General features: G+C 38.0%; 3 protein-coding genes, 1 long non-coding RNA gene, 2 other non-coding genes and 4 pseudogenes across 12 annotated transcripts; 8 read left to right on the top strand and 2 right to left on the bottom strand.

Moving 5' to 3' along the window:
- Nucleotides 1-14,501: 14,501 nt before the first annotated feature.
- Nucleotides 14,502-16,633, bottom strand: LOC148211399 (uncharacterized; annotated as a pseudogene).
- A 9,102-nt stretch (nucleotides 16,634-25,735) lies between these two features.
- LOC111023905 (DUF1666 family protein (DUF1666)) lies at nucleotides 25,736-34,832 on the top strand. 4 transcript variants are annotated; one of them, XM_022301406.2, is made up of 8 exons: nucleotides 25,736-26,135; nucleotides 30,144-30,614; nucleotides 31,300-31,383; nucleotides 32,565-32,705; nucleotides 32,789-33,179; nucleotides 33,265-33,678; nucleotides 33,783-33,979; nucleotides 34,272-34,832. In XM_022301406.2, the coding sequence occupies exons 2-8, from the start codon at nucleotides 30,318-30,320 to the stop codon at nucleotides 34,512-34,514; spliced, it is 1,767 nt and encodes a 588-aa protein (XP_022157098.1). In that variant the 5' UTR covers nucleotides 25,736-26,135; nucleotides 30,144-30,317; the 3' UTR covers nucleotides 34,515-34,832. The 4 variants fall into 4 exon arrangements, with proteins under 4 accessions (XP_022157098.1, XP_022157097.1, XP_087980093.1 ...); XM_022301405.2 differs by having other exon boundaries at nucleotides 25,737-26,135; nucleotides 34,269-34,832; XM_088123967.1 differs by lacking the exon at nucleotides 30,144-30,614 and adding an exon at nucleotides 31,649-31,779 and having other exon boundaries at nucleotides 25,738-26,135; nucleotides 31,300-31,458; nucleotides 34,269-34,832.
- Nucleotides 34,833-60,687: 25,855 nt separating this feature from the next.
- Nucleotides 60,688-62,819, top strand: LOC148211398 (uncharacterized; annotated as a pseudogene).
- A 3,637-nt stretch (nucleotides 62,820-66,456) lies between these two features.
- LOC148211397 (small nucleolar RNA R71) lies at nucleotides 66,457-66,563 on the bottom strand. The gene has a single exon (XR_015791092.1). It is a non-coding gene; the product is annotated as a small nucleolar RNA R71 (small nucleolar RNA).
- A 15,754-nt stretch (nucleotides 66,564-82,317) lies between these two features.
- On the top strand, nucleotides 82,318-82,992 carry LOC148211396 (uncharacterized). The gene has a single exon (XM_088124403.1). The coding sequence runs from the start codon at nucleotides 82,318-82,320 to the stop codon at nucleotides 82,990-82,992; it is 675 nt and encodes a 224-aa protein (XP_087980529.1).
- A 3,122-nt stretch (nucleotides 82,993-86,114) lies between these two features.
- LOC111023579 (uncharacterized) lies at nucleotides 86,115-91,262 on the top strand. 3 transcript variants are annotated; one of them, XM_088123592.1, is made up of 8 exons: nucleotides 86,115-88,344; nucleotides 88,430-89,184; nucleotides 89,272-89,478; nucleotides 89,567-89,656; nucleotides 89,737-89,844; nucleotides 90,189-90,437; nucleotides 90,526-90,940; nucleotides 91,054-91,262. In XM_088123592.1, exons 3-7 carry the CDS (start codon nucleotides 89,323-89,325, stop codon nucleotides 90,622-90,624), a joined length of 702 nt encoding a protein of 233 aa, XP_087979718.1. In that variant the 5' UTR covers nucleotides 86,115-88,344; nucleotides 88,430-89,184; nucleotides 89,272-89,322; the 3' UTR covers nucleotides 90,625-90,940; nucleotides 91,054-91,262. The 3 variants fall into 3 exon arrangements, with proteins under 3 accessions (XP_087979718.1, XP_087979717.1, XP_022156741.1); XM_088123591.1 differs by having other exon boundaries at nucleotides 88,430-89,478; XM_022301049.2 differs by lacking the exons at nucleotides 89,567-89,656; nucleotides 89,737-89,844; nucleotides 90,189-90,437; nucleotides 90,526-90,940; nucleotides 91,054-91,262 and having other exon boundaries at nucleotides 86,115-86,757; nucleotides 87,188-87,293; nucleotides 88,273-88,344; nucleotides 88,430-89,327.
- Nucleotides 91,263-103,828: 12,566 nt separating this feature from the next.
- Nucleotides 103,829-106,823, top strand: LOC148211395 (uncharacterized; annotated as a pseudogene).
- Nucleotides 106,824-118,459: 11,636 nt separating this feature from the next.
- On the top strand, nucleotides 118,460-123,928 carry LOC111023593 (serine carboxypeptidase-like 45; annotated as a pseudogene). The gene is made up of 9 exons (XR_015790893.1): nucleotides 118,460-118,715; nucleotides 119,136-119,239; nucleotides 119,347-119,442; nucleotides 119,541-119,704; nucleotides 119,801-120,042; nucleotides 120,172-120,369; nucleotides 120,477-120,569; nucleotides 122,522-122,639; nucleotides 123,676-123,928. The product of XR_015790893.1 is annotated as a serine carboxypeptidase-like 45 (transcript).
- Nucleotides 123,929-128,714: 4,786 nt separating this feature from the next.
- Nucleotides 128,715-142,900, top strand: LOC111023595 (uncharacterized). The gene is made up of 3 exons (XR_002603159.2): nucleotides 128,715-128,937; nucleotides 141,900-142,309; nucleotides 142,440-142,900. It is a non-coding gene; the product is annotated as an uncharacterized LOC111023595 (long non-coding RNA).
- On the top strand, nucleotides 140,093-140,199 carry LOC148211394 (small nucleolar RNA R71). The gene has a single exon (XR_015791089.1). It is a non-coding gene; the product is annotated as a small nucleolar RNA R71 (small nucleolar RNA).
- Nucleotides 142,901-144,179: the final 1,279 nt, after the last annotated feature.

The following is a 144,179-nucleotide window of genomic DNA, read 5'->3' as shown; positions in this document are numbered from 1 at the left end:
GCACCATGGTGCTGCTATCACGGACCTACTGCTCTGCTCTTTGTTCCAGCACCAAAAATGCTCCAAAAACCTCAAAAACCCAACCTTTCTTCGCAGCAACTCTTTTCCACGAACGACCCGGACTGTACAGACTCGATTTACAACAAAATACCCAAAACAACGGGCCCTTACATTGATCATATCAACATAAATTGTAAATCTAAGTGCCAAAAACCGAAGTCGCCTACTAGCAAACCAACATACATCAAATGCATCAAATTAACCCACCAGAAACCAGTATCGTTTCGTCCAAAATGAAATTGAATCACGATTTCGCTCTGATTACAATTGAAGGGATCAAATCCCAAGCGGAAGTGGTTGATCGCTTCTGATTCAATTTGGTTTTAGAAATGGAACGATATCGGATTTTATAAAAAGCAGTACATTTCTATCTAAATGTAGATTAAGCCTTTTGGGGAAGAAGAAACAACTTACATTTGAAGACCATTGCACCCTTTCTTCCTCAATTACGGAATTTGTCTCAGCACGAACAAGTAAGAAGGCGAACACTACCACTTGGCAACCTTGCTAATACTCTAGGATCAAGGACTAGTTGGTGGGATCCTTTCTTAGAGAAGAAAACAAAGTAGAATTCAAGCTTTAGGTTGTGAGCGAGAGATGTTTTATAGGAATTGAATACAAAAAATCAACCCCAAAAACACAAACCTTATGTGTTTTTGAGCAAGAGGCACAAGGGACCATTTCCCAGCAAAAATGCGGGAAGTGTTGAGTTTTGTTAATTATGGTAAACCATAATTAACAAAATAAAATTATATATTTATTTAATTTTAATTTAATTTAATAAATAAATTAAATAATTAATTAAATATAACTTAATTAAATTATATTTAATTAAACCAATAAATATTTGAATCATATTCAGATATGCATTTCCCTCATAACCTATAGTTTTAATATGAATCTAATTCATATTATACTTTAACCTATAGTATTTAATATGAATCATATTCACATTAAACTTTGACCTATAGTATTTAGTATAAATCTAATTCGTATTATTCTTTCACATAATCTAAAGTTTTATAATGTATCATCATACATTATAATAAATTGTGTCATACACAATTAACTCAAATTCCCTTTAATTAAATTTGAAAAATTCAAATTCTTTCCAAGATTTAATGTTCTTAATTTCCCTTTACGAGCTAGCAAGGAGACCTAATTGACCTATAGATCAGAAGCTCCAACTTTACAAGATTAATTGGTTAAACTCATTAACCACCTTAATCAACATACGTTAACTACAGGTTATTACACTAAAAACCCGCAGCTGAACTCTTCTCACTATAGATTATTTCTATGTTCACGGATATCGACCATTAATGGTAAGTCAATCCTTCACGAGTGCTCGTAACTCAAGCTGGGTCAAATTACCGTTTCACCCCTAAGTTACATCTTACACCTTAAATATCACTGCTCCTCTAATGAACAACTCAGATATGGTTCGACCAATAACAGGAAGTCCTTCTCGGGCCTGTGAGAGGGTGGGGCCCCTTGTTCAAGTCCCGAAGTCAGCATTTAAGAGAACACTCATCTACTCCCCTAAAGTCGGGGAGGAGTGAATTCCATCTTGTGAAGTTATGTTTCCAGCTTCCCACTCGGTCTCGTCCCCAAAATGGTAGGATTGTTGAGTCGGCGACTGGCCACTCGTACCCATACATATCAAAGGACGAGCCCTCACGGGCAGGAGTCCATAACTCACTCAGGATTGAGAATGGGTTGCTTGGTCATCCTATGAAATAGCAATCTATTAGTCAACGGCGTTACATCTAGAGATTGACTATTTCGCGGTCAAGTCTAATACAAGCTCATTGTATAGGATACCCCCACTTGCATGTCTCCACATGAACGTCCTAAATCGAGTCGTCTGTAACATTTACAAAGTGGGCCGTATCCATAGTGTTACCAAGATAAGGTATCCAACCTTATCCATATACTATTGACCCTTTATGTTATTCCCGAGACATTATCCACTTGTATATCAGGGGTATAGCAAATATATTCCCAGTATATCAAATATATATCCAATGTATATAATGTCCCGGTTACATGATAATAACCTTGGATGTTTAGTGTATTGGATTTTGGACAATGCAATGCTATGAATTCAACAAAATGATTGAATAAAACTTTATTGAATATAAATTTGTTTTTACAATAAATACAAGCTACGAGTTTAAGACAACACACCCAACACCCCCCACCAACTTTTATTCCTTTACATGGTGAGTTCAGGATGCATTGCTAATTATCATTCAAGCTTGGTTGGTCACTAAACTTGCGGAGTGTTTCAACTTCAAGTATAGTGAGTAATTTGTCTACTCATGGTATTGACTGTAAAGGTAATCCGTGTAACTCTTCCTTTTCGAGTTGAACAAACCATATGATTGGATTCAAGTGGTTAGAGGCTTGTTTAGTCCATACACTTTAGTTGTTGTGTATCAATATTTGGTTCCTACGAGTTTTAATGAGTCCAAAACCAAAACACTTTGATATGATCATTATTGGCAAATAGCAACAAAAGTCGACCTACATCAATAATGAGGAGGATCAAGAGGAGTAACCCCCTAAAAGGAGGAAGCTACATTGGACCCATGAACATATTTTGACTATATCTAAAAGCCAAAAGGATCCAACACGAGTTCAAATGAGGAAGGAGCATGAAAGATGAGAAATAAAACGACCATGGCCTAAAGGATTCGGCAACCGCAAGCACCTTGTCTCCCAATCGCACACCAAATTTGGCCAATAAGCTCACAACACACCCTCCGCACGCAGACCAGCGTTTAGCCCTGCGCGTGCCTCCTGCATCAGCACTCATCCGAATGCCCATGATCATCGCCCACCCATCACTCACACCCCCTGCCATGCGTCCTGCCTCTACCACACAGCCTGCCCCTACCACGCACCCCTGCCATGCCACCAACTCCACCCACACATTCCACGCTGCCAGCCTCGCCCGCCTACATGCACCACTACTAACTTGTTGTTTATGCTTGCACGCACCCACCTGTCGCCCATGCCCCATTAGCTCCACACTTAGCCCCCGTCAGCACCATCTATGCCTCGTTAGCCCTTATCCGCATGCGTCGAGCCTACTACTGACCCTTTAACAAATTAATAAAATTTGCTTCCTTATTTAAGATTGAAAACAATATTTTGCTTCGGTTTTAATCCTTTTTTTTAGAGAACTGTTTTCTTTAGCTTCTAGGGCAAGCAACATCTTTTCAAGTTTTAGGGAGAATCTATGCATGAACTTAGGTTTATTTTAATTTGAAAAGTTCTTGTAAAGGTGACAACTCTCCATAAGAGAATGTTTCACTTTCCATTAGAGACTGTTTTGTGGCATGAATTGGGCAATTTTGGTGTGTAAACATAAGGGTCCTTGGCTAACTGGTACAAAAAAAAATTAGCTAAGTAGGCGCTTGAGCTATTTAGAATTCTCAATATCCTTCATTTAGATAAAGTTTAGCTTATTTTATGATTATTTGGACAGAAATTGTAGAATTTGGGATGGCTAAGCTAAGTGTTACAAAGACTACTAATGACGATATTGGAGCCTGTTCGAAAGAGTGTCTATGCGGGAGCCTATGGAATCCCGGATGCCCTAGCACATATGATTGCGCAGTAACTGATTTGCACCAGTTTTTACCACATCCGTACAGCTTCCTGGTGCTGGCCTAATTTTAAGGACTAGATATAAATAGGAGAATAGTGCCCAGCTGCCACAGAGAGCCATATAACAGAAAATCATTTTGGGCATCAATTTTAGAGAACATTCCTTGTCCATTTTTCGAGGAGGAAGCTGACGGATGAGGGAGCTGACCCATGCTTCACCACTGAGCTGCGGAAACCTTTACTGCTACAGAAGCTTCCTTACCACAATGGGCTCCTATAACAACCGAAAAAATATATAAATATATATATTTAATTTTTTTTAGTTGTTTTCTTTTATTTTCTCAAACATAAACTTTTTTGTTTTAGAAATTATTTTTAAAAGATAATTTGTTCTTAGATTTAAAAAAAAATAAAAAGTAAGAGTTTTATTAAATCTTCATCTTTTTATGTTAATCCTTTTTTTTTAAAAGGATTCATTAGAGTTTGTTATAAAAGCCCTTAAACCCTAGGTTTTATTTTTCTTAAACTGCTAGACCTAGTTTCATCTTCAAGAGAAAAATAAAAGAAAAGAAGAAGAGTTTTGGTATTTTCTCTCAAAGATCAGTAAGTTTTTCTTCCTCATTGTTTTAGTTTTATTTTTCTTGATTTTTAGTTCTTTAATTCAGTTTATTGGGAAAAGTTTCGAGGTCTTTGTTTTTTGGAATAAAAGATTTTAAGGACTTTTTGCCCTAAAAATTTTTCAAAATTTTTTGTTTTAATATTTTTGTTTATGAGGCTGTTTTTTGGGCTATTTTTAGACTCTTTTTGCATAAAAAGTTTACCTATTTGTATCCCATAAACTATAGTTTATTGTTCTGATTTTTACATGAAAAATTATATGTTTTTACCAAGTTTTAAAGATTTTCTATACAGTTTTCAGATCTGATTTTTCTATAAAAATCAGTAGATTGTTAATTGTTTTATGGAAAATTCTTAGAAGTTTTATTTTATAAAACAGAAAATTTTCCATATTTAAAATCCCTAAATTTTCAATTGATTATAAGGCTTTTAAACTTGTTTTGTTGAGAAACCTTTTGTAAATTTAGTCTGTATTGATTTATATCGATTCTTGTAATTTTAAAGTTTGTTATTGTTAAATTTATAAAAAATTGTTTTGAATGGGAAAATTGGGTAGATAAGATTTGTTTAGTAATTGGTTGAATTTGAAATCCTTGGATAGGATTTAAGGATTGATTTTGGATCTTGGTTGTTTTTAGGTCTCTAAGTCGACAACTACCAAGGAAGAAGTTATTTAGATTCATAGGTTTTCTAGAGGAGGTAAGTAATTTGTTATATCCCTTCGAAAAAGTATTGTAAGTTCTTTACCATATCCCTTCGAAAAGTATTGTAAGTGATTTACCGTATCCCTTCAAAAAGTGTTGTAAGTAATTTGTCATATCCCTTCGAAAAAATGTTGTAAGTAATTTACCATATCCCTTCGAAAAGTGTTGTAAATAATTTGTCATATCCCTTCGAAAAAGTATTGTAAGTGATTTACCATATTCTTTCGCAAACTAAAATGTATTTTGGATTTGATATGAAGATTTGAAATTGATATCTTCCCTATGAAATTGATGTTTTATTATGGATTTGAAAACTAATTTGGCAATTGATATTATGTTTATTTGCAAGGTATTTGAAGCATTCTTATGTGATTTGATAAAGTTTTGTTTAAATTTATTTAAAGGTTTGAAATGATATTTTGTTTATTTGTGAAATATTTGAAATTATGTTTTGGAGGATTGATAAAGTTTGTTTTAAATTAGTTCAATGTTTTGAATTAATTTAATATTGAAAGTAAGTATTTGTTTTACATTTTATTTGAAAGATATTTTGATTGATTTGATACGGCTATCCAGATATGCCATGATTTTGTTTTGAGGAACGTTTTGCTTATTTAGGGTAGTAGCCTAATTTGGAATTGATGGATTTCTGTTCTGGCTTATTTGTGGGAAGGCACTTTTGTGGTTTGGCATTCCTTGGGAATGAAGATTTATGTGTGTGTTATTCACTCACATGGCCTCACACTTAAAGGAACCATTCTGTTTGTTCTGGTCGATATTATTTCGACAACTCTGTTTTGGTCGATATTATTTCGACAACTTTGTTCTGGTCGATATTAATTCGACAACTCTGATAGAAGCTTCTGATTTATTGGTGTTACCGACGGGTAACCACATATGTTCTGTAGGCTACCCAAATAATGCAACCTTCCACTTTGATTTTGAAAGTATGAATGAATGTAAGATTGTTTTGAATGTTTGAATGATTTAGTTATTCGAAAGTTTGAAAGTTGTACCAAATGTTTTAGAAGGAATTTTGAAAGTTTTAATTGAAAAAAAAAAATTTGTTTTGAAGGATTTGAAGTTTGATCGAATGAAAGTTTGTTTCGAATAAACGAAAGTTTGTTTTGAAAGAATGAAATTTTGTTTTGATTGACTGGAAATTTTATCTTATTTGAAGACTTTGTTTCTGTAGTTTGTTTTGAAAGTTTTGAAAATTGTATTAAATATCTTAAAGGACTTTAAAAGTTTTGATTTGTTCGTATTTTTGTTTACTAATGTTTTGAAAGGAAAATGAATTTCAAAATTCGATATGGAAAATGCTTATTGAATATTTTTGTACTCATTTTTTTCTGTTTTCTAAATGTTTTTTCAGATGAAGGATTGAATGATCGTTTTGGTAGAAGGGCAAGTTTATCGTACTGACATTGAGTTTGAAAATCATCTTCCTATTTAGTTAAGTTAGTTTAGAAAAATTCTGTAAAGAAATTGCTTCCGCTGAATAATTTTAGTTCTTAAAGTTTCTTGAAAGTTACGTTTCTGCATTTTGTCAAAATGACCGTATTATAAAATACGGGTTGTTACAGCTCCATTTCTTATCTACCCATTGTTTTATTTTCTTTTAGCATGAACTAAACCTCACCTTCGGGGAAGGAGGGGGAATGAGCTTGTTGTATCCTGTTGCTGACTATGTTTGAGTAGCCCTTAATGGTGATTTAATATAATATTTTTTATTCTTTCATCTTACTGATTTTGTTTGGCCAACATTATTAGTTTGTTGGCTTGCTTGAGGTTTTGGAGAGTCGTTGTGTGCTTGGTTGCTTCTATTTGCGTTAGATCCTCTCTTTGAAGTAGGAGGGTGAGTACTCACTCTATCGTGTCTATAAACTGTTTTGTTACTTGCTTTAATTACAACGAGAGTTGGATTTAAGCATGTTTGGGTATCTCGGATGAAAGCCATGCCTGTTTGGGCAATAAGTATTTTATGTCTACGAAAACATATTTAGTAGTGAATGAAAATCATTAGAGTGAATCCCCCTCGATTTACTTCGCAATCTATTTGTTGTCTGAGTTGGATGCTCCATCATCGTATTAAAATATTTCTACAGCTGTCATTTACTGTTTTATAAATTTATTTTCATTGTTCCCACGATATTTCAATCAAACTATTTTTGTTTTTGCTTTTTGGTATTCTGATTTGTTAGTTCAAAGTATAGCTAAAATCCTTGTGGAAACGATCTTGTTTATAAACTACAATTGATTATTTAGTATATACTTGTATTAATTTTCTCGTAGTTGTGAGGAAGCGAACAAAAGGTCCTTCGTCTTGGCCTATAAATAGTTGCCCCTTTTACTCCATTATGACAAGCTTTGAGCATTGAGATTTAAAATTGAGAAGTTTCTCTTAACCTTGCCTCGGTAGTGTAGTCCTTTCTATGGTTGAACTTAGGATACATTATCTCGGAGCATGCTTGTTGGCTTGTCTCCAAACTTGTGGAGTGTTTCCGGCCTCAGGTATAGTGAGTATTTTGTCTACTCGTTATATTTGATTGCACAAGTAATTCGTCTAACTCTCACCTTTCGGGTTGAACCAACTATACGATTGGATTCAAATGGCTAGAGGCTTGTTTAGTCCATACGCTTGGGTTGTCAGGTATCGCACTTTGTACATGAGATTTGGAGCATTATTTAACCAAGAAGTTGACGATCTTTGGCTCGTATGAGTTTCAATGAGTTGAAAACTGAAAGATTTTGTGCATGCAGTTTAAAGCATGATTAAATCAAATAAAAGTGATAATCTTTTGTTCGTACGAGTTTTAATGAGTCCAAATGCCATAAACTTCGTGCATGAGGTAGGTTTGATGCATGACTGAACCAAAAAGTGAATGATATTTGATCTGTACGACTTTTGATGAGTCTAAAACAAAAAGAATTCATGCACAAAGTTTGGAGCATGATTTAACAAAAAAAAAAAAAAAAAAACTTGCACAATCTTTTGTTCAAACAAGTTTTAATAAGTTCAAAACTAAAAGACTTCGTGCATCAGGTGTGGAGAATGATTGAACCAAAAAGTGAACGTTCTTCGGCTCACACGAGTTTCAATGAGTCAAGAACCAAAAGACATCGTGCATGAAGTTTGGAGCATGATTGAACAAAAAAGTGAACGACCTTCGATTTGTACGAGTTTAATGAGTCCAAAACCCATTGACTTTTTGCATGAGGTTTGAGCATGATTGAACAAAAAAGAGAACAATCTTTCGTTAGTACGAGCTCGAATGAGTCAAAAAATGTTAGACTTCGTGCATAAAGTTTGGAGAATGATTTAACAAAAAAGCGAGCGATCTTTCGTTTGAATGAGTTTTAATGAGTCCAAAACCAAAAGACTTCGTTTATAAAGTGTGAAGTATGATTAAACCAAAAAAAGTGAACCTCGAGATTAGGAGCTCTCGGAAGTTAATCTATCTGTACTTCAATTCTTTGCTGCCTTCTCTATTCTTGCCTTCTGCATGGAATGTTCGTGCATTCACCTTCATGTTTCACCAAACAATAGTTCAAGGACATCTTTCTAGCTCGGATTTTCTCAAGTAAAAATATAGAGTGCCAAGTTAAATGAATCCCTGACACGGTGCCAAACACTTGTTAATGATTTAAAACCCTTGTGCAAGTGTACACGAATCGCGTAGCAAGTAATAAAATATCGAACCCACAAGGACATTTCCTAAAACCTTACTAATTATTCAAGAAGTAGAAAAGTAAATAAACAATAATTTAAGATGTACTACCAGTTTCTATATAAGTGAATATGCATAAAACTTTGAAATAAAACGCTAGAAGTACGGTGGTTTCAACTCAATAACACAAATCATAGAAGGGAGACTCAGGTTAAAGAGTGAAGTAATGGGAATGGGGGGATGTTGTATGTTTTACTTTGATGCAAGCGAACGATGCTCCAGAAATAACAATGTTAGCAACACTGGCCAAACAAACGCGACATCTTCCCAAATTGCCTATATTAAATGTTATTCAAGTTATATTCAGAACAATAACTTTTTAGTTCAGTACTTTTTAGCCATGCTAGGTGAGTCTTATTCCTAAGTACTCACACTCTATGCTCAAAGGTAGATCTAGAACAAGTTGAAGCTAAGCACTCTCTATTACAATTTTCCAAAAGTTAAAAAAGAGTTCATTCAATATGGTGATCAAGCACATTGAAAGTAACAAAATATGAACAAACTTCAACTAAGCAGTAACATCATCATAAACTGAAAAACAAAGTTCACAACTCAAAGCAAGTTCACAACATCTCCCTTCTATTACTTTAGCTACTTAATGCCATGAAAGAGAAACTACCTAGCTCATTTACTAAAGAGTACAAGCAAAGGAAGAAGAAAAGAAAACAGTAAACTTTTGCCATATTTTTTCCTCTTCGAGTGCTTCAATTCTTCAAGGTTCTTCTCTTTTCCTTGTCTTTTCGTGCTCTTGGACTTATGTGAAGAGAGAAAATGAGTGAATGACGGAAAAATGGAATGGGATGGAATGTTGGAGGTATTCTTAAATATTAGCTTTTATACCCATCCTTGTTTTTAGAGCAACAAAATGGATAAAGTGGGGCCCAGCTCAAGTATCAGGTGCTTGCTTCGTTTTCACTGCAGTGATTCTTCGGTAAAAATCTGTCGCTTTCAACTCTCTCTCTTTTTCTACTTTTAGTCCTTGTGCTCCAGCATCAATAGCGCTACAACAAAGCATTCAAAGTTAGGAACATTTCATATAAATCACAACATCAATTGACAATGCAATAATGCTTTGAATATTACTAAACTAAGCATGGAACCATGATGAATTGAGCTTCTTTGTGAATATTCTTATCTACACAAGGTGACTTTCTTGCAAAATAACTCTTTTATGGAGAGTTATCACACCCCCAATTTTGAGCTATTTCTTGTCCCCAACCAATGCTAGCCCTAATTAATCACTTCATAAAAAGAAAATTCACACTGAAAACTCTATACGTTAGCCCATGATTCATTACTGCAACAACTTCCCTTCACACTAGTCAAGCATTTAAACAGAAAAGAATCAATCAGCTCTTGCACTAAGACTAAGGTGTTTTATTCACACATGACCAACTTCATTCCACTATCTCCCTTCAACAGCTTAGAAACTCTTATCAACTCTTTTCTTAAACTGCCTTTTCTGTATCCTCTAATGTTAACACACTATTGACATAACTAACAGCCATGGGCTACTAGTCATTCCTGACCCTCTTGCTTCTGGAAATAACTCACTCTCTCTCTCTAGCTGAATTGTAGGGCCAAAATTTTTTCTTAGGTTTACATTAGGATACACAAAAATATGGTTGCTGTTACAAAGAGTATCTCACACCCCTAAACTTAAAATCAAGCATTGTCTTCAATATGAAAGGTTACTAACCTATGCTTTTGAGTAACTAAGAACGAGGCTTCCCCCAAACTGATGGCTAAGATAATATATGTAAAGACCCAAATTTCTGATACGTTTAACGAGGTAACAGTCCTATAACGCTTCCTAAACCCCCCCATTTAAGGTAATGAAAAAAAATGTAATGTCCTCATAAAGCAACCTACAAAATGGAAGTACACAATAATAAAATGTCCAGAAGAAAAAGATGCCCGCCTCAGGGCTTAGAAATCCAATAATTAAAAAAAAAAAAATATATATATATATATATAATCGTTTTGTCTAGTAATCCAAAATACACCAGTAATTCGAATAGTAAAATTATCCGCAAAACAATAATCCACCTAAGCTGCGGGAATAGAAAAAGAAAGTGTCCCGTGAGTTAACCCAATGTCTAGTTCCCTTTTTATTCATAACAATCAGATTTTAACGCTGTCTGCAATGCACGACATTATCCACTATCCTAACCAACACAGCTAGTGATCTCTCCTCAGTCAAACCTCCTCCACGTCATCACCACGGTCGGCCCTGTTCACACCTGAAACAAATAAGGTAGGGGGGTGAGTACATAACATACTCCGTAAGTATCCCTCCCTAACTAAACACAACAGCATGCTCATAATCACAACCACATCAGAACAATAGCAGAAACAACAGATAGGCAGCAAGGAATGATAACAGTAAATTAACCCTACCATACAAGCGGCATAACGCCAGGATTTCCGGGACTCCAACCACACGACTCACTAGCCCCTATCCCACTTGAGCTGGCAGTCGCTCTACCCTCCCTATGTTGGTACTCCAGGTCTAACTCTTCGAGGCGTATCGGCGCTTGGCATTTATCCCCAAGACACCGACCTTCTTCTACCCCGCTTGATGCTCGACGTTGCCATTTATCCCCAAGGCCTTGAATTATTACCCCTAAGCATCACTTCATGTTAGTCCCCCAAGTCTAACTCTTCGAGTTGTATTGGCCCTTGACATTTATCCCCAAGATACCAATACTCCTCTACAGAAGCTTGACGTTCGGCCTTGCCATTTATCCTCAAGGCCTTGAACTGTGCACCAGTCCTTGACATTTATCCCTACCCGGCATATTGGTCCTTGACATTTATCCCCCAAGACCCCAATACTCCTATACAGAAAGCTGAGGTTCGGCCTTGCCATTTATCCCCAAGGCACTCACTCAAGGCTTTGCGTAACCAAGCGACTAGTGTGCAATTTCTCTTCACACGACCCCAGGTTAACGAACCACTAACCCATCACATCACACCTGACAATTGCTACTAATCCTTCTAAGACAACCCATAAGCACATCTTCCACCCTTCAATTCACAGCACAATTTACCAGCATGCTTTTCATTATACCAGACAAAATCACTAACACAACAGCCTCCAACAAAAATAACCAAACAATGAAAACTATGTAACAGGCTTTCAGCACGTGTATTTCATTCACAACACAATTTTACCAGCATGCTTTTCATCATACCAAACAGATCACTAACACAACAGCTTCCAACAAAATAACAAAACAATAAAACTATATAACAGGCTTTCAGTACGTGTATTTCATCTTCGACCTGTTTGCAAACGTCATAGGCCAATTACTTCCAACCACTACAATCAGAATAGACCAGTCCCCTCCAACGATAATAAGTCATGCAATTTTTTTATAATGTCTAGCAATGAAAATAGTATCACGAAACTCGACACAATCGCTAGAAGCCCTCAAAACCAAGACTAACAACTCCTACATGCACGAAATAAACTATTTTAATTAAAAATCAGCACAAAACTACTCCGTTAACACTAAATAACGCACGCACACGCCCCCTGGTGCTACTTACTCACTACTATGCTCATATATCTTGCGTTAATTCACCACCTAATCAACAATAGACAAACGAAATAATTAATACAAAATTTCCAGCCATCTAAATTCATTCTAAGAGATCTTGCAATGTCCATTACCACAAAAATCGACCTCGTCTAGGTGCGGGTAACTCAGGCCTAACTCGAATAAATGTGGGTTGCGAATATCGAGCCTCTAATGGTTATGGGTAGGTGCCGAGATCGGAAACTACTGCTGTCCGAACTATTTTAGCAGTAAAAGAACTCACCAAATCGATACCCACGACGCTGTGTGCAGCAAGGACCCGCGCCACGACTTTCGACCACCAAGGGAGACCGGACCCGCTCGCGAGGGAAGACTGCGCTGCCGGAAAAACACCCCAAAAACAGCACCCACGTGCACCGCTGCTGCCCGACGCTCGCGCGCCGCTGCTGCCCGACGTCTGCGAACGCCTACTGCTGCCGAAAACCGTGCACCCGTTGCTGCCCGACGCAGCGCACCGCTGCTGCCCGGAGTCGCACGCCGCTGGTGCCTGCCGCGCCGTCTGCTGCTATCAAACGGAGAAGGTAAGCTGCTACGTCGAAGGTCGTCGTCCGTTGAGCGCTTCGGGAGGGTTGAGGCGCCGGTAGAAGAAAATACGAAAACTAAAACGAGGGGGGAGGTGTTTCACGAATGGGATGGGTTTGGGGGCTAGGGTTTTCTCCTTACTCTTCTTTTGTTTTTACAAAGAAGGGATCTACTTGGGCTAGGGTTTTTCTTTTCCCTTACTTCCCTCTTGTTCTAAAACAAGGAAGGCCCACTTACCTAGATACTTAATTTGGGCCCAACGACCCAGGACAATTGCCAGAGAAAACAATTTTCCTCGTTAAACAATAATTAGATACGTACGTACACGTCAACACTCATAATAATTACCGCCGCAGCTCGAAATAAAATGGGTGTACATGTGACAGTGATTTTTAAGGTCATTATTTTTCAGGCAATGGAAGGGATTGACAGCCCTTAAATTTTCCAAGGCTGAATTTCTAAAGCTATTAGGGGATACTAACAGAATAAAGCTAACCTGTGCTACTTAAAAACACCTTAGAAATGGAGCAAGAGCTTTCATCCTCCTAAACTGTGACGCCCCCAAATTTAACTACTTAACGAGATGATGTCACTATATTACCTATTCACTTTCCTTACAAGATAAACCCCACATTCGCAACATCGTCATTCGCTAAAACTTTACCACATAACCCTCAAATCATCCACTACAAGGCCTTGTGTATCCCAACGACTAGCATGCGTTTTCACTTCCGACAACCCACATGATAACAACAGTTAACCCGTCCCAAGACAACTTGAAAGTAACCCACATTCCAAGTCACAACACAATTGTTCAGCATACTTTTAAAAGTACGAAACAAAACACTACCCAACAGCTTCCAACTAAACAACATAAAACTAAATAACATACAATCAGCATATGTATTTCGAAAGTCACCCACATTCCAAGTCACAACACAATTGTTCAACATACTTTTTGACGTACGAAACAAAACACTACCCAACAGCTTCCAACTAAACAACATAAAACTAAATAACATACAATCAGCATATGTATTTCGAAAGTCACCCACATTCCAAGTCACAACAAAATTGTTCAGCATACTTTTAGACGTACGAAACAAAACACTACCCAACAGCTTCCAACTAAACAACATAAAACTAAATAACATACAATCAGCATATGTATTTCATCCCCAACATGTTTCCAAACATCATAGATCAATTTCTCCCAACCATAATAATCAGAACTGACCAGTCACATTCAATGACAAGTAACCATGCATGCTTATAATGTCTAACAATAGAATTAACGACATGTAACTCAACAACAATCACTAGGCGTTCACAAAATCAAAACTAACAATTTCTATACGCACGAAGTAAACTATTCTAACAAAAAAAATCAGCACAAAATCGTTCCATTAACATGCAATAACGCACGCACTCGCCCCCTGGTGCTACTTACACACTGCTATGCTCCTAGATCTTGCGTCAATTCAACACCTAATCAACAATAGACAAATGGAAATAATTAACACAAAATTTCTAGCCAACGAAATTCAATATAAGGGATCTTGCAACGTCTGTTACCGCAAAAATCGTCTTCATCTAGGTGCGGGTAACTTCGGCCTAACTCGAATAAATGTGGGTTGCGTAAATCAAGCTTCCAATGGTTATGGGTAGGCACCGAAAGCAAAAATTGCTGCTGTCCAAGCTATTTTATCAACAAAAACTCACCAAATCGATACCCACTACGTTGTGTGCAGCAAGGACCCGCACCACGGTTTCCGACCACCAAGGGAGACCGAACCCGCTCGCGATGGGGGGATGCGTCCTCGGAAAACGCCCCGGAACCGCACCCACACCACACCTCTGCCGCTGCTGCTGCTGCCCAACACTGCGCACACGCCCGCTGCTGCTCAAAGCTGCGCGTCCGACGCCGTTCGATGCCACGCGTCGCTGTTTCCCGGAGCCACAATACTATCACAAACATTCTTTTCAATATGCATGACATCCAAGTTGTGACGAATTGGTAATTCCTACAGAAGAAAAACTTCAAATAGTTAAAGGCCTAATTTGGAGTGAAATAAAATGTACTCGAAAACTGCATAATGCGACACAATCATCTACCTTCTAATACGATAAATTGAAGAAAATCGATCGCTTCTTCCACCTTTGTTTTGGCCCTTCGATATTCCTCTTCCTCTTTCTATTTTCACATTTCCCCCAACAATTTTCAAAATGTTCAAGCTCGGAATAAATTGCACGACCTGTTGCAATTTTGGGAGTTGACTCTTTTTCTATTTTTCCATCAAACCAAGCTTTTTTTCTCCTATACGGGTGTGATGTTGGTAAGAATCTTCTATGACCCATGTATGCAAATTTCTTGCTATGTTTCATCCAACAAGAACGTGTATTATCCCCACAAATAGGACATACATATTTACCTTTTGTACTGCATCCAGCAAGATTTCTATATGCTGGAAAATCATTTACAGTCCACATAAGAATTGCTCTTAGATTGAAATGAGTTTTACTTACGATATCGTACACTTGTATTCCATTCCATATAAGTTGTAAGTCTTCCACCAGAGGTTGTAGATAAATATCAATATCATTTCCAGGTTGTTTTGGGCCAGAAATCAACAATGTCAACATTATATTTTCTTTTTTCAAACACAACCAAGGAGGAAAGTTATATGCAACAAGCATAACTGACCAACAACTATATTGATTGCTCAATATGGAGAAAGGATTAAAACCATCTGTAGCAAGGCCTAGTCTGAGGTTACGCGAGTCTATAGAAAACTCAGGCCATTTTTTATTAATTGACTCCCATGCAACCGAATCAACCGGATGTTGCATTTTTCCATCACTACTTTTATGATTAGAATGCCATCGTAAACTTTCAGCCACTTCATATATTTTGAACATTCGTTTAAGTCGTGGAATAATGGTAAAGTATCTTAATAACTTGGCAGGTACACCTTGTTTGATTTTGTTGGTTCGTTCATCAATCTTCCATCTTGAAGTTCCACAATGAGGACAACTTTCTAACTTTTCATTCTCATTTCTAGATAGGCAACAATCCTTAACTCATGCGTGAATTCTTTTGTAGCCTAAATCAAATGATTTGAAATTTTTTCTAACTTCGTAAATAGATCTTGGTATAACATTATCCTTTGGGAACATGTCATGCAATAGCTCTAAAAGGCTATTGAAACTTGCATCTGACCAACTGTTACAAACTTTAAGTTTATATAATGCTACAGTTGTCGAAATCTTTGTATATTTTGTGCATCCTTCATACAATGGAGCATTTCCCCCTTGGATGTTCTAAAAAAAAATTTTGTCCTTCCTTGATATAGAATGATTAATATTGTCCTCATCTCCCATATGTATGCTCTCATAGAAGTTGGTGGCTTCAGACATAAAAGTATCATCAACTTCATTCTCCATTACTTCATCCCCCTCATCTACTTCACCACGATGATACCAAACATTGTATTTCGGGTCTATTTCCTTAATGACTAAGTGCTCATATACAATTTCGAAGTCAAAATGTCGCATATTCCTACAATCTTTGCAAGGACATAAAACTTTGTTGGCATCTGGTTTCCTTTTCTTCACTTGTAGAAAATTCCATGCTCCTTCTACGTACTCATTAGTAGCTCTAAAAGTCCAAAAAATTAATTTTGTTCAGTTAGTATCAAATAATTAGTTTGAAGACTAATAAGTAGTTACTACTATTTCCATACCGATTTAAATGCACCCAGTCTTTATTGAACATTGTCAAAGTGCTAGTAACATAAGTGGTAGGATGGGTTGCTAAGTCGAAGACTTTGATGACAATCACTATAGGAGAAAACAAATGGTCAATTTCTAGAAATAACCCATGACTCATAATACAAAAAGATACAATATCCAAGTAATTTAGAAGCTTTGGAGCATGTTTTAAGACTTGTTGTTCATTGAATACTTTGGAAGACTAGAGCCACATCCGTATCACAGAAATATCTTGTCTTCTAAAAGCTTCTAAGTTTTAGGAAATGCTTTCAAGTTCTTTGACAAGTGAAAACTACTTTTCACTTAATATCAACAAGTTTGGAAGTAGGCAATGCTTCGAAGTTCTTTTGGCAAGTGAAAACTACTTTTCACTCAATATGAGTTTGGAAGTAAATGAGTCTGTCATGTTTTTCAAAGTGATTATCGATGTTTAAGTGTTACTTTAACAATTTGTTGTGTTTGGTTAACATTTAAAAGAGTGCTTTTAACTAATTTTTTTTTATAAGAGTGTGCTTTTAACTCATTAAAAACACTTTTTTTAAATTAAGAAGTGTTTTAGTCATGAATGGTTAGTCTGAGCACATCCTAAACAAAGATGCTTTTGAAAAAAAAGAAAAAGTCAGAAGCACTAACCATACTTTCTGGGAAAGCACTTTCATAATGCTTTAGGCCCAAGTGCTTGATCCAATCACACTTTTAGAAGTAATTGTTCAAATATCAAAATTATTTGATATTAAGCAGTTTTACTAAAGCACTTTCTAAAAGCACTTTCTAAAAGCACTCTCATTTTACTAAAGCACTTTCTAAAAGCACTCTCATTTGATACTAACACAAAAGTATCAAATCTAAATTAAAGCACTTCTCTTAAAAGCACTATCGTGAAATCTTGCAATTAGTTTTATATAAAACAAAAATATAGATGTATAGATAGTAATGGAACAAACTGAATAAATAAAGTTGATAGTTGGGGACATATCGATACAAGACTATATATTTCATTCATAAAATTGAGCCGAATAGATATTGAACCTCAAATGCGCAAACTTAGTGTAGTATACAATAAGAAATCTCCATGTCTCACTTGACTTTGGTGTAGTAATGCTAAAGATGAATTTTGATAAATCAAACATATATTGTGAGTTAAAATTAGGCTTAAGATGAGAAAAATGAGTTAAAGCTGGAGACCAAAATGAAGTGAATCAATATCACTAGGTCAAACAAAACATACCAATAACTAAATTACTAGCCATCAAGATATTATCTCTCATTAGTCTCCCTAGTAAAACAAGCTAAAAAATAGACATGTAGATAAAAAATTGATTTTAAACATAAATAATACCAATAGATTTAATTACTTCTTACCGAATCTTTCTCAAGATGAAGAAAAGGTCTTCTCTATTAATAGAAGCCTGAAGTTCAAAACTCAAAGTGAATTGAAAGTTAAGCTGCACATGAAGCAATAGAATTGTGAGGTCATTGTTTGTTGAAACTCATTCACTTTTAAACTGTAGTTTGAAAGGGAAAATAATAGAGAAATGATAAGAACCTTAACATATCATGAATTGCCCAAAGATTTTTAATTTTAGAATCTATCATCGTCTTTAAAACAATACTAAAGAAAAGAATTAAATTTTCTCTAGGCCACAAAGTTCCAACAACAATTTTTTTTTTTATTGATCCACCAACTGATGTCATTTCATTATTAAATTGTTTAATAAAAACAAAAAAACTAATTGTTTACCTCATTTATACCCCACAAAAATATATGGAAAAAATAAAACTCAGAAAAAAACCAATTCAAAAGAAACAAAAAACAACATGAGCAAACCCATAGTTGAACCATGCTCAGCCCACGACAAATTCAAATGAACAAAAAAGAAAATGAAATACACCTAAACGAGGCACTTCTCACGTTGAAAAAAGTTTCATGAATATATTAGAAAGTTGAAAAATTTGTGTGATAGATTGGCAGCATTGAAAAAGCCATAGATTGGCAGCATTGAAAAAGCCATTGGATGTCATTGGATGACTTAACTAAAGTATTCCACTTGGCAAAAGGACTAGGAGTAAGATATAAAGATTTTCGAACTGCCATGCCATGTTATCTAAAGCTCCTTATCCTTCATACAATCAATTTGTTCTTGCTTTGAAAGTACATGACCAACTTATCACTGTTGAAGAAGAAGAGGAAATGTCTAGCCAAGTAAGTCTAAATCAAGCATTCTTCTCAAAATCGAGGAAGAAGCAGAGGAAGGGGAAGACAATTTTCATCCAGGGAAAGAGACTTTTACCATAGTAATCAGCCTAAAAACCAAACAATGTAAATCAATGTTGCATTATTAGTTAAATTAATAATTTAAAAACAAACAGATTAATTAAATTAAATGAATGCATTAAAGACCATTCTGATACCCCTTACTCAAAAGTCTAAACACTTTTGAATGTCATCTACTCCACAAACACATCATTTAAAAAAAGCCTCAGTAACGCCATCCAATAAGGAAAAAAAACCAACAATACTCAAGCAAACAAACAAACAACATAAGCTTGCATCTCGAACGAGATCAAAAGTTTAAAAAAAAATTAACTCAGAAACAGACCTCATCAATGGCTGACTGAACGGTATCACATTAAAAAATACGAGGAAGAAAGAAGAAAGAGAGATGGAGTTTAGAAGGAACATAAGAACCAAGACTTCAGCTATAAATCTAAAAGAAATTACTGTACATAGTATAAATTTTTAGCCGATTATGGACTTTGTAAATTACAAGCTATACAAGTAGAAAAAAATTTCAATTTCATGCTTACAAGCTTGGGAAACAGTTTTTTTTTTTCTTTTCTTTTTTGGCCTTAAGTTTCCCGTGAGACTTTTGTATCTAAAGGCTTGATCCAAAAAGCCCAAAATCTATAGAAGAGTATTATTGCACTGCCATCATGATTTACCATAGTAAATTTTTAGCCGATATATTTGGATTTATCCTGTGAAAAAGAAATGAGAGTTCCTATCTTGTTTTATCAAATTCAAACTTATCGTGGAAAATCAATTTGAACAAAGGATAAAAGTTTTTCAAAGGGATGGTGGGGTGAATTTCAATCCACTACCTTTAAAAATTTCTTGGAACAACATCATCAATTTCATGTCCTTACACTCCTCAACAAAATGGAGTAACTGAAAAGAAACATCGTCATATAGTTGAAATTGACCTCTCGCTTTTGTTTGAATCTCATATGTGTAACGCCCCGCGTTCTCTGACTCGTTTATTTTATGATTTAAAATTTTGCCTTTGGATTTTTTCTTTTTTCCTCGTTAAGTGAAATTATTGGAACTTCTTATTTTTGAGTTTTAATTTTGGATAATTTCGAATCAAGTTATTTTCGTTTGATTTAGATAATTAAGCCCTAAAATTTTGAAAAGAGATTTTAATTAAAACTTAATTAAACTTTTGGAAATTTAATTTTTCCTCTTGGATTTCATTTTGGGTTGTTGTGAGTTTAATTTAATTATTGGAGTGTTTTCTTTAGGATTTTCGCTTCGGGCCTTAGATTTATTTGTTTTACTTTGAAGATCGTTGAGTTTATATTGTTTGAAAGTAGAATTTTGGTTTCTTCAAACCCATGGGCCTTCTATTAATTTGGGAATCGGGCTTTTAGTTTAAAAAAAAAACAAAGGAAATCAAAAGGAAAACAAAGTCAAACCCCAGTCATCTCTTTCTTCCCCTTTCTCCCCTTTCTTGTTGCAGCAGCCCCCCCCCCCCCCCGAACTTTCTTCTCCGGCGAAGTAGCACCGGCACGGCTCCCTCCGGCAACGCCTTAGACATTGGCGGTCGACAGCAGCAGTGACGACCAGATAGCAGCGGCGTGTCTCCATGGTTTTCGATCGGTGCGCAGCCCCTTCCGTGGTCTTCAACAACAACGGCGTCACGCTTGTCCCGACGCACGACGACAGCTCGAGCCGAGATCTGTGACGACGATGTTCGGCGACACAAAGCAAGTCGCGCGAGCCCTCCTTCGACGTATCTGTGTGCGACAGCGTGGTGATTCTACGCGAACGGGAAGCCCGACGACTGGCGCATAAGTTTTGAAGCAAACATCCTCCGTCGGTCTCCTTTTCGACGATACCCAGCAACTGAACGACGGCGTGACGATTAAAACTTCTACATTCTCCGACGACAACCAATTTTAGCATCCGAATAGTCGAGATCTACGACATGGAGTATGTTTTGTGACATTTTCTTCGTTCTGACACGTTCTGGCATCAACCCACTCGTGTTCGAAGCTCGATTTGCGATACCCACCCCGTTCAGCATTGTTTCAGTGTTGACCCACTTCTTTTTGGACTCAAATCAGGCTTACCCATTCCTTTTCAGCGTAGGAGCAACAAGCCCGAGGCTTCTCGAACTCAGTTTTGAAGTGCCGAGCTCATTCGACATCGACCCACTCTCAACCCAAGTGGTCTTAGTGTGAGTTAGTAGGTAACGACTCACCTAAACTCGGTTTCAATTATATTTAAGTGTTTCTAATTGGTTACTAACCTCGAGATCGTACTTCTTTTGATTTAGGAAGTCTTCGACAAGCTTAAGAGCCTTAGGACATTTGTTTGTAAGTAGTTTCTTACTAGAGGGATTGGTTGTTGTGTGCTGATATGATATGGTTGTTTGCTCATGTGCCCATGTGTGATACTTGCATGTTGCTTGTCGTTGTTATCATTTAGTAAACGTCATTGTTGATAAAACTGTTGATATATCTTGGGAAAATTATGTGGTTGTATGAATCAATTGTAGCCAGGTAATCTTGAATGACTATGATTGAATTGTTGTTATGTTCTAATTGGTTTTCATGATGAAATTTGTATACCGGTACTATAATTTGTTGTTTCGAAAGCATACTGAATATTTATGAGAAATCGGTTGTGTTTGATGTATGCTGGGTACTTATCAATTACATTTAGATTAAGTTGTTGGTTGTGCCTTTCTGTGAACGATGCCTGTTGGAGCTGTTGGATCATGCTGGAATATTTTAAATTGATTGGTTTTTACATATGATCATTTTGGTGTATCGTATATTGGACTGCTATGAGATTGGTGATGCATGAGGCATGGCGTAGAAGCAAGTAGGAATCTTGTGAGAGTTTTGAGACATAACAAAGTAAGTAGACAAGGGGCGTGTGCGTGCGTTAATGTATGCTAAATGGTCTCTAACGTGCTAATTTTGTAGCGTTTTATGCAAATTCTATTACGTCAATGTGCTAAATAATTCTCGTTGTGTTAGTCGATATACTTGGAATTGTGTTGGATGTTTGTCGTTGAAAATTGTGAGATTTCTGCTTTGCTAAATTGATGAGTATTGCTGTGGTAATGTTGGTTGCCTGGATATGCATGAATTGTTCGGCGTGTTTCGTGTGTGTTATTATATCTAGCAATGCTTATTGAATATTGATGTTGGATATTAAGTGTTGTGGGTGAACTATGTTGGGCTCTAATTGTTTAAAATTTGTTTGGTTATGCTTTGTTGTGACAAAACTCATTGTGGAGCTGTTGTTAAGAAATGTTATATTATGAAAGCATGATTGGTTTATTGTTATCTCATTATTAGAATGATGTTTATGTTGTGGAAGCATGCTGAATGGTGTTTGTGAGTTGAAAGGTGCATGGGTCATGGCTTAAGAAAGCATATGGTTAGACTCTGGTGAGAGTTGGATTCTTGGAGTAAAGGAATGAGTGAGTGTCAGGGCCTCGGGTATAAATGGTCGGGGGCTGATACGTCACTAATGGAGTATCGAGACCTCGGGTAAAAATGGTCGAGGGTCGATACGAGGAGTCCTTTGGGAGGAAGACTATTGGGGTCTTGGGTATAAATGGTCAAGGGCCAATAGATGGTGAAGTCATCGGGGCCTCGGGTATAAATGGTCGAGGGCCGATGCAGCAGTGTCGGGGCTTTGGGTATAAATGGTCAGGGGCCGACTCTACTCAAAGGAGATAACTGTGGGAGGTTAAGATAACTGTGATAAGCGTAGGGGTACTTGTGATGTTAGGGAGATTAGAGGTTGGTTGTTAACGTGCTTCCTGGCTGTGGTTGTCACTAAATTTTATGGAATGTGTTTATGTTTGAATGCATGATGTATTGAAAAGCATGACTACGAATGTTTCTTGTCGACCATGGTGATGGACGGAGGAGACATGACAAGCGAGGACCATAGGCTGCTTAGTCACTCTTGCTTAGTTTAAGTTATTAGTTAAGACCTTATGTTTTGGTCAATAAACCATTTGTTTGTACTTGATTTATTGGGAGGTTCCCACTGGTTGTTAATTTCATTTCGGGATAGGTGTCTATTTTAGTTTTCTTCCATTCGTTGAGTTTTGCCTAGTTGAATAATAAAATTGCCTCGTGAGGTGGCCCACGATTGTTGTTGATCGATATTCTATCTAATTGATGTATTGTTGAATTGATGAAAAGTGGAACTTGATTTTTTTTATATCTTTGTTGCATAGGGAGTTGGCATGACGTATTTGGGGTTGAGTTTAATTAGTTGAGTAGTTAACGTGACCTAGAAATGTGTGGGAAATTCTGGGGCGTTACAATATGCCTCTAAAATATTGGGTGGATGCTTTTCTTACTGCTGTCTATCTCATTAATCGAATGCCCTCTAAGGTTCTAAGCATGAATTCACCGTTTCATAAGCTATTTGGCAAGGAACCTAGCTATAACAATCTGAAGATATTTGGATGTAGATGCTTCCCTTATCTAGAAACAATCCCAATAAGAATAAATTCAGCAAACAAACTTATCCTTGTGTTTTTATCGGCTACAACATGGTTCATAAAGGATATCGATGCCTAGATCCTACAAACAACCGAGTATATATATCACGACTTGTTTTTTATGAAAGTTTATTTCTTTATGATAAACTATCTACTAACAACTCCACCAAGAGAACATTTTCTTTAGTTGTTTCTGATTTTGTAGGCACAATGGACAAGGAGGACAATCTACCAAGTATGGAGCACTCTGAAGGCCAAACAAAATCTAGGATCCCAGCAAGTCGGGTCGTCAGGTCCCTATAACCAACCATCTCAAAACCAAGTAACTGACGATAGAAGTCAACTGTCATGTGAGCAATATTAGATTGATCAGTAATCACCTGGCAACATCCAATATCATAGCAATATCAAAGAATCAAACCCCTAATTGTTTATTCGATCGGATAAACCAAGGATCAAACACGAGGCTGAACCAAGTCAGCCTGCAACAAGGTCTCATTAAACTGCACCATCCCAGCCACATCCAACTGACCATCCAAAACCTCCGACGAGTGATGAATGACATTAAAATCACTCATAACCACACCTGGACCGGTCCACAAAGAGCAGATCGAAACCAGAGATTCCCACAAGTGAGCCTGCTAGAAGGAGAATTTGAAGCATAAACAGAGACAACCTAAACCGAGGGTTGAGAAACCCGATCAAGAACTACACCATAAACCATTTGGGTAGTAACAGTAAGCGGGGTAAACCCATAACGGCACGGATATCACAACACCGAAATCTGCCCCAGATCAGAGGAAGAATAACTGTCTATACACTGCAGCCTGGAATGGGCGAAAAGACCGAATCAAAATTGCAACACATGACCCTGGTTTCCACCAGACAACAAAACCCAACACGAATACTACTAAAAAACGAGCGAACCTCACGTCTGCAAAAAAGAAAGGGTTGGATATCTCACCTTTCTATCCTTGTTGCAATCATGAGTTGGAAACAATTGTCCACTCTATTTTCTATTGCAAGGGGCTAAGATTATTTCACGGACTATCCTTCCCTCTGCCCTAATCCTGTCAGATACATTCAGTAATTTTTGTGACTTATGGGATTTTTTTTCAAAATCATCCTAGTTTTGATGTGAAATATTTGGCAGCAGTTACCTTCTAGGCAATTTGGAACGATAGGAACCCTTCACTTCACAGAGGCCGAGCCCCACCCCAGCAGTAATGGTGCGGCTTAGGTCAACTAACACAGAGAATCTCAGTAGTTCTTCTATCGTTCGTTCAAGGGATAACTAGTTATAGTAGGCATGAAGGAGCTAAATGAGAGACGTTAATATTATATATTCAAACTAACTAGTTTAATAGTTTTTAAAAAATTGATCTAAATTTCAATTTTAGTCTTCTCGAATAAAGATCTGTGCTTCTCTTGTGAGCGAGTCCGAAGTGGGCCCCTTAATAATATATATATATTATTTTTTAGATACTAACTCTTTGGTTGGATCAGACATGGACTCCATATCCTAATTCCATTCATTCGAAACTAGATTCACTCGTTCTTTCTTGTCTCCGATGATTCTCTTGGCCTTGGCCTAACCATCACTCCGGGACCGTTAACCATGCATTCTCCGATGCCGACTGGGTTGGTTGTCTCGATCTTGCCACTTCACATTACAACATGTCTCCTGAAAGGTCAACAAAGAGCGCTCCTACTTGGGGAGAGTTTTGAGTTATTTGTTTTTTCCGTTGTAATTTGGAAAAGAGTTGACGCAGCAGGGCGATCTATTTTTCTGCCAATTTCATATGTCCCCTTGCTAGCTGAGCTTCGGGCAATCTTGGAAGGCATAAGACTTGCTCAATCCCTTCATTTCCCCAAGAATAATTGTAGAATCAGATTCTCTTGAGGCTATCAATTTGCTAACTAGAAGATAGATAACACTTGGAGATGCTAGAGTTTGGGTACATGACATTTAAACCCTTTCTCTATCTTTCGATTCTCTCCAATTTTTACACGCCTCACGCCAGCATAACAGAGCAGCTGATCATTTGGCAAAATCTGGCCTTCGAAGTGATTTTTCCAGTTCATGGTTTTTTTCTTTTCCCACTTGGCTTCGACGTCTTATATATAGAGACTGATGTCTCCTCATCTTTTGTCCGTGTGGTACTAAGTTTACTTTAATTGAATGCGAAGTTCCTTTTAAAAAAACATTTTTCATTAGTCAACAGTGAAATAAGGAAAACGACCTTTTTGAACCAAACTGTCACTTTTGAAAAATGTAATTTACCAAAAAAAAAAAAAAAAAAACAGTGAATCAAAATTTATTTTATACTTCACTTTGAGAAACCAAAAAACCCTAACTTGCTCTTCTTCATCTCACTCCATCCTGTCTCTTCCTTCTTCTCACCCTCAATCTCCCTCTCTCAAACTCTACCACGAGACCCCAGATCAGCGGCGCGACATCTAACCCACTCCAGCGAACCCGACGGCGGTTGAGACTCAGTCCGGCGACACCCACGCCGCCCACAACGACGCACGACACCCGGCCGCGGCGAGACTCAGTCCGGCGACGCGCGGCGACCTGCAATATACCCACGGCGACCTTCACGAGCCCGACGGAATTCTGAATCATGGTGCTGCTCCGAACTCCGTCGACTCACGGCAAATACGAGACGTCCGACCAACGACACTCAGACCTCTGACAACATGCTAACCACTCCGACAACATAGATCTACATTATTTCCCTTAAGGTGAGTGGACGTTTTCTTATATGAGATTTTGATACTTAGAAGTTTATGGGTATTTGGGAATTTTGTATGAGATTTGAGTTCTAAAATTTGTAGTTATTTAAAACTGTCTTATCAGTGTTTGCTGAAAACTTGGAGATCATTGGACCATTTGAGTTTATGTTTGTGGAATATTGTGGTGTTTAAAGTTTACAAATTCTGAAATTTTGTGGGTGTTTTTATACGATTAAATTTGTGGAAGTCTTTTAACTACTTCACGAGTTTAAGCTTGCTGGAATTTCGGGTATTTTGATATCTGGACTATCTATGCTGGTTATGTGGTTTGGGTTGGTCTATATGATCTCGTAATTTTGTGAATGTTATGATTTTTAAATCATGTGGTTGGGGGTATTTAAGTTATAATTCTTAAATGTTTTCGGTTTTAAATTTGTGATTGTGGAATGTTCAAAGTTTGGATACTTCGATTGTTTATCTTCTAAAATTATTGTGAATATTTAAATTTGTAATTGTGGGTGTTTTAAAGTTTATAATTGAACTAGACCTATATGTTTTGATATTCTATTTTCAAACAAAAGGGGGAATGAAAGAGGATTGAGTAATGTGCTTTCATAGAGTTTCGGCTTTGGTGCCTAAACAACAATTTTCCTAAATAGGAATCCACTCTTCTAGCCCCACGGAATGATACCCACTCAAAAGTTTGATCTCAAATTTGCTCACAATGAATCTATGCCATAAAGTGTTAGGCCGTAAAGGGAAACTAAAACATCATAACTACTTAGCTAGATGGGCCTCATTGTGTACTCACCATTTTTCTGTGTCTAACCAAAAATCAATTTTGAAATGAAGACTAAAGGGTACTTGCCTAACCAACAATCTTCCTAAACAGGCATCCACCCCTCTAGCCCCATGGAATGATACCCACTCAAAAGGTTGATCTCATATTTGCTCACAATGAATCTATGCCATAAAGTGTTAGGCCATAAAGGGAAACCAAACCATCATAACTACTTAGCTAGATGGGCCTCATTGTGCACTCTTCGATTTTCTATGCCCAAGCCATCTAACTCAATTGATTTTGAATTTATGCATAAACCACCCGGCTCAACCAATTTTTAAACAATCTTCCATCCCACCAAGTGGGATGCGCTCCTTGACTCCCTTCCATAGAAAATCCCTTATAGTGTTCTACTGCCTACAACTTGTGGTAGAGGGATTCTGAACAAAGACATGAAGTTAATGAGAATCCCACTTAACACCTATTGAATAAGGATCAATCTCTACCACCCTTAAGGAAGAACTTTTCATTTGAAGCTTGATGGGTATATGAAAAATTGATGATAGGAGGATGTTTGAGAGCATTAAAAAATTCGAACTCATCATTGATTAACCATCAACCCCTCTTTGGTAATTTTTCATGGGAGGATTTCTGGATTGGATAGAATCGTTCTCTCTTCTTACTTGAACCAGGCAATTCAACTTAGGTCCACTCCTTTTAGGTTTGAGAATTTGTGTTCCTTAGGAAAAAAGTTCTATAATTACACCTTTATTTATTTATTTTTTTGTAATTAACTCAATTTGTCTTTGGAAAAGAAATTAAATTTGAGTGTTTTTCTTCCACAATATATTATGAAAAATTTGTTTGTGTAAAAGGAAGGCTTATTCCGCCTTAGTTAAAGAGTGTCTTTAATTTGTTGTTTGCAAGTGCAATCTCAAGTGAAGAACTAATCTTCTATGGTAAAATGTCTTGTGGGAGGTGTGGCCAAATATTTATTATTGCTTTCATTTGGAGTTCGTTCAGACTTTTTTCTAACTACTCTCCTTATATTATACGAACTCCTGTGAGTTTGCTTTGTAGTCCTTGAGAAGTTCTGTGATTTGTCTAGTAAATTTCATGCACAATGAATATGAGTTTCTTATGAAAAGAGGCAAAGTAATTCAACTATTTCATGGAAGCTAAGCAACCCAACTGTTTCATTGCCAGTCGGCTAATAGGAAATGAAGGTAGCTTGCTAGTTCTCCTATTTGTCCCTAGAGCTATAGATGCTGGCATGATAACTTTTGGCCATGTGGATCTTAAGCCTGAAAGTTGCTTCAAATGATCTAAAAGATTATTTTAAATCAAGAAGGCTCTCAAGGGCATGGGGCCTTGTGGTATCACCTATCATGAGGTCTTGTGTTTGAGATCTTGTGTTCGAACCTTTGGGTAAGCTTAATACCAAAAACTCTGGATGTCTCTGGGTTTGCATTGTCCCGGTTATAGAGGTAAAAAAGATAAAGAGCTATCTATTTCGGGTTATAAAAAAAGAAATCAAGAAAAATGGTGTATTCATTGAAGAAAAGAGCAGACAAACAAGCAGGAAAAGGGATAGGGCACCACCTAATCCAGGGTCTAGGGGAGCTTACAATAGGGTGACCTCTAATTCACAATGATCAAAAGGTAGAAAATGTATGAAAAGGCCTATTTTAGAGGGAGCTCCAATTAGATGCTGTATATTAAACCAAGTAGGGAAAGCTCCATTCTCCTTTTCCGTATCTTTAAGCACTCTTCTGGTAATCTATTTATCTCGATCCAAATATATAACATCATACGAGTTTGATAGTTTTTCTTATCCACCCATTTATTTCAATATTGACTTGTTTATTACCCTGAAAACAAAAAGTTATAGAAATGCCAGGGAATATATAAACCATCTGTTTATTCACTGCTTTGCCTACAATAGTTTTTTTTTTTTTTTGATAATCGGGATTCGAAGCTTTGCTCTCTTATACATGGGGGCACCCACCCCAAGGCCCTGACCCGAGAGACATCAGGAGCTTTTTGTATTAAGCTCTCCCAAAGGTTTAACTTGAGACCTCTAAGTCGGAATGACCAAGAGATCCCAAGCCCTTACCAAAGTGGGCCATCCCTTACGGCTGCTTTGCCTACCATGGTTGAAACCACTTACTTGATATTGTTGGGCATTTCTGGGTGCTGTCCTTGGAATATTAATATCAAATGGTTTTTTGAGAATCAACAATATACATCTCTGTAGTGGGCGCTTTTCCCTTCATTTATACTAGTTCATCCTCTTGGCATTGGCATAAATTTCGGGCCTTGTTTCTTCCTAGCTGTTGACTTTTAGGAGGCCTAACAAAGATTACCTCTTCCCCAAACTTTGCGACTCATGGATACACATCTTGGTTATTAGAATGTGATAAATAGTGATTAACCGATGAATGTGATTAGGTTCTATTGTTTGTAGGGCGAACTTGTCCGGTACTGATTGGGTTTTGGTCTGTATGAGTGATGGTAAAAAGAATTTCTACAATAATAAGACAAAGTTAATGATCCTTTTTTCTTGTATTTTTTTCCCGTTATGATAGGGAACAAGGATTTGTATATAAAATCAAGTATTCGAAAAAGAGGGAGACTGGAATTTTTCTTGTTTGAAATAGGTATCTGGAGCTTTTTCCTGTTCATAACAACTTGTTTATATGAGAAACTAGTCCACTGAATTTAGTTCTTAAAAGCTTTTCTATATGTTGAAGGACCTAAGCGGCAAATTTCATTTATTTTCTTGTGTTAGCGGTCTTTTAGACATAACTACCCTATTGTTCTTCTCTGTTTATGTGTCTGTGTTTGATTTTATTAGTAGAGAATTGATGATGCTATTCCATTAAAAACATAGAAAATAACATGTATTATTTCCACGAAGTAACTAGAAAAGAAGCTAAAATGTATCTGCTGTCATAACTATATGAGGTAGGCACTGGCTGAAAAGTGGATTTATTTCTTAGAAAAGGCGTCTCCAGCCAGATGGTTCATGTATCATTAGACATATGTTCTTTAAACTCATTGATGAAGAACATGATCCTCAAAATTATATTTCTGCATTCTCTGTCCCTTACCTTAGAATGTTGTTATGGAACGTATGACTGTTGTAGTAATTTAGATTGATAGTAAGTTTTAGCCATGAAATTTTAACCTTTTAGTGGTGCCAACTTGACTCTCTCTCTCCCTCTCGAAATCAGATTAGCAGTTGGCATATCCCAAATGAAGTGAGTGAATTGAGGCAGCATAATGATGAAAAAACAAAGTAACATTCAATTCCTGTACCAAATAGTAATGCATTAACTGAACAAGGATCTGCCCCTATCAGTATAAGTATCAGTACTCCTGTCGTTAACACGGGTGGTGGTGAAGCCATGCCTCTTAGAACGATAGGAATATCAGCATCATCATCTGCCCTGGATTTGATCAAGAAAAAATTACAAGATTCTAGAACTCCTATAGCTTCATTGCCTGTTTCAGCACCAACAATAGCCCAATCAGATGTAGATCTGCCGAGAGATGCTGACGCTGCAGTTAAGGGACTGCAGAGTGAGAACAGCAAGGATAAGTCAAAAGATGCTAGTGGTGATGCAAATGTATTGGACACCTCCTCAGACTACGGAGATGTAGATTGTGGGCCAACTAATGAGCAGTTAATTATCCAGTTTAAGGTATCATCTTACTTGCCCTTGATTGCAGATCAACATAATAATCTTATGCATTTTGTTCTTCCTATTCATCCTGCCTTAAAAGTTAAACTTTTGACAGTTCGATACTAGATGAAGTTTTTGTCTTTTTTGCTATAAACTTTTTTGTTGCTATGGAATATCAAGTTCATTCTAATTTGGATTGGGTCCCTTCTTGTAGGTGGTTTTCCTTTTGGTGGGCTTGTTTTTTTGTATGCGCCTTGTATATTCTTTCATGTTTCTCAATGAAAACTTAGTGTCTTATTAAAAAATTTGTCTTTCTTATGCATCCGGATCTTGGGCGGGCTTTTTAGCCTCTGTGATGTAGATGCATTAATTTCACAACCATTATGAAACAGTCAGCCAAGCTTGCTGCTCCATTCATGGAGCAAGTTGAAAAGGTTAGGGAAATTAAGCTGCTCCCCTTCATCAGGCCAACATTTATTGGAATGGAAAGCAGGTCTGGTTGTTGGCCTATTAGTGTAGCCACGTCATGTTTCTAATCATTGATCATGGTCTTGATTTGTATGTACTTCCTGCTTACTATCATTCTTGAAGTTGCCATCATATGTTCTCGATCATGTTATCTTAAGTTTAAGAAATTTCTATCCTCTGCAACCTCAACTGTTCTGGTGGAAACTGGAAAGTGATCATTATGTTGTAATTGTAGGAGATGCTTAAGGAGCAGGGAGTGGCACCATTCTCTAAATGGGACAAGGAACTGCCAAAGATAGCATTTGATCCCCGTTTTAAGGTTTGTTGAGTATAAAGATTTGAATTACTTTGTTCGGGAATAAGGGGCTCCTACCAATGGTACCCCTTGATACAGGTTTGTTTGATTTTGTTTGTCTATGTTAGACTACTTCCATAAATTTGAATTCTTGGTTGACACGACTTTCTTTTGTTATTGCCTCTAACTAGTTTGTTCATCTGTAGTCCTTCTCATTGTAATACCAGAAACTTTCTATATTTTCAAATATACTTGCATCTAACTACCTATGTAACATGGAATTGTGCAGCTAGAGCGTTACTTTGGCTTTTGTGGAGAGAAAGGAATAGTAGACTTTTTGAAGATAAGAAGTCCTCGGTGGATTCTCTTTTTGTGAATATACAGCATATGGCTTCTTGGTGGGCTTCCATCCACAAGAAGGTTTTTTGTAATTATAGTCTTCAAATGATTATACGGGATTGGAAAGCTGTGATTGTATAGTTCTTTGGGGAAGGTTTTCTGTGAGGTATTCCCTCACAATGTTTCTTGGAATTAATTGAATTAAGCCCGTAGGCGATACAGAGGCACCCCACCAATTCGAGAGGGTGGGTAACTCTCCTTACTACCTCCCTAACACTGAAATCAAGACTGCCCTCCTCCTACATTCTAGGGGACTATATCTACCTCAAACCCCGCGCTCCCATTCCCTACGGCGCAAGCCCACTTTCTCTCTCCAAACCGTTACAATTGCTCCCTCTAATTATTCTCTTCCCTAACTACAATTCCCCTATTGCCCCTTCTAGAATAAGTCTTCGTGATTGGAGGTCTAACATTTTCTCAACTGCCTTTAGGCTGTCTCTTTTTTGAATGGAAAACATCTTATTTGTTTCTTATAAAAAAACTACCTATGTAACATCTCCTTGTCTGTTCTTTTCTTTTTGGACTTTGATCTTTGTGGTTATATTGTTTTGGTATTTTCATTTTTCTCAGTACCAGAACGTGGTTTTGGTTTTTAGGATTCTCTTTGTTCTTTGTATAATGCCTTATCCCTTCTGTTTGATATTTTATTTTTTCTTTAGAGTCGGGGCACAGAAGGATTAATTGATATTTTATTACGAGAAACCTTTTTTTTCTATATAAAGAAAAAGAACACTATGTTTGTGTTTGGCCTTTATGTGCTGGATTACTGTTTGTTATTTGTTATGGAAAGTATCATTTAATGGCAGGCTATTCCAAGTTATTCAGCAAGGAGGTCCCTATTTGAACACTATGTTAAGACCTGTGCTGACGAGGAACCGGAGGAAAAAAGAGCTGCTCAAAAGGCTGCAGTAGAGGGATTTAAGCAGTTACTGGATAGCGCATCTGAGGTTTTATCTCTTTCCAAATTGATTATTTTTAAAGTTATTAAGTTGAGGAAGGCCGTAAACAGGGTAGGGAAAGGGATTTGCAGGATGGCGCGGGTGTAGATCCCAAGTCGAAGAATGGCAGTGATGAGTCGGGGAAAGCAAACAAGGGCGAGGACAAGGGTGAGGGCGAGTGTAATGAAGCAGCAGGAGCGGAAGCGGAAGAGGAAGACGATGAGGAGGATTTTATAATGAACGAAGTAAAGAGGAGATTGAAGGAATTGAGGAGGAACAATTTCATGGTATTGATTCCGGAGGAAGATTCGTGCGCGGAGGAGGAAGAGGAAGAAGGGGAGACAAGTTGTGGTGAGCAGGAATGGAGAGATGTGGAAGCAGAAGGTCGACTGTGGTGGGGCGGGTTTGGTACTCTGTATGACAAGTATAGTGAGAGGATGCTGTTTTATGATCGGATGAGCATGCAGCCGCTCATCGAACTCGGTAACTTCTCCTTTTGCCTCTTGCTTATGTTTTTCTTTTTATTATTAACCGCCCGCTAATATTGAAATTTGCATTACGAATATAGGCTCTGAAACACCCTCCCGCTCCCCAAGATCAAGATCTGCATCCAAAAAGACTGCATCTCCTCTCCGCTGTCTTTCTCTGAAGAGGATCGAAGAACCTGAAGACGACACGGAGCATCTCCACCCTCCCCTGCCCTTCACTGATTCCAATCACCATATTGAAACTGCGTATGTTGCTCACATTTGCTTGTCTTGGGAGGCCCTCCACTGCCAGTACACTCAACTCAACCACCTCATTTCATGCCAACCCCAACCCCCTTCTCATTACAATCTTACTGCTCAGCAGTTTCAGCAATTTCAAGTCCTCTTGCAAAGGTTTATTGAAGATGAACCCTTCCAACAAGGTCCCAGGCCAGGAATTTACGCCCGAACTCGTCGATCTTTTCCTAAATTGTTGCAGGTTCCTAACATACAAGGTATTTTACGTATCTATGGTTGGGAATGTGATGCCTTTGATTTTATTTAAGGATAGCATAGGAAAATACGGTTTTATAAGTCTAATCAATTCAATATTGTTCAGGTTCGGATCCAAAGGGGGTGCAGGAAGAAGAGTCTGATTTGGTTGTCCTTGCTCCTGATCTCATATTGATTATTGAAGCTGCAATCTTTACTTTCCACCGTTTCCTGAAGATGGACAAAAAAAGTTCAAATTCTGGTTTTGGAAACCACACCCAGGATACCACTCTCCTCGCTCACATTCGATCTTCCCTTGACAAGGTATATGATGCTTTCGTCCTAAGCTCATCCTTCTTTACTGATATTTGGAAATGGAAAAGTTCCTTTTTCCTGCATATTTCTTAGTACCGTGCTTGGCATAAATAAATATAGTAATGTCTAGTCTAGACTAGGCACTTGTATTGAGAACATGGAAGATGGATGATAACTAGAATTGTTAATTTCATGACGATTCAATCTCTGTGATGAATGATTTGATCATATGAATATCATATTCGATAAACGAATTTTGAGTTAGAGAATAGTGTGAAAGAGTTTTGGGTGTTGGCAGAAGAAGACGAAGCTGAAAGAAGTAAGGAAGAAGAGTAGAAGGCGGAAGCAGAAAACGTGGCCTCAAACATACGAAGACATGCAGTTACTTTTGGGAGTGGTGGATATTAAAATCATATCAAGACTGGTTAAAATGTCGAGGATTACCAAGGAACAGCTGGTATGGTGCGAGGAGAAAATGAACAAGTTAGATCTGTCTAATGGAAGATTGCAGAGAGATCCATCTCCTCTTCTTTTCCCATGTTGATCAATTACTTCTTAGTTTCTTTTGAGCAACTCAACTAGGAGGTAGTTTCGAGTGGGAGTGTTTTTTATGTAACTGAATCATGGTTGGTTGCAGTTGCAAAAAGTATGATGATGAGATGGACTTTGGGCCCTGCTGCTGCTACTACTACTACTACATTTGATCTGAATTTTTTGGTTTACCAACTCCTTGTATTAATATCTCTTATGTGGAAAGGAAAAAGGGAAAAAGCCTCTCTCAACTATCCGATCACACGACAATGAAGCATATATCCATGTTCGTCTCTTATGTTTATAAAACAAAACACCCTTCAGTTGAATATTTTTGGTTCTTGTTTGCATCATCAATCATGTCCACATTTTTTCATATTAATTCCTAATCTAAATAGCTCTTTCTTACACACAGATGTGGATGTAAGTCATGTTTCTTTTGGTGCTCTTTGGAGTTTCATTGTATATAGTTTGATTTGAAGATTGGTCAAGTTGCATGGTCAAAAATGTAAATGAATTTTGCAATAAGTGTTTCCATGAAAGATAAATGGATGGTCGAGCTTGCCTACAGAGAATCAGGGTGGGTTCAGAATCAGATTTTTCTCGGGAGAAATTACGTGTTTGTTATTGTTTATTTTTGTATTGATTTGTAAGTATTGAATAAATATATGAAAAATTATTTATTTATTTATATATTCGTGAATGTTTGAGCTAACTTGCGTGCAACTTAATATTGGATCGTTGCCAAAAAAACTCATATGATATTAAATTTGAAGTAAGTGATCTTTGAATTTATTCCTTCTAAGTCCTTTAGGTCCCTTTGGTTGGAGGTTTTGTTGGGTGGGAATGGGCATAGACAAGCTAAAAAATGTTCATTTCGATTTTTCTAACTGTTTTACAAATTTGATTTTGACCACCTTCCTATTTAGTTATTATTTTCAAAATCAAAATAATATCCTCCTCACATTCTCAAATATGTTTCTTTGTTAGATTATCTCTCTTTCCTATATTTTCTCTTATAGATTTTAGAAATCATCTATCTCACTTTTTAAATATATATTTGAATATAACATACCGTAACTCAAAGAGGACAACACACAAAGTGAGACACACAACACACAATTGTGGAGGTGACGTAGCTGTAAATTGACAATGTTGTAAAAGGAGTGGGGTTATAAAGGAGTGGGGTAACTGTATGAGTTTCTATTGAGGTAGAAATTATTATTTTTTGTTTTAATTGTGTCACAAAAATAAACATTATGTGTTCACCTTATAGATATTTGTTTATCTATTTATCGCATTTGTTCATTTGTTCATCACATTTGTTTTTTTGTTCACCGTATTTGCTCATTTGTTTACCGTATTTGTTCATCATGCTTGTTACTGTATTTGTTCGTGTTTGTTCATTCGTTCACCATATTTGTTCATTTTTTCACCGTATTTGTTCATTTTTTCACCGTATTTGTTCATCATGTTTGTTACTGTATTTGTTTCCATCTTCAGTATTCATATTTTCATTTCTAAAATGATTTTCTTGTTTAAATTTTGGTATTTCTATTTCTAAAATTATTTTTTTTGTTTAAATTTTGTTTTAGATTTTAATTTAATTAATATTTTTTTCTTTTTAGGGTTGTGAGTAAAATTCCCTCGGAAAAATATTTGAATTCAAAAATACAGTTAAGATTCTCAAAATATTTGAATGATTCATCAAAAAAAATATAGGTATGATTTTCCGGACAAATAATATATTCATTGGGTAATTTCGTACCTATAAAATTAGGAGAGAATTTTCTATTTTTACGTTGGCCATTTTTCAAAACTAAAAGTTGTTTGACCATTTTTTGAAATCACTCATTTTAAATAGCTATATTTGTTGTTATCCCCAAGCTAAACATATGTTTGGTACACAATTTTGTTTGGTGTTGGATCAAGAGTTTTGTTTGCCCTTCCATTTTCATGGGATTGTCCATGAGTTTTGTACCATGCTTTTCTCTCTTATTTTCAATAATTATTTTCTTTAAAAATTTTTATTTTATTAAAATTAGTTAAAATATTTCAATCAAATTCATAATTAATTAAACAATATTAAAATTTTGCTAATAATATACTAAATTAATTATTCTATTGTAATAAATTAATTTATTAAAGTATATACTTAATTTTTTTTTGTAAAATTATAACAAAGAGAACCAATTAAATGGATGAAAATGATTAATTTTGTTAAATACATTCTTTAGGATAATTATTAAGAATGATTTCTAAATAAAATTACCAATATAAATTTAGATATATTATTTATAATAAACTTAAATTTAAACATAATTACTTAAAATGATTTTCCAAACCAAAGATCGTTCAATTTGTTGTTCAATTATGTGTCAAACCTCATGCACAAAGTTTATAGGTGTTGGACTCATTAAAACTCGTACGAACCAAATATCTGTCACTTTTTGGTTAAATCATGCTTCAAACTTCATGCACGAAATCTTTCAATCAGGGGCTCATTGAAACTCGTAGGAGCCAAAAATTGTTCACTTTTTGGTTCAATCATGCTCCAAATATCATGGATGAAGTGTTTTAGTTTTGGACTTATTAAAACTCGTACGAATAAAGATCATTCACTTCTTGTTCCAATCATGCTCCAAACATCATGGACGAATTCTTCTTCTTGGCTTTTTTTTTTTTTTTTTTTCAATTAAAACTCATATAGACCAAAGATCCTTCACTTTTTGGTTGAATCATGTGTCAAACATCATCCACGAAGTCCGTAGGTTTAGGCTCATTAAAACTCATTCCAACTAAAAATCAATCACTTTATAGTTCAGTCATGTTTTGAATTTCATACATGAAATCTTTTGGTATTGGGCTCATTAAAACTCGTACCAACAAAAGATATTTCACTTTTTTTGTTCACTCATGTATTTATAACTCTTAATAAGACAGTTATTTTGCAAGAAAATCACCTTGAGTAGATAAGAATATTAAAGAAGCTCAATTCATCATGGTTCCATGCTTGTTTAGTAATATTCAAACCATTTTTGCATTGTCAGTTGATGTTGTGATTTATACGAAATGTTCCTAACTTTGATGCTTTGTTGTAGGGCTATTGATGATGAAGCATAGAGAATGAAAGCAGAAAAAGACAGAGAGTTGAAAGGGACAAATTTTTACCGAATAGTCACTGTATTAAAAGCGGAGCAAACACCTAATATTTGAGCTGTACCCGACTTTATCCATTTTATTGCCCTAAAATCAAGGATGGGTATAAAAGCTAACATTTAGGTTGCCTCCAATATTCCATCACATTACATTTTTTCCATCATTCACTCATTTTCTCTCTACACACAAGTCCATAGAGCACGAAAAGACAAGAAAGAGAGAAGAACCTTGAAGAACTGAAGAAGCACCCAAAGAGGAAGAAGTAGAGCAGGAGTTTACTGTTTTCTTTTCTTCTTCCTTTATTTGTACTCTTCAATAAATGAGCTAGGTAGTTTCTCTATCATGGCATTAACTAGCTAAAGTAATAGAAGGGAGATGTTGTGAACTTGCTTTGAGTTATCAACTTTGTTTTTCAATTTATGATGATGTTATTGTTGAGTTGAAGTTTGTTCATACTATGTTAATTTCAATGTGCTTGATCACCATATTGAATGAACTCTTTGTTAACTTTTGGAAAATAATAATAGAGAGTGTTTGACTTCAACTTGTGCTAGATCTACCCTTGAGTATAGGGTGTGGGTACTTAGGAATAAGACTCACCTAACATGACTAAAACGTACCGAACTAAAAAGCTGTTGTTCTGAATATAATCTGAACAACATGAAATCTAAGCAATCTGGGAAGATGTCGCGTTTGTTTGGCCAATGTTGCTAACATTTTTATTGTTGGAGCATCGTTCACTTGCATCAAAGTAAAACATACAACATCCCCTCCTTCCCATTATTCACTGTTTAACCTGAGCCTCCCTTCTGTGATTTGTGTTCTTGAGCTGAAATCACTTTACTTCTAGCATTTTATTTCAAAGTTTTATGCATATTTGTTTATATAGAAACTGCTAGTACATCTCAAAATTATTGTTTTCTACTTCTTGAGTAATTGAGGTGTTTAGGAAATCAGTCATTGTGGGTTCGATATTTTATTACTTGATACACAATTCGTGTACACTTGTACAAGGGTTTTAAATCATTATCAAGTTTTTGGCGCCGTTGCCAGGGATTAATTTAACTGTTACACTTTATATTTTTACTTGAGAAAATCCGAGCTTGAAAGATTTCATTTAATTACTGTTTGGTGAACCTTGAAGGTGAATACACGATTTGCAAGGATTGGAATATCTACTTGACAATGAGATAAAACGAACATTCGATCACAGAAGGCAAGAGTAGAGAAGGCAACAAAGGATTGAAGCCTAGATAGATAAGCTTTTGAGAGCTCCGATCCTAATCCTGAGGTTCCCCAGCTAGAAGTTAACAAGAATAACGAGGAAGCACTAGCTGCACTAGCAGGTTTTCCTCCTCTTAATGTTGTTTTGTTGACTGATGTGAGAGAGAGCTATAAGAGTGTATGCTGCTCCTGCATTTAATGGATTCCATCCGGTTATAGCAGAACTAGAAATTTAAGCAGGGAGTGGTAAAAGTTGTCGACGCCCTCCAAAATAATTACTAATTTTACTAAATCTAACTTGTAGAAGTAGTGAGACCAGGTCGAATCCCAAGGGAACCAATGAAATTAATTTCTCAAATTTAAAAAAAATGGGGGTTTTGTATTTAAAATTTGAAATTTAAAAAGATAAATTAAAAGGAAAACGAAAGTCAATCTTATCAAACTTCCAATCAAAAGGTGTGATTTTCATCCAATTGTAATCTTGATCATAGACTTTACACAAAATTAGTTTCTTGATTCAAGAACTTAGTTTACTTACTCGAAACAGCCGTGGTAAGTTTTAATTCTCATAATTTAATTAATTTAGATCAAGCATCAAAATTAAATCGTATTAATTAATCAACTGAACACGATAGTGTTCCATATTAATCAAAGAATAGCATTAAGGATAATGAGAATGACTAAACTAAAATTACTTAATTTGAGATAGCTGAAAGTTAATTAATTTTGTCTCTTTATTTTTCTAAAGTCTATTATGTCAGCTATGTAAAAATGGAAAAGTCATAAATACACACACATAAGCCAATCTCTTGCTACTTATTTCAATCATTCATGACAATTACAAATCACAAACTCATGATAGTAGTAGAACAATTAATATGAATTAAGGCGTCAATTTAATTAATATAAACTGTTCATAAATAATAAAAACAAGAAACAAATAATACTTGAAAAAAAAAGAAATCTCTAACTAATTTGAGCATCCCAAGCTTACCATCGGACTTGAATCACCCTTGAGTTGAAAGTATTAAAGCCTTGCCACCCATGGTAGAGGAAGAGAACTTGAATTTAGGAGAAGATAGTTTGTCGTTGGAACTTTGGATGATGGATCTCCCAATAAGGCTTCTCTATTTATAGAGATTTACTTTATCCTCTTCTACGGAGGAATTATCTCTAATAAAGAATTCCTAACTAATTGAGAAGATCATTTTTAAAAGAAAACAAATTAATAAAAGAGTTCCTAATCAATTTAGGATTATATTTCCTACTTTGGTTATATCTCTTTATTTACAAAATATCCTAAAAATTCATAATTCTCAAATTCAAGCGTCCTGCCATAATATTGTGTTTGTATTTATCCGTTGAGCTCTCCCCAATTTGGTGAAGTCCGCATTATCCTCTAAAATTGTGTTTTAAAATTATTATTCTTGAATATCTTCAATCTGCCACAAAATTATAAATTATAATTAAATTAAAATATTTAAACATAATAAATTAATAAAATGTAAAATAAAAATATAAAATATGGGTATCTTTTTCATCTTATCAGAGAGGTTTGAACTGAAGCCCGTTATGTTTCAAATGCTCCAAACCGTGGGGCAATTCCATGGGCATGCTTACAAATATCCCCACCTCCACTTGAGGTACTTCTTAGAAGTGAGTGATTGATTCAAAATGCAAGGGGTGTCCAAGGAAGCATTACGGTCGAAGTTGTTTCCTAGGAAGCATTACGGTCGAAGTTGTTTCCTTACTTATTAAGGGATGGTGCTAGAAATTGGTTGAATTCATTGTTAGCATAATCTATCACTTCATGGGATGATCTCGCTGAAAAATTCTTGATGAAGTATTTCCCTTCGAGTAAGAATGCTAAGTATAGATGTGATATTAATAATTTACAGTAGAGACCTGGGGAGTCCGTAAGTGAGTCGTGGGAAAGGTTTAAAGAGCGGCTGAGAAGATGCTTACATCATGGCCTGCTTAGATGTATCCAAATTGAAACCTATTACAATGAGTTGAATGAAGCTATAAGAATGGTAGTGGATGCATAAGCAAATTGCGCTCTATTGTCTAAGGTATGTGTGGATGATTTTGACATTTTAGAAAGGATATCATCTAATAATCACTAATGGTTAGACCCAAGGGCCACCTCTGAAAGAAGTGTGCAAGGAACTGCTGGTGATGAGTCGATGGCCTCACTTAAGTCCGAGATCTCCAACTTAACCAATATACTCCAGATGAGAAGGGAGTGAGCGATGCTGTGGGCAGCTACCAGAGATAGAAAGTTAGCAAGAACTAGAAACTGACCAAAGCAATATAGTAGCAGAAATAGAACCAGTAGCGGAGGGGCCATAGGAAAGACCAGTCTAGGAAAAGGTGGAAATACCAGTGGAATACAGACCGCCACCTCCCTACCCACAGAGAATTCAGAAGAAAAATCAAGATGCCTAGTTTAAGCGATTTTTTTGTGTTGAAACAACTTCACATCAATATACCCCTAGTTGAGGCTCTTAAGCATATGCCTGATTAAATAAAATTTTTGAAGGATATCTTGACTAAAAAGAGAAGGTTTGGAGAGTTCGAGACCGTGGTATTAATTAAAGAGTGAAGTGTAATCGTGGCCCCAACAAACTTCCACATAAAACAGGGGATCCATGGAGCTTCACTATCCCAGTATCCATCGGAGGAAAGAATGTGGGCCAAGCACTCTGTGACTTAAGTGCAAGCATAAACCTTATGACATTACCAGTATATCAGAGGTTAGGTATTGGTGAGGCAAGGCTTACCATAGTGAGTTTACAGTTGGCTGACAAGTCAATTATACATCTAGAGGATAAGATTGAAGATGTATTAGTACAAGTGGACAAGTTCATTTTTTTAGCAGAATTCATCATTCTAGACTACGAAGCAGACAAGGAAATCCAAATCATTTTGGGGAGACCCTTTTTATATACTTTCCGAGTGCTAATATATGTTCAAAATGGAGTGTTGACCATGAGAGTAAATGATCAATATTTGACATTTTTTGTTTTCGACCCAATAAAATATCCTGCTGATGTGGAAGAATGTTCTTTCTTAAGAGTTGCAAATGATTTTGCTGATCTATGAGATGCAAAAGGATACCTTGCTGGACCACTTGGAAAATGAGTACGCAACGACTTGTGAACCAGAGGGAGAAGAACCTGAAGAGGTTATCCAATATTAGCTAGAAAAAAAAAATTAGAAAGAAAGACTCTTCAAAAGGGCGTTTGAATCGCTTGAGCTAGAAGACACAGAACAAGAGCCATTGAAACCCTCAATTGGAAAGGCACCCAAGCTCGAACTTAAAACCTTGCCTCAACATCTAAAGTATGCCTACTTTGGTGATGCTGGAACATTGCTCATTATTATAGCTGCTTACTTGACTACATAGAGAACCCAATTGCTAACCGTGTTGAAGAACCACAAGAGGGCAATAGGTTAGATGCTTGCTGATATAAAGGGTATAGCCCAAGCTACTGCATGCACAAAATTCACTTGGAAGATGGTTGTAAAAACACATTAGAGCAGCAAAGGAGACTTAACCCAACCATGAAGGGAGTGGTTAAGAAATAAGTCATAAAGTGACTTGATGCTGGGATAATCTGCCCCATTGCTGATAGTGATTGGGTAAGTCCAGTGCAGTGTGTACCGAAAAAAGGAGGAATAACAATGATTCCAAATGACAATAATGAGCTCATTCCAACCAGAACAGTCACGAGATGACGCATATGTATGGATTATAGGAAGTTTAACAAAGCAATCAAGAAGGTGAAGGGAATGAATCCCCCAACGGAAGCGCTTGAATGATTTAGAAATACAAGAAATAAAAGATATAAGTATTGTAAAAGGGAAGTAGATAAACCTATCTTTGAAGACACTTGGTTGAATCTGAACGCCACCAAAAAGCCTTCCTCGCTATTCTCTTGGCAAGGACCTGTTTGTGGGAACCCACTTTTGAGAGTGAGGGAATTTTTGGATTTGAGAGAGAGAGCTAGTTTTAGAGAGAGTGGTAGTTTTTCTTTTCAACAAAAATCACCTAAAACACATCAACCCACAAAAATGCAATCCATTGCATTTATAGCAATCAGGAGGAAGTAACATCCCCACTCACACACTTCCTTGCAATGGGTTATTTAATTAAGTTAAATGAAAATATAATTTGATTTAATTTAATTAAAGTAATAGCGAATTAATTAATTAATCTACCAAATTAATTAATTAACTTTAATTAAATATCACATATTTAATTAATACTTTATTTGAATCATATTTAAATGCATATCTCTCTCCTAACATGTGAATCTCACACACATTAATTTTAACGTACAATTTTAATATGAATCGAATTCATATTAATCCTTGTTTGAATCTTATTCCAGTATAACTCGTATATTATAAAGTTTAATTTTGAATCTCATTCAAAATTAACTTTATATTATAATGTATCTATATAGATTATAAATGTATCCACACACATTCTATTAATGGTATCTTATACAATTAACCTACATTCTCTCATATAAATTGAATAATTCAAATTCTTTAAAAAACATTTGATCCTTATTTTCACTACAAGAATTTTAATTTTTCCCAATGCTATAAAACGTTGGGAAACGACCAAAAAAACGTTGGGAGTAGTTTCTCCCAACGATAAATATTCGTCGCAAAAAAGTCGACAAAAGTGTGCTGGAAAAGCACAGTGCCAACGTTTTTTAAAAAACGTTGGCAGAACATACTTTTGCCGACCTTCAAAAAACGTTGGTAGAGCTTACTTTCTACAAACATCTCCTAAACGTCGGTAGATCTACCAACATTTTAAAGAAATGTTGGCAGATGAAAACTTCTGCCAACGATTTTCAAAATGTTGGCAAAAGTTTTCATCTGTCCACACTTTTCAAAATGTCGGCACATCTACTATTATGCCAACGTTTTGAAAAGCGTTGGAAGATATACTGTTATGCCAACATTTTGAAAAGTGTTGGCAGATCTACTATTCTGCCAACGTTTCGAAAAATGTTGGTAGATATACTACTTTGCCAACGTTTTGCAAACATCGGTATATTTACAGTTTTACTGATGTTTTTACCAAAAATGTTGCCAATATTTATTTAGTTTTTTTAAATAAAATGAGCTAATTTCAATCCCGACATTCTTGAGATGTCTCATTTGAAGGTATATTACCAAAATATCAAATATCAAAATATCAAATACCAAAATATCATCTAGATTCACATGCTTCAAAAGTTATTGAATTTATACGTTAAATATCTTTCAAAAGCTACAAAAACTGAAGTAGAGGTTTTATGCCTATCCAGACAAAGGGCATGATCCACCTAAGGATTGACTCATGAAACTTTCAAATTAGTTTTTGAAATTACCGAACTCTCGTATATTGTTCGATAAAACTTCTTTTTAGTTTAGCTTAAGCGATCTTTATACTGTCCAAGTGTTCTTTAGTCTCCCTCAATTCGTCTTTAGTCGCCTTTAATTCTTCGTTCGTCTGGTTTAATTCCTCCATGACTGTTGGATTGTTGGATGACATTCCTCTTCTCGCTCCTGGTGCTAGGTCCAACCTCATGCTTACGACGAATCCAGATTGAGGACCGAATACAGTCCGACAACAATCTGCTTCTGTTGGCGGATCAGTCCCTTATAGTACAGGTGCATCCCTCATGTCCTCTAACACTTTCTGCAAAAATGGGTCATGCACTATGTAATAATACTCTAATTTCATATACTCGCAATAGATAATTAGCAAACTAAAACTTACATGTGGTGTTTCGGCATGAGGGTTTACCCATCCTTTTTCAGGATTATATCTCGTCTCTTTAAACATTTAGATGGGAACGATCTCCACGCCAAGCTTGTCTTTCTACATTTCACATGAATTACATCGGTTGGTACAAAACATACAGTAATGGTACGTGTAATTATCAATTACGCATAATTACCAGATCTATAAATTGTAAAACCCTTTCTACATACTCTCTTGAAAATCTATCTCTTAGCTTAATCCAATCTCTATCCATCTTCCAATTATACTTTTAAAACTAATTTGCAAGTTTGAAGAGCTTTTAAAGTTCAATCCTATTGGAATTTAATAACAAGTTTCATTAACTTTATCATAAACCCGTGGACAACAACTCAGTATGCTTTCATGAACACAACGATTCAATGATGTAATTGTCAATACAAACCAGAAACATATACAATAGACATTAAGAGATAAAGCACACCAATCAAAACATTCAATTCATACATAAGCACACAACAAACATCCCCACAAGTAAGTAGTACTTACACCAAAGTCCCAACATGCTACTAAGCTCGCCGAAGGGTTTCTAAATCGAAAAACAACCAAACTTGGGTTCAATTAGAAACATTTAAATTGAATTGAAAGTAAGTTTAGGTGAGTTGTTACCTAATAACTCACACTAAAATGACTTATGTTAGGAGTGGGTCAATGCCGAAGGGGGTAGGTATCACAAATTTGGCTTCAAACAAGAGTGAGTCAACCTTTAATGTCGTCCGGACAAGGAATAACACATCGAAACTTGTTGAGCTTCATGAATGTGTATTGTTCAGGTTTGTTCGAGGGATCATGTCGCCGGTCACAACAGAACAGCACCGAGAGAGCTGTAGATCTGGTTTTTCGACCGCTGCAAGTGTCGGATGTGCTCGAATCTTGCCGCTGCGGTCTCCTGAAGCATCAAGGTTCGAAGCTACTGTCGTGGAACGCCGGAAACGCTGCAGAAACAGCTGAATCTTGCATGTTTGTTGCGCGCCGCCGCCGTGGTATATGAGAACTGCTACAACCCGCCGTTGATCAAGGGAGCCGCACACCGAGGGTCACCCGCCTCTTGCACCAGATCGAGGCTTGAATTGTCGTGGAGATGCTGCAGGGGTGCCGTGCCGTTGATAGGTGTGGCTACAACCGCCGTTCGCCGCTGCAGATCTGATCGGGGAAGGTGCGGCTGCTCGGGTTCTCGCCAACAAATTTTTTCCAGTGTGGGATGAGGTTGTGCCGTCAGCTGCTCAGGTTATTGCTCACCGGAAAACGGGGGGGGGGGGGGGGGGGAAGACATTGTAGTGGAGGCTATGGGCTTTTTTGTTGTTTTGTTTTCTTTATGTTTGCTTTTCTTTTTCTTTTAAAACATAATAAACCAAAATAGATTAACTTAATTTGAAACATAATAGGGGAGATTTTTCCTAATCTTTTCAAAAAAGAAAACTCACTTTAAAAATGATTTGGAAATTTATTTAATAGATTAACTTAATTTAAAAATTCAAAAATAAAATCCAAAACGGAACACTAAATTTTTCCAAACTTTGAAATAAGATTTAATTAAAATCCCTTTCCAAAATTTGGTAACTAAATTTATCTTAACCCAACGAAATTAAACTTAAATTCCAATTTACCTAAAATTAGTAGTCCAAAATTATAAAATCCAATAATTTAAAATATCGGTTTATGGGAAAACCTAAAGTTACAAATTAAATCTTAAAATAAAAATAACCTAAAAACTCGTAGCATTACATATTTCTTATTTTTAAATGACACAAAAAATTTACTTCCTTAATTATGAATTTAAAATATCAACTTATAGGATAAATTATCTTTTCCCAACGTTTTTTAAAAAACCGTTGGGATACATTATGTTATCCCGACATTTTTACAAAAATGTTGGAAGGAATCTTTTAAAACTGTGATGAATGTGGTAGCCATTTTCAAGGTTTTATTTTTTTAAATATTACTATTTTCAAAACTAATTTTTACAATATCCTAACTTTTAAATTTATTTTAAAATAATACCCCCAAAATTTTTATCAAACGTTGGGATAAGGTTAGTTCTCTCAACGTTTTTAATAAAATGTTGGGATACATTATGTTATCCCAACGTTCTTAAAAACGTTGGGAGAACCCCAGCCTTCGAGAAGGCCACTCCTCTCTCTTCTGGCTTGTGTGACCTGACCACTTTCATGCTTCGAATGAGAAGTTGCACTTTCGATCTTGTTATTAAAACTTCGATAGATGTGGCAGCCATTTTCAAGGTTTTATTTTTTAAAAGATTACTATTTTCAAAACTAATTTTTAAACTATTCTAACTTTCAAAATTATTTTAAAATAATACCCCCAACATTTTTATAAAACCTTGAGATAAGGTTACTTCTCTCAATGCTTTTAATAAAAGGTTGGGATACATTATGTTCAAAAACGTCGGGAGAAATCTTTTAAAACTTTGATGGATGTGGCAACCATTTTCAAGGTTTTATTTTTTAAAAATATTACTATTTTCAAAACTAATTTTTAAAATATTCTAACTGTTTATACAATGATTTGCACAACGCTAATCAAGCTCGAACCCGGTCTTTGCTCCGACCCGAAGCACGAAGGAAAGACCTGCACAAGAGGGCAAAATCTCCGACGCTCAAGTCAGTAAATAGCTCGGACACCATATTAAGTTTGAGGAGAAATTCTATACCTGATGGTGAAATGATGCCCTCTATTTATAGGTTTAGGTTCCGACAGGCTGTTACCTTGGACGGATTTGTGGTCGGATGTGTCGGGTTCGATCAAATCGACCTCGGACACATTCTTGGAAATGTCGCATGAACTCCTTAATAGAAAGTGATGAATATTCCATCTCGGAAGGATCCGAGATGGAGCTCCTCAAGCTCATCCCTATAATTCTTCTGTTAATAGCGAATCTCCGTCCTCCATGTGGGAAAGAGATATTTCTCCCCCAAACATTGGCCCCCTCTCTGTCAGGTTCGATCTTGACCTGGCAGAAAAATTCTTTATCCTTGGAGAAATCAACTCACATGGTGACTTCCGGGGCCGATGCGATTAATATTACCGTTGGGGAATCTTGAAAATGGTACCGTCGATCGACGCACTTGATTTTCACTGACGTTCAGTCTTTTTCCGATCTAAGACGTCCAATTTGAGACACGTGTGCGGCTGAGATTAAATTTCGGGCTACTATAAATACCCCCAATGATCTGTTTCCGTTTTTTACGCTATCTGAAATCTTGGAGTCCGAACTCATCAGATCGAAATATTTAGGTTAGTCTCGTTCCTTCTCTTTTGCTAAGTTTTCTTTTTTATTTTCAAAATCATTGTCGACGTCTTCTAGTTCCTTAAGCTCTCGTAATAGCAGTTCATCTAGTGGGGTAGTTCGGAACCAGGATTCTTCACCTAGAAGGGCCAATTTTGTGGAGGAGTTCGCCAGTAGGTTAGACTCTGAGCTAGAGGAGGAGATAGACAATTTTAGGTTCTTAGAGGATGATGGGGATGATAGTGATACTTCAACTTCGGGGCAAGGCTTAGAATTTCCTTCCCAGATGCCTGAGAACTACCTCGGCCCCCTCCATAGGAGATATAACATTCTAGACGACATCCCCCTTAGGCTCCCCAAGGAAGGGGAACGAGTTGATAGTCCACCTGAAGGGTGTGTAACCCTTTACTTAAAAATGTTTCAGTATGGCTTCCGCCTTCCTGTTTACCCTTTGGCTCAGGAGTTTTTGTTTCGAACTGGACTAGCTCTTGCACAAGTGGCCCCCAATGGGTGGGGAGTCGTCTTTGGCTTAGCCACCTTATTTTGGTTACGGTGCAAGGAGGTGGATGATCTGGACCTCCTCGAGTTGACCAGCTTCTTGCTTGCTTCGAAGTTCAACGAATCTTTAGGAAGCTGGGAAGGTACTGCCTGTGTGATAGAAAGGGAAGGTACTGCCTGTGTGCTAGAAAGGGCGTGGGAGGCATTCTTAAAGGTCCAACCTCTATAAAGAAATGGGTTGCGAAGTGGTTCTTCGCCTCTAGCACATGGCTGGCTAGGAACGAGTCCGACCTGCCTTTCTTCGACGTTCTTCGTAGGTTTGGGAATTTAGGTAAGGAGCGGAGTCTTTTACTCATCCTTTCCTTGCATAACTTATAACTTCAATGTTTTCAATCGCTATTCAGCCAATTCCTCAGCCTTCCGAGCCGACCTTCAACGCCCTGAAAATTTTCAAAGGTAAGTTTAAGAGCGACAGACAGATCAGCACTCTCATAATAGACAAACTTCTTCTTGCCTCGGGGCTACTTGATTACAACCCCCTTTTATTTCCGCCTGAGGCCCAAAGACCGAACTCCGAACTAGGTTTGTTGCCTTTGCTAGATATTCTTGTGCTTTATAGTGGACACCTTTCGTACCCTGCGACTAACTCACAATTGTTTCCTTTTGCATATATGGTTTGTGGCTTCTCCTAGGATGTTAGGCGCAAGCACCCACGCGCGTGGCAGACTTCCAATAATAAGGAGGCGCCTGAAGCTGCTATCGTTGACCCTCCCACTACAGTCGAGGTGGTTGAGACTGGACATGAAGCCGCTTCGATGCAAGAGGTGACCACGGCTGAAGCCTCTCAGGATCACGAGATCCTTGAAGTTTCTCCCCTTAGGGAGATCTGGAAGAAAGCCTCTCCCAAAAAGTCCAAAAAGAAGAAGAGCAAAACCTATCACTCCGAGGACGAGGTGAGGGAGGTGCACGTTGGCTAGCGGGTCAGTCCTTCCGGGGACTTAGTTGATGACCCCGAGGCCAGGATGAGTGGCACCTCTTACATCGAGATGAGGTTCAAGGTCGAGCCATCTAGTGCTGGGGTGAGGGAAAGAGCCATGGAGATATCAGGCTCCTGCTTCGACCGATGCTAGAGGAGAGCTTCTAAGTTTGTCAGTGCACCGGGGTCTGCCATCCAACGGCTGTTGGATTACACTGTCGAGGTGCGACCTTGTTTACTTCGTTTTGCACTTGTGGACTTATCTATGGCGTTAACATTTTACTTTTCTTTGCTCACGTCTGTAGGCTCACGCTGCGGCTTGCCTGACAACCCTCATTGTGAAGGTCGAGCTAGAAGGGCGCGACATTCTTACCGCGAAGAAGCGGGAGGCTTCCTCGGCTGTGCTGGAGGCTGCTGCTGCCCTAGAAGGGGAACTCACAGAGGCTCGTGCTGAAGCCTAGATGTGGAAGTCTGTGTCCGAGGCCAACAAGGCTGAGCTTAAACGCGCCAAGGCTGAGGCTGCCCGCCACATGGAGAACCTTCGGGGTGCATACGCTGTGGCCAAGTGCCTTGAGAAGGAAAAGTTCGCGCTGATGAAGGAAAATGACGAACTCGCGTGCCGCCGAGAAGACCTAGAAGGCAAGCTCCAGAGTTGTGACTCCGAGATGGCCGAACTAAAGGCTAAGCTCGAGCTCGCGGAGTCCAGACTTAGCAATGGGGTTCTCCTGGAGGAAACTTTTCGCCAGCACCCCAACTTTGACGGATTTGCCAAAGACTTCAACGACGCGGGCTTCAAGTTCCTAATGAAGGGGGGTCAAAGAGGTAGCTCCTGAGCTCGACCTTGAGCGCAGGTATGCTGAAAAGTGGGCCTCGGGCCCTAACACGACCCCTGGCCTCCAGCACCTCGTAGATCAATGCCTGAAAAAGCTTGATTCCGATGCCGAGCTCAACGAGGAAGAGAATGTGGACCCTTCTTCCCAGGAGGCTAATGAGGCTCTCCTTCCTGTAATCGGTGTGAACTCTTCCCAAGAGGTTGGGATAATAGACTTCCAGGAAGTCGACATCTTCGAGTCCCAAGACGAGCTAGGGTCACACCTCGGAAGCGGCTGAGGCTCCTCTGTCTTCTAGAGCTTTTTTGTGTTTATCTTTAACTATTTTCATTTCTTGTACTTGGCCACGAGGTTTATACACCTCGGCCAAAAACTTCATCTCAAACTCGTAGGTTCTTTAGAGGTTTTAAATTTTTCTAAGTTTTAATCCCCTTCGGCCCCCATTTAATTTCACATCGGACTCGCACCCACAGAAGACATGAAATTAAATAACACGGAGTCCTTTATTGGGATTAACCCTTGAAAATTTTTACAAGTCCACCTCATTTTTGGACCGTTTTAACATTTCAAGGGTAATATCTCTTCAGATGCTCTGCATTCCATGGGTATAAGAGTAGCTTTCCTTTGAGATCGGCCAGTATATACGTCCCAGGTTGGACTATGCCCTTGACTTCGAATGGCCCCTCCCAACTCGGTTCCAATGCCTCAACATGCCTCTGCACCTTGCGAAGGACTAGGTGTCCGACCTAGAAGCTCCGAGGTCGAACTCTCAAGTTGTAGTGTCTCGCCATGCGGTTTGGGTACTCCGCCAAGCGTAGTTGAGCTGCTTCCCTTTTTTCATCGATGAGGTCGAGGCTGAGAAGTAGCTTCTCCTCGTTCTTAGCCTGTTCGTAGTAGTCTAATCTTTCCATTGGCATCCCAATTTCTATAGGTACTACGGCCTCGAACCCGAAGGCCATGGAAAAAGGGAGTTTCTCTAATGGACTCCCGAGGCGTAGTTAGATATGACCAGAGTACTTCAGGTAGCTCCTCGGCCCACCGTCCTTTCCTGGCGTCAAGTCGTAGCTTAAGGCCGCGCTTAATGATTTTATTGACCGCCTTTACTTGTCCGTTGGCTTTCGGGTGAGCTGGGGACGGACAGAGGTGACTGATTCTGAGCTTGCAACAAAAGTCTTTGAACTTGGCGTTGTCAAACTGTTTGCCATTGTCTGTCACAATGGCATTAGGTATGCCAAAGTGACAGACAATGTTTGTCCAAATGAAGGTCGTGGCTCTGGCCTCCGTGATTGTCAAAAGAGCCTCGGCCTCGACCTATTTGGTAAAATAATCTACAGCGATGATGGCGTACTTTGTCTGTGAAGGGATGTGAATCTCGGAGCGGAAATGAATTTTCGTTTCTGTTTTTCGGGATACAAAATCGAATTTTACGGAAGAAAAATACAGGGGAAATTCTACCTTTGAAGAACGTTTCTTCAACGAGTTTCCCTCGAACACCACCACTATGTCTTCCTCGCTATCCTCTTGGGTCTCGGGATCGTGTTGGTGGGAGCAACTTGTTTTGAATGTTAGGGAGAGTTAAGGGAGAGCTTGATTGAGAGAAAACTGGGAGAGTTCTTACAATCTGTATTCTGTCTTTTGTGCAGAACTGCAAAGAAAACAAAACAGTGACCTAGGGTAACTCCCCACGTCACACTAACCTCCCACTCCCCTGCAAAATTGCAGGGGAGTTTAATATTATTAATATTAATAATATATATATATTTATATAAATAATTAATATATATATATAATAATTAAAATATAAAATTAATTTATTAATTAATCATATTAATTAATAAATAATTATTAATTATTAATCCAATTAATAATTAATATATATATATATATATATATATATATATATATATAAATCAAATAAATAATTAACACTTAATTATTTATCATAAAAGTAGAATCATATTCTATAACATTTATCTCCTATAACCTATAGTTCTAATGTACATTTTATGCACATTATTTTTAACCTATAGTTTTAAAATGAATCTTATTCATATTAATGTTATTTGAATCACATTCAAATAATTTCTCTCATAATATATAGTTTTAATTTATAATTAACTATATATATTATAATGTATCAATATACATATAATCCCTTAAGTAATTTGAACATTTCAAATTCTTCCAAAACCGAGTTAATTATCCAACGATGCGAGATTAATCGCTCAAACTCATTGACCGAGTTAATCAAGATTTGTTAACTACGGGTCATTCCACTAAAGACCCTCAAATTACCGTTTTACCCCTGAGTTACATCTTACTCCTTAAACACCAATAACCGGAAGTCCCTCTCGGCCAATGAGAGGGTGGGGCCCAGTAACGCCCATGTAACGCCCCAGGAATTTCACCATTTCCAAACAGGGACCGTTACTAAGCCTACCTAAAATTTTCGCATAAACAAGAGAATTTTCTTCACAACAACACTAAGCAATAAAACTACCACGCTTCTGCTGCGCTACTCTGATTTCCAACACTCACGAGAGCTTGAACAATTAGAACAACAGCACTAATGTTTTAAGAGAAACTCACATCCTATACAGATAAACCATTTAATACCGACTTCACATTAACCAAACCCTTCAAGGAAACCTTACTAACTATAAACCATCCTCGGGATCGCCGGATCTGCTGCAGAACCCGCGCGTTTGCGCCATCGATTGCCGCCTGAAGGCCTCGCCGCTCGAGGATCTGCAGTCCGTCGCCGTCGAGTGTCGCTGTTCGTGGAGCTGCTACACCGCCGCCACCGTCGGGGTTGCCGGAAAACGGAAATGGGTTGGGGAGATGAAGAAGAACAAACGGGGGGGGGGGGGGGGGGGCGGCTGGACAAGTGAGGAAGAAGAAGATGAAGTGGTTTAGGGTTTTTTTGTTTTTTTTTTATTCTTTCCTTTGTTTTAAAACCTATAGCCCAATTCCCAAATCTTAAATGAGGCCCAAATAAGTAACACAAAGTCCCAAAATTTAGCCCCTACAGACCAACACGAGTCCTTCTTTTTAACCCTTTATTGACCATTCTTCAATAATCTCAGGATCCCTATCATTCGGATGTGGTATCGGTTCATTCATCTACCCCTCCTCTCGGACGTCACAAGCCCCTTGTTCAAGTCCCGGAGTCAGCATTTAAGGGAACACTCATCTACTCCCCTAAAGTCGGGGAGAAGTGAATTCCATCTTGTAAAGTTATGTTCCCAGCTCCCCACTCGGTTTCGTCCCCAAAATGGTAGGAATGTTGAGTCGGCGACTCGGGCCACTCTTACACATACAGATCAAAAGACGAGCCCTCAGGGGCAGGAGTCCATAACTCACTCAGGATTGAGATGAGTTGCCTGGTCATCCTAAGAAATAGCAATCTATTAGTTAACGGTGTTACACCTAAAGATTGCCTATTTCGCGGTCTGGTCTTATACAAACTCATTGTACAGGATACCCCCACTCGCATGTCTCCACACGAACAACCTAGATCGAGTTGTCTGTAACCTTTACAGAGTGAGCGGTATCCATAGTGTTGCTAGGATAAGGTACCCAACCTTATCCATATACTATAGACCCTTTAGGTTATTCACGGGATGTTATCCATTCATATATCAGGGGTATATCAAATATATACCCCGTATATCAACTATATACCCAGTATATATACTGTCCCGATTACATCAAAAATAACCTTAGATGTTTAGTTTATTGGATTTTGGACAATGTAAAGCTATGATTCAACAACAAATTTATTGAATAAGACTTTATTAAATAGACATTTGTTTTTACAAAAATACAAACTACGAGTTTAGGGCAACATACCCAACAGTCTGTCCCTTGCCCAACGGGAAAGGCCCAATTAGGTCCACCTCCCATTGTGCAAAGGGCCATGAGGCTGGAATCGAAGTCAGCAGCTTTAGAGGCTGATGGATGGCATTTGCAAAGCGTTGACAATTGTCACACGCCTTCACAAACTCCTTCGCGTCCAGGTCAATCGTGGGCCAGTAATAACCTTGGCGAACGACCTTGGCCGATAAGGACTTTGCCCCTGAGTGATTGCCACAGACCTTTTTGTGCACTTCCCTGAGGACATAATTCCTGTCTTCTTTGGAAATGCACTTAAGAAGGGGTAAAAAAATCCGCGTCGGTACATTGTTCAGTATCGGAGCAGGTACCGAGCTGCTTTCCTCGTCATTTTTTTGGCTTCTCTCGGGTCTACTAGGACATTATCTTCTAGGAAGCTCCTGATCGGGTCCATCCATGACGAAGGATGAGAGTTGACTTCCATCATATATTGTTCCAAAATAGAAGGGTTGTCCAAGATTTCCAACGGGACCAATCCTGCCAGATCGGTCTCGTATGCTGATGCCAACTTGGCCAAGACATCAGCATTGGAGTTTCGCGACCTCAGAATCTAGCTGATTTCATAGGCTTGGAAATAGGCAAGGTGCGACCCGACCTTTTCCAGGTATGTAACGCCCCAGGAATTTCACCATTTCCAAACAGGGACCGTTACTAAGCCTACCTAAAATTTTCGCATAAACAAGAGAATTTTCTTCACAACAACACTAAGCAATAAAACTACCACGCTTCTGCTGCGCTACTCTGATTTCCAACACTCACGAGAGCTTGAACAATTAGAACAACAACAATAATGTTTTAAGAGAAACTCACATCCTATACAGATAAAACATTTAATACCGACTTCACATTAACCAAACCCTTCAAGGAAACCTTACCAACTATAAACCATTCACTAAACGAATATTAATATCTCGAATGGCAATGAAGCAAAAGCAAATTCAAGTACGATCAACGTAAACAAATATATTCATAAATATCCTAAGTAGATTACAATCCTGTAGTTCAAGAGGCTAACAAAATTAATGCTCTAAAAGAATAATGAATCGACAACCTTACAACATTCTTTAGACAATAAAACTAAACGAAACCAGCCACTACCAACTCAACTACAACATTAAATGGCCACAACTATCCTAACTAAAAGAAATTAATTGCACGCAACAAAGCTAATGTCCTTCCGATCAAGCCTCTTCCTCGCCATCACCATCCCAAGAGCTAGCTCGATACCTGCAAACTGGAGGGGAAAAGAGGGATGAGTACAACCACAGTACTCAGTAAGCAGCCTTTATCTGAAGGGTTACGCACAAACAACATACTTATCAAGGAACAACGTGTCATGCTTATTAAAGGATCAACACACACACATCATGCTCAACCAAATCATGAAACATTCACAGTCAAGCTTTTCATCACATTATGCATTCAAACACAGACACATTCTATAAAATTCGGTGACAACCACAACCAGGAACACATTAACTACCAGTACTAACCTCTAGTCTCCCTAACATCTCAATTATCTCTACGCTTATCACAGCTACTCTAGCCTTCCACAGTTAACTCCTTCGAGCAGAGTTGGCCCCTGACCATTTATACCCAGAGTCCCGACCCTGCAGCATCGGCCCTCGACCATTTATACCCGAGGCCCCGATGCCTTCACCGTCTATTGGCCCTTGACCATTTGTACCCAAGGCCCCAATAGTTCTCCTTTCGAAAGACTCCTCGCATCGACCCCCGACCATTTATACCCGAGGCCTCGACGCTCATCTTTATCCAATATTGGCATATCGACCCCCGACCATTTATACTCAAGGCCTCGATACCCAATTAGTGACGTATCAGCCCTCGACCATTTGTACCCGAGGCCCTGACACTCAACCATTCACTTCGTAACTTTCATAACTCCACATATCATTTCTAGCCTCCAACCAGGATTTAAGTACTACTTCCCTAATAACTCCAACCACCACAACGCCCATCAACAACACCACCATTAGTATGATTTCAATACACCTCTCAGCTCACCAACACAATTCAGCATGCTTCCACAACATAAACATCATTCTAATAGCAAAACAATAAACCAAACATGCTTTCACAACATATCAATTCTTAACAACCGCGCCACAGTGAGTTTAGTCATAACAAAGCATAGTCAACCAATTGCAAACGATTGGAGCCCAACACAATTCATCCAGACACTTAATATCCAACGTCCATATCCAATAAGCATTGCCAGATATAATAAACAACTCATGAGACACGCCAACCACTTCATACGAATTCAGACAACAAACATTCCCAAAATAAATCCACTTTAACGAACATTCCCTGTAAACATACATCATTCAACCACAGATCTCAGCAGCTCAACAATACAAAATTCCCACTATTATCACCGACAGACATTCAACACTACCCAGGCATACAAACCAACATAAACAAGAGTTATACTGCACAACAACGTATCAGAACCAATATTAAACGTCATAAACAGCACATCGACAACCAAATAACAAACATCAACGCACTCACCCGCCCCCGTGCTACTTACTTTGTTATGTCCCAAAATTCTCACAAGAGTCCTACTTGCTACTACGCCATGCCTCATGCATCCACAATCTCATAACAGTCCAATATGCAATACACCAAAATGATCGTATGTAAAAGCCAATCAATCTAAAATAGTCCAACATGATCCAACAGCTCCAACAGGCATCGTTCCCAGAAAAGCACAATAAACCACTAAACAAAAATATAATTGATAAATACCCAGCATACATCAAACACAACCACGTAATTTTCCCAAGATATATCAACAGTTTTATCAACAATGACGTTTATTAAATGATATCAACGACAAGCGACATGCAAGTATCACACATGAGCACACGAGCAAACAACCATATCATCTCAGCACACAACAACCAATCCCTCCAGTAAGAAACTACTTACAACAAAGTTCTAATACGCTACCAAGTTCACCGAAGGGTTCCTAAATCCAAAAGCAACCCAAACTTGATTAGAATTCATGTTAGAAACACTTAGTTTGCATCGAAAGTGAGTTTAGATGATCCGTTACCTACTATCTCACCATAAAACCTCTTGGTTAAGGAGTGGGTCGACGCCGAGGAGGTTCGGGCATCCAAAACTGAGTTCGAATGTCCTTATGTATGCTGTTCCGATGTCAAACGCGATGGGTAATGCTGGCTTGAGTCTAAATAGGGGTGGGTACCGCGAATCGAACTCCGGATAGATGTGAGTAAGCGTCTAAAGTCGTCGAGGGGAAGCAAAGGCCACAGATCGGGACTGTGGGTGGTCGTCGGAGCGCACACGGCCATTGGCTGCCGTCGGAAAACGGCACAGCCACTGCAGAACTGAAGGCGCGCCGCTGCTGCTCAACCCGTGCGTAGAACCGTCGCGACTTCGCACAACGCCGGAGGAGGGAGTCTCGCACCGCCGCTCGGGATCTCCAGATCTGCTGCAGAACCCGCGCGTTCGCGCCGTCGATCGCTGCCTGAAGGCCTCGCCACCCGTGGATCTACAGTCCGTCGCCGCCGAGTGTCGCTGTTCGTGGAGCTGCTACGCCGCCCCCGGCGTCGGGGTTGCCGGAAAACGGAAATGGGTTGGGGAGATGAAGAAGAACAAAGGGGGGGGGGGAGCGGTCGGACAAGTGAGGAAGAAGAAGATGAAGTGGTTTAGGGTTTTTTTTTGTTTTTTTTATTCTTTCCTTTGTTTTAAAACCTATAGCCCAATTCCCAAATCTTAATGAGGCCCAACTAAAACTACAATGGTCCAAAACAAAAGGCCAATAATTATGCTTCAGAAATAAAATAAACCTCACAACAACCCGAAATAAAATAGTTAACTTAAACTCTAAAACCCAAGAATAATAATTCAAAGAAAAGTAGAATTTAGGAAGGAAAATCCTAAAACTCGTGAATTTAGAATTTAACTAAAAATCTCCTACACAGGTCGAGAACTTAAATTATCTTAATCCAAAGAAATTAAACTCAATTCTAATTTAGCCAAAAATTAGAATTTCAAAGTTAGAAAATCCAAGAATTAAAGTTATCAACTTAGGGAAAAATCCAAAGACACTATTTATCTCTTAAAATAAACGAGTCAGAGAACGCGGGGCGTTACAAGGTATTTCTCCATTCTGGGGTCTTTTGTCTCATACTCTTCTTTGATCTGATTCACTATCAGTTGTGAATCACTGAAAATTAGAAGGTGGGTGGCCCCCAGTCTTCTTACCATGCGCAATCCGGCCAACAGGGCTTCATACTCGACCTCATTGTTTCAGGAACGAAAGTTGAAGCGCAGAGCGTACTCAAAGCGCATGCCATCCAGGGCGAGAAAGAGCACATCTTCGCCCACCCTTTCTCATTCGAAGACCCATCCACGTACATCGTCCGTGGCTGGTCGGACGCGGGGGTTTGAGCTACTGGAGGAGTGAGTTCAGCTATGAAGTCCGCAACGACCTGTCCCTTTATAGCCGTTCGGTGTTCGAACTGGATGTCGTACTCACTTAGCTCCACAGCCCATTTCATCAGACATCCAGATGTTTCTGGATTATGATAAACCTGCTTCAAAGGCAAGTTTGTGAGCATGGTCACGGTGTGGGCTTGGAAGTACGACCTTAACTTTCGTGCCGCAGTGACTAAGACGAGGGTCAGTTTCTCCATTTGGGGATATCTGGTCTCGGCCTCGGTCATGGCTTTACTTGTGTAGTAGACGGGACTTTGTCGTACTCTGTCCTGCTTGATTAGGGCCAAACTGATTGAGTTGTCGGATATGGCCAAGTATAACTGTAGCTTGTCTCCCGACATGGGCTTCGGGAGCAATGGTTCCGAGCAGAGGTAGCTTTTGAGTTCTTCAAGAGCTAATCCACACTCTGCTGTCCACTCGAAAGGTCCCTTCTTTCTTAGGACTTTGAAGAAGGGGGTGCACCTATCTGTAGACTTGGAGACGAACCTATCAAGGGCAGCGATTCTCCCATTAAGGCATTGCAGCTACGTAAGGGTTTTTGGGGCTTGCATTTCGAGCACGACCCTTATCTTCTCTGAGTTGGACTCTATGCCACGATTATTCACCATAAACCCTAGGAACTTGCCAGATGAGACTCTAAAGGCACATTTGGCTAGATTTAACTTCATCCAGTACCTCCGGAGGACCTCGGAAGTTTCAGTCAGGTCGGCCAGGTGCGACCTGGACTGCTTACTCTTGACGAGCATGTCATCCACGTATACCTCCATGTTGCGTCTGATCTAATTGGCGAACATTTTGTTCACCATCCTTTGGTAAGTTGCCCCCGCGTTCTTCAAACGGAAGGGCATGACCTTATAACAATACAAGCCTTGATCAGTCATGAAAGAGGTGTGGACTTGGTCTGATTCATGCATCTTTATTTGATTGTATCAAGAATAGGCATCCATAAAGGTGACCAGCTCGTGCCCAGCCGTAGCATCTACAAGCTGATCAATCATCGGTAGTAGGAAGCAATTTTTCGGGCAAACCTTATTAAGATTGGTGAAGTCTACACACATTCTATTGTTAGACATTATGAGCATGCATGGTTACTTGTCATTGAATGTGACTGGTCAGTTCTGATTATTATGGTTGGGCGAAATTGATCTATGACGTTTGGAAACATGTTGGGGATGAAATACATATGCTGATTGTATGTTATTTAGTTTTATGTTGTTTAGTTGGAAGCTGTTGGGTGGTGTTTTGTTTCGTACGTCTAAAAGTATGCTGAACAATTGTATTGTGACTTGGAATGTGGGTGACTTTTGAAATACATATGCTGATTGTATGTTATTTAGTTTTATGTTGTTTAGTTGGAATCTGTTGGGTAGTGTTTTGTTTCGTACGTCTAAAAGTATGCTGAATAATTGTGTTGTGACTTGGAATGTGGGTGACTTTCAAGTTGTCTTAAAAGGGTTAGTGGGAGTTGACTAGAGTGATGGGACGGGTTAACTGTTGTTATCATGTTGGTTGTCGGAAGTGAAAACGCATGCTAGTCGTTGGGATACACAAGGCCTTGTAGTGGATGATTTGAGGGTTATGTGGTAAAGTTTTAACGAATGACGATGTTGCGAATGCGGGGTTTATCTTGTAAGGAAAGTGAATAGGTAATATAGTGACGTCATCTCGTGAAGTAGTGAAATTTGGGGGCGTCACAGTTGGTATCAGAGCCAAAACGCTCCTGTAGACTAACCTAGTAACTAGGGTGTTAGGAGTAGTGATCCCGATTGGCCTCCTTGTCGTCACCAGGTACGCCTCATGCTCGCTTCTTCTGAACTTATACTCCCCCATTTTGAATTGCTTTTGCATTTAATTCTTCCTCATCAGTTAGGATTGTAGCCCTGCCCAATTAGGCCTAGGGTGTTCACTGAGTTTACTAGCTAGGATGTGGTTGACTTTGCACTTATGTGGAAGTTTCAACCGCCACACTCCTGTTGGTCTACACATAGAGTAACGTGCTAACGTCTCGCTTGATTGTTGTGCTCTTTCATCAAGACAATGCCACCTCGTCGTAGTTTGAGGTTGTGTGCAGACGTCGACCCAACCCTGAGAGGTGAGAATGTGACGGACCCGCCGCCCCCTCCTGCTGGTGATCAGGCGGGGGTAGTTCCTCCAATTCCTCCAACAGCGGCTCAGGGGCGGGTAGATCCCCCAGTTCCCCAGGCAGTTTCCCAGGTAAACCCTCAGGTGGCGTTGCTTGTGGAGGTGTTGCAGGCACTGATCAATAACACAGCAGGGGTTGGCGGTGCACAAGCTCAGCTACCCCGACATTTTCATATTCCCCAGAGCGAGGCCCAGTTCATCAAAGGATTTCAAGCGTTATGGGCCCCCTACCTTTGACGGGGGAAGTGAGAGAGCGACAGCAGCAGAAGAGTGGGTCAGAGAGTTGGAAGCCCTTAACGCATACCTAGGTTGCGAGGACCAATTCAAGGTTAAGGGTGCGGTTTTTATGTTGAGGGGCGAGGCCCTGAATTGGTGGGACTCAATAGCAACAGCAGAAGATCATGCTAATGTACCAGTTCAGTGGGCAAGGTTCAAGGACTTGTTGTACGACTACTATTATCCGGAGACTGTGAAAGATACGAAAGAGGCAGAATTCCTCCATCTTGCCTAAGGAACCTTAACAGTAGCACAGTATGAAAGGAAGTTTATAGAACTCTCCCGTTTTGCTCTGGAATTGATTCCCACTGACGCAATAAAGATCAAGAGGTTCGTTAAAGGCTTGCGCAAGGGGATTAGAGGACCAGTAGACCTTCAGCGACCCGCCACCTACGTGAGGCAGTTAGGGGTGCCTTAATTATGGATAGGGATGTCTCGAACAAGGCCCAACCTCTGCTGGAAGTCGGTTTGTCTTCAGGTGGAAAAAGGAAAGCCCCTCTGACTTATGCTAACCAGCCATTTAGAGCACCAGGCTCAGCAATAGAGCATGCTGCCAGTGTGCCCCTCCTGCCAAAGAAGACATGTGAGGCAGTGTTGGACGAGAAATAAGGGCTGCTTCAGGTGCAGGAGAGAAGGGCATTTTGTAAGGGAGTGTCCCATGTCGCTCGGGAACACCCAGAGGCTAGGCCAGAAGGCTCCCCCAACAGTTCCGACGTATGGAGGTAACCAGAAGGCTCGTGTCTTCGCACTTACTCGTAAGGAAGCGGCGGATGCCGAAACCATTGTCACAGGTATTTCTTTCTCACTCTGGGTTCTTTTTGGGTATTGCGTGTGGGGCCTATGTGTAACGCCCCAGGATGTTATATACCATCCTAGGTAATGCTAAATAATCCACCTGTCTAGCCTTAACTCTAAACACGAGATAACCAACTCCCTGGGAATAATTTAAATAAAATAAAGCTTCGACTCTCATAATTCCACCAAAAATATCAATTTTATAAACTGTCGAAACTTCGCTCTCCGTGGGCAATTTAAAAAAAAACATCTCACATCCGCCTCAGTGCCTAAATTCCAAATCGATTTCGTTTAGGTGTGGGTAATCCAAATCTAACTTCGAACAAAGGTGGGTCAAAGAAAATTACCGGGCTTCCCAGATCTAAGCTATTCGAGTCGTTGGAGTTTGTCGGATCGAGGGATAACACCGCGAACAGCCACCACGCGCCGCTGCTGCACCTGCTGCTGCCCGGACCACACGCCGCCGCCTACTGCTGCCCGAGCCCGACGCTGCTGCTGCCGTGCTGCTGTCCCGAGCTGCACCTGCTGCTCCGATGCCGCCGCTGTTCGTCGCGTCGCTTGAACGGAGCTGCTCACCGGAGAAGAAGAATTCGAGTGGGAGGGGGGTGGCCAGCGACTTCAACAAGAGAGGGAAAGGGAGGAAGAAGAAGAGGAAAAAGAACAAGGGCTAGGGTTATTTGTTTTAAACTTTTAACTCCTTTGGGCTTGGGTTCTTTTCCTTTTGTTTAAGGCCCACTTACCCAACCCCTCCTTGTTAAAACAAGCCAATAATATAATTTCGTAATTGGCCCAATGGCCCAAAACAAGTGCCACATAACGGAATCCGTACTAAACCATAATTTGATAAATAACTACACGCGACTAACTCACCACTAATTCTGTAGCAATACACAATAATCGAGATGCCACACTTAAATTAAATAAAGATAACTGATGAATCAAACAAAATAAAATGAAATAAATAAATAAAAATCTATTTTGTTATAAAAATGTCCCGGAACTCGAGGCAAGCTAACCTGAGTAACGCGGGGCGTTACAGACTTCCGCCCTTCAAAAACTTTCGTCCTCGAAATTTCGTTGCTCGAACAATTCAGGATACAATCCAGGATATTGGGCCCTGATTTCGTCTTCTCTCTCCCAAGTAGCCTCTTCTATTTGGTGGTTCCTCCACAAGACCTTCACCAAGTCAATCACCCGGTTCCGCAGCACTTTGGTCTTTCTCGCTATGATCCCAATGGTTACTTCCCTATAGCACAATGTTTCATCTACCTGCAGTGGTTCGTAATCCAAGACGTGGGAAGGGTCATGGACTTATTTCCTCAACATGGACACGTGGAATACGTTATGCACTGCACTCAACGACGGTGGCAAAGCGAACCGGTAAGCGACCATGCCGATGCGCTCCAAGATCTCAAAAGGACCAATAAATCTTGGACTGAGTTTTCCCTTCTTACCAAAACGTAGGACTCCCTTCACCGGTGCCATACGAAGAAAAACGTGGTCACCGACATCAAATTCCAATGCTCTTCGCCTAACATCAGCGTAACTCTTCTGTCTGCTTTGGGCCGTCTGCATTCTTGCTCTAATCTTTTGGATGGCGCCATTAGTTTCTTGTACCAATTCTGGTCCCAACAGGACTCTCTCACCGACCTCATCCCAATGCACCGGCGACCTACACTTTCTCCCATATAATGCTTTATATGGGGCCATGTCAATAGTCGCCTGATAACTGTTGTTGTATGCAAACTTTGCTAAGTACAGGTGTTTGTCCCAAGAACCACCGAAATCCAATGTGCAAGCCCTCAACATATCTTCCAGAACCTGGTTCAGATGCTCGGTCTGGCCATCGGTCTGGGGGTGGAACGCCGTACTGAAATCGAGTCGTGTCCTCAGTGCTTTATGCAAACTCCGCCAAAACGTTGACGTGAAACGGGAGTCCCGATCTGACACTATTGTCACTGGTATGCCATGGAGTCTAACTATTTCATGCAGATAAAGTTCCGCCCACCTTTCTACTGAATACGTGGCTTTGCCTGGTATGAAATGCGCAGACTTTGTTAAACGATCCACAATCACCCAAATCACTGTGAAACCTTTAGCCGTCCTCGGCAACCATGCAATGAAGTCCATGACTACGTCATCCCACTTCCACACCGGTATACTTAAAGGGTGCAACAACCCGACGGGCCTCTGTCTGGAGGCTTTCACCTGTTGGCATGTCAAATAGCTGATTACGCTTGTTTACATGCGTAAAAAGAAGGTTTTAGATGCTGTTTTTACAATGTTTCAGCTTTGTTTCGGATTTTTCTCGATCGTTTGAGTTCCAATTCATGCAAAATTCATATACTATGGTTTGTGGATGGCTTATATTGTATTTATGACATTTTAGGACCATTTGGGAGTGCAAATTAATCAAAAGAAGCAAAAAGACGGAAAAGTTACATGGGAGGCGCCAGGCGCCTGGGAAGCCTGCAGAAAAACAGGTTTTCTTCCAACTTTGCCCTTAATGAAACGCGTCTTCCAATGCGTTTTGGCGGTTCCAACCGATGCATACGTGTAGAAGAAGTGTTCCACTATCAGTTTGAGCACGATTTGGTCAGTCAAAAGAGTTGGAAATGGGTGATTCACCATCGTTTTAGGACCTACCTAACCAATTCTGCACAACTATAAATTCCAGCAACTTCTCCACCAAATTCATCAAGCCTTGCTTCCTTCTCTTGATCATTTTTAGTGTTTCTTTGTTGCTTTCTAAGTACTTTTGAGTTGCTTTCATTAGTTACTTTTGATTTTTAAATCCCGAGCACTTTACATTCTTTTATTGAGCTTGTTTTGTTTCCATTTGTACTTAGTCATTTTTCTACTTATTCAAATATATAAAAATCTAGCACTTTGCTTATTCTCTCTTTGCCTTTACTTTATTTTCAGTTAAGAGAGTTGTGTTTTTGGAGGAAAGAGCACGTGACACTCTCCCTTGCTTGAAAGAGAAGGGCGAAGCTCTCAATCCCGATAAAAACTCTCCGTTAGTTAACTTTTGTTTTCACACATGCATTCCACATTCAACCATTTTACTTGCTGTATTTTCTTCAATATGTCTTTCTAAATTCCCGTCTCTAGCCCGGTTATGGATAGTTAGTCTCTTATGTCTAAAAAGGGTTGCTAAGAAGTAGTGTTTTTTGCTTTCCATTCATTGCTCAACATGTTTTCCCAAAAAGTTAGGATTTAGAGAAGGCCACTGTAAGTCTTAACAAGTCAATACTGAAAAGGTTGCTTATTTGCATTGTTGAGTGGTTAAACCGAGGAGAGGAGCGCCTTAGACATAAGGGTTCCGCTTAAGTAGCCTAGACATAGGACCTTAACCCGAGGTTGCGACTATTTCCATCCTAAAACTAAGATATCTCTCATAATAGACATATTAGGGAATGTCTTAGGACTTTGAACTTGCTTAGACATAAGTCAAGTGAGAAGCGTAGTCGTTGGTTTCTAAAGTAAAATGCATATTGTCCTTAGCATGTCCTTGATTCTTTGATGGCTAACTTGAAGTAATTCGGGCTAGATTTTATCATTCTAAGTCCAAATCCCAAATCCAAACCATTATTTGTGACCACTTCCCATTTTACAAGAATCACTCATTCCAACATTCACTATTCTTTAAAACTTTAGAGTTTGGAAATTGTTTAGAAGTTCTTGAGGATCGATACTTGGATACTCCATCCATTTTATATTACTCTGACAGGTGTGCGCTTGCATCTATATAATTGTTACCACGCTTAGCGCGTGCGTTCAGCATAAACATCCCAGTCAAGTTTTTGGCGCCGTTGCCGGGGACTTTAGTTTTAAAATTATTTTCAAATTCTTTTAGTTTTTATTTTTGAGAATTGTTGTTGGGTGTAATCTCCATCCACCGTTTTTGTTCTATATTTTTGGTCGTTTATCTCACAAGGGTAAGTTAAAGTGCATGAGCACAAGATCTTTTCTTCTACCCCTTGACCCTGAGATTGAGCGGACCCTTCGAAAAACTCGAAAGGAGCAAAGACTTCGAAAACAACTAGAAAAGCAAAAAGAGAGAGAAGGTGAAATCAGTCCTGAAAGTGAGGTAGAGAGTACGAGCACATCAATGGCAGATATTCCACCTCGTGATCCGGTTGATCCACCTGCTGTTAACGGTAATATGAGGGATCATGCAAGAAATGATGAATTCAACCATATCCAGATGGCGGACAACAGAGACGTGGCAATGCGAGAATATGCCGCCACGGCTTTTCAGAACTTTGATTCAGGGATAGTCAACCCTATTCCAGCCCACGCAAACTTTGAGCTTAAACCAATGATGTTCCAAATGTTGCAGACAATTGGACATTTTGGAGGGCAGGAACATGAGGATCCACATGATCATCTGAAATCATTCATTCAAATTGCAAATGCATTTCGATTACCTGGTATAACAGACGAGCTCTGAGACTAACACTTTTTCCATTTTCTTTGAAGGACCAAGCTAGAGCATGGCTCAATGCATTTCCACCGGGATCCATCACCACATGGGGGTCATTAGTGGAGAAGTTCTTAACAAAATTCTTCCCACCTACTCGCCACGCTGATATCAGAGAGGAGATCATCTCCTTTAGACAATATGATCGTGAACCTGTTCACGAGGCGTGGGAGAGATTTAAAGAACTAATCAGGAAATGTCCGAACCATGGCTTGCCGGCATGCATCCAGATAGAACATTTCTTTAGAGGCTTAGATCATCCTACTAAGATGATGCTAAACAATGCTGCCAACGGAGCCTTTACAAAGAAGACATTCAACGAGATAGTTGACATCCTAAATGACTTAGCTTCACACAACGAACTATGGTGTTCGCAAAGATCTAGGGCAGCACCAAAGAAGCAAGATCCAGCTGGAGTTTTGGCTCTGGACATTGCGACCTCGATGCAAAAAGAGATGGTTACAATGAACCAGAGGCTAAAAGAGATGGCATTGGGAATAAAAAATCCATTAGCCACGCCGATACAACCTGTGCAGTCGGATTATTGCACTCCTGCCCCTGTTTGCCAAGTCAACGATCTCATTTGTTCATTCTGCAGTGAAAACCATATTTATGATAATTGTCCACATAACCCTGCTTCCGTTTTTTATGTAGGACATGGGAACAATAGGAACTTTAACCCATATTCGAACACCTACAACCCAGGTTGGAGGCACCACCCTAATTTCTCATGGGGAGGACAAGGAGGTTCGAGCGGTTTTAATCAAGGGCAGAGCCAACAGAACAAGCAGCCCTATGTTCCACCTACTCAGCAATACATCCCACCACCGCAACAGCAGTACAATCAGAGAACACAGACTCCACCAGTTCAAAATAACAACTCAAATCTTGAGAATATGATGAAGGAGTACATGGCCCGAACCGACGCAGTGATACAATCCCAAGCGGCATCAATGAGGAATTTCGAGACCCAATTGGGACAGCTCGCCAATGAATTGAAGAATAGACCACAAGGTTCTTTTCCAGGCCATACTGAATTACCAAAACGAGAAGGGAAAGAACAGTGCAAAGCTGTCACCCTCAGGAGTGGACTGGCATATGATGGACCAACAATGCCAACAACAGATGTACAGATTCCGTCCACTGAACCAATTGTAAAGATACCAGAAAATCCAACAACACCAGAAAAAGAAAATATTAGAAAAGGTAATGAGGACACCCCGAGTGTTCCTCCACAGGTACAGCCTTCTTTTACCCCTACTCCCCCGTTTCCACAAAGATTAGTTAAGAAAAATAATGATTCCCAGTTTAGAAAATTTTTAGATATTTTAAAACAACTGCATATAAATATACCATTAGTAGATGCTCTAGAACAGATGCCAAATTATGCTAAGTTTTTGAAAGATATAGTTTCTAGGAAGAAAAAAATAGGAGAGCATGAACTGGTAGCCATGACAAAATGTAGTAGTGAAGCTGTAGGCAGCCCGCTACCCATGAAATGTAATGATCCTGGCAGTTTTACCATTCCATGTTCCATAGGAGGAAAAAACTTAGGTAGGGCATTATGTGATCTAGGCGCTAGCATTAATCTTATGCCATTATCAGTTTTCAAATCTTTAGGCATAGGAGAAGCTAGACCTACTACGGTTACCCTCCAACTAGCAGATAGATCTACCATAAGACCTGAGGGAAAGATAGAAGATGTTTTAGTCCAGGTGGACAAATTCATTTTCCCTGCGGACTTTATCATTCTAGATTGCGAGGCAGACTTAGACGTTCCCATTATTTTGGGAAGACCATTTCTAGCCACTGGGGATACAGTTTTTAATGTAAGGAAGGGAGAAATTACAATGAGGGTAAATAATGAAGAAGTTAAATTTAACGTTCTAGACGCCATAAAATTACCAGGAGACTTTGAAGAGTGCTCTGCTATAAATAGCTTGAATCCTATTATGTTTGATGAGTTTTATGACTCGTTAGTTACAGAGATTGAAGAAGAGCTTGATAAGATAGCAGAAGGACCAGAAGATGTGGCTAATCCTATTGAAAAAATACAAAAAGAAGAATGCAAGTCGTTACTTCCGTCCATAGTGGAACCACCCACGTTGGAGCAGAAGCCATTGCCGTCGCATTTGAAATATGCGTATCTAGGGGATAACGACACTTTACCAGTTATTATAGCTTCCAATTTATCACCTACTAATGAATATTCTTTATTGCAGATTTTGGAGAAGCACAAAAAGGCCATTGGATGGACGATAGCAGATATCCGAGGGATAAGCCCGGCCTTTTGCATGCACAAAATTCTATTGGAAGAAGATGCTAAGAACTCTATTGAGAGTCAAAGGCGGTTGAACCCGAAGATGAAAGAGGTTGTAAGGAAAGAAATTCTTAAATGGCTTGACGCCGGTGTTATATACCCAATATCCGACAGCAGCTGGGTAAGCCCAGTACAGTGTGTACCAAAGAAAGGGGGTATAACCGTGGTGGCCAACGAGGAGAATGAGCTCATCTCAACCCGAACTGTGAGCGGGTGGAGAGTTTGCATTGATTATCGCAAACTCAACAAGGTAACAAAGAAATACCATTTTCCTCTCCCGTTTATTGACCAGATGCTCGACCGTCTGGCAGGTAAGGATTTCTATTGTTTTTTAGATGGATATTCGGGTTATAATCAAATTACTATTGCTCCAGAAGACCAGGAGAAGACAACATTTACGTGTCCGTATGGTACGTTCGCTTTTAGGCGAATGCCCTTTGGACTATGCAATGCACCCGCGACTTTTCAGAGGTGTATGATGGCCATCTTCTCTGACATGGTAGAAAATATTCTAGAAGTTTTTATGGATGACTTTTCTGTTTTTGGAAATTCTTTTGACGCATGTTTAGTTAATTTGGAGAGAGTATTGGAGAGATGTGAACAAACAAACCTAGTCCTAAATTGGGAGAAGTGTCATTTCATGGTACAAGAGGGTATTGTTTTGGGTCACAAAATTTCCAAGCAAGAAATAGAGGTAGACCACGCTAGGATAGACATCATTTCAAAGCTACCTCCTCCTACAAATGTCAAAGGGATTAGAAGTTTTTTAGGGCATGGGGGATTTTACCGCCGCTTTATAAAAGACTTTGCTAAAATTTCTAAACCCTTGTGTCAATTGTTAGAACATGATAGACCATTTGTTTTTGATGATGACTGTTTAAAATCATTTGAAATGTTGAAAGTTGCTCTAAGTTCAGCTCCTATAATTATCGAACCTAATTGGGATTTATCTTTTGAGCTCATGTGTGATGCCAGTGATTATGCAATAGGAGCTATGTTAGGACAACGTAAAAACAAGATCTTGCATCCTGTGTATTATGCTAGTAAGACTCTGACCGGTGCACAACTCAATTACACTACTACTGAAAAGGAACTGTTAGCAGTTGTGTTCGCCTTTGATAAGTTTAGGTCTTACTTGATAGGCACAAAAGTCATTGTTTTTACTGACCATTCTGCTTTAAAATATTTATTTGCTAAAAAAGATGCTAAACCACGTTTGATACGGTGGATTTTGTTACTTCAAGAGTTTGATATTGAAGTTAGGGACAGGAAGGGTACTGAAAACCAAGTTGCTGATCACCTGTCTAGATTGGAATCCCCGCTCTGTGATGATGGAACTGTTATACGTGAACAGTTTATTGACGAGCAACTCTTGCGAGTTGATTCAGTTCCGTGGTATGCCGATATAGCAAATTATTTGGTAAGTCGAATAGTTCCTTATGAGTTCAACAAGCAACAGGTAAAGAAATTTTAAATGAAGTTCGATGTTATCGTTGGAATGAGCCTTTTTTATATAAGCTAGGACCTGACAATATCTTACGCAGGTGTGTCGCAGAAGAAGAGCACGAGGCGATATTAGACGCTTGTCATATGTCTCCATATGGAGGACATTTTGCAGGACACAAAACCGCAGCCAAAGTTTTGCAAAGTGGGTTCTTTTGGCCCACTCTGTTCAAAGATGCACATAAGTTTGCCCAGGTTTGTGACAAATGCCAACGGACAGGTAATATATCTAAACGCCACGAAATGCCTCAAACCCCGATCCTGGAGATTGAAATATTTGATGTGTGGGGTATAGATTTTATGGGTCCATTTCCATCTTCTAATGGTAAGCTTTATATATTGTTAGCAGTAGATTATGTTTCGAAATGGATAGAAGCCATTGCAACTGCTACCAATGATTCCAAAGTTGTTATTCGTTTTCTGCAAAAGCACATTTTTACGCGTTATGGAACCCCGCGTTGTCTGATAAGCGATAGGGGGGCTCATTTTGTGAATAGGTCTATGCAAAAGTTGCTGACTAAATACAATGTGCGTCATAGGGTTGCAACAGCATATCATCCTCAGTCGAATGGGTTAGCCGAAATATCTAATAGGGAGGTAAAAAACATTTTAGAAAAAACTGTAAATCTTAACCGTAGGGATTGGTCTTTTAAGCTTGATGATTCACTTTCGGCATATAGGACAGCATTTAAGACTCCCCTCGGCATGTCCCCCTATAGGCTAGTTTTTGGAAAAGCATGTCATTTGCCTCTTGAGCTAGAATATAAAGCATTTTGGGCTACTAAGAAATTAAATTTTGATTTGTTGGCTGCAGGTGAAGCGAGGAAGTTACAATTGTTGGAATTAGAAGAACACAGGCACTTTTCTTATGAGAATGCTAAGTTGTTTAAGGAAAAAACTAAACAGTGGCATGATAGGCGTCTTCGGCCGAACAATCTTCAAGAAGGTGATCTGGTTCTGTTATTCAACTCTAGGTTGAAACTTTTCCCTGGAAAACTTAAGTCTAGATGGTCTGGTCCCTTTCAAATTTTTAAAGTATACCCATATGGGGCAGTGGATCTAGTTGACTCTAAGGGAAATGTTTTTAAAGTAAATGGGCAGAGACTTAAGCCGTATTTTGGAGAACCAGTGGATAGAGGAAAAACCTCTATTCAACTTTCAGGTCAATAAATTTTTGCGAAAAATCTTTTTTCCTTCTTATCCGTTTTTGAAAGAACAAAAGTAAAGGAAGGAAGTCTTTGTATCTTGTATTTTCTTTTTTTGTTTAATTATAAAGTTTTTCTTATTAAGAGAATGTTTGTGAAAACGTTGAAAAAAAAAATAAATCACGCAGGCGCCTGGCGCCTGCCCTGTTTTTCCAGCATTTCGAAAACTCTCAGGTTCAAGAAGTCGTGCAACATATCTACAACTTAAGGGCTTCATTGGATTTTGCGGTTTTACCTTCATGGCCTCCAGCGCTAGCTGCTATCCTTGGTCATCCATCTCCCAGTACTGACACTGATCCTAGTCCACAACCTCCGACTTCATGAAGGGGAGATTCCTTCTTTGCTATTTTTTGTGTTTTCTTCTTTTGGTTAATGACGTAGTTTGCATATTCTAGCATTACTACGCATGTTTTTTTTGTATTGATTATGTTTCGAGCTCAGTTGAAGCATGAATAAATTAGTATCGTTTATCTTCTGATCACTTAAAGTATGCCTTCACTTAACCTTAGTTTAGCTTTTCACATGCCTATTTTGAAGCATCTGTGCTGTGCATGTGATTTCATGTCGATGATGATTATAAGAGATTGTTGAGTTTTCTGTTCTATGCCTGACTAAGCTTGGAGCTATTTCCTTTGTTTATGTGATAAACTCATTTTCTTTTATGTCTTTTTGATCTTTACAAACTTTAAGCTTTTTCTTTGCCCCTATATAGGAAGTCCTTGTCCTTTTTATTGTTAAGCCTTTTTCATCCGATGCAAAAGTCTTTTCCCAGTGAGGACACTGTCTCTCTTAAGTTTGGGGGGGACAGTCGTTGTGTGAGTCGTTGTTTCAGAAAGATAAAGTGTTATTTGTTGAAAAGGAGAAAAAAACACAAAACAGAAAAAAAAAAAAAAATTTGCAAAAGAGTAAAAAGAGTCTTGTTGAGAGAAAATAAGAGTGGGGAAAAGACTTGTGTTAGAAAGAAAAGAGTGGTAAAAACAATGAGAGTTAAAGAAAATGTAGTTATGATTTCCGAGTCCTACTGTAGACACCCATTTAGTTTTAGGTTGGGTGTTGACTTTGAAAATAGCAGTAAGGATGGTGATAAGTGACTTCGTGTTTCTCATTGTCGTCGTTTTATGACCTAGCTGTTAGTTTCAAAGTCTTTCTACGAGTAGCTGTGGTTGAAACCGATGTTAGTGTGTGGAAACCTCAGGGGCTAGTAGCCGGTCTTTCAGATGTAAAAGTCTTAGTGTAAGGAGGGAGTGTGCAGATTCCTTAGGGGTATTTGAAAACGTTTTCTGTTTTTGAAAGAGAAAAAAGATTTTGAAAGAAAAAGTTTTTATCATTTCAAACTTGGTTTATAGTGACTAAGTTTACAAAGGCAATAGAATGGTAGGCTCTGACATCTTTTCCTTGAGACAATTTATGATTGAACATCTCGGTTGCTTTTGCTTTTCCTTGTCCATGTGTTAGAAAGCTGATTAAAGTTGCTAAGTTTTGCTTGAGGACAAGCAAAAAGTTAAGTTTGGGGGTGTGATTACGCTTGTTTACATGCGTAAAAAGAAGGTTTTAGATGCTGTTTTTACAATGTTTCAGCTTTGTTTCGAATTTTTCTCGATCGTTTGAGTTCCAATTCATGCAAAATTCATATACTATGGTTTGTGGATGGCTTATATTGTATTTATGACATTTTAGGACCATTTGGGAGTGCCAATTAATCAAAAGAAGCAAAAAGACAGAAAAGTTACATGGGAGGCGCTAGGCGCCTGGGAAGCCTGCAGAAAAACAGGTTTTCTTCCAACTTTGCCCTTAATGAAACGCGTCTTCCAATGCGTTTTGGCGGTTCCAACCGATGCATACGTGTAGAAGAAGTGTTCCACTATCAGTTTGAGCACGATTTGGTCAGTCAAAAGAGTTGGAAATGGGTGATTCACCATCGTTTTAGGACCTACCTAACCAATTCTGCACAGCTATAAATTCCAGCAACTTCTCCACCAAATTCATCAAGCCTTGCTTCCTTCTCTTGATCATTTTTAGTGTTTCTTTGTTGCTTTCTAAGTACTTTTGAGTTGCTTTCATTAGTTACTTTTGGTTTTTAAATCCCGAGCACTTTACATTCTTTTATTGAGCTTGTTTTGTTTCCATTTGTACTTAGTCATTTTTCTACTTATTCAAATATATAAAAATCTAGCACTTTGCTTATTCTCTCTTTGCCTTTACTTTATTTTCAGTTAAGAGAGTTGTGTTTTTGGAGGAAAGAGCACGTGACACTCTCCCTTGCTTGAAAGAGAAGGGCGAAGCTCTCAATCCCGATAAAAACTCTCCGTTAGTTAACTTTTGTTTTTCACACATGCATTCCACATTCAACCATTTTACTTGCTGTATTTTCTTCAATATGTCTTTCTAAATTCCCGTCTCTAGCCCGGTTATGGATAGTTAGTCTCTTATGTCTAAAAAGGGTTGCTAAGAAGTAGTGTTTTTTGCTTTCCATTCATTGCTCAACATGTTTTCCCAAAAAGTTAGGATTTAGAGAAGGCCACTGTAAGTCTTAACAAGTCAATACTGAAAAGGTTGCTTATTTGCATTGTTGAGTGGTTAAACCGAGGAGAGGAGCGCCTTAGACATAAGGGTTCCGCTTAAGTAGCCTAGACATAGGACCTTAACCCGAGGTTGCGACTATTTCCATCCTAAAACTAAGATATCTCTCATAATAGACATATTAGGGAATGTCTTAGGACTTTGAACTTGCTTAGACATAAGTCAAGTGAGAAGCGTAGTCGTTGGTTTCTAAAGTAAAATGCATATTGTCCTTAGCATGTCCTTGATTCTTTGATGGCTAACTTGAAGTAATTCGGGCTAGGTTTTATCATTCTAAGTCCAAATCCCAAATCCAAACCATTATTTGTGACCACTTCCCATTTTACAAGAATCACTCATTCCAACATTCACTATTCTTTAAAACTTTAGAGTTTGGAAATTGTTTAGAAGTCCTTGAGGATCGATACTTGGATACTCCATCCATTTTATATTACTCTGACAGGTGTGCGCTTGCATCTATATAATTGTTACCACGCTTAGCGCGTGCGTTCAGCATAAACATCCCAGTCAATAGCTACTAACAAACTGAGCAATCTCACGCTTCATATTGTGCCACCAATAGTGTCTCTTAAGACCTCTATACATCTTGGTATTCCCAGGATGCACCGAGAATGGGTATTATGAGCCTCGGTTAGTAAATCCCTCCTTAAAGGAAAATGTCTTGGCACGCACAGTCTCCCCTGATAGAGCAGGGCCTTATCTTCCGAAAGGGAAAAATCTCCTTGGCCCAGCATAACGAAACCCTTGTTCAGGCTGGAATCTCCCCTTTGTGCAGTGATGATTCGCTGTCTTAGGGTGGGTTTGACCGAGAGTTGAGCTAGCACTGCTGAGACATCTTCTACCGCTAACTCCACCTCAGAACGGTCCAACTCATCTAACACTGGTCCAGAAGGTACTACCAGAGGAGCTACGCTTGCTGCTTTTCTACTGAGTGCATCGGCCACCACATTTGCCTTACCCGGATGGTAATTGATCTCGCAGTCGTAGTCTTTTACCAGTTCTAACCACCTCCGCTACCTTAGGTTAAGTTCTTTCTGAGTGAAGAAATATTTCAAACTTTGGTGATCAGTGAAGATTTGAATCTTTTTCCCATATAGGTAGTGTCTCCATATCTTCAAGGCGAACACTACCGCAGCAAGCTCCAAATCATGGGTGGGATAGTTAAGCTCGTGTACCTTTAACTGACGTGAGGCATAGGCAATGACTTTCCCATGCTGCATCAGAACGCAACCTAACCCCTTCGTGAAGCGTCACTGTACACCACTAAACTTCCCGCCCCATCCGGTACTGTTAACACTGGGGCCGTGACCAAACGCTCCTTCAGTTCTTGGAAGCTTTCTCACATTCATCGCTCCAAGTGAACGTGGCATTCTTGCGGGTTAACTGAGTCAACGGTGCCGCCACCCGAGAGAAATCCTGGACGAACCTTCTATAATAGCCGGCTAGGCCGAGAAAACTGCAGATTTCGGTCACTGTGCGAGGCCTTGGCCAACCACTGACCGCCTCCACCTTGGCCGGGTCCACGGCAATACCTTCCCTGGTAACTATGTGGCCAAGGAAAGCCACCTTAACCAGCCAAAACTCACATTTCGAGAACTTCGCGTACAGGCTGTTCTTCCTCAAAGCGGTAAGAACCTGCCGCAGATGTCCTTCGTGCTACTCTTCCGTCTTGGAGTAAATTAAAATATCGTCGATAAACACGATGACAAACAGGTCCAAAAATTCCTTAAAAACTCGATTCATGAGGTCCATAAATGCCGCAGGGGCATTAGTGAGTCCGAAAGACATAACGATAAACTCAAAATGCCCATACCTGGTCCTGAAGGATGTCCTAGGTATGTCGGCGTCTTTAATTCTCAACTGGTGGTACCCCGATCGTAGGTCTATCTTCGAGAACACCCTTGCTCCTTTTAGTTGATCAAAGAGGTCATCGATGCGAGGAAGGGGGTACCTATTTTTTATTGTCACCTTGTTCAGTTCCCGGTAATCAACACAAAGTCGCATAGATCCATCTTTCTTTTTCACAAACAGCACGGGAGCACCCCAAGGAGACACGCTCGGGCGAATGAAGCCTTTGTCTAAGAGCTCTTCCAGCTGAGCCTTAAGCTCTTTAAGTTCCGCTGAAGCCATGCGGTACGGTGCCTTTGAAATGGGGGCTGTCCCGGGTGGTAAGTCGATGGCAAAATTCAGTTCACGAACAGGGGGTAGCCCCTAAGGTCATCGGGGAACACGTATGGGAACTCTCTAACCACGTGAACGGAGTAGATACTAAGTGGAGTCTTACTAATGTCGACGACGTTGGTCAAATATCCCCAAGCTCCATTCTGTAACAGGCGTTTTGCCTTCAACGCTGATACTGTCCTTGGGACTCTACCCGTAACTCCTTTAAATGTAAAGTTCCGACCCGAAGGTAGTTGGAAGGAGACTTCTCTTCTCGAGCAATTAATGTTGGCTTGGTTGGTAGCTAGCCAATCCATGCCCAAAATAACGTAAAATCTTGCATGTCCAGCTGGATCAATCTTGCCCTTAGGGTCTGATTATCAAAAGATAACTCACCTGCACTCACCTTTTGACTAGCAATCAAAACTGACCCTGATGGTGTAGAAACCGACAACAAAAACCCTAACGGCTCTAATTCGAGGGTTGCCTGACGAACAAACGCAGAAGAGATGAAAGTGTGGCTCGACCCCGAATCAAACAATACATACGCAGGCACTGTAGGATCGAATGACAACACTAGAGGGGGTGAATAGGGTTGCTTACCTCTTTTTGAAAATTAAAAATAAATTTAAAGTAATGAGTAATTATGCAACCAATAAAAGAAGATTAACAAGAAGAGGAAACATTGAACAAAATATTTAAGTAAACCTATATGTAATCTACCAAGATTCAAAGTAGGTAAATACTGAATTTAAAAGAGAGAAGAGAAGAGAGTGGTGACACCGAGAAATTTTATAGTGGTTCGAAAATTCCGACTCCACTCCCCAAGACTCCTTCTTGGGTATTTTACTGCAGTGGCTCTCTTAATGGGTGAGAACCAAATCGATCGACCCTCTTTTTGTCCTAGGCTAAAGAGAAACCCAAAATCCTTTTTACTGGTTCAGGATCCAACCAATTTACTTTTCTCACAACCCAAGGTGCACCCACACCTTAATACAAAACCCAATTTGAAAATATAGAATTCAAAAACAAAGTAGATTACACAAATTTTGCACCAAAGTAATGGCTAAAAAGCCACACTCTAATGAATCTCTCACAAAAAAATTGAGCAAGTTATGTGTAGGAGAGAATGAAGATTTTGCAAAAGTTGAGAGGAGAATTTGAAAACAAATGATTTTGATTTGATAGTTGGTGTTTAGAATGATGGAATTTGGTGGCTTTAAATAGAGTTTCTATGATGAATTTTGGCCATTGGATTTAGGGCAACAAATGATGAATGGTATAGATTAAGATGTGAGGTAAGGAAATGAAATGAAAACATAATTATGGTGATTAAAAGAAATTGGTGGAGATTGAGAAATCATTGAGATTGTGAGTGATTGAGGAGATTGAGAGTGACTGAGGAGATTGAGAGAAATTGGTGGAAATTGATTTGTGGAGATTGAAAGCGCCACATGTCATCTTCTCATTTGTTCAATTGTTGGATGCCACGTCAGCATAAGTATGTCCTCTTGATGCCACATGTCAACTTCTAAGCGGTCCACTTGTCCATGTCACCCACCATGTAGGATTTGTCCACTTGTCCACGTCACCCGCTACGTAGAACTTTTCTCCTAACTTGTTTTGACCATAACTTCTTCGTTTAAACTTCGATTTGAATGATTTGACAGACATTTGTTTTGTCTTTTCGAGCTCTACACTATGGACACTTTGAAATACTCAAATTGTTAGTTTATACTTTGTTTGTGATTATCAAAATATTTAGTTTGATTGAAGCCATTAAGCTAACAGGCACATCATGGACTAAGACGGTACCTGGATCACAACGCAAAGATAAGGACATACACTCACACACAACACCCAAAAAAAGTGAGAAGAAATACCTGTGACCACGGTTTCGGCATCCGCCGCTTCCTTGCGAGTAAGTGCGAAAACACGAGCCCTTTGGTTATTTCCCTGCGTCGAAACTGATGGGGAAATCCTCTGGCCTAACCTCTGTGTATTTGCAGCCGACATGGGACATTCCCTTGCAAAATGCCCCTATCTTCCGCACCTGAAACAACCCTTACTTCCCGTCCAGCACTGCCCCGTATGTCTTTTCTAGCAGGTAGGGCATACTGGTGGCACGCCCTGGTGCTGAGCCTGGCGCTGGGGTGCTCTCAATACCGGGTCGGCATAAGTCGGAGGGAAATTCCTTTTCACACCTGAAGATGATCCGACCTCTGGCAGCGGTGAGGCCTTGTTGGAGACATCCTTATCCATAATCAAGGCGCCCCTAACCGCTTCAGCATAGGTGGTGGGTCGCTGAAGATCCACCGGGCCTCTGATTCCCTTGTGCAAGCCTTTAACAAACCTCTTGATCTTCAATGCCTCAGTGGGAATCAACTCTAGAGCGAAACGGGAGAGTTCTGCGAACTTCCTTTCATACTGTGCCACCGATAAGGTTCCTTGGACTAGATGAAGGAATTCCGCCTCCTTCATGTCTTTCACAATCTCCGGATAGTAGTAGTCGTACAACAAGTCCTTGAACCTCGCCCACGGAATTGGTACATTTGCATGATCCTCTGCCGCTGCTATTGAGTCCCACCAGTTCAGGGCCTCGCCCCTCAACATAGAAACCGCACCCTTCACCTTGAATTGGTCTTCGCAACCAAGATACGCTTAAAGGGCTTCCAACTCTCTGATCCACTCTTCCGCTACAGTCGCTCTTTCACTCTCACCGTCAAAGGTTGGGGGTCCGTAACGCTTGGAATCTTTGATGAAGCGAGCCTCGCTTTTAGGAGTATGAAGGTGTTGGGGTGGCGGAGCTTGGACTCCGCCCACCCCTGCTGCGTTATTGATCATTGCTTGCAATGCCTCCACAAGCAACACCAATTGGGGGTTCACTTGAGGAACTGTTGGGGGAACTGGAAGATCTGCCCGCTCTTGAGCTGCTGCTAGAGGAAATGGAGGGACTACTCCTGCCTTATTCCCAGCAGGAGGGGGGTGGATCTGCTCCGTTCTCACCTCCGGGAGCGGGGTCGGCGTCAGCTCTCAATCTCATACTACGACGGGGAGGCATTGTCTGAAAGAACGACACAAAATTTCAGCAAAACGTTAGCCTGATACTCCACGCATACACTAACAGGAATGTGGCAGTCGAAACTCTTATAATAGTAAAAGGTCTACTACATTCTATTTGGTACGCTTAGTGAACACTCTATGAGCGAAACAGAGCGGCAACAAAAACTGATGAAAGAAAAAAAATTCAGCGCACAAGTAAATCATGGGGAATGTATAAGTTCTTAAGGACAAGCATGAAGCGTACCTGATGATGACAAGGAGGTCGACCGAGATCACTACTCCTAAGTATGCTAGCTACTAACTAAGTCTACAGGAACGTTTCGGCTCTGATACCAACTGTAACGCCCCAGGATGTTATATACCATTCTAGGTAATGCTAAATAATCCATCTGTCTAGCCTTAACTCTAAACACGAGATAACCAACTCCCTGGGAATAATTTAAATAAAATAAAGCTTCGACTCCCATAATTCCACCAAAAATATCAATTTTATAAACTGTCGAAACTTCGCTCTTCGTGGGCAATTTAAAAAAAAACATCTCACATCCGCCTCAGTGGCTAAATTCTTAAATAAATAAAACAATCGTACACCTAAACTCCAACGACAACAGTGACGCGTTTAACAATAACATCCAAAAAAAAATAAAAGTAGTTCTAAAGAAAACAAAATCGCTCCTCGGGTCCACACTTACCCATAAAATAAATTCCAACGCTACTCGTACCAAACGACCCTTCCCTCTATCCTCACTAACTCGACTAGTGATCCCTCCTCGGTTAAGCCTTCTCCACGTCATCACCGCGGTCGACCCTGTTCACACCTGAAAACAAATAAGGATAAAAAGGGGGGTGAGTACGTAAGGTACTCCGTAAGTAGCACTTCCTAACTAACACAAAAATCATGCTCACAGTCACGACATATAAAATAAAACGGTAGCAAGGCAATTAAATAGACAGCGAGAGATAAAAAACAATAACTTGACATTTACATACAACAAACATACGTCGGAACTACCAAGACTACAACCAATGATTCACTAGCCCTTGTCCCACAATACTAAACCTCCCTCTACACCCCCCTGTGTTACTCCCCATTTAACTTCTCGAGGCATGACGGCTCTTGACATTTATTCCAAGATACCGCCCCCCTCCTTTTACAGTACTTGATGTTCGACCTTGCCATTTATTCCCAAGGCCTAGCATAACTACTTCCCAAGCACCACTCTACTTTAGTCCTTCAAGCCTAACTCCTCGAGTCGCATTGGCCCTTGACATTTATCCCCAAGGCCTCAATACTCCTCTACAGAAACTTGATGTTCGGTCTTGCCATTTATTCCCAAGGCCTGAACTGTGCACCGGTCCTTGCCGTTTATCCCCAAGGTACCGATGACTTCCCAGCGTATTGGTCCTTGACATTTATCCCCAAGACCCCAATACTCATTTACACAAATTTGACGTTCGGCCTTGTCATTTATTCCCAAAGCAACTACTCAAGGCTTTGAACATCCAAGCGATTTATATGCATTTTCAGATCAGACCACCCATAGTTTAACGGACTGCCAACCCGTCCTTTCACCCTTCACCCTTCACCAGTTCACTAGCCCTCCCAAGACCACCTACAAGTATATTTCCCACATTCCAATTCACTGCACAGTTCACAAGCATGCTTTTCTTTGTAATAAACAAGTCACCACCCAACAGCTCACAACTAAAACAATATAAACTAATTATCAGTTTAACAACGTGAGCATTTCATTTACAACATGTTTGCAAAACGTCATGAGCCAGTTACTTTTAACCACAACAATTCAGAATCTACTAGTCACCTCCAACAATAAGAATAGAAAGCATGTTTCCTCATAAGTGTTCAATAATAGAAAGACGGCAACAAAATCACTAGAAGTTCACAAATCAAAACTAACAATCCCTACATGCACAATTAAATTATTTTAACTAAAAAGCAGCATCAAAACCATTCCGTTAACACTAAATAACGCACGCACTCGCCCCCTGGTGCTACTTACCCAACCACGTCCTTAAGTTTGCGTCGAACTCACACCGAAGCACAAAAACGGAAAAAATACAACAATATAAATATACTGTTCAGCCTTCGAAAACAACTCTAAGAGGGTTCAGAGGGTCTCATTCCCGCAAAACGACTTCGTGTAGGTGTGGGTAAATTAGATCTAGCTTGCAAAGGGGTGGGTAGCGTAAATCGGGCTTCGAACGGATGAAGATAATCGCTGGACACCACTCAAAACACTGTTGTCCACGTTTTTTTACAGCAGTGAAAAACGCCCAAAACGACCTCCAACGGCTTTGATTTGATGTTCATTACTACAAAACAATTTCGCTTAGGTGTGGGTATTCCAAATCGATTTCGTTTAGGTGTGGGTAATCCAAATCTAACTTCGAACAAGGGTGGGTCAAAGAAAATTATCGGGCTTCCCGGATCTAAGCTATTCGAGTCGTTGGAGTTTGTCGGATCGAGGGAAAACACCGCGAACAGCCACCACGCGCCGCCGCCTGCTACTGCCCGACGCCCGCGCCAACTACTGCCCGACGCCGCCTGCTGCTGCCCGAGCCCGACGCTGTTGCTGTCGTGATGCTGTCCCGACGCTGCACCTGCTGCTCCGATGCCGCCGCTGTTCATCGCGTCGCCTGAACGGAGCTGCTCGCCGGAGAAGAAGAATCCGAGTGGGGGGGGTGGCCGGCGGCTTGAACAAGAGAGGGAAAGGGAGGAAGAAGAAGAGGAAAAAGAACAAGGGCTAGGGTTATTTGTTTTAAACTTTTAACTCCTTTGGGCTTGGGTTCTTTTCCTTTTGTTTAAGGCCCACTTACCGAACCCCTCCTTATTAAAACAAGCCAATAATATAATTTCGTAATTGGCCTAATGGCCCAAAACAAGTGTCACATAACAGAATCCGTACTCAACCATAATTTGATAAATAACTACACGCGACTAACTCACCACTAATTTTGTAGCAATACACAATAACTGAGATGCCACACTTAAATTAAATAAAGATAACTTATGAATCAAACAAAATAAAATGAAATAAAGAAATAAAATCTATTTTGTTATAAAAATTTCCCGGAACTCGAGGCAAGCTAACCTGAGTAACGCGGGGCGTTACACTATGTCTTTACCTTTGCATTATCTTCTAGGTACAGTCTTAGTCCATAATGTGCCTGCTTATGCATTGTTTGATTCTGGGTCAAGTCACACTTTTATTTCCACTGCGTTTGTTCGTCAGGCAACCCTCGAACTAGAGCCTTTAAGGTTTTTATTGTCAGTTTCTACGCCATCAGGGTCAGTTGTGATTACTAGTCAAATGGTGAGAGTAGGCAAGTTATCCTTTGACAATCAGACCCTAAAGGCAAGATTGATCCAGCTGGACATGCGGGAATTTGATGTCATATTGGGCATGGATTGGCTAGCTACCAACCAAGCCAACATTAAATGCCCGAGGTGGGAAGTTTGCTTCCAACTACCTTCGGGTCGGAGCTTTACGTTTAAAGGAGTTATGGGTGGAGTTCCAAGGACAGTTTCGGCATTGAAGGCAAGGCGTTTTATACAGAATGGTGTCTGGGGTTATTTGGCCAGTGTCGTTGACACTAGTAAGACTCCACCCAATATCGACTTTGTCCACGTGGTCAAAGAGTTCCCAGACGTGTTCCTTGAAGACCTCCGAGGCTACCCCCTGTCCGTGAACTGGACTTTTGCATCGACTTATTACCCGGGACAGCCCCCATTTCAAAGGCACCGTACCGCATGGCTCCAGCGGAACTTAAGGAGCTTAAGGCACAGCTAAAAGGACTCTTAGACAAGGGCTTCATCAGCCCAAGTGTGTCTCCTTGGGTGCTCCAGTGCTTTTTGTGAAAAAGAAAGATGGATCTATGCGACTTTGTGTTGACTACCGAGGATTGAACAAGGTGACAACAAAGAATAGGTACCCCCTTCCTCGCATCGATGACCTCTTTGACCAACTAAAAGGAGCAAGGGTGTTCTCGAAGATAGACCTACGATCGGGGTACCATTAGATGAGAATTAAGGACGCCGACATACTAAAGACAGCCTTCAGGACCAGGTATGGGCATTTTGAGTTTACCGTGATGTCTTTTGGACTCACCAATGCCCCTGTGGCATTCATGGATCTCATCAATCGGGTTTTTAAGGAATTTTTAGACCTATTTGTAATTGTGTTTATTAACAAACATCTTAATTTACTCCAAGTCAGCAGAACATCACGAAGGACATCTGCGATAGGTCCTTATCGCCTTGAGGGGAAACAGCCTGTATGCGAAGTTCTCGAAATGCGAGTTTTGGTTGGATAAGGTGGCCTTCCTTGGCCACATAGTCACCAGGGAGGCTATTGCCGTGGACCCGGCCAAAGTAGAGGCGGTCAGTGGTTGGCCAAGGCCTCGTACAGTGACCGAAATCCGCAGTTTTCTCGGACTAGCCGGCTATTATAGGAGGTTTGTCAAAGATTTCTCCTGATTGGCGGCGCCTTTGACCCAGTTGACCGGTAAGAATGCCACTGTCGCTTGGAGCGATGGATGCGAGAACAGTTTTCGAGAACTAAAGCAGCGGTTAGTCACGGCCCCGTGCTAACGGTACCGGATGGGACGGGAGGTTTAGTGGTGTACAGTGACGCTTCACGGAGGGGGTTGGGTTGCGTTCTGATGCAACATGGGAAAGTCATTGCCTATGCCTCGCGGCAGTTGAAGGTACACGAGCTTAACTACCCCACCCATGATTTGGAGCTTGCTGCGGTGGTGTTTGCCTTGAAGATATAGAGACACTACATGTATGGGGAAAGGATTTAGATCTTCACCGATCACCAAAGTTTGAAATATTTCTTCACTCAGAAAGAACTCAACCTAAGGCAGAGGAGGTGGTTAGAGCTGGTAAAGGACTATGACTGTGAGATCAATTACCATCCGGGTAAGGCGAACATGGTTGCCGATGCACTCAGTAGAAGGGCATCGAGCGTAGCACCCCCGGCAGTGCCTCCTAGACCGGTATTGGACGAGTTGGACCGTTCTGAGGTGGTGATGGAAGATGTCTCGGCAGTGCTAGCTCGACTCTCGGTTGAACCCACCTTAAGACAGCGGGTCATCGCTGCACAAAGGGGAGATTCCAACCTAAGCAAGGGTTTCGGAATGGTGGGTCAAGGAAATTTCTCTCTTGTAGAGGATACGGCCCTACTTACCGGGGAGACTGTGTGTGCCAAAAGACTTCCCTTTAAGGAAGGATTTATTAACCGAGGCCCATAATACCTCATTCTCGATGCATCCTGGGAATACCAAGATGTATAGGGATCTTAAGAAACACTATTGGTGGCACAACATGAAGCGCGAAATTGCCCAATTTGTTAGTAGGTGTCTGATGTGTCAACACGTGAAGGCCTCAAGACCGAGACCCGCCGAGTTGTTGCAACCTCTAAGTATACCCGTGTGGAAATGGGATGACGTAGCCATGGACTTCATTACAGGGTTGTCAAGGACGGCTAAAGGGTTCACAGTGATTTGGGTGATTGTGGATCGCTTAACAAAGTCTGAACATTTCATACCAGGCAAGGCCACTTATTTAGTAGAAAGGTGGGCGGAACTGTATCTGCAGGTGATAGTTAGACTCCATGGCATACCAGTGTCTATAGTGTCAGATCGTTTCACGTCAACTTTTTGGCGAAGTTTGGGGACGCAGCTCGATTTTAGTACGGCGTTGCATCCCCAGACCGATGGTCAGACTGAGCGTCTGAATCAGATTTTGGAAGATATGTTGAAGGCGTGCATATTAGACTTCGGTGGTTCTTTGGACAAACATCCGTTCTTAATAGAGTTTACGTACAACAATAGTTACCAGGCGACCATTGCCATGGCCCCCTATGAAGCTTTGTATGGGAGAAAGTGTAGGTCGCCACTGCATTCGGACAAGGTCGGTGAGAGAGTCGTATTGGTACCAGAATTGGTGCAGGAGACTAATGGCGCCATCCAAAGGATTAGGGCAACAATTCAGACGGCACAGAGTAGATAGAAGAGTTACGCTGATGTTAGGCGGAGGGCATTGGAGTTTGGTGTTGGCGACAACGTTTTTCTTCGTGTGGCACCAGTGAATGGAGTCCTACGTTTTGGTAAGAAGGGAAAACTTAGTCCAAGGTATATTGGTCCTTTTAAGATCTTGGAGCGCATTGGCCCAATCGCTTACCGGTTGGCTTTGCCGCTGTCGCTGGATGCAGTGCATAACGTGTTCCACGTGTTCATGTTGAGGAAGTATGTCCATGACCCTTCTCACGTCTTGCAATCCGAACCACTGCAGTTAGATGAAATCTTGTGCTATAAGGAGGTACCCATTGAGATCTTAGCAAAAGAGACCAAGGTGCTGCGGAATCAGGCGATTAACTTGGTGAAGGTCTTGTGGAGGAATCACCAAGTGGAGGAAGCTACCTGGGAAAGGGAAGACGAGATCAGAGCCCGATATCCTGAGTTGTTCGATCAATGAACTTTAGAGGACGAAAGTTTTTGAAGGGGGGAAGTCTGTAACGCCCCGCGTTACTCAGGTTAGGTTACTCTCGAGTCTCGGGGCCTCTTTTCTTAGAAATCTTTTTAATTTAATTTAAATGTTTCATTTAATTTTATTTTGAGCTGCTGCGGAAATTGTTGTGATTTATTGACGTGTATGTACTTATTTAATTATTGTTTAACGAGGAGTCCGCTTCTTTGGCATTTGTCCTAGGTCGTTGGACCAATTACTTAATTCTATTATGGGATATAATTAGGCTTAAGGAGGTTGGAAATAGGATTCTAATTTCTTGTTTGTGGGCTTTGTTTTGTTTTAACAAAAGTATTTGGGTAAGTGGGTCTTCCTTATTTTAAAAAACAAAAGAGAGCTAAATGGAAAACCCTAGCCCAAGTGGGTTTTTGTTTTAAAACAAAAGAAAAGGGAAGAGAAAACCCTAGCCCTCCAAACTTCTGTCTTTCCTTCCATCGCCGACCCACTTTTCAGCGGCGCCGCACACATCCTCAAGTTAACGCGCTCAAGTATTTAGGTAAGAGCGTCTGAATCAGATCTTACAACGTTTGAAAATACGAGCTGACCTACATCCTGAAGAACGAGGTGGTCGGATTTACCTCCCCCTTGCTCCGCACACATTGTCAAGATTTGAGAAGAGATTATTTTGTTCAAGGTTATACAAGGTAAAGTTGCCTGATGGATGCAGTTCTGACATTTCAAATTGCATGTCATTAAGTGAATGCAAAGTCATGGGGTTGAAGTCTCATGATTGTCATGTGTTGATGCAACAACTCGTACCTGTAGCGCTGAAAGGCTTACTCCTAAAGGGTCCAAGACATGCGGTTAACAGACTATGTCTATATTTTAAAAGACTTTGTCAGCGTGTACTTGTTAGGGAAGTTTTGCTAGAGCTTGAAACAGATGTAGTAGACATTCTGTCCCTTCTTGAAAGGTACTTTCCACCTTCCTTTTTCGATGTAATGATACATTTGGTTATCCATTTGGTTCGTGAAGCTCGCATATGTGGACCTGTTCAATTTCATTGGATGTACCCATCTGAACGGTAAATTACTTTCCTTTCTATATGTTGGTGATAGTTGTGGTCATCTTTTTAATCAATATGTTGAATTTAGATATATGAAGACATTGAAAGGATACGTACGGAACAAAGCACGACTAGAAGGGTGTATTGCAACGTGCTACTTAGCTGATGAGTGTGTTAACTTTTCAAAAAACTATTTTAAATAATCAGTTGATGTGGCTAACAATGAACATTGTAATTTAGAATACGTTAATGATATCATTCTAGAGGGTCGTCCTATATCATCTGGAACATCAATCAAACTATCTGCTGATGAACTTGAGAATGCACATCGTTATGTCTTATTCAACACGGCAGAGGTGGAATCGTTTATTGACTGAGTCAGTTTAGCTAATGTATATTAACTAAGTTTAATACAAAATCATTATTTATTGGTTGTTTCTTTGGTTAGGATGCATATGAATGAGCTCATGGTCTCAGATAGAAGACTAATAAAAGATTCTAGTCTGCTTTGGAAAATCCACTCTGAACAATTTCCCTCGTGGTTGAAAGCTAAGGTTGTATATTACCTTATTTAGTCAAGTGTTCTATCTTACAATGTATTATTAAAATATAACACAATTTAATTAACAAATAAGTATGTTTCATCTTACCAGATTGAATTAGATTCATTTTCTACAAATTACTTTGATTTGTTGAAATGGCTTGCAAATGGACCAAGAAAAATTGCAATGTCCTACACTGGATACATTATAAATGGACAACGATTTCACATAAAGAGTATGGAACGATCAACTCAAAATAGTGGTGTTTCCATAGATGCAACTACATTATGTAGGTCCAGTGCTAAAGATAGAGCCCAAGTTGTCAACATAGTTGCTTATTATGGGGTGTTACAAGAAGTTATTTTGTTAGACTATTACGTCCACCAACTTCCAATCTTTAAATGCGATTAGGCAAATGTTCGCAATGGAGTAAGGTCTGAATAAGACTCACTCTTGTTTACTTACATCAGAGTCAAAACATATTTATACGAGTGCCTTTTCTCCTTGCATCACAAGCCAAACAGGTGTTTTATGTCAGAGAACATGACACATCAAATTGGTATGTCTTATTAAAGGCACCACCACGAGGATATCATGATTTGAAGATGTATGATGAGAATTGTGTCGATACAGAGATAACTATTGAACCACTATCTACTACATTAGAAGAAAAATATGAAAATGGTGGACTGACATATGCGAGACAAGACTGTGAGGGCATGCTTATTTGAAGAACATTTTTTGGACTTACTGTATTTTGTTTTCTTGTAAAAGCTTTGTTGTGTATAGCCACTTTTTGTTGACATTACATTGTGATTGAGGACTTCATATAATGAACCCTCAATAACAAATATTTTGAATATTTCTTTTGAAAAGACGTCTTCATGAAAATTGATTTGAAGCTTAGTTAGATGCTTAATTGATTGTTGCTTATTATTAACAAGTAAACTCTATTTATAATTGTTTAGTCTGATGTGTATGATTCTTATAGGTCTATATTGATAGAGACTACAATTATATCGTTGGATTATCTAGGTACAAAATCATGAAAACGAGAATGACAGTAAGTAACAACTATAAATTGTAAGAGTCCTTAATTATAAAACTATTTAGTGTATAATGCTTATCTTTTTTGTCTTTGATTTCAGGACAAAGTTGAGATGAATAAGCCACCACTTCCAACTAACAAACATAAGCCAAATGTCTTGGGATTAAATACCATTAAAAAAAAAGATCTGGTCGTACCAAACATGTACGTGATAGTTGTGATGATATTAGGAAGGAACAAGATTATTTAGAGGACAACATAATCAATGTCAAGTCAAGCAATGCTAATGAGTTGAATGTGACTAGAAAATGTCTAAAAAGAAAGATATCTAGCGAGGAAATGTTGCATGACCATCATATAGAAGAGTCGATAGCCCTTAGAGATGAATTATCTACAGAAATCCACAATGAAATAGAGGATTTGAATTTGCCCAACCATGCCTCTCCCCAACCCTGTTCACCCAATCCTAACGAGAAGACTACTGATCATAATCATAAATCAATACCAACAATTGATTCACCAGCTACTCGTACAAGACTGTCACTTCGTAGGCAACAACTAGCATCTAATGAAAATACATTTGAAAAGGAAGATCATGTAACTAATAAACAACCACCTGAAACAACAGTTTTACCAAAAAGAACAAGAGGCCCTACACGGATGAAGAAAATAGCAGTTGATACATAGTCGATAGTGAACTTAACGTTTAATGAATATGGGCAACCAATTGGGGATACATCTGTAGGATTAGCTTCATTTCTTGGACCCCTCGTGAGAGAGGTTGTCCCAGTGAATTTAGAGAATTGAAAGAAGTTACCTACAAGGTTGAAGGTTGTGTTGTGGAAGTCTATCAAGGTATGCAGTTATTTGGTTTACTTAGTATGTATATTTTTCCTACAATTTGTGTTATGTTCTAAACTTTTTAAGTATTTGAAATTTTAGTCAAGATACAATGTAAATGAAGATTGGCAGAAAAATTATTTTTTCCAAAAGATGGGTAGATTATGGAGCTTTGGTAAGTCTCATCTTGTAAAAGCAATTCGCAATGCCTCAACAAAAGATGCAGTTATGAAACTTATGCCAGATAATATAGAATCCGTCGATGATTGGATGGATTTTGTTGATGAGAAGACTAGTGCATATTTCATGGTATGCAAATTTTGAGCTTATAGAAATGAAACTTTACATTTTTCATATCTTTTATGTTATAAATATTGGATGTTTCTTTATGGATTAGTTAAAAAGTGAAAAATATAAAGCCATGAAAAAGAAACAACTTCCACATACATGTAGCAAGAAGGGGTATGCTCGTCTGGCCGAAGAAATGGTAAAGATCATAATTGTTCCATCTTCGCATTTCACTTACCTTTTATTGTATTGTTGTTTTAACTTTATTTCATTTGATAGAAAAAAAGTTTCTCAGATCCAACTTCAATTACAAGGATTAAGCTATGGACTACTGCACATAAAAAGAAAGATGGACAACTTGTGAATGCTGAAGTCGCCGAAACAATAGTAAACTTGAATTTAATAAACTTATTTTAGCCTCAATCTTGGTTTGGAAGGATATTATAGTTTTATTATTATATGTCTTTACATGTGTTGGTTTTTTTTTTTTGGGGGGGGGGGGGGGGGGGGGGGGGGGGGGGGGATTATTGTAGTTTTATTACAATGCTTTGTGGAATTCTTGATTGATTTTGTTGTTTTGTTTTGATGGGAGATGTGCGAGATGTTACTTTTGCCTGTTGTAGGTTTCGTGGAAGTTGGGGGGGACATAAGAACGTTGTTTGTTGTTAATGATCTGGCATATTGTACCTTTATTTTAATGTTTGTTTATGTTTCTTTTTATTTATTGCTAGGAGCTTATTGAACAAATTGAGGCTGAGACAATAACTTCTCCGAATAGCATAGCTGATGATGCTTTGAGTAAAGTTCTTGGTCCTGATCGTGGCTATGTCAGGACATTTGGATTTGGTGTAACTCGTTCAAAGTTATCAATATTGTCACAAAAATATCAAAAGTACATAGCGGTTGAAAACAAGTACTTGAAGATGCAAAATGATATGATGGAAATGAAATCTATGATGTCAAGTTTTGTAATGAATGAGGTATTTTTTATAATTAAGTTATCTTAAATTTATGATATTTATGCTCTTGGTTTGTTTAATATTTATGTTCTATATCCAATTCTTATAGTCTGTACCAAGTGAAGGAGTTTCAAATACCAGTGTGCCGACAAGTAGTCAATCGACCCTCACAACGTCTCCATCGGGTAAATTTATTATTGTTATATGATGACTATAATTTATTGTATTAATTTTATTACCATCGTGTTCTTTTATCTTACATTGTCTTTTTCTTTAAAGAGTATTAATAATAATACTCAAGGTAAGTGCAAGTTATTAGATTGGTATGGCTCAGGAGAGATAGTTGCAGAAAATCGTTGGTCTTCTGATGATCCATCTGCTCTTGTTCATCATGTTCCTATCGGACCACATGCCGTTAGAGTTTGGGTTGATGTATCAAAGAAAGATGATGCTTATTTGTGGAGACCTAATTGAAAAAGTCGTTGGTAGTATAGTGGCATGGCCAAGTGATAAAGTGGTTACTGGTATGAACATTTTCTAGATCTAGTTATGTGCATTTACTAAGGAATATTGGTATTTAGTTTGACTCGGTATTCAATTCACATAATTATTTTCAATTTTTTTAATATGTTTGTAGGTGAATGAGAAACCACATCGAGCAAATGGATCAAAAATGACAACTCATTTTGTACTCTACGTTGCTTTATTTACAAAAATTGATGAATTTTACTCATTTTGTTAGAAGTTACTTTTGGTAGATATGTGTAACTTTTTTATTCCATAAACTATTAAACACTTTATTTTTGTGATGTAATGAATTGTGTAAACTTATTCATAAAAGGAATATGTGGGATTTAATATATCATTAATATGTTTGTATGGTTAGTCAACTACAAAAAAGTTCCGTAGTCAATTTTATCAAACTAGACAAAGTTTACATAGCAAAAACTAAACCTTATATAAATAATTGGCAAAAATTAGGAAAAACTATAGATATTTCTAATAATGTAATATAAAAGCTTTTTGTACGGTATAATAACTTAAATGAAAAGCTATTACTAATTTAAGATAGCAAATAATGACTATTTTATAGCGTGGAAAAAGTGCTATTACATATTTATGTCAGTATAATTTATTAGTTGTATATACCATATTATAGCACGAAAAAATAGTTATTATAGGTTTACAATAGCACAAATATTTAGCTATTATAGGTTTAAGATAGCTTCAAATATTAGCTATTATAGGTTTACAATAGCACAAACATTTAGCTATTATAAGTTTAAGATAGCTCAAAATATTTGCTATTATAGGTTTACAATAGCACAAATAATCGTTCTATCGATACATCTAATAGCATCAAATAAAAACGCTATAAAAGGTTAACATAGCAACATAAATATGCCATAATTTCTTCATTTATTATAGCGTTCATTATAGCTCTTAAAAAACGCTATGAAAAGTCATGGACTTTTCCGTGAGCTATCGTATCCCTTCTTTCTTGTAGTGGACATTGTGCTATGCTTATTTGAAAATATTAATTTTTTATTTATTTTTTTCATGAGGGAATTTGAATTTCTTACAATTTTGTGAATTTATGTTCTGGTTTCGTGAAGCAAAGTTGCTCAAACAATGGATAAATTTGAAGATTAGGTAGTTCTTTTAATAGGGTATGTGGAATATCTAGTTATGACCCCTTAAAAGATATAATTTGTTCTTTTAGCAGTGACTTTTTTATCTTATCTATTTCTTGGTTATTCATTTAATTAACTGGGTATTGTTTTATTGGTTAGGTCTTCACAAACTCAAAGAAGTCAATAACTATGAATGCAACTAAATGATGAATGAACTTCTTCGTTGGGATAGTGTATGAAACATATGTTTCATTTTGTAATTGTACTTGTAGTATGTGTAAAGAATATGGTAATAGCAAATTGCATCATATTTTGTTCGTATATGTATATATGAATGCTCAACTTTGTTATATAATTGTGTTTTCGCGACGTTGATGAATAACAAAATATATATATATTTTAATTATTTCGTGACAGTTTTTAGATGTCATTAAATTCGTCTTATGTGACATTTTTTTAGAATCATCAAATATATTTATTTTTTTAGAATCATCAAATATATTTATTTTTTTAGAATCATCAAATATATTTTCTATGACGTTTCCTAACAGTCACGAAATGCATTTATCGTGACGTTTAAAAATCACGAAATCTATTTTTCATAATGTTTAAAAAATGTCATGAAATCCATTTTTCATGACGTTTTTAAAACGTTATGAAATCCATCTTCTGTGACGTATTTTAGCCACGAAATTTGTTTTCATGTCATTTTTTAACCATCACGAAATCTAATTCTGCTACGAATTCTTGTTGAAAACTTCATGGAATCCATTTTTCGTGATAGTTTTTAACCGTCACAAAACCCTTTTTCATGACGTTTTATAACCATCACAAAAACCTTCACTTTTCATGACGTTTTTTAACCATCATGAATTTCACTTTTCGTGACGTTTATAAACGTCACAAATACATTTTTTGATGAGGGCATAGGTGACAACGTAAAAAACGTCACGAAAACCCAAATTTCTACTAGTGATCTCGTAAGGAGATTTTTCAACATTCTCATGAAATAGAGTACTTATATTAATTCCCACATAAATGAGCTGACAAATTTAACCAATCAATTGACATTAGTTAAGATTACTTTTAGTGACAAAGTGAATGTTATTTTGTTGCTAACATATTTACCTAAAAGTTAGGAAACGATGAAGACAGTAGTGTCCAATTCATTATGAGACAAATCTTTGAAATTTTAAAAAATTTGTGATGCAGCAATTGCTGAAGAAATTCCCATAAAGGGGAGTGGAAAATAATCTACTTCGAGATAGGACTCAGCATTGGCTGTCCAATTAAAAGTTAATGAGAATGTTGTGTTTGATGACAAACAATAGGAGGGATTGGAAGAGAGATGGTGAACATTTTTTACTGTCACAAAAAGGGCCATATCAAGAAAAACTGTAGAATATTAAAGGATGATCTTAAAAAGTATATAGCAGAGAGTCAAATACAGTTGTAGACGATGTCATCGTCTATGTTGAAAGCAATACAGAAACAGGAAACCAGTCATCGTAGTGGGTAATAAGTAACGTAGCTGTTGGGTTTTGTGCCCTAAACTCGTAGTTTGTAAATATAAAACAAATATTTATTCAATAAAATTGTTATTGATGTTCCTTTTAAAATTGCATTAACTCAAATGTAATTAACATCTGAGGTTATGTCATGTAACTGGAATAATATATAACAGATATATCGTATATATTTAATATACAACATATATATTTGATATATAGTGTACATATATAGTATATATTCGATATACAGGTGGATAATGTTCCAGAAATAACCTAAAGGGTCTATAGTATATGGGTAAGGTTGGGTACCTTATCCTGGTAGGCTCGAAATGCCGATGTCGATAGAAATGTCGAGGTCCCGATTTTACGATGTCGACGGATATTTGGGGTAAAATCACGGAAGTTGTGAAAAATAATAAAAATTATTTTAATTAGTAAATAATACTTTAATGGTAGCTTAATTAAGCTACAATTGATCACTTTTAACCATCATATGTAAAAATATGAGTAACTTACTTATGAAAATGTCGATCTCGATAGAAATGTTGAAAGAAGATAATGAAGATTGATGAAAATAATTTGAATTAGTAAATTGAAGTTCAATATTGCTTATTTGTGTTTTATTGATAATTAATAATTTATAACCAAATCTAGTGTTTTATTACAGAACAAGATATGAAATATTGATATATACACATGTACATATGATTATTATATTGAATAGAATTATGAATTTGAAAATTTAGTAATTAAATTTGGTAAAAGAATTGAAAAAAGAAATTCAATTGGAATAAAAATAGGTTAATGGTGAAAATTGAAATAAATAAATAAATTGAAATAATATTAATATTAATATTAGAATTAGAAATATAAAAGAAAAGAAAAGAAAATGCAAAAGGAGATCTGTAGTATTAATATTAGACTTAAAAAAAGGAAAAAAAAAGGGAAAAAAAGAAGAAAGAAAAGGGCAAAAGGAATCCCCTCCAATCCCAATCCCACATCGGAAAGGGACGGAGGGGGGGAGGGGAGCGTGCCTATAAAACCCCTCCCCATTTCCTACTTTCGTTTAATCCATAGGCGGGCCTTTTTCTATGGGTCCAGCTCTTTTAGTTTAAAGTTTTTTTTTTTACGATATTCGTAAATATCGTCGATATGGGTGGAAAAACGATTTCCCCCCATGAGTCGATGTTTAAAACATTGGGTAACACAATGGATATGGCCCACTTTGTAATAGTCAAAATTGACTTGATCTAGACCGTTCGTGTGGAGAAATGCGAGTGGAAGTATCCTTTACAATGAGTTTGTATAAGATCATACCGCGAAATAATTAATCTTTAGTTGTAACACCGTTAGATAATATATTAATATTTCAATAGAATGACCCAGATAACTTCATCTCAATCCTTAGTGTGTTATGGACTAAGACTGTTAGAGCTCGTCCTTTGATTTGTATGGGTGAGAGTGGTCTAAGTCGCCGACTCAACATTCCTACCATTTTGGAGACGAGACTGAGTGAGGAACTGGGAACACAGCTTCATAAGATGAAATTCACTCCTCCTCGACTTTAGAGGAGTAGATGAGTGTTCTCTTTAGTTCTGATTCTGGGACTTGAACAATGAGCCCCATCCTCTCAGTTGCCCGAGAGGGACTTCTAGTTATTGGTCAAATCATAATCGGGTTGCTCATTAGAGAATCAGCGATACTTAAGGTACAGGATATAACACGGGGGTAAAACGGTAATTTGACCCCGTTGTGGTTACGAACACTCGTGAAGGTTAATGGTCAATATCCATGGAAGCAATGTGAAGAGTGTTGTGGGTCTTTTGTTATTTGGTCAAAGAATTAAATCACTTAATCTTGTATCATTGGAGCTTCTAATGTGTAGGTCTATTAGGTCCCCCGCTAGCTCACAACGGGTAAAGCAAAGATCAAGAGTGATAAGAAAACAAAAGCCAATTGGATTTAAGAACCCTTATGGTTATGCAAACCCTTAGATCACAAATGCTAAAACCCCCAAATCAAGATGATTTCAACCCAAGGAAGAAGTTAAAACGAATTTACCTTGATGATCAAGACTAAGAGTAGAGAAAACTTGTTTCTAAACTCAAGATTCTAACCACTCTACAAGATAGCTTGATCAAGGCTACTTGAATGACTCTAGCATGCGAATCTAACACTCAAGAATTGCAAAGAAAAACAAGCTTTAGGCTTTTGAAGCAAAATAACAACTTTCATTCAATCATAAAATCTGTATTTCAAAGGAAACAAGCTAGGCTATTTATAGCAAACAACCCTAAAAGTAACCTAAAAGCATTTGAAAGGTTGTAACTCCCAATTACATGGTGGCCATAACATCCACTAGCTAAAATATTGTTGGGTGTGTTGCCCTAAACTAGTAGTTTGTATTATCTAAAAACAAATGTATATTCAATAAAGTTTTATTCAATAAATTTGTAATCAGGACATCCAAATCCAATAAACTAATCATCCAAGGTTATTTGAATGTAATCGGGACAGTATATATACTGGGTATATAGTTGATATACGGGGTATATATTTGATATACCCCTGATATATGAATGGATAATGTCCCGTGAATAACCTAAAGAGTCTATAGTATATGGATAAGGCTGGATACCTTATCCTGGCAACACTATGGATACGGCCCACTCTGTTAAGGTTACAGACGACTCGATCCAGGTCGTTCGTGTGGAGACATGCGAGTGGGGGTATCCTATACAATGAGTTTGTATAAGACCGGACCACGAAATAGGCAATCTTTAGATGTAACACCGTTAACTAATAGGTTGCTATTTATTAGGATGACCAGGCAATTCATTCTCAATCCTGAGTGAGTTATGGACTCCTGCCCGTGAGGGCTCGTCCTTTGATTTGTATGGGTGAGAGTGGCCCGAGTCGCCGATTCAACATTCCTACTATTTTGGGGACGAGACCGAGTGGGGAGCTGGGAACATAACTTCACAAGATGGAATTCACTCCTCCCCGACTTTAGGGGAGTAGATGAGTGTTCCCTTAAATGCTGACTCTGGGACTTGAACTAGGGGCCCCACCCTCTCATTGGCCGAGAGGGACTTTCAGTCATTGGTTGGATCATAACCGGGTTGTTCATTAGAGGAGCAGTGGTGTTTAAGGATAAAGATGTAACTCAGGGGTAAAACGGTAATTTGACCCAACTTGAGTTACGAACACTCATGAAGGATTGACTCGTCATTAATGGTCATATATCCATGGACACGAAAACATTCTACAATGAGAAGAGTGCAACTGCGGGTCTTTAGTGGAATGACCCGTAGTTAACGAATCTAGATTAACTTGGTCAATAAGTTTGACCGATTAATCTTACATCGTTGGAGCTTCGAATCTGTAGGTCCATTAGGTCCCCTTGCTAGCTCATAACGGGTAAAACGAGGATCAAATTTTTGGAAGAATTTGAATTGTTTAAATTACTTAAGGGATTATATGTATGTTGATACATTATAATATATATAGTTAATTGTAAATTAAAACTATATATTATGAGAGATATTATTTGAATGAGATTCAAATAAAATTAATATGAATGAGATTCATATTAAAACTATAGGTTAAAAATAATGTGCATAAGATGTACATTAAAACTATAGGTTATACGAGAGAAATGTTTTAGAATATGATTCTAATTTTATAATAAATAATTAAGTGTTAATTATTTATGTATATATATATTTATTAATTATTAATTGGATTAATAATTAATTATATTAATTAATTTGATTAATTAATTTTATATATATATTAATTATTATATATATATATTAATATTAATATTAATATTATTATTAATATTAACTCCCCTGCAAAATTGCAGGGGAGTAGGGGGTTGCTGTGGCGTGGGGAGTTACCCCACGTCATTGTTCTTCTTCTTCAATGGTTGGAGAAAACAGAACACTGCTAAGGAAAAAAAGACCCATTGTTTTTTTTCTCTCAAAATTCAAGCTCTTTCTCTCGATTTTTCCCTCTCGTACCAAAGGATTGCTCCCACCAGCACGATCCCGAGACCCAAGAGGATAGCGAGGAAGAAATAGTGGTGGTGTTCGAGGAAAACTCGTTGAAGAAACGTTCTTCAAAGGTAAAGTTTTCTCTGTATTTTTCTTCTTTGAAATCCGATTTTGTATCCCGAAAAACAGCAACGAAGATCCGCTTCTGCTCCGAGATTCACATCCCTTCAAATATAACTTAAAACACATAAATGAAATGTTTAAAACTGAAAATATAATAAAAAGAGGTTTAAATCTAAGAATTGAAGTCTTGGTCACTCTTCAAAATCTTTGTAACCTCCCAATTGTAAATGAAACTTCACTTGAAGTAGTTTGAAGTGTAGTTCCATTAATTGATGGATGACTTGCAATAAATGAAGCTTGAGATGCACTTAAGTTCATTTAATGCAACTTGAATTTCTTGAATTGAACTTGGTTTTATTGAATGCAACTTGAGTTAAACTTCAACTTCAACTCCTTTAAATGAACTCTAAGTTCATTTAATGCAACGCCTCTCTTAAGCTCTACTTTGAAGATATTGACTTGAAAAGTTCCATCTCTCTCTTGATCATCCCTAGTCGAGCTCACCAAGTACTGAACATGAGAAAGTAAAGTTTGTTGTAGCTTCTTGGCTCTTGATCTCGTTATGGGTCCTTGAGGCATGACAATGGTGCTTCCTTGGTTCACATTAAAGAGTTTTCTGAAAGAATTTAAATTGTTCAATTTATATGAAGGAATGTACGTTAATTGTATAAATTACAATGTGTGTGTATTCATTTATAATGTATATGAATACATTATAATATAAAGTTAATTTTGAATGATATTAAAAAATTAAACTTTATAATATGAGAGGTATATTTGAATAAGATTCAAACAATGATTAATATGAAATTGTATTCATATTAAAAATATAGGTTAAAATTAATGTGTATGAGAGTCACATTAAAACTGCAGGTTAGGAAATAGATATGCATCTGAATATGATTCAAATAAAGTATTAATTAAATATGAGATATTTAATTAAAGTTAATTTGATTAATTAATTAATTGTTTTTAATTAAGTTAAATCAAATTTAACTTAGGCATTGTTTACTTACCCGCAATCGTAATCAATGAATCGTAATGAGAACTTTGATTCCCTTTGATGGTGTTTATCAACGTGTAGGAATGTAATCAAATAGTGGGACCCACCTCAAACTTTGTAATCTCATTACATAAAAACGTGTAATCCCATTACACTCCTACAACTCCATCAATCTCATTCACATTCCTTATTTCATGGACCCCACATATATATTATAATTAATGTACCACTTTTACTCTTTCTCTCTCATCTATAGATTAGATCCATATAGTTTTTAATTAGTTTTTTTATACTTTTATAAATTCTTCTCCATTTATACTCCAATTTTTATTAGTTAATGTGATTTTATTATATAATATGATTAATTAATATCAATAAATTTTTTAAATAGATATTATTACTTTTAAATATTAGAATAATAAAACTTAATAATATGTTATATTAAAGTTTGGTTGTTCTAATAAAAAATATTTTATTTGATGTAATTTTATTTTAATTATTCATTATGTATTAATATTAGATAAATTGTTATAATAAAAAAATATTTACTATCAATAATATAGTAATAAATTAAAATAAAATTTATTATTAATGTAATTTAAAAAAGATTTGCACAATAATATATTTGCAATTAGCTAAAATGGAGCAAAAGGTATATTAGTAATTGTTACATATCTGATTCCGATTTCGATTCCAGACAGTTTTAGTAAACTACATAAAAGGAATTCTAATTACGATTCCAGAAAATTTCTGGTAAACAACATCAATGAAATAACATTACGATTCTGACTCATTTCATTATGATTGATTTTCATTACGATTGCAGATAAGTAAACATGGCCTTAATTAAATAATCCACTTCCTTGCATGCAAGGAAATGGGAAAACCTCCCCACTCCTCCCTATCCTTATAAATGCATTTCATTGCATTTTGGGATAATCATGTTTTTCAGGGTTTTTCTTGTTGAAAAACCACAACTCTCTAAAGTTAGCTCTCTCTCTCAAATCCAAACTTCCCTGACTTTCAAAAGTTGGTTCCTACAAACCGATCCTTGCCAAGAGAATAGCGGGGAAGACTTTTTGGTGGCATACGAGTTCGACATCGTCGTTTTTGAAGAAGTATCTTCAAAGGTATGTTTCACTACTTCCATTTTCATAATGCTTATGTCTTTTCTTTGTTGTATTTCTAAAACAAAATCGAAACACAAGCGTTCACGCGCTTCCGCAACGGGATTTGATCCGTTCAGTAGCTTCAATACACATATCTTCAAATAGGAGATTATTCACATCTTTTAGAAGAGGCAATCGCGGCCACGTGAAGATTGAGAATGGAAAACTTTACAAGACCAAATGGATTAGAAATATACGATTAAAGACCAATAGTAGGATTCAGTTATTACTGCGAGATGTCACGTAACTACCCAATATCATAATGAAGCTTATCTCTACAAGTAAGTTGGATGATGATGGTTATAAGAGTGAGTTTTGTGGAAACTAGTGGAAGCTTACCAAAGGATCTGTAACGCCCCAAGATGTTATATACCATCCTAGGCAACGCTAAATAATTCACCTGTCTAGCCTTAACTCTAAACACGAGATAATCAACTCCCTGGGAAATAATTTAAATGAAATAAAGCTTCGACTCCCATAAGTTCCACCAGAAATATCAATTTTATAAACCGTCAAAACTTCGCTCTCCGTGGGCAATTTAAAAACAAAGACATCTCATATCCGCCTCAGTGGCTAAAATTCTTAAATAAATAAAACAACCGTACACCTAAACTCCAACGACAGCAGTGACGCGTTTACCAACAACATCCATAAAAAAATAAAGTAGTTCTAAAGAATACAAAATTTCTCCTCGGTCCACACCTAGTAATAACATAAATCCCAACGCTACTCGTACCAAACGACCCTTCCCTCTATCCTCACTAACTCGACTAGTGATCCCTCCTCGGTCAAGCCCTCTCCACGTCATCACCGCGGTCGACCCTGTTCACACCTGAAAACAAATAAGGATAAAAAGGGGGGTGAGTACGTAAGCTACTCCATAAGTAGCACTTCCTAACTAACACAAAAATCATGCTCACAGTGACGGCATATAAAATAAAACGATAGCAAGACAATTAAATAGACAGCGAGAGATAAAAAACAATAACTTGACATTTACATACAACAACCATACGTCTGAACTACCAAGACTACAACCAATGATTCACTAGCCCTTGTCCCACAATACTAAACCTCCCTCTACACCCCCCTGTGTTACTCCCCATTTAACTTCTCGAGGCATGACGGCTCTTGACATTTATTCCCAAGATACCGCCCCCCCTCATTTTACAATACTTGATGTTCGACCTTGCCATTTATTCCCAAGGCCTAGCACCACTACTTCGCAAGCACCACTCTACTTTAGTCCTTCAAGCCTAACTCCTCAAGTCGCATTGACTCTTGACATTTATCCCCAAGGCCTCAATACTCCTCTACAGAAACTTGATGTTCGGCCTTGCCATTTATTCCCAAGGCCTGAACTGTGCACCGGTCCTTGCCGTTTATCCCCAAGATACCGATGACTTCCCAGCGTATTGGTCCTTGACATTTATCCCCAAGACCCTAATACTCATTTACAGAAATTTGACGTTCGGCCTTGTCATTTATTCCCAAGGCCACTACTCAAGGCTTTGAACCTCCAAGCGATTTATTAGCCTTCTTTTCCTCACATTTAATGTTTGAGAAACAAGTACTGGAGATATATGGTATCTTGATAGTGGTTGCAGTAACCACATGACTGGAAGAAAAGATATTTTCGTAACTTAGGATGAATCTCTTCAAAATGAAGTGAAGACAGATGACAACAAGAAGCTCGCAGTCAATGGCAAATCAGATATTACCATGACGACAAAGAATGAAGCAAAAAGAATCATTGATGTGTATTACGTTCCAGGACTCAAACACAATCTTTTAAGTGTTGGGCAGCTTCTATTGAAGGGACATGATGTTGTCTTCAAAGATAGAATATGCGAGACATTACAAGAAATTTGAGATTCAGCGACGAAGTCTTCGGCGACGGCATAAGATTTCGCCGAATGGCACTTTCGGCTACGAAACCAACTTTTGTCGCTGAAAGCCACACCTTCAACAACGAAACAATATGTCGTCGTCGAAAGTTCTAGCTTTCAGCGACGACATGTAATTTCGTCGTCGATAGCAACACCTTCGGCAACAATTTTATAACCTCGTCGTCGAAGGTGGTGCTTTCAGCGACGAACATACCAATTCGTCGCCGAAAGTACGCTCCAGCACCTGAGGGAAGGTTTTGGATTAACCTTCGGCGATGATTTATAAATTTTGTCGCCAAAAAGTAAAGGTTTGGCGACCAAATTATAATTTGGTTGCCCTAAACCAGGTTTCGGCGACGAAGTTTCTATTTCGTCGCCAAAAGGAATTCATTTCCATGTTTTTGGCGGGCCTTTTCAGCGACGAAAGCGGGATGTCATCGCCAAAGGGTAAATTTGAATGACTTTTGGCCACGAAATTTGTACCTTTGGCGACCACTTTAAAATCGTCACCTAAATGTGCCCTAAAAATCAATCTCCTTCCTCACTTCTGCATTTCTCTTCTCTTTCTCTCATCTCTCTCGCGCCCCCCTTCGATTTTTAGATCTCTGTCTGTCGCTGCCGTTGCTCGACCTCCAGTCGTCCGTCGTCGCCACCTCGACCCCACGTCGTCTGCCTCCGGTTCCACCGCTCGACCCCTGCCTTCTGCCTCCGGTTCGGCCTCTCGAGCTCCTCCTTTCGTCTTCGGTTCGCCCGCTGCCGCTGCATCGCTGTCCGCCGCTCCCAGCTACTGCCCGCCCACCACTGCCTCCGCCGCCCTAAGGTTTTTTTTTTATTCACTTTATTTATGTTAATTTTTTTTAATATTAGATTATATTTATTTAGGTTATTTTGATTATTTTTAAAATATTATATTTATTTATATTATTTTGCTTTTTAAATCTTGAACACAAGCTTGAGTTATTTGAGAAATTGTGAATTATATTTGGGATATTGTGAATGCTATGTGAGAAATTGTGAATGTTATTTTAGAAATTGTGATGTTTTATATGAGTTATTGGAGAAATTGTGAAGTTAATATTTTGTAATCTTGAACAAATGCTTAAGTTATATTTTGTAGAGTAGTTGATGTTTTATATAAGTTACTGGAGAAATTGTGAAATGAGTTATTTGAGAAAATACAAAAGTTGTTATTTGTTTGATTTTGACATAGTTTTTTTGGTTGTGAGATGTTGAAATCTTGTTTGTTTGATTTAATTTATTGGCTTTGTAAGTATGATTGTTTTATTTATACTTAAATTAGTTGATGTTTATGGGCATGATTGTTTTATTTATATGTGTTCTTTGTAATTTTATTGTTGTTAGTTTTGAATTTATAATGAATTATGAATGATTATTATGTTGGTTGTGACCGATGTTGGTCTAGATTTTTAAACGACCTCTCTAAGTATATTTTAGTTCTTTTTTTAGTGGCTATATCTTAGGAATATATCTAAGCCCTCAATAATACTTTCAAAACTCTTCTAATTTTAACTACAACACTCATAATCGACAATAATGACCACACCCTTGCATCCTCGTCTCACTTTGATAACAAATTTTGGATATTTCTATTTTCAAAATATCCTTAGGTTGATGACAAAATGAACCTAACCTTTTGTCTGATTCTTTTAGGATTCAACATTGACCATTTATACTGAATTAGAGGTTTTTAAATAGTATTATCATCGAGAATGAAAATGATTGGATTAAGGTTAGGGATAGATTCTTGGCCGAGTATGTTCAAGGAGTAAAATATTTCATAGAATTGACTAAACTTCACGTCAACAATACGGAGAAAACAAGATGTTCATGTAGATATTATATGAATGTAAAGTGACTTTCAATTAATGAAGTAGAAAGACACTTGTTTATAAATGGAATAACACATTCATTTACTCAATGGATATATCATGGAGAAGAACCAATCCCTTCAAGTTGTTATACAAGACGTGAAACTCCTTCGCACAATGAATTAAGTAGAGAACACAATGTTATGAATAATGAGGATGGTGATATGTCTAGACTTCTCAATAATTACAGTACCTAATGGTAGAAGAAAATGTAGAAGGTGAACAATTTTGTTTTGAGACGCCCCCAAACAAACATGGAAGAGACACGTCTAACAGTTTCGAGCAGTTGTTCAATGAAGCGCGTAGTCAATTGTACCCAGGTTGTACAAAATTTTCATCATTGGATTTTTTAGTAAAGCTGATGCATATCAAGGTCATTAACAATTGGAGTAATAAATCGTTTGATATGTTACTTGAATTGTTAAACGAAGCATTTATGATAGCTGCATCTATACTTATTACATCATACGAGGCTAAAAGGACACTGCGTGATTTAGAACATTCATATGAGTTTATACATGCCTGCAAGTATGACTGTATATTATTCAGGAAAGAATATTCTGAATGTCAAAGTTGTCCAGTATGTGGTGAACCTCGTTATAAAAATAGTGATGAGAAAGCTTCACAAGTCCCCCAAAAAGTGTTACGACATTTTCCATTGATACCGAGATTGAAACGGTTCTTTTCTTCAAAACATTTCACTTCTGAAATGAGGTGGCATAAAGAAAAACGAGTTGAGACAGAGGGTGTTTTACGACATCCAGCTGACACTTTGGGGTGGAAGCGTATAGATAGCACATTTCCCTGATTTGCTTCAGACCCACGAAATGTTCGTTTGGGACTAGCTTTAGATGGGTTTAATCCGTTTGGAATATGAACAATTCGTATAGCATGTGGCCAGTGGTACTTATTCCATACAATTTGCCTCCTTAGAAGTGTATGAAGGAAAGTAATTTATTAATGTCATTGCTTATTCCTGGGTCGAAGTCACCTAGAAAAGATATCGAAATTTACTTACAACCATTAATTGAAGAGTTGAAAGAGTTATGGGATACTGGGGTTCGTACTTATGATTTTGCAAGTGGTGAGTACTTTCAACTACACGCAGCTCTTTTATGGACTATTAATGACTTTTCAGCATATCGCGACTTATCTGGATGGAGTACGAAGGGATATCAAGCATGTCCCATCTGTAAAGAGGATAATTCATCTTTTCGAATAAGAAACAAAATTTATTTCATGGGACATCGACGTTATCTTCCTCAAAATCATAGTTGGCGTGGGAGTAAACTGCATGATGGAAAGTTAGAACAACAACCCCCACCAGTGTCAATGGATGGAGATGCGGTTCTTCAACAAGTAAATACACTGAATTTTCTAGATTTTGGTAAGAATCCAACCAAACAAAAGAGTAAAAGAAAGCGAGATTTAAATTGGACGAAAAAAGTATATTCTTCGAACTTCCCTATTGGTCGAAACTTATGTTAAGACAAATTCTTGAAATCAGCTAAGTTTCCTGATGGATTTGTGTCGAATATATCGAGATGTATGAGCGTCGAGGATGGGAGACTATAGGGGTTGAAAACTCAAGACTATCATGTTTTGCTACAACGACTCTTACCGATTGTCATTCGAGCATACGTACCAATGTTTGTGGGTACGACTATCGTTGAGCTACGTAACATCTTTCGTGATAATGTGCAAAGACAGTATGCATCAGTGGTTTGGATTGATTGCAATCTGACATTATAATCATACTATGTAAGTTGGAGAGAATATTCCCACCAGCATTTTTTGATGTTATGGTACATCTTGCAGTTCACTTACCATATGAAGCAAAAATTATGGGGCTAGTTAGTTACAGCTGGATGTATCCTATCGAGCGAAATCTCTGAACCTTAAAACAATATGCACAAAAGAAGAACAAAGCTCGTCCTAAGGGTTCGATAGCCGAATCATTCATCATGAATGAATCGTTGACTTTTTGCTCATTGTATCTAGGTGGAATTGAAACGAGATTCAAGAGAGATGAATGCAATGATGATACTATTGTCGGTTATAAAAATTATGGACATTTTGACGTGTTCAGGCTAACTGCACGTCCTCTAGGGGCATCAACTTCGAAAACATTATCTGTCATTGAAAGAAAAGTTGCACACTGGTATGTACTGAACAACTGTGCAGAGATAGAGTCGTATCGCGAGTAAGTTCAACTTATGCTACGTTCACTTTATTTTCAGACTTAGTACATATAACACTAATGTTGGTTTTTTCCTTTGGAAATGTAGTCAACATTTGAGCTCAATTCGAATTCTTGGAAACGATGTTTCTGCCCTAATATGAACGACACAGTACACAATTTCCCGATTGGTTAAAAAAAAAGCTAATCTTGATTTTTAGGGTTTGAATGTAGATGAACGCAAAATGAAAATCGTTAAGTATTTTGTTATGATCCATTACAGGTTTTGACATTTCGGGAACAAGACGAATTAGATGATGATCTTTAATCACTTGCGTTAGGGCCTTCACTAACTGGACGTTCATATAGTGGTTGTATTGTAAACAGACTACGCTTTAATAATATAGAAGGCGATAGTCGTCGAACGACACAAAATAGTGGGGTCATGGTGTGTGGAGGAGAAGGGGATGACATGAATTTTTATGGTGTTTTGAGTGATGTTTGGGAGTTAGATTATGCTAAGGGGAGACGTGTCATACTTTTTAAGTGCAAATGGTTTGACACGGACTCTAAGAAGAATAGAGTTCGAGTTGACTTAGGTTTTAAGTCAATTAATACGTCAAAGTATTGGTATGCTGACAACCCGTTAATTCTTGCTAGACAAGCTCAACAAGTGTTTTATTTGGATGACCCAAAACTTGGTAATAATTAGAAAGTTGTGCAACATATTCTAAATAAAGGTGTATGGGATATTCCAGAACAAGAAGACGTTGAAAATGATCAAATTTCGTTGTTAGAAGTAGGAGCTAGGATCGAAATAGATGAATCCACTCAAGATAGTTCATTGCGTCGAGATGATGTTGATCCTATTGTCGTTGAGGGTCGAGAACAGTCTAATAGAAGCATAGATGCGAGCAATGTGGATGATTTTATAAATTACGAATCAGACAATGGGGACACGTCAACTGATAATAGTTTAAATGATGTTAATGATGAGTACTATAGTGAATAAGCATTCCTCCGAGTATGTCGATTTAAATATATGTTGGATAAATTATGCATCAAATTGATTTATGTTGAGTATTTGTTTTGTCAATATATAATACTTTTCGTTGGTTGCTTAAGTTCACATGAAAATGAGACCAGACCAAGATGGTCAGTTACAAGCTCATGTACAAGGTCGTGAGCATCCACCAGTAGACTCGCTTGTTCCAGCTTTTCCTCCAGGTACGTCAATTTAAATATAAGTAAAATAAATAAGTATGATTTAACTAATTGGTTTACTGCTTTGCAACATATAGATACATTAGGCATGTGAGGATATACCAAATTGATAGAGCTAGAAAATCAAGTTCGTGCAACGAATGCAAAGGTATATATTGATTGTGACCACACAGTTAATAAACCTATATGTCCCATGGCCACCACATTCTCTATCGTGATCGGGGTACATACACGCGAATAAGTGGACCTAAAAGTTAACAACTAGAGTGAGGTCGAAGAAATTCAGAAGAGGGCAATTATAACTCAGCTCAAGAATTACTTAATATGTTTTATCATTTTTTATGATGCTACAGTAATAACACTTAAATATATGTTCTATGTTTTTTTGTTGTAGGGTCATTTTGATTTCAACGAATCAGATCGAGTTATGATGAAATTCCTTGAGCATGAGATGAGATCGACACATAAGGCGTATAGGGCAAAATTACGCCAACACTACCTGAGTTATCCCACACCTGAGATTGGACGCAACAATCATGAGTGGTTGTTGGCAAAACCAAACGATTGGAACATACTGTGCGATAGATGGGAGACATATGAGTGGAAGGTAATTTACGAATATAAATTATACTTTTTTTTTAGAATTTATATCCAATATATATTCTCATTTAAGTTTTCTTTTGTTAGCAAAAATCTGAGACCAACAAATGCAACAAGACGAAGATGCCATTCAACCATCGTGTGGGGCCGAAGTCGTTTGCTATTATTGCAAAGGAGAAGGTACAATGCAATAATATATTTTTAGCTAAGATCGATTATCAACAATTATGTGTTATCAATTGCAGAAAGAAAAAGAGGGAGGTGGCAACTTTTCTGAAATCGATTTGTTCAGGGAGACGAGATACTCTGACACTAAAGGTTGGGTCAAAAGAGTGGAGACAGCTTACGTAAGTTTACAAATCTTATAACAATTAACTTCAAATTACGCATTGAATTTTATGTGTAAACATTTTGTTCTTTTTAAAATATGTATGCAGCTAGACGTGATGCGTGTTAGAGAAGCATCTATGCAAGACGGAGGTGAACTGATACCAGACCCAGAAGTATTGGAGACAGTTCTTGGTTATCGTTCAGGCTACGTTAAGGGTGCTGGTTTGGGCCCAAAACCAAAGTCTCATAGAGGTTCTACTTCAAGTGTAGCATCTTCATAGCGGGAAGAAGAGCTGTCACAAGAAATATGTAGTCTAAGAGAAGAATTTCAGGATCGTCTCACGCAGAAAGACAAAGAGCTTGAGGACCGTCTTTCTCAGAAAGACAAGGAGTTAGATAAGGTCTCGCAGCCAAAGATTCTGAGATTACGGGTCTATGCGGTGAAATGACAGATTTAAGATCAATGGTGCTACAACTTATGAGTCAGTCTAGTGGAGCCAGCTTGTCAAAATAGGTACGTCAATGTAGAGTGTTGTTAGAATTCAAAAACCGTAAATGTGGTCATCCTGCAGTTATGGTAGCCATTTAGAACGTGTATTATGAATGATTTAACTATGTTTATGTTTAAAGTATTTTTGGATGATTTTGGTGAATCTGTGAAGTGAATTGGTGAGTGCATGTTTGAAGTGTTTTAGATATTAATAGCAAGTGAATTGTCTGTGAAGTGAATCTTTGAAGTGAATTGATACGTCAAGTATAGTGTTGTTAGAATTCAATAATTGTAAATGTGGCTATCCTGCAGTTATGGTAGCCATTTAGAACATATGTCATTTATAGTTTAGCTACGTTTATGTATAATGTGGTTTTGGATGATTTTGTTGAATATGTGAAATGAATTGGTGATTGTGGATGTTTTAAATAATAAAAGCAAATTTTGACAATTTGAAGTTTGAAGATTAGTTTTTCTTAACTTTGGAGGGTTTTTTATGTACCTTTCATTTAGTTTGTATAATTTGGATTGAAGTTAATGAGTTATATAGACATGAGAGAGTTGTGTGTCTATTTTGATCGTGAGACTAAGTTTTGTGCATTTTAAGTTTGTTTGAGAGAGTTTTTATTGGCTTTGAATATATGAAAGTGTTTGGGGGGGGGGGGGGGGTGTTATTAAGTGTTTCTGAATAACGTTGTTGAATTTTAAGTGACTTATGATAGAGTTTGTGTGCATGTTTTTTAGACTTAGTGAGAGTAAGTTTTGTGAATTTGAAAGTTGTTCTAATGAGTTTTTGTTAACTTTTAATGCTTACTTTAATGTCATGCATATGAAGTAAGAATAGCTTGAATTTTTAGTTTGACATGTGGAATGAGTTAGAATTGGAAGTTTGTTTGAATGGAAGTGGTGAGTTATTAAGTGTTTTTGGATAACGTTGTTGAATTTTAAGTGAATTGTGATAGAGTTTGTGTGCATGTTTTTTAGATTTAGTGAGAGTAAGTTTTGTGAATTTCAAAGTTGTTTTAATGAGTTTTTGTTAACTTTTAACGCTTACTTTGAGTTCATGCATATGAAGTGAGAATAACATTTTTAGTTCATGGCATGTGGAAAGCTTGAATGTTTAGTTTGACATGTGAAATGAGTTAGAATTGGAAGTTTGTTTGAATGGAAGTGGTGAGTTAACTTGTGGAAGTGTTTGTTAACATAAGTCTATTTGTTATTTATTTTTTCAGGTTCGTTCGATTTCTGTATCAAAAGCTTCTGAAAAGTTGATTATCTCTCATGAAGAATTTGATGATATGAGACATTTGAATGTTCAAGTTTTTTATTTTGAGACTTCTTAGAATATGTTGTTTAATTTTAGTTTGTATGGACTTGTTGTACTTTTTGTAAAACTAATTTTTATTTAATATTATAAAGTTTTATATGAAATTCAATCTATGACATTTAGGTTTATTGTTGAAAGGAAAGAAAAAAAAATCGACGACGAAATCAGATTTGGTCGCCGAAGGTGTCTTCGGCGACGAAATCAATTTGACCGCCGAAGGTGCCTTTGGCGATGACTACGGATTTGGTCGCTGAAGCTACCTTCGGCGACCAAATGAGGTTTCGTCGCTGAAGGTTACTTTCGGCGACAAAAAATGAAAGTCGTCGCCGAAACCCTATTGCGACCGGGCAACAGCAACGACTTATTTCGTAGCCAAAGGTTTTCGGGAACGAATTTGGACCTTTTAAAGACGAAATTCGTCGTTGCCGAAACCCTAAATTCTTGTAGTGAGATCAGAGCCAAGAATGGAAGTCTGATAACAAAGGTACACATGACTCACAACAAAATGTTTCCAATCAAAATGTACTATGAGAAGCTTCTTTGTTTTGAGACTTTAGTAAAAGACTCTTCATGGCTTTGACATTATCGGTACGGACACCTGAGTTTTGACACTTGGTCTAACATGTGTCAACAACATATGGTGAGAGGAATGCCAAATATTAAAAGGGAAGATCAACTTTGTGAAGCATGTATTTTGGGAAAGCATCATCGAAATCCATTTCCGATAGGAGATTCTTGGAAAGCATCAAACCCTCTCGAGCTAGTCCATACAGACTTATGTAGACCCATGTGAACTACTATGCTTGGAGGTAATCATTATTTTCTCACATTTATTGATGACTATAGTCGAAATACATGGATTTACCTATTAAAAGAAAAAAGTTATACTTTCGAGTATTTCAAAACATTCAAGGCAATGGTGGAAAATGAAAGCAACTTAAAATTGAAGATGTTGCGTTCTGATCGTGGAGGAGAATATATTTCTTTTGAAGATTTTTTGAAGCAAAATGGAATCAAGCATCAAAAGACTGTTCGAAGAACTCCTTAACAAAACGGTGTTGCAAAGAGAAAGAACAGAACAATAATGGAGTTTGCAAGAAGTATGTTGAAGGCCAAGAATCTTCCAAATGAATTATGGGGAGATGCGATGACATGTGTTGTTTATCCCTTGAATCGTGCTTCAACCAAAAGTGTTCAAGGCCTTACTTCTTAAGAAGCATGGAGCGGATTAAAGCCAACTGTTTGTCACCTAAGAGTATTTGACTGCATTGCTTATTCTCATGTTTCAAATGAGAAAAGAGGTAAACTTGATGATAAATCAAAAAAATGCATTTTTGTCGGGTACAGTGAGAACTCCAAGGCTTATAGATTATTCAATCCTATAAGCAAGAAAATCATTATCAGTCGAGATGTAAAATTCAGTGAAGCAGAATTTTGGAGATTGGATCCAACAAATGGAAACCATAATCCATTACTTGTTAACATGAATGACAAAGGAGATGCTCAAGACTTGGAGCTTGAAGTGACTCAACCAACAGCTTCATCTTCATCTCTACCTTCCACAAGTGATGAATCAACTCCACCAAGGAAGATGAGGAATATTCAAGAGATCTATAATGCTTCAAGAAGAATACCTGAAGATGAACATGTTGATTTTGCTTTATTTGCAGATGTTGATCCTATATACTTTGAGGAGGCAATTCAAGATGAAAAATGGAAGGTTGCAATGGATCAAGAGATCCATGCAATAAGAAGAAATGAGACATGGGAGTTAGTCAATCTATCGGAAAATAGAAAAGCTCTTGGAGTCAAATGGGTCTACCGGACGAAGCTGAAGCAAAATGGCGAAGTTAAGAAATACAAGGCAAGAATTGTCGTTAAAGGGTATAAGCAAAAGAATGGTCTGGATTATGAAGAAATTTTTGCACTTGTGACCCGCTTGGAGATTGATCGATTGATTCTAGCTCTTGCAGCACAAAATGACTGAAAAGTACATCAAATTGATGTCAAGTCAGCTTTTCTAAATGGGTATTTGGAGGAAGAGATATATGTTGAGTAACCTCCTGGTTTTGTGAAGAATGGAGACGAGGACAAGGTATGTCGATTGAAGAAAGCATTGTACGGGTTAAAGCAAGCACCAAGAGCCTAGTACAATCATATTGATAGTTTCTTCTTGAAGAATGATTTCAAAAAATGTCCATATGAACATGCTCTCTACACCAAAGAGGACAAAAATGGTAATTTCTTGATCATTTGTTTATACGTTGATGATTTGATATTTTCGGGAACTTCAACAATTATGCTTGAAGAGTTCAAAGAGAGCGTGAAGAAAGAATTTTAGATGACTGATATGAGCTTGCTTCATTATTTTCTTGGTATCGTAGTAAAGCAAAGTGATACTGGGATTAATATTTCCCAAAAGAAGTATGCGAAGGATTTGTTGTTCAAGTTCAAAATGGAGAATGCTTATCCTGACAATACTCCTATGGAAGTAGGTTTGAAATTGAGCAAGCATGATGAAAGTGAAGATTTGGATGCCACCATCTATAGAAGTCTCGTTGCAAGTTTAATGTATTTAACTACAACTAGACCTGATCTTATGTTTTCAATCAGTTTATTGAGTAGATTTATGGCATCACCAAAGAAAAGTCATTAGGAAGCTGGAAAAAGAGTTCTCCGATATGTTCATGGAACTATTAATCATGGAATTCACTATAAGAAGAACATCGATAATGTTCTTGTTGGATATAGTGATAGTGATTGGGGAGGAAATATTGATGATTATAAAAGTACTTCTAGATATGTGTTTAGTATTGGTTCTGAAGCAGTTTCATGGGCATCAAAGAAGTAGGATGTTGTAGCGTTGTCAACAACTGAAGCTGAATACATCTCTTTATCCACAACCAGTTGTCAAGCACTTTGGTTGAGAAATGTGCTACATGAATTGAGGTGTACGTCCTCAAGAAAAAGGGACCATCATGTTTTGTGATAATACTTCATCAATTGCTCTTTCGAAGAATCCAGTTTTTCATGGAAAGCGTAAACATATAAAGATGAAATATCATTTCATCAGAGAATTGATCAAGGATGGGGAAATATGCATCAAGCATTGCAAAACATAAGATCAAGTTGCAGATATAGTTACAAAAGCATTGAAGACAAACTTGTTCTTGAAAACGAAGGAGAAGCTTGGAGTTATGGAAATCTAGCTTAAGGGAGGATGTTAGAATTTAAGCTAGATTCATTTCTATACACATGCATGAATTCCTAGATACATGTATTGTTAGGTTCATGTAAGATAATGTATTAAGATACATGAATAGTATGTATACATGTATCCATATATTTTGTGTCGTTTAGATGTGTCTCTTGGATGTTATATAAAGGGATCATTTCCCTCATTTGTAATCAAGCAAGAAAGAAGCAAATTGAAGTATTTCAATCAAGAAAGAAAAGAGAACTGAGTTTAATAAGAGAACAAATTTCTTCTCTTTAAAGTGGGTGAGTTTTAGAGTGAATTCTAGTGAGGGCTTCTCAATGTTTCCAACACTTGCACCTTAGGGTCTTAACAGGTAGATCATCATCCGGTTTCAACGAGGTGGTCATTGTATCAAATCGAATTGCTAGATGCCTAAGAATCTACATGAGTTGTTATAGTTTGTTTTGGATGTTCTTTAGCAAGGAAGACCTGCACAAGGGAGACAAACACTCTGACACTCAGTTTAATTTAAGTTCAATCTAAATATTAAGACTGAGATATAATGTGATACCTAATACTAGAGAGACCTTCTATTTATAGGTTATGCACGTCCAAAAAGGCATCTGACCAGCAGTTTCGACCGTCAGATAGTTCGTTGACGAAGGTCGACTTGTCAGGTACACAAGGTTGGAGACAAGCAAGAACTTCAGCCGAATAGAAATTTACCTATGTGATTCTATGGCATAGTACGAAGGTTGATCCTTCCTCTAAAATTTCAAGGAAAACCTTGTCTTACGCTCTTCCCCACTCCTTCACATGGCAAGACTATTTTTTACTCCTAACAACATGTATGATGAGTCTTTAAACTTTAATTTTTATTTTTTATGACTAATAGATTCCTAAACTTTCATTTTTGTGTCGGATAGGTCCACAACTTATTTTACATTTTTAAAAATTCACGGGCGCATCATACACAATTGAAACTATAGGTTCTTTAGTGAACAAAAAAATATTATTGTTGTTGTTGTTATTATTTTGAGAAAAGGAAAAGGAAGTTGAAGTATATGAAAGACTTGTTATATCCAAATTCGAAAGTTGAAGCATTTGATAGTTTCTAAAATTCAGAAACTTGTTAGACAAAATTGAGACACTCACCTTTGTAATTTAACCCTTATATAATATAATATTACATAAGGAAGAAGATAACATAGAAATTAAACTCTCCAATTAATAAATGGGAATTAAAAATGCGGGCCGGCTGCAATTAGATTCATGGTCTCTATGAAAGTACAACGACAAATTTGACCAAATACAAGCTATTCTGCAGAAGCTTTAGAAAACAAAAATAAAAACCACTTCGTTTTTTTTTTTTTTTTGTTGGATAAATGACTAATAGAAGATGGATTAGTGCAAATAAAAGGACAAGTGACATCGCCGGTCGTTGGTTTTTTATTCAGCGGATTCAGAATTGGAGATTAATGCCGGCTGATATTACATTTTTCTTTCCTTTTTAATGAAAATGACAAAGGAAACGGCGTCAAGGTACTAACCTTTTCCTTATTTTTCTTTTTAAAGAAAATGTAAAAACCCTTTCAATGGCTCTCCCGATAGCTTTTAGTAGATAATTTTATGCACTTGATCTTTTCTACCAAATGCTGTATTCTTTGGGTCTAATCCAAATGGCAGAGATTACTTGTTCTTTAATAAACATAAACGTTTATGGGAAAAAATAAAAAGAGCGGCACTGAAAAAGACATTAATACTAGTTCATAAACTCTTTAAAGTACAAATAGTCAAGAGTCAAAGATCAAGTTCTGTATAAAAATGTTAAAGCCCTGGGTACAACTTGGAAATAACTTGAAAGTAACTTGAAAGAGTTATAGTTAAAAGAAGAATAAGACTTATGTGTGTGTCTTGTGTATGTAAGCGTTGAAAATTGGAACCTAGAATTTATGATTAAAATGAGCAAATGTACTGTACAACACATATGCTCATTTTATTCACGTGTCTTGTGTATGTAAGCGTTCAACAAGACGTGTATGTTGACCATGTTATTGACTAAGTATGTTGCAGTGATTATTTTGTTGGGTATGCTATGTTGTTTTTGCATGGCCAAGTAGGGGGCTACTTATGTACACTTGTTTTAAAAAAAAAAAAAAATTCTCACTTCTAGTGCAAGAATGAGTAGAAAATAAATTAGAAATTAAAAGAAAATAACAATAATAAAAAAACACAAAAATTTGTCAAATCAAGCATAGGGTTAAGGCACATATTTTTAGGAAACGGATATGTTTGGTAACTCATCCCGTTTCTCGTTTCTAAAATTTTAGAAACTTTTTCAAAAAAGTGGTTAAATTTTGGAAACAACGAAAAGTAGATTTTCGTTCTTCTTGTTTCCATTTCTTAGTCTAAGTCTTATAAATTGTGTAATTATAAGCAGAATTAATAACACAAACAGAGGGTATATAGTTTAAAGTAGAAAAGAGAATAAATGTAGCGAACTGATAACACAAACAGAGGGTATATTGTGTAGTTATAGTAAACTGCTGAAGTAGATAATATTTTGATTCAAATTTGCATTAGTGAAGCGTCATATTGAAGTCGATTATAAAAAGTAGTTTATGCTTTCGTATCACTCAACTTGATGGTTAGTATTTCTATTTTTAATTATATTTGTTATTAGTATTTATTGTTGATGCTGACTTTGGGGTGTTAAAAGAAAAAAGAGATGTTTAGACATCAACAAGATTAATCTCTAGATCTTACCCACACTAGTTGTGTTTAGTTGCTTGTTGAAGCGAAGTTAATTGGGTAGAATGCGAGGAAAGAAGCAAGATGTGTAAGATTCTCTTTTTGTGTAGATTAAAATTGGAGTCTTACCTGGGATAATATGATTTAAATATCATTTTAATCGCTACTTTCAATTTTTATTGATTTTAGATCATATTCTTAAAATATCTATTTTGGCCTCAATATCTTTTTAAAAAATTACTGCTTTTATTCCTATTTTTAATATTTAATGAACAACTCAACAGATTGATGTTGTGATCCATAATTGATAAGTAGGCATCTACACGATGGAAGAGATGTTTTCAAAAAACAAAATTTCAAACAAGCGGGTCAAGTCCGAGTCAAGCATAAACAAACATGAGTATATTTCTAATTTCTTTTTGCAAGTTGGGTTTTCGTTTTAGATTCCAATCGCATTTTGAAATAGGCCCTTCATCCAAGTTTTTGTTTCAGTTTTATGATTTGAGAATAATTTTTCCAATTGACTGTAGGAGATAACGAGGACTAATGACATCTGATTTCTACCCATTTGATTTTTAAGGCATTTCAGATTAAGTATAATCATGAATGGCTTGAAATGTAGGTGCCACTTGGGTACCATGTATGCTTTCATCTCTAAAATCCTGATACTTGTACATATAGAAATCTTGCACCAGTGTGGTTGTCTACGGAATGCACTCTAATACTTAAATTATAATTCAAGTAGAGACAAACAGGTATGAAGTAGAAAGAATAAGAAAACAGAAATCTCGAGAGTGAGAGACTACTTGAGAGTGTGTGCTTAATCTTCACATGGAATTGTATAGAGAAATGTGTCATACCTTCATTAGGGTGGTTCGTTTCATTATATATGAAGATAAATAGGGTTGTAGTAGGAAGTCTACACTCTTCAGCATCCACAGGGAAGAGGTCTGTCGCGCCAAGGGTCCATGGGACCACCGACATCCTCTGCTTCCTATTGTCACTGAGGTAGCTAGGGGGCTTGGCGATGTCATGAGTGATCCTAGAGACGCGTAGCAATTTGGGTACAAGGCATCAGTACCCTTTCTGTGGCTGTTCTTTGTACGAGACATACTATAAAAGCACTTGACCCTGTTGTTGGTGCGCTCGGTTCCTTTTCGGTGTGCTTTATCATGTCGATTTGGTTTCCTGACCCGACCTAAGTGGTTTAGTCAACTTTTTTACACGTGACATTTCGTTTTGATTCGATAATTTATTCTTTAAGACTCGTTTTAGTATATTTTTTTAATAATGATTTTATTTTGCTTTAAATTTTGTTTTAAACCTTCTCTTAAAAAAATGTATTGGAAAAGATATCCATGGACTCTGTAGATTTTTATCTAATAAATATTTTTTTTCCTGTTTTGTCTGTTTTATTATGGTTGCAAAAAAAAAATCGGTAGGATAAGTAGGTAAGCATACATTTCATGCTTGTTCCAGCAGTAGCACTGAGATTATTCAATATCATGCTAAAAATAATTAGGATTTCGAAAAGAAGATGTCATTTTTTTGTGAGAAATAAAAAGGAATATCCATAATTCGAACATAATGATTTCAATTAACAAGGGTGTTTAGAGAGCATCACCCCTCCAATTTAGGGTATAGAGCTACGGTCATCAAGTATAGCGTACGGAGAATAAAAAGCTTATAGAACATCACGACTCCTCCGTTTGTGCTCCTCTGTGGAGCCCAGGCCGTTCTTTTAGACCTGACTACAGTTAACCTTATGAGCAGGTTTGCACAATTTATACTAATATTTCAGAATTTTGAGTTCTCTTGTGTGTTTAATTGAGGAAGATCTAATTTGAATAGCGGGGCATTATTAAATTTAATTGTAGTACAACATGATTCAATCAGATTTTGATTCTAATAACTCACAATCTCGGAGTTATTGATTTTGTCGGCAATCCAACCCGCTTTCCCAAAATTTCTTAGATCAGCGAGTTGTTGAACAAGCCACCATGCATAAATGATAAATTTATGAGCTTATAAGTTAAAAGATTACTTAATATGCACCTGTTAACGTTCCGTTTAATAATTGTTTGGTTTTTTTGTTTCTAGTAGTTTAAAATTAAACTTATAAATACTATATCTATTCCACCTAGGTATTTCTTTACTTTATATCTAGATTTTAAAAATATTTTCAAAACCTGAACAAAAAATAATGAAAAGAGAAGTAGTTTTAAAAAATTTGTTTTTATTTCGTCCACAAAAGGCAGCCTCATTTGGTAATGGTATGGGGCATTGTGATATCACCTACATTAAGGTCTTGTATTCAAATCTATGGATGAGCTTAATACCAAAAATCATTCACGTCTTTCAAATCTTAAGTTGGAATCTTGAGATGGGGTACAGATGCTCTCAATTATAGGGGTAAAAAGTCTAGATGAAAATAATAGTAAAGAAATTATGAGTAAAGCTGCACAATTTTAGAAAACAAAACGATTATCAAACAGTTAACGAACCTAAAGAATTAAAATATATAATTTCCGTTAAATGAAAACATTCACTATCGAATTCAATGTATGAATATTTCTAATTATTATGAGGATGCGACCAACAAAACAAACAAAAGGTTTGAGGGTAAAGCTAAAATAGTGGTCAGCAAGGGTAGCGGTTGGCGTTGGGTTATAAATAGATGGGGAGTTTTATGATCCATAAGCCAAATTAAAGAAAGCAATTAATAGCGTTATTATTGTGAGACAATAATGAATAATTATTGTAAGAAATGGATAACTGGAGCTGTTTTGTGGGTAATGGTCACGTTTTGTTGGAGAGGAGAGTGTGAAAGAATAGTGAGGCTTCCAGGGCAACCAGCTGTTGCCTTCCAGCAATATTCAGGATATATTAGCGTTGATCAATACCAAAGCAGAGCTCTTTTCTACTACTTTGTGGAAGCCCACACCAATCCCGCTTCCAAGCCTCTTGTTCTTTGGCTAAACGGAGCTAATTATTAATTGTGTCTCGTTTAGTTACGGGTTCGTTTCTTGTTTTTTTTTTAATTATCAATTTTTTAGAAACATTAGCAATTATGGTAACTGTTTCTGTTTCAGCTCATTTCTCATTCATTAAGAAACGTTGCTAACTTTGTGTAGAATTTTTGGACACAACAAAATCAAGTTTTTTTGTTTAGAAAACAAGAAATTACCAAACATATTTCTGTTTTTTTTTTTTTCAATTAAAGAAAACAAGCCACAATTACGAAATGAGATTCTATTTTTTTTAATGGTAAAAGAAGAAATGATAAACAAAAAACTACGTTACCCAGCAGACCGTAGATTCTTACCATCTATCTTCTCTGTATTTATTTACTCAACTAAGCTTCCTATATAATTTTACACATTTTTTTTTGTTCTTTGTTAAAAGGTCCTGGTTGTTCATCTGTTGGTGCTGGAGCTTTTCTTGAGCACGGCCCTTTTAGGCCCAAAGCAGATATTTTGATCTCAAATAACTTCAGTTGGAACCAAGGTTTGTACTTTGTTCTCAATTTCCCCTTTTTCCTTTTTCTTTCTCTTCGTCTTTTCGAATGTTAAAATTAACTCATTTACCAATTTATTTCTCAATTTGTTTGACAGTTGCCAATATACTGTATCTTGAATCTCCTGCCGGCGTTGGCTTCTCATTTTCTAAAAACACCACCTTCTACTCCAAAGTTAACGACAAAATTACAGGTGACTCTCCAAATTATGCAAATTCTTATAAAAATATATTTTTTTAATTTAAAATTTTAGAGAACCAGAAACAAAAAATAGTTGCTTCATTGTTTCAGCACAAGACAATTTAGTATTTCTCCAGCGATGGTTCAACAAATTTCCTGAATATCGATACCGAGATTTGTACATCACTGGAGAGAGCTATGCTGGGCATTATGTTCCACAGCTCGCAAAACTCATACTCGACTCCAAACTAAACATTCAACTCAAAGCAATAGCTGTAAGCTCTGTAATGGTGGTTTCTATTAAACTTAACTACTCATTGTATAAGGTGAGAAAAAGAAATAACAACGTTTTTATATATTTTGGTTTTCAGATAGGGAATCCGCTGTTGGAATTCAATGTAGATTTCAATTCACGAGGCGATTATTTGTGGTCTCATGGGGTGATATCAGAGGCCACATATAAACTTCTGAACACAGTCTGCAGCACTTCCCAAATCACAAGAGAGTTCATCAAATGCAATATTTCTGCGGCATGCTCTGAAGTTGACAATTTGTTGTCGGATGAAATCTCTGATTTCATCAATTTGTATTCTGTGAACCTCGACGTGTGTGTGTCACCCACCACCCAATTAAAGGCCCCACTTCGACTTCTCCATTCATCCACGTCATCCTTAAAACCATTAGGAGACCAATCTTCTAATCAAAAACCTCACTCCACCCGCCTCCCACAATACTCGGTTAGTTCATCTCCATCTCAAAATTAGTTTATACGTATTTTTTTTAATATGATTATTTTTTTTTTATTAAAATTATAGGAAGATAGTGGGAAGATAGATGTTTGTATTGAAGACGAAGTGGATGCTTACTTAAATAGAGTGGATGTCCAAGAGGCTCTTCATGCTCAGCTTGTTGGAGTTGCCAATTGGAGCCTTTGCAGCGAGTAAGTATTTTGAAGCTATAAAAAGTGGAAGAGTTTTTAATTGTAATTTTTGGAAGGTTTTAATTGGCACTTTTTTATGATTAATTTTGTGTGCTGTTTTGTTGCAGCATTTTGGAGTATGATATGAGAAATCTATTGACACCAACCATTTACACTGTGGGTTCACTTGTGCGGTCTGGAGTAAGGGTTTTGGTGTACAGGTAGTTTCAAGTTCCATCTATATTTTATTCACCTTTTAAGCATAATTTAATTTTAGATTTTTACATCTCTATAAAGCCCTCCACCTTTTATTCTCTGATGCAATATTATTTAAAAATAATAATAATAAAAAATAAAATAAACTATTTTAACATTCAAATAGTAATAACTATATTTTGGATTGAAAGGAAAAAAGAAAAGTCAAATAGTACACACCAATAGTTTCAAAAATCTGTTTTTGCTTTTGAAAGTTGAGTAAGATTTCTAAAATTTTCAAAGGAGTGAAAAATTATATAAAGTAAACAAGTTATACGTGCTTGAGGATTGAGAGAGAATTTTAAATCTAATTACATATATATATATATATATAATATATATATAATTCGATCCCATTATGGTGCCTCTGATTTTATCACCCCATAAACCAAACAAAATAATTAGTAATACAATTTATATTTTTAAAAATAAAATAAAAAAATCCTAAAATATGATATAACAAAAAATTCTTTGATAACTTAAAAAAAAAATTGACAAAAGAATAAAATACAAATATAAATTCTAAAAATTAAAAATCGGGTTTGAAAAAATATTTTAAAATAATTTTTAGTGATTAAAAATAATTATTATGTACTAATTAAAGCTCATTCCATATTTTCTAAGTTTATTGAGTTGAATTCATGAATTCGGTCAAGATGACAAAGCTTTGCTTCCTCTCAACTGTTGGTGTGAATTCACTATTTTGATTCAAAAAGTCACCAACGGTTCAGACTTTTTCAAAATTCCATATTGTTAACAAATAAACATAATTTTCAAAAAGAAAACAATCTCAATATCTCTCATTATCAAATTTTCAGTACAATTGATAATTATTAAACACATCTGTTAATCAAAATTAGAATCGAGAAAGAAAATTTGAAAAACTTTGAAAACCAGCTACTCCACAGGTTTAAAATATTGGATGTCTATAAAATGTCAAATGCTTAATTTTATGGAAATATCAATGAAAATATAGTTAAAATGTTGATATCGATAGGTAATTCTGAAAAAAAATATAAAAATAAAAAATAATAATAAATATTTAGATAAAAAATTTTGTTAAAAACGTGGAGAGAAGTGATCTTTGCTCCACGTTTTTATAAAAATGTAGGGAAAATAATACTTCGCCCCATGTTTATATAAAAAACGTGGGGAATATTTAGCGGACAATTTTGGTATATTTGAATTTACCAACCAATATTCACGACGTTTTTGTAAAACGTCGAAAGAAATAATATATTCACCGACTTTTTTATATAAAATGACGGGCGAACTTATCTTCTCCCCACGTCTTTATAAAAATGTGGAAGAAGTGATATTTTCCCAACGTTTGTATAAAAATTTGAGGAGAAGCCCCCACATTTTTATAAAAATGTCGCGAAAATAAAACTTCGCCCCACATTTCTATAAAAAAAAAAGTCTAGAATCTTGAGCAGAAAATTTTTGTAGATTCGAATTTATCAACCAATATTTCCGATTTTTTTTGAAAAATGTCAAAAGAAATAAAATATTTAGAGATGTTTTTATATAAAACTACAGGTGAACTTACCTTATCCCAACGTTTTTATAGAAAGGTGAGGAGAAGTGATATTTTCCCAACATTATTTTAACAATGTGGGGAGAAGTGAAATTTGTTCGACGTTTGTCTAAAAATGTCACGAAAAGAAAACTTCGACCACGTTTCTATAAAAACGTCGGGAAAATAATAAATTCTTGTAATGAAATAAACCTTCCACAATTTCAAATAAGTCAAGAACTGTGAAATATTAAATAATATGTACATATTAATAATATTTTGTTGATATTCTTTTGTAGATGTTATCTATTTTCAGTATATGAAAAATATTAAATTCAACCTATGAACCTATAAAAATGTTGCTGGACATTCATATTTTCTAACTTCCTCCTGAACTGACAGTGGAGATCAAGACGCAGTGATCCCCTTAATTGGAAGTCGAATTCTGGTGAATAAGTTAGCAAACAATTTGGGACTTAATACAACTCTGCCTTACTCAACTTGGTTTTACAAACAACAGGTGAATATATTATTTAAGTTTAAATCCTACTTTAATCGATTCATTGACATATTTTTATATTTTGGACCCCAGAGGTATATTTGTTTCTATACTGTTTTCAGTGATTTTAAATTAGATAAATTTTAGAACAGTTTTAGTGGTTTGTTACACCTTGAAATAGGAGTGTTCAAAAAATTTCAAATAACTTCCACAACGACCCAACCTAAACCATAAAGATTGGTTTGAGTTAGGAATTTTTTTCGATTTGAGTTGGATTGAATGTTTTTAGTTAAAAATTTATTTCGATTTGCAAATTTGAATGATTCTATTGAGTTGGTCCAAAAACTTATCCTAATCCAACTCTGACCTATGCTCTATGCTCGTTTTGGCGTGTACATACTTCAAATACTATTTTTATTTTTAAAGAATCAGATATAAATGGTCGGAATTTTTTTTTAAGATAAATTATCAATTAAATCTTGCGTATTTTAATTTTTTTTATTACTAATCTGATTGAAAGACTATTACTAAACTTCTTATTGTCTTTTTCGTTTTCATTCAAAATCTAAACAAAAACAAAAGATATGTATATAGACATTTCAAATCTTTCATATTCCAGACAGGTAAAAAATTTTAAATTATTTTTAGTATTCCAAATCAAGAAATTTAAAAGCATTTCTTGAGGTTTACTAATTCCATATAGAGAGTAATTTGTACATAATTAGTTCTTAAATTTTCAAGTTTTATACTTAATCTCTATACTTTATATAAAAAATAATGCCATCAATTTTTGATTCAAATCCAACATTGGTCCGTATTAAATGTAGTTTCTAATATTTATTTACAATAGCGGTTTATTCATCATATAAATGAACAAACTACATGTTGATATTGAGTTTGTTTAAATAATTAATGAAAAGAAAAAATGTATTTATTTATTTTTTAAATTAAATATTTTATGCGAAGCTATAAAACATATTTAAAAATTTAGGAATAAATTATAATAAATATGAAAGTTGGATGAGTAAATAATTATTGGATACATGCACCATGTTAGGTTGGAGGATGGGTACAAACATTTGGGGATAAGAATATTCTGTCATTTGCGACCATCAGAGGAGCTGCTCATCAAGCTCCCTACACATCACCAGAAAGATCATTGGCACTCTTCACTGCTTTCCTAGCTGGAAAGAACCCATAATTAAAAGCTTTTTACACTTGTGTTTTTGAATAACTAAGTATAAATCATCAAGATGAGCCTAGTTCTTCGATTAAGGTATTTTGTACATTTTTTGAGAGTCGGAGGTTCAATCCCTACATTTGTTATATTAAAAAGACCATATGCTGCCAGTATGCGAGCAATTTAATTTCCTACATGCTTTTACAAATTAATGATGCTAGGTAAAATTATGCTGTCAATTAATAATTATCTCAATCACAAATGCAGACGATATTTATTAGCTAATCCTAGACCAGTTTCTGGTTCCAATTAAAGCGGAATTCAAATCAAATTGGAACATACGACTTAAAAAAATAGATAAACTAATCTAAAATTTGTAAGCAACGTGAATTATAAATAAAAATGAGGGAGAAGAAAATTCAACGTAAACGTCAGATTTATACTGGTTCACCAAATGTGGACTACTTCCAATTCTCTACTACCAAATTCTACTAAAATGTCAGAGAGAATCTCCTAAGAGTTTATAAGCCATTTACAATTATTTTTCTCAGTTTTTTCTCATACAGAAAATATTCACGAATTACTCTATAAGTCTTTCAAACTCTCTAAAAAATAGACAAGTATTTAGCTCTCAAACTCCATTTTCTTAGAGAATTTCTTACATGCTCTTTATTTATGCTCATCTATCAAATGACCCATTCTATCCTATTTGTAATACACACAAAATCAAATACGAATATGATAAGGCAGAAAACCTTTTACAAATAGGAAACCGAGTGAAAATAAAAAAAAGTACGCTTGAAAACGCGAAAACGCTTAATTTTTACGTGAAGAAAAAACGTGATAGAGATAGCGCGACGCTTTCCTCTCGGCCAAAATGGCTTCTGCAATGTCTCGTCATTATCCTCTTGGCCCCGAAAATTTTGTAGCACATTTACTTCAATTTCCTTATTCGTTGGGCCCCATCTTCCTAAAAAATTTCTCAGTCGGAGACAAATTAAAGCAATATATCTCCTCTACAACAATATCGATCACCTCTCTACTGATGGAGAAGTCTAATTGAAGTTATGCACAACTTTAGTTTATCAATAGGGACGACTTTGGTGAACATATCTACGGGATTCTGATAACTTGAAATCTTTTCAAGCACCATAACCCCTTCTTCAAAAGATAATATGACAAAATGGTATCTCACCTATACGTGTTTCATTCTCGATTGAAACACTGAATTCTTTGTTAAATGAATAGTGCTCTAACTGTCACAATGCAAAGTCCGTTTCCCAATCTCAAGCCAAGCTCTTCCAAGAAAGGCTGAAACCATATACATCATATCTTTACTTGATTCAATAACTACAACGTACTCAGCTTATTTAGTAGAAAGTATTACTATCTTCTGTTGTATAGAGACCAAACTAATCTCGATATTACCCAAAGTAAAAATATACTTGGTAATACTCTTTCTCCCATATGTATCTCCTGGCGCATCTACATATCCATGCAGTTTAAAATCTGACCTTTTAAAGTGCAGTTGTCCTTTTCAAGTATTTGAAGATCCATTTGACATAAGTTTTTGCTTAATGGCAAAAGAATATATTGAGGTGCACACCCATCACAAGTAATAATTTTGAAGAGCATTCCGAGTATCGATCTTTAAGGATAAAAGGTGTCTTTTCCAAGTGATGGTGAATTATGAATTGTAATTTATTTGAGGAAAAAGTAAGGAGAATGATGTTGTTTTAAGATGAGAAAACTCAAGTTTAAAAGATTCCGCACTTCTACTTTGAATTAATTGAAAAATATCACGAGGAATAGCACTAGGTGCCAGGTGTTACAATCACACTTTTCAAAAGACTCCCAAAGCGATTGTGCGACACTTACTCTTTCCCACAAGCAAGTCAGCCAGCGAGAATCTGATAGCTGGCGGCACTATGGCTATATATCGCAACCTCCACCCCCGTTCTCGAGAAAACGATTTTGGAAAACGGGGTTAGAGAAAAAGGGTTTGGAAAACATTTGAAGACATTTTGGAAGGCTTGTTGTATGCTTGAATGCAAGAGAATAGATTGGCGGCAAGACAAGAATACAACTCGATGTAGGGAGGAGACTAGGTGTACCCCCTATAGTACATTTATAAAGCACTTTGCCTTTGGCAGGCGTGAACATGCAAACTGGCGAGGAGTCACTCGTCACCAAAAGTACAATGAAAAGTAAATAACGTGCAAAAGTAAATACATAGCATAAAAATAGGAGGGAAGAGTGTGTCATGGGCATGCTGCCATGGGCGACATGCTATGGACGAGCGTGACCATGACATCCTCCCCCACTTAAATGGTTGACATCCCTGTCAATCGACGTTACTCGAACTCTACGATCTGGGTTGATCTGATTTCAAATCTTCTGCACGCTCCCAACTGATTTCTTCATCTAGAAGCCCTGTCCACTTGACCAAGAATTCATGTACGTCCATTCTCGGTCATCCGACTCGACGAGTTCTTTCAACTAGAATTTCTTCAACTTCTTTTTTTGTCTTGTTGTTTAAGGTGCCCGTTGTCGAATCACTTCGTTGCATGCTCGATAATGTGTCCGAGTGATAGGCTTTCAAATTGCTCACATAAATCAATGGGTGAATTTTCATCCATGAGGGTAATTGAACCCTGTATGACGTCTTCTCGACCTTCTGAATAATGTTGACTGGTCATTATTACTTCCGCACAAGGCGTTGATCTTTGTTACCCCAGAATCGGAGCTATTCCGGGTGTAATTTAATGAGCACTTGATCTCCTGCTTGGAATTCTAATAGTCTGCCCTTCTTGTCGGCCCACTTTTTCATGTGCTTAGATGCCTTCTCGAGGTATGATCGGGCAACATCCATGGATTGTCGCTATTCTTTGGTGAAGTTGTAAGCTTGGGGGTTCTTTCCTGCGTAAGAATGGTCGATGATATGAGGTAACATAGGTAAGTGCCCACATACTATTTCAAAAGGAGTCTTCCCTGTAGTAGTACTCTTCTGGCAATTGAAACAAAACTGGGCTACATCAAGCATCTGTATCCAGTTTTTCTGTCGAGCATCAATGAAGTGGCATAGGTATTCCTCTAATATGCTATTGAAGCGTTCCGTCTGACTGTTGGTTTGCGTGTGGTAGCTTAAGGATATGTTCAAGTTCGAGCCAAGTAACCGGAAGAGTTTCGTCTAGAAGGTCCCTGTGAATCTTCCATCTCTATCACTCACGATGCTCTCGGGGACACCCCACAATTTCACTATGTTTTTGAAGAATAGCTGCGCTGTCATCTTTAAGGAACACATCTTTGTGTTGGGTTTTATGTTCTGAAACTCATAGTTTGAAAATGCCAGATATACTTTTATCTTTCAATAAAGTTGTTCTTGAAGGTTTTAATCAATAAGTAGTTATTGATCCAATAAAATGTTCTTACTAGATCTAAATCCAATAAAATAAAGGATCCTAGACTGTTACCTGAGACTCAAACTCTATGTAAGAGACATAAATATGGATCAAGTTTGAGTTAACAGTCTAAATGGTTTATAGTATAGGAATAAGGTTGGGCGCCTTATTCTGGGGACACTATGGATGCGGCTCACTTTGTAGCTAGTACAAACGATGTGATCCTAATTCGTTCATGTGAAGACATGCGAGTGGGGGTGTCCCGTACAAAGAGTTTGCATAAGACCGGACCATGAGATAGTCACTTTTACTCTGTAACACTGTTTACTGTTTGAAACTGACTATCTCGACTTTGATGGCCTAGGTAACTCAATCTTAATCCTGAGCTAATTATGAACTTCTATTTACTCGGGATTACCCTTAGATCTGCATGGGTGAGAGCAGCTCAACAGCGCTGGCTCAATAAGCCTCCCATTTCAGGGGTAAGGCCCGGTAGATAGCTAGGGACATAGGGTGCAAGAAAGAATTCACTTCTACCCAATTTTAGGATAGTAGAAAGGTTGTTCTCTTAAGGGCTGAATCCAGGTCTTGAACAATAGGCGCCATCCTCATCAAAAGGTTTGAGAGGATTTTTGATTTGATAGTTGGACTACAAATCATTGTTCATTAGAGGATCAGTAGGACTTAAGGAACAAGAGGTAATTACAGGGGTAAAGTGGTATTTTGACCTAGCTGTAATTACGAACAACTTGTGAAGGGTCGACTTACCGATCATGGTTATATCAAATGGACATAATATATCTACAGTGAAGAGAGTGCAGCTACGGGCTTTAGTGGAGTGACCTGGTAGTTAACGAATGTTGGTTAACTAGGTTAAAGAGTTTAACCGGTTAATCTCGGATCGTTGAAGCTCATAATCTGTAGGTCCATAAGGTCCCCTGGCTAGCTCATATAGGAATAAACTTGGAATAATTTGAAGGAATAATTCGAATCGTACGAATTAGGTTAATCATATGAGATATGATTAAGTAATTGATATATGATATCAATTTGAGAAATTTGGACAAAATATTTAAATAGGATTTAAATATTAAAATTATGAATGTGGATTCATAATCGGAGGCATGGATTTCATCAAACATTGGATTTTGGAAAAAGTCAAATAGTTGACTTTGACCAGAGAAAGTCAAAGGTTAACTAAAGTAGATTAAAATAATGTTTTTAACCAAGTTGGTGGAAAATTCCACTAACTTGTTGAGTGGAACATTTAAATAATCTAAAAAATCCACTTTTTGACACTTAGCCATGCATGCATAAGTGGAATGTGTGTTGTAAGCTTTTGGTGAACTTAGACATGCATTTTGACACTTAGCCATGCCATGCATGAGTGGAATGTGTGTTGTAAGCTTTTGGTGAACTTAGACATGCATTTTGACACTTAGCCATGCCATGCATAAGTGAAATATGTATTGTAAGCTTTTGGTGAACTTTGACATGCAAGAGTTGCATGTAATTTGCTTATTTAAGAAGGCCTTTGTTCAAATATTAAAGGGCTTGGAACCTTTGGTTATTTTAAAAAAAAAAAGCTTACATAACTCTTTTTAGCTCCACTTTTCTCTAAATTTTTCCTTCTCTAAAAAGAGTCCCACCACTCTATTCCAAGCCTTGAGAATAGCTAGGAAGATCTCTTGGTGGTCCTTCATTGGAGCTATTTGAAGATTTTTGAAAAGCTACAAAGGTTTGTATTTTTCTCTACTTATCTCTAAGCATCATAATGTATGATCATGCATGTTTAATCCTAAGTTGTATTATGCATCTAGATTGTTATTTCGATTCTTGCTCACTTCTGCTGCGCATGTATATATATTATCCATCATGTGGTATCAGAGTATCTAGAATAACATTCATTTGCATATGGTGGGTACAAATCCATTTGATGAATGTTGTGGTTGAATTAAGTTGGATATATTACGGTTTTGGCAATCCTCTTAATTTTGGCCTGTAATTATGTCCTTTTATTTCTATTTTGTTTTTCTTCCGGAGTCATTAGAGTTGAAATTAGGTTGTAATTTGGTCAAATTCAAAGAGATAAAGGCTGAAATTTAGCTTCAGACCCGCCTGCAACAAAGATTTCGACCCGGTTCGATTTTCCTCCCTTGCGGTCTGGTTCGTGCTGTTTAAAGCCGATTTGGGTTCATGGAGGTTCAGTTTGAAGGGGTTCAAGGCCGGTTCAAGCTTTTGCAAAACTGTTTTGTAATAATTTAGTTTAATTTAGTTGTAAGGATGCCAAAATCGGTCCAATTTAATTGTTGATTTAATTATGCATTATGAATGTATAAATTAAATGTTTTATATTGAATGTGCATAATGTATGCCATTTAGATTTAAAATCCCACCATAGGATTAAGCATGTATCATGCATGAGATATCTTGTAAGTAGTTATAATGTATAGTATGCATGATAAGTTCAAATTTTGATTTGAATGTATGGTTATGGAGCATGCCTATAGTTTATAAGTGTTATAAAAGAAATAGACATTAAAATCCGTAACAAAGATAATATGCATGCTCACTTAGGGTTAAATGGCCAATGCAAAGTTTTCATACGAAAAAACTAGGTCGTTAACTCATAAATTGGTAAAACATGAACACTCACCCGATAAAATCTTGTCTAAGGCTGGGGGTATTTAAGTTGACGGTTTACGGAACACCCTCTACCTGGAGATTGAGTCGGTTCTTGAGTTGTGTTAACCAATTTCATGAGCATGCGTGAGTGGTGTGAGGTAATAAAACTGGTTTATCACCTAGACATCGTAGGTTTAAATCCAATATAAGAGTTATATTTGGATCAATCACCTAAACTTAGGATATGTTTATTTAGCCTAAATATATGTCTAAGTGAAAGTATACCCTAAACCGTCAAGAACACTTCAGCTGGAGATTAGTAACATACTATTAGCTCTAGCGCCTCTAAGAGTTCACAACGTGAGTGACTGGTGGTTTGCTGAACGCACGCACTAAGCGTGGTAACAATTATATAGATGCAAGCGCACACCTGTCAGAGTAATATAAAATGGATGGAGTATCCAAGTATCGATCCTCAAGGACTTCTAAATAATTTCCAAACTCTAAAGTTTTAAAGAATAGTGAATGTTGAAATGAGTGATTCTTGTAAATGGGAAGTGGTCACAAATAATGGTTTTGGATTTGGGATTTGGACTTATAATGATAAAACCTAGCCCAATTACTTCAAGTTAGCCAACAAAGAATCAAGGACATGCTAAGGACAATATGCATTTTACTTTAGAAACCAACGACTACGCTTCTCACTTGACTTATGTCTAAGCAAGTTCAAAGTCCTAAGACATTCCCTAATATGTCTATTACGAGAGATATCTTAGTTTTAGGATGGAAATAGTCGCAACCTCGGGTTAAGGTCCTATGTCTAGGCTACTTAAGCGGAACCCTTATGTCTAAGGCGCTCCTCTCCTCGGTTTAACCACTCAACAATGCAAATAAGCAACCTTTTCAGTATTGACTTGTTAAGACTTACAGTGGCCTTCTCTAAATCCTAACTTTTTGAGAAAATATGTTGAGCAATGAATGGAAAGCAAAAACACTACTTCTTAACAACCCTTTTTAGAAATAAAAGGCTAACTATCCATAACCGGGCTAGAGACGGGAATTTAGAAAGACATATTGAAGAAAATACAGCAAGTAAAATGGTTGAATGTGGAATGCATGTGTGAACAACAAAAGTTAACTAACGGAGAGTTTTTCTCGGGATTGAGAGCTTCGCCCTTCTCTTTCAAGCAAGGGGGAGTGTCACATGCTCTTTCCTCCAAAAACACAACTCTCTTAACTAAAAATAAAGTAAAGGCAAAGAGAAGAGAAGCAAAGTGCTGGATTTTTATATATTTGAATAAGTAGAAAATAACTAAGTACAAACGAAAACAAAACAAAGCTCAATAAAGGAATGTAAAGTGCTCGGGATATAAAAACCAAAAGCAACTAATGAAAGAAACTCAAATGTACTTAGAAAGCAATAAAGAAACACTAAAAATGATCAAGAGAAGGAAGCAAGGCTTGATGAATTTGGTGGAGAAGTTGCTGGAATTTATAGCTGTGCAGAATTGGTTAGGTAGGTCCTAAAACGATGATGAATCACCCATTTCCAACTCTTTTGACTGACCAAATTGTGCTCAAACTGATAGTGGAACACTTCTTCTACACGTATGCATCGGTTGGAACCACCAAAACGCATTGGAAGACGCGTTTCATTAAGGGCAAAGTTGGAAGAAAAACTGTTTTTCTGCAGGCACGCAGGCGCCTGGTGTCACGGTCGTACATTTTTCAACCGTGCGGCGCCATGATCTAAGCTAGACCATGGCCAGCCTTACGAGGAACTCTAGCTCCAATCCACTTTTCACGCCCTTTCGTGGCTTCGTCGAACCTTAGGCGAGGTTCTTTCTTCCTCGACCGAGTTTCACTTACAGCGGAATTCTCCCTTGACTCGGCAATGCACGTCGCCCGTACGTGCATTTAAACTCTAACGCGACTCTAGTCGGCTTGCCTCTACACTAGGCCAAGTCCCACGGCTCTACCTTGCCTCTACTCTAGGCCAAGGTCTTCTGAACGCGACGTCGCAACTTGTTTTCAACCATCTTGGTTCTCGGTCACTCGATCGTCCTGCTCCTACGATGAGCCAGGACCTTACCGGGATGAGTTCTGACCTATAACGAGGCCAGAACGAGCTTAAAACGCCAACCGGGTACAACCGGGACATTCCTGCCGCTTAACTATGTCAGAACTAGCTTATCGGGCCCATCGGACGCCTCTAAGACCATTCCTGCCGAGAAACTATTCAATAACGGGCTAAACGGCCTTACCAGGTACTGCCGGGATGATTCCTGCCGACTTCCGGACAAGGAATGACTAAACTTGGCAACCGGGATGAGTCTTGCCGCTTACCGGGCCAAGACTAGCTTTTTCTCACTTACCGGGTGCCCACCGGTACTTTAGGATGTCACCCCGAGCGTCGGGATGTCATCGGGCTTCACTGCTCACTTGGGCACGCATACCGAGAACTGACCCATGTGCTTGTCTTAATGATCGGGACCTTCCGGACATCCAGCCATCCGGACACTATCGTGGCACGACGACTCTTGCGCTCGTGCCGTGTCGTTTGAGCATACCGTACCGCATAGGGACCCCCGTGGTGCAACCTCCGACACATGGACCGAGGCGCAATGCCGGCACACCCGTGCCGCCCGACACTGTCCTCGAGTTTTCTATCCTCGACGGAAGTCGCCCAAGACACTCGTCTTGTAGACGCTCGCCCTCGCCATGACACACGCATGTGCCATGGGGTGGCTCACTTAGGCCCTGACATGGCCCAGGGGTGGTGGACAGCCAACACCATGCCTCCCCCTAAGGTACATTCTAAGGCAAACTTGACTTGGCAGGCATGAACGTCGAAAGTGGCGAGGAGTCACTCGCCAACGTAGAGTGCACGTTTGAACTCCGATTGACACGAAACTTGGCGTGCTTACATATCTCACTAATATGCATCTAACTTTAAAGCCGCTCGTCCAAACTCTTGACGGAACCACAACTTCTAGGGTCGTGGCCCGGGGCCCCAACTGGCCCCCGTTGAGCTTGTCACCGACACCACTGACGTCGCCTTCGCTTTGCATTCTGCATATGCCTTCTCTAGGCATTCTTGAGCACATCCATATGGTGTGATAGGTGATGCACCATCCTCCTTGGTCGCATCACGGCACTTCACTATCGGCCCTTGACATGGCCCGATGGGCGACATATGCTTGTCGCTGACACTTGCACACTACGTGGGCGTCACAACCTACTCTCTACTAGTATGGTTGTGACACCTGGCGCCTCCTATGTTGGTATTTCTGACTTTTTGCTTCTTTTGATTAATTTCCACTCCCAAATGGTCCTAAAATGTCATAAATATAATATAAGCCAACCACAAACCATCGTATATAAATTTTGCATGAATTGGAACTCAAACGACCGAGAAAAATCCGAAACAAAGCTAAAGCATAGTAAAAACAGCATATAAAACCTTCTTTTTACGCATGTAAACAAGCGTAATCACACCCCTAAACTTAACTTTTTGCTTGTCCTCAAGCAAAACTTAGCAACTTTAATCAGCTTTCTAACACATGGACAAGGTAAAGCAAAAGCAACCGAGATGTTCAATCATAAATTGTCTCAGGGAAAAGATGTCAAAGCTTACCATTCTATTGCCTTTGTAAGCTTAGTCACTATAAACCAAGTTTGAAATGATAAAAACTTTCTCTTTCAAAATCCTTTTTCCTTTCAAAAATAGAAAACGTTTTCAAATACCCCTAAGGAATCTGCACACTCCCTCCTTACACTAAGACTTTTACATCTAAAAGACCGGCTACTAGCCCCTGAGGTTTCCACACACTAACATCGGTTTCAACCACAGCTACTCGTAGAAAGACTTTGAAACTAACAGCTAGGTCATAAGACGACGACAATGAGAAACACGAAATCACTTATCACCATCCTTACTGCTATTTTCAAAGTCAACACCCAACCCAAAACTAAATGGGTGTCTACAGTAGGCCTCGGAAATCATAACTACATTTTCTTTAACTCTCATTGTTTTTACCACTCTTTTCTTTCTAACACAAGTCTTTTCCCCACTCTTATTTTCTCTCAACAATACTCTTTTTTACTCTTCTGCAACTTTTGTTTTGTTTTGTTTTGTTTTGTTTTAAGCTAAGTGCTTTTCAACACTTTCTTTCTGTAATAGCATTTGTTTTTCCAACTGACTCTTTTTCAAAAGAAAATAGCATGAGTTTTCAAATATAAATAACACTTTATCTTTCTGAAACAACGACTGACACAACGACTGTCCCCCCCAAACTTAAGAGAGACAGTGTCCTCACTGGGAAAAGACTTTTGCATCGGATGAAAAAGGCTTAACAGTAAAAAGGACAAGGACTTCCTATATAGGGGTAAAGAAAAAGTTTAAAGTCTGCAAAGATCAAAAAGACATAAAAGAAAATGGGTTTATCACATAAACAAAGGAAATAGCTCAAAGCTTAGTCAGGCATAGAACAGAAAACTTAGCAATCTCTTAGAATCATCATCGACATGAAATCACATGCACAACACAGATGCTTCAAAGTAGGCATCCGAAAATCTAAACTAAGGCTAAGTGAAGGCATACTTTAAGTGATCAGAAGATAAACGATACTAATTTATACATGCTTCAACTGAGCTCGAAACATAAAAAACATGCGTAGTAATGCTAGAATATGCAAACTACGTCATTAACCAAAAGAGTAATACACAAAAAAAAAATAGCAAAGAAAGAACCTCCCTTTCATGAAGTTGGAGGTTATGGACTAGGATCAGTGTCAGTACTGGAAGATGGATGACCAAGGATAGCAGCTAGCGCTGGAGGCCATGAAGGTAAAATTGCAAAATCCAATGAAACCCTCAAGTTGTAGATATGTTGCACGACTTCTCGAACCTGATCTCGCAACTGTTGGTTCTCCTCTCGGAGACGATGCATCTCCGATGTAGGAGACATCCCAGTACCTTCCCTTCTTTGTAGCGCATGAGTGATAATTCTCCGAATATTCTTCTCTTTCACAATTGGGGCATCTCTCTTAATTTGATCATCAGGAAGCTGTACACCTTGTCGCAAGCATAAAGAAGTGACCAAACGTGGGTGATAAAGCTTACCACGTGTCCGGTGGGCACACTCATGGATACTGGTATTGATCAATTCTCCATAATTCACATCTATGCCCTTTAGCATGGCATAAACCAGCAGTGCCCTATCCTGAGTGACATGCTCATCATGCTCCGTTGGCAGAATTCTATTTTTGACTATGTATAACCATCCTGCAGCAGCTAGGGAAACATCCTCGGGTTTTAGTCGTACCTTGCCATGAGTAGTCAAATCCCAAGTGGCAGAGGGCTTCCCAACAAATTCTAGAGCCTCATCAAGCTGTTCTAGAGTCGGAGTCACTAACATCTTATTGCCCACAGCATCTCTGATATTCTCAATGTTGAAGGTGTAGTTGATCTGAATGGCATCAAACCGTGTTTCCTTCCCGCGCACTATGGCTATATGTGACTGGGGATGGACAACAGCATAGAACTCTCTGACTAACTCCAAAGCCTCACATTGTATTGGCTGAATGAGTGGTCTCCATTCTTTATCTCTAGCGGTCTCCCTCCAATCATCAGGCACATCTCCTAGAGTGAGGTCGAATCCTAATTCTGTCATAATCTTATGGGATTTCATTAATGAAGTTCGAGTGGCTAAATTTGCCGCGTTCCATTTCGTCTCGACCTCCTCTCCCTCAGACAAGTCCAGTTCAATTGTATCAACTGGCCTAGGTGCCACTACCTTCTTCTTAGCTTCAGCTGCTTTAGCTTTCGCAGCTCTCGTTTTAGGTTCATTCATGGGCACTGTCGGCTTCTTAGCCTGAACTGCACGACGTTTTGAACTCTTTTTCTCCCGCCTCTTGTATTGGAACATTTCCCTTATCGTCTGCGTGTCCTCAGGATCTTCTTGGCTGGTAGGTTCTTGAGTACTATTCTCCCTAACCTTGGATCTACCTGTATCACACCTAAGCGGGTTAACTGCATTAGAAGGAATAGTGTGAGCATCCCTTACCCCTGGTAGAGTGGCCATCGGTGTGACATACTCATCCGTTGCCAACGGAGTAGATCCAGTTGCCCCAGTAGGCAACTCTTGGTGACTACAAAACGCTCTTTCTGTAGGTGTATCCAATGGGGAAGGTTCCTGAGTATCTGTTCTCACCACTTCGTTCTCGGTATCCTCTGTTTCCGGCATATTTGAACAATGGCCTCGTGAAACTAGTAGAAAATCATCATTACCATCTTCCGGTGTAATAATCAATGGAGATGAATAAAACTGCTCCTCGTCTCTGTTCTCCATAGTCGAATCCTTAGGCGTCAGACGCCTACTACTCCCATCTTCCTCAATTTCTGGGTCTGTCATCACCTCCTTGCCCTTCCTCTTTTGCCCTATCGACACCCCGGGCTCTAGCCTATGGCTATGGCTCTTCTCTTGCTCTCCTCCATGCTCATCTCCTGCATCCATTGGCATATTGGTTGGGGTTGGCATCCTAGGAGGCTCTAAGGGTTTTATTTGTCCCATGTTAAAGGTACTCAATATGTTAGGGTTCAATTGTGGTGCTTGAGGTCCTCTTTCTAGGAATGAAAGTTGAGGTGGTGGGGGAACCCTAGGTGAAATCATCCCATAATTATGTGGAGGTACCCAATGACCCATTCCATAATAAGGTGGAAGGCTAGGAAATAGAGTAGATGGGTTTGGCATTCCATAAGGATGAACACTAGCTGGAATTTGCATTTGGGACAAGGGAAAATGATAGGAAGGAACCGAGTTAAACATAAACGGTTGGTACATACCCGGATTGATCATTGGAGGAAGTTGTTGAGGATTTTCAGCCCTAAACTCACTGTTTTAAGGTATATTAAAGGTGGGTAGTTGCTGAAAATTAACATAACCATGTGGGCTCATTATAGGATGTTGTGTAGGAGCTTGGGATGGAGGACATTCAAATGTTTGAAGCGGGTTTCCTCCCCTAACAGCGGCTAGCCTAGAATCTGAAACCATGTGGTGTTGGAAGTTCTCCAATGGTGGAAAAGGAATGCTTGTGGCATTTGGAGCTTGAGTAGAAGAGGTAGGAAGTGAAGTATGTTGAGAAGAACAAGCCATAGATGTAAGCAAATGCTGGAAATTTCTTCTTCTTTTTGGTGGTGGCTGAAAATCGAAAACAAGGGTGATGAAGGGAGTGAGTTTTGCCGAAAAAACAAGAGGAAGAAGAGAGTTGTGTGGGTTTTGGTGGAGTTGTAAAGCTTAGGCAATGGGTCTATTTACAGCTTTCCCCAAACTAAATCCTAAATGGAAAGGGATTGAGATTTAAGTTCAACTAGGTTTCCTAAACCTAAAAGGAAAAAAATAAGATTGAACTCAAAATAGGATTAGGGGAACAAGAATTGAAGTATTTTTGAGTTTAAGGAGAGATTTGAAACTTAAATCACAAAGGATTAATGTTTGACCTGAAATAAAACCCATAAAAGTCGAAAAATGAAACCCAAATCACGAAGGAAAACGAAATTCGAACTACTGGAAAAACAGGGCAGGCGCCAGGCGCCTGCGTGATTTATATTCGCAAAGGGCAGGCGTCAGGCGCCTGCGTAAAAAAAAAGTTTTTTCAACTTTTTTTTTTCTTTTTGTCTTTCAATGTTTTCAAAAACATTCTCTTAATAAGAAAAACTTTTTATAATTAAACAAAAAGAATGTAAGATACACAAACTTCCTTCCTTTACTTTTGTTCTTTCAAAAACGGATAAGAAGGAAAAAACATTTTTCGCAAATATTTATTGACCTGAAAGTTGAATAGAGGTTTTTCCTCTCTCCACTGGTTCTCCAAAATACGGCTTAAGTCGCTGCCCATTTACTTTAAAAATACTTCCCTTAGAGTCAACTCAATCCACTGCCCCATATGGGTAGACTTTAAAAATTTTAAAGGGACCAGACCATCTAGACTTAAGTTTCCCAGGAAAAAGTTTCAACCTAGAATTGAATAATAGAACCAGATCACCTTCTTGAAGATTGTTTGGCCGAAGACGCCTATCATACCACTGTTTAGTTTTTTCCTTAAACAGCTTAGCATTCTCATAAGAAAATTGCCTTTGACTCTCGATAAAGTTCTCAGCATCTTCTTCCAATAAGATTTTGTGCATGCAAAAGGTCGGGCTTATCCCTCGGACATCTGCTATCGTCCATCCAATGGCCTTTTTGTGCTTCTCCAAAATCTGCAATAAAGAATATTCATTAGCAGGTGATAAATTGTAAGCTATAATAACTGGTAAAGTGTCGTTATCCCCTAGATACGCATATTTCAAATGCGACAGCAATGGCTTCTGCTCCAAAGTAGGTGGTTCCACTATGGACGGAAGTAACGACTTGCATTCTTCTTTTTGTATTTTTTCAACAGGATTAGTCACATCTTCTGGTCCTTCTGCTATCTTATCAAGCTCTTCTCCAATCTCTGTAACTAAACAAGTCATAAAACTCATCAAACATAACAAGATTCAAGTTAGTTATAGCAGAGCACTCTTCAAAGTCTCCTGGTAATTTCATGGCGTCTAGAACGTTAAATTTAACTTCTTCATTATGTACCCTCATTGTAATTTCTCCCTTCCTCACATTAAAAATTGTATCCTCAGTGGCTAGAAATGGTCTTCCCAAAATAATGGGAACGTCTAAGTCTGCCTCGCAATCTAGAATGATAAAGTCTCCAGGGAAAATGAATTTGTCCACCTGGACTAAAACATCTTTTATCTTTCCCTCAGGTCTTATGATAGATCTATCTGCTAGTTGGAGGGTAACCGTAGTAGGTCTAGCTTCTCCTATGCCTAAAGATTTGAAAACTGATAATGGCATAAGATTAATGCTAGCGCCTAGATCACATAATGCCCTACCTAAGTTTTTTCCTCCTATGGAACATGGAATGGTAAAACTGCCAGGATCGTTACATTTCATGGGTAGCGGGCTGCCCACAGCTTCACTACTACATTTTGTCATGGCTACCAGTTCATGCTCTCCTATCTTTTTCTTCCTAGAAACTATATCTTTCAAAAACTTAGCATAATTTGGCATCTGTTCTAGAGCATCCACTAATGGTATATTTATATGCAATTGTTTTAAAATATCTAAAAATTTTCTAAACTGGGAATCATTATTTTTCTTAACTAATCATTGGGGAAACGGGGGAGTATGGGTAAAAGAAGGTTGTACCTGTGGAGGAACACTCGGGGTGTCCTCATTACCTTTTCTAGTATTTTCTTTTTCTGGTGTTGTTGGATTTTCTGGTATCTTTACAGTTGGTTCAGTGGACGGAATCTGTACATCTGTTGTTGGCATTGTTGGTCCATCATATGCCAGTCCACTTCTAAGGGTGACAGCTTTGCACTGTTCTTTCCTTTCTCGTTTTGGTAATTCAGTATGGCCTAGGAAAGAACCTTGTGGTCTATTCTTCAATTCATTGGCGAGCTGTCCCAATTGGGTCTCGAAATTCCTCATTGATGCCGCTTGGGATTGTATCACTGCGTCGGTTCGGGCCATGTACTCCTTCATCATATTCTCAAGATTTGAGTTGTTATTTTGAACTGGTGGAGTCTGTGTTCTCTGATTGTACTGTTGTTGCGGCAGCGGGATGTATTGCTGTGTAGGTGGAACATAGGGCTGCTTGTTCTGCTGGCTCTGCCCTTGATTAAAACCGCTCGAACCTCCTTGACCTCCCCATGAGAAATTAGGGTGGTGCCTTCAACCTGGGTTGTAGGTGTTCGAATATGGGTTAAAGTTCCTATTGTTCCCATGTCCTACATAAAAAACGGAAGCAGGGTTATGTGGACAATTATCATAAATATGGTTTTCACTGCAAAATGAACAAACGAGATCGTTGACTTGGCAAACAGGGGCAGGAGTGCAATAATCTGACTGCACGGGTTGTATCGGTGTGGCTAATGGATTTTTTATTCCCAACGCCATCTCTTTCAGCCTCTGGTTCATTGTAACCATCTCTTTTTGCATCGAGGTCGCAATGTCCAGAGCCAAAACTCCAGCTGGATCTTGCTTCTTTGGTGCTGCCCTAGATCTTTGCGAACACCATAGTTCGTTGTGTGAAGCTAAGTCATTTAGGATGTCAACTATCTCGTTGAATGTCTTCTTTGTAAAGGCTCCGTTGGCAGCATTGTTTAGCATCATCTTAGTAGGATGATCTAAACCTCTAAAGAAATGTTCTATCTGGATGCATGCCGGCAAGCCATGGTTCGGACATTTCCTGATTAGTTCTTTAAATCTTTCCCACGCCTCGTGAACAGGTTCACGATCATACTGTCTAAAGAAGATGATCTCCTCTCTGATATCAGCGTGGCGAGTAGGTGGGACGAATTTTGTTAAGAACTTCTCCACTAACGACCCCCATGTGGTGATGGATCCCGGTGGAAATGCATTGAGCCATGTGCTCTAGCTTGGTCCTTCAAAGAAAATGGAAAAAGTGTTAGTCTAAGAGCATCGTCTGTTATACCAGGTAATCGAAATGCATTTGCAATTTGAATCAATGATTTCAGATGATCATGTGGATCCTCATGTTCATGCCCTCCAAAATGTCCAATTGTCTGCAACATTTGGAACATCATTGGTTTAAGCTCAAAGTTTGTGTGGGCTGGAATAGAGTTGACTATCCCTGAATCAAAGTTCTGAAAAGCTGTGGTGGCATATTCTCGCATTGCCACGTCTCTGTTGTCCGCCATCTGAATATGGTTGAATTCATCATTTCTCGCATGATTCCTCATATTAACGTTAACAGCAGGTGGATCAACCGGATCACGAGGTGGAATATCTGCCATTAATGTGCTCGTACTCTCTACCTCACTTTCAGGACTGATTTCACCTTCTCTCTCTTTTTGCTTTTCTAGTTGTTTTCGAAGTCTTTGCTTCTTTCGAGTTTTTCGAAGGGTCCGCTCAATCTCAGGGTCAAGGGGCAGAAGAAAAGATCTTGTGCTCATGCACTTTAACTTACTCTTGTGAGATAAACAACCAAAAATATAGAACAAAAACGGTGGATGGAAATTACACCCAACAACAATTCACAAAAATAAAAACTAAAACAATTTGAAAATAATTTTAAAACTAAAGTCCCCGACAACGGCGCCAAAAACTTGACTGGTGGTTTGCTGAACGCACGCACTAAGCGTGGTAACAATTATATAGATGCAAGCGCACACCTGTCAGAGTAATATAAAATGGATGGAGTATCCAAGTATCGATCCTCAAGGACTTCTAAATAATTTCCAAACTCTAAAGTTTTAAAGAATAGTAAATGTTGAAATGAGTGATTCTTGTAAATGGGAAGTGGTCACAAATAATGGTTTTGGATTTGGGATTTGGACTTATAATGATAAAACCTAACCCGAATTACTTCAAGTTAGCCAACAAAGAATCAAGGACATGCTAATGACAATATGCATTTTACTTTAGAAACCAACGACTACGCTTCTCACTTGACTTATGTCTAAGCAAGTTCAAAGTCCTAAGACATTCCCTAATATGTCTATTACGAGAGATATCTTAGTTTTAGGATGGAAATAGTCGCAACCTCGGGTTAAGGTCCTATGTCTAGGCTACTTAAGCGGAACCCTTATGTCTAAGGCGCTCCTCTCCTCGGTTTAACCACTCAACAATGCAAATAAGCAACCTTTTCAGTATTGACTTGTTAAGACTTACAGTGGCCTTCTCTAAATCCTAACAGTTGTCTGGAGCATATTGATCCTAATCTTAGATGTCTGAAAGTGGAAGGTCACACTTACAAGAATTACTAAGAGTTAGTATATTCTTGACCAAACCAAACGATAACTAAAGGCTATAGAAATAACAGTTATTCTGGTATTAGCATTTCGTCAAGATTTTCTTAATTCAATGGAGGAATGGTTGACTGTCTCTCGGTGGAGGCTGTTCTAAACCATTGAAGTATCGTTGCAAATATAAATAAAAATTGGGTACTTTATTGGAATTTGCTAAACTTAAAATTGGATTTAGAACTTATATAAAGTATGTTTGTTTTTCAGCATGAATAGCTCAATAGTTCAACTCTTAGCTTCGGGAAAACTAAACGGAGATAATTATTCAACGTGGAAAAACAATCTGAATACAATACTGGTCGTCGATGACCTACGATTCGTCTTAACTGAGGAATGTCCATAAACCCCTGCCGCAAATGCCAACCGAAATGTTCGAGAAGCATTTTATCGATGGGTCAAAGCCAACGATAAGGCCCGTATCTACATTCTTGCCAGAATGACTGATGTATTGGCAAAGAAACATGAACCCTTGATGACTGCAAAGGAAATCTTGGATTCATTAAAGGCAATGTTCGGGTAACCTTCATCGACTTTGAGACACGAGGCACTTAAATACGTTTACAACAAGCATATGAAGGAGGGGACTGATTACGCTTGTTTACATGCGTAAAAAGAAGGTTTTAGATGCTGTTTTTACTATGTTTTAACTTTGTTTCAGACTTTTTCTCGGTCGTTTGAGTTCAAATTCATGCAAAATTCATATATGATGGTTTGTGGTTGGCTTATATTGTATTTATGACATTTTAGGACCATTTGGGAGTGCAAATTAATCAAAAGAAGCAAAAAGTCGAAAACATCCTCATGGAAGGCGCCAGACGCCTAGGAAGGCTGCAGAAAACTGTTTTTCTTCCAACTTTGCCCTTAATGAAACGCGTCTTCCAATGCATTTTGGTGGTTCCAACCGATGCATACGTGTAGAAGAAGTGTTCCACTATCAGTTTGAGCACGATTTAGTCAGTCAAAGGAGTTTGAAATGGGTGATTCACCATCATTTTAGGACCTACCTAACCAATTCTGCACAGCTATAAATTCCAGCAGCTTCTCCACCAAATTCATCAAGCCTTGCTTCCTTCTCTTGATCATTTTTAGTGTTTCTTTGTTGCTTTCTAAGTACTTTTGAGTTGCTTTCATTAGTTGCTTTTGGTTTTAAATCACGAGCACTTTACATTCCTTTATTGAGCTTTGTTTTGTTTCCATTTGTACTTAGTTATTTTCTACCTATTCAAATATATAAAAATCCAGCACTTTGCTTATCTTCCCTTTGCCTTTACTTTATTTTTTTAGAGAGTTGTGTTTTTGGAGGAAAGAGCACGTGACACTCCCCCTTGCTTGAAAGAGAAGGGCAAAGCTCTCAATCCCGAGAAAAACTCTCCGTTAGTTAACTTTTGTTTTTCACACATGCATTCCAATTTCAACCATTTTACTTGCTGTATTTTCTTCAATATGTCTTTCTAAATTCCCGTCTCTAGCCCGGTTATGGATAGTTAGCCTTTTATTTCTAAAAAGGGTTGCTAAGAAGTAGTGTTTTTGCTTTCCATTCATTGCTCATCATGTTTTTCCAAAAAGTTAGGATTTAGAGAAGGCCACTGTAAGTCTTAACAAATCAATACTGAAAAGGTTGCTTATTTGCATTGTTGAGTGGTTAAACCGAGGAGAGGAGCGCCTTAGACATAAGGGTTCCGGTTAAGTAGCCTAAACATAGGACCTTAACCCGAGGTTGCGACTATTTCCATCCTAAAACTAAGATATCTCTCATAATAGACATATTAGGGAATGTCTTAGGACTTTGAACTTGCTTAGACATAAGTCAAGTGAAAAGCGTAGTCGTTGGTTCCCAAAGTAAAATGCATATCGTCCTTAGCGTATCCTTGATTCTTTGTTGGCTAACTTGAAGTAATTTGGACTAGGTTTTACCATTATAATACCAAATCCCAAATCCAAAACCATTATTTGTGACCACTTCCCATTTTACAAGAATCACTCATTTCAACGTTCACTATTCATTAAAACTTTAGAGTTTGGAAATTATTTAGAAGTCCTTGAGAATCGATACTTGGATACTCCATCCATTTTATATTACTCTGACGGGTGTGCGCTTGCATCTATAGAACTGTTACCACGCTTAGTGCGTGCGTTCAGCATAACCACCAGTCAAGTTTTTTGCGCCGTTTCTGGGGACTTTAGTTTCAAAATTATTTTAAAATTCTTTTAGTTTTTATTTTTGTGAATTGTTGTTGGGTGTAATTTCCATCCACCGTTTTTGTTCTATATTTTTGTTCGTTTATCTCACAAGGGTAAGTTAAAGTGCATGAGCACAAGATCTTTCTTCTACCCCTTGACCCTGAGATTGAGCGGACCCTTCGAAAAACTCGAAAGGAGCAAAGACTTCGAAAACAACTAGAAAAGCAAAAAGAGAGAGAAGGTGAAATCAGTCCTGAAAGTGAGGTAGAGAGTACGAGCACATCAATGGCAGATATTCCACCTCGT

This window comes from Momordica charantia (genome assembly GCF_013281855.1).
Source record: "Momordica charantia cultivar OHB3-1 chromosome 5 unlocalized genomic scaffold, Mcharantia_2.0 BLBB01000005.1, whole genome shotgun sequence".
NCBI classification, from domain to species: Eukaryota; Viridiplantae; Streptophyta; class Magnoliopsida; order Cucurbitales; family Cucurbitaceae; genus Momordica; species Momordica charantia.
The sequence above is the reverse complement of the archived record's forward strand: the minus strand, read 5'-3'. Positions and strand labels throughout refer to the sequence as shown.

What these genes read in the sequence shown, in the direction of transcription:
- LOC111023905 (XM_022301405.2), top strand. Translation starts at nt 30,318, where the DNA reads ATGCCTCTTAGAACGATAGGAATATCAGCATCATCATCTGCCCTGGAT. An exon ending in TACTGGATAGCGCATCTGAG is followed by an intron (nt 32,706 to 32,788) that starts GTTTTATCTCTT and finishes AGGGATTTGCAG; the next exon opens with GATGGCGCGGGTGTAGATCC. An exon ending in TTCGATCTTCCCTTGACAAG is followed by an intron (nt 33,980 to 34,268) that starts GTATATGATGCT and finishes GGGTGTTGGCAG; the next exon opens with AAGAAGACGAAGCTGAAAGA.
- LOC148211396 (XM_088124403.1), top strand. Translation starts at nt 82,318, where the DNA reads ATGTCTTTACCTTTGCATTATCTTCTAGGTACAGTCTTAGTCCATAAT.
- LOC111023579 (XM_088123592.1), top strand. Translation starts at nt 89,323, where the DNA reads ATGGGTAGATTATGGAGCTTTGGTAAGTCTCATCTTGTAAAAGCAATT. An exon ending in AGACTAGTGCATATTTCATG is followed by an intron (nt 89,479 to 89,566) that starts GTATGCAAATTT and finishes TTTATGGATTAG; the next exon opens with TTAAAAAGTGAAAAATATAA. An exon ending in CAAGTTTTGTAATGAATGAG is followed by an intron (nt 90,438 to 90,525) that starts GTATTTTTTATA and finishes CAATTCTTATAG; the next exon opens with TCTGTACCAAGTGAAGGAGT.